This window comes from Ylistrum balloti, unplaced genomic scaffold (assembly GCF_031769215.1).
Source record: "Ylistrum balloti isolate Yb309-2 unplaced genomic scaffold, AGI_CSIRO_Ybal_v1 Utg370512, whole genome shotgun sequence".
Lineage (NCBI taxonomy): Eukaryota > Metazoa > Mollusca > Bivalvia > Pectinida > Pectinidae > Ylistrum > Ylistrum balloti.
In genome coordinates, this window is record NW_026782330.1 from 416435 (window position 1) to 560613 (window position 144179).

Below are 144179 nucleotides of genomic sequence, written 5' to 3' on the forward strand. Positions count from 1 at the left end.
TACACCATACACCATATATATCTTACATCATCAAAATCCGACAATATTTACACCATACACCATATATATCTTACATCACACATCAAAATCCGACAATATTTACACCATACACCATATATATCTTACATATATCTTACATCATCAAAATCCGACAATATTTACACCATACACCATATATATCACACATCATCAAAATCCGATAATATTTACACCATACACCATATATATCTTACATCATCAAAATCCGACAATATTAACACTATACACCATATATAACATTAAAATTGGCTAATGTTAACTATGGTATCTACATAATCTACTCCGAGCAACATCAACATACAATGACAATTACCACATACAGTAGTATAGGATTATATATTATACAGAAATATAAAAATAATAAACTTATAGATAAAGGACCATTACCCCAAGGATCAATAAAACATAAGAGCATCTATTATAATATGAACGTAACATTCTAAAACAAAGGCCTACAGCAAATATTTTATGATCGACCAAAAAAGTGGAATATTATTTTCACTATTATATCCTTATTCTTCCAATCATTCCGGCAGAGACCGTCCAGGAACACTCGGAACAGGGTATTGACATAGTATTACTGGTTAGATCTCCAAGTGACAACGATGGTGAAACTATCACCGCTACAAATAGCACTTAGGTTGTTTCACCCCAGAGTCAGGTACTTGTATATATAATAGACGTCTGCTTGAAGAGCATGACTGTTGAGAGATAAGACAAATAGAAATCCATATAAACAATTTTACGACCAAACCTACAGATTTAGTGTGTGAAGTTAATCCAGAGTTAAGATAAATGTTTACGTCCTTGTTCTGATTAGGTAGGGCCCCTGTAACCATTCAACACAACTTGAGATTATATTATTCCACTTAGATAAACATCATTCCAAGTTAATTTTTTTGACACCTTTCGATAATCATTTAACGGAAGGTTTAAGACTAATGATGTTTTATATAACTATGTTCAATTTTCGCATCAGTTTAATTTTCAATTTTCTCAGCGTTTTTTTTCGTTAGTTTTCGCATGATCAATTCATCCAGCATTTTTCTCAACACGTTTCTCATGATCAATTTAACCATCAGTTTTCTCATGAATGTTTTCATGCCCAACTTACTCATTAATTTGCAAACTGTTTATATTCTATAATTCGGTTGAATGCTGACCTGATATGCAGCTATTTCATTAATTCTGCTATAAAAACAATGTGAAAATGTACGATCCATTGTGTAGCTTGATGTGATGTACATTTTTTAGTATCGTCTCTCGTGGTGACTATTAAAGATCTTGTTAGAGAGAACATATACTTCCGTAAAGGCATATTTCAATATGACTGTCAACATTTTGTTTTGTTTTTGAAATATGGAAACTAGTAGAGGAATTAAAAATGTAGGTTAAGCAATTGAAAGGTTCCCTTTATTCCAAATACATTAACCCCATAGGGCAGTATAAGGGGACGATTTTATTAGCTAGTGCAAATCCTACTTTTAAACACCGAGCTGTATGTGTCAAGTACATGCCGTATCGATGTTTACCTTCAAGTATCAATCGACCAACAATAGCGAGATAAAACAGCCGAAATAACTACTCCCTGAACTTGTCACATCCGATAAGCTTACAAAGCTTATAAGATTTCAGGTCTGTATCTTTAAAAAGGATCTCTTGCAGATAAATTGTTTCCGTAAATATTACCAATAAAATTTGACTTCAATTTATATAATCTAATAATTCGCTAGATCAGTAACAAGTCAAGGCGTAATTTTGTTTATATATTAAACAAGACGTGCGTCAACATGAATTCCGCTTGTTCGGTGTAGATTTGTCCTTACTGTGCACATAGGCTGCACCATGGTACAATACAAACAAAAAAATTAGATTTATTACAATATTTACTTAATGACGATACAATTTTGAAATATTATCATTACAGGAATTTAGATTTAAACGATACATTGGTTTTCCATTATTTCGAGATAAGTTTATAAATCATAATAAAGGAATGTTCTATATCTTAAGTCACTTCATTACAGGGTAGCAATGGAAAAATGTACTCCACGTGCTTTTCTTAATTTCAAGCGAAAACATTAGATACATGTACGTATGAAACTTGGAACTGTTTTGTTCTTTTGTTGTAAGGGTCGAATTTGGATTAAATATTACAAGGCTGGCGGGAAATCAATCTATGATTTATTGCTTTTCGTCAATCAACTGTCTGTTATGAAAATATCAAACAAATATGTTTATGATTAAATTCTGTATTTCGCTAATTACATACGTTTTGTCATAATTGTGGAATTCCTATGAGTTGTAAACATGTAATACTGTTGTTTATAGCTGTAGCGGCGTTTACACCTGCTAATCGATGTCTGGTATCTGTAGGGTATTTGTTGTACCTGATAAACGACGGATATTCGTTAACGTTAACAATGTTTATTAAGTAAAATACTTCTGATACAAATGAACTATTGATAATCCCACAGTATACATGCTATTTGAGAAACAATCTAGAAATTGCCTGTTATTTTACATATTGATATTTTTCCTGGTCAGATTTTAATGTTTTACACATGCACACGTAACATAACAATCCCAGATAGAGATATATGTTTTATGGTATATGTTGACAAAGAAAGTACGATAGTAAACAAGGAAATATCTAAACATGACCTTGACAGCATGGTTAACATGACAGGGCTGTCGTCTGATTTGTGATCCCTCCAAATAGGGACAACTATGGCGCAATGGAGCGCTTTAAATTGTAACTTCGACACAGCTAGTATTTTAATTCCAAACAGAGTTTAAATAATGCTAGCAATCAAGCTATTACTGTTTCAGATGTCTCATGACATCCTACATATATCAGGGGCGTAGCTAGCCCAGTAGAAATGTATAAGCCTAGGCGAGGGGTCTGGGGGCCGCCTAGGCCCCCAGCGGGTCCAGGACAGACAGTGCCTTGGTGGGGGGATCGGGGGGAGAAGGCCCCCGACGGAAAATGAATTACATGATTTCAAAGATGTTTTGAATCGTTTTTTGAGACAGTTTTTTTTTATTTATTTTACAACAAACTTCAACTCCTGAAGACTTATAATCCAGAAGACTTCTTCATTTTGAAAATTTGCACTTCAACAACATTATAGTCGGAAACGTTGAAATGATAGTGAGAAGTAGAATAGTATGACGTGTGTAAAGTTCCGGAAAGCAATGCACTAGGCCTAGTTATTCAACAGTTTTCTATCTATATTTTTTATTTATCAAAATATTTGATATTTATTTTCAACCTTAGTATTGTAATTTTGTCCGACATACTCTATGCACGGATTTTTTTATGTGTAAGTCCGGACTTTTCCTTTCTATGGAAGCTACGCCACTGATATATAAAGTAGGTACAGAGAATGTTTTTAATGAATCTGCCACGTACATCGTTACATAAGATATATATATCCCTAATACATTGGAATTAATAATAGACGGGTAGTATAGTTTTTCAGGAAGGAGGTTTCAGTATAGCTTTTCAGGAAGGAGGTTTCGAATGCAACACTGAAAGTTTTTTTTATCTCTTCAAATCATTATTATTTTCTGATGTTGCAACATAATTCTGTACAATTTCTGTTGAACCGGTAATTCTCAAACACCACGTGTCACCATGTTTGGCAACGAAGAATCCTTAATGCGAATGGTTTTCAAATTGTAAAACATATTAATCCGGAATTTTGCTAATGATATGAATCATTGACGATTTTTTTCCCGTAGAAAAAAGCCGTAAATCATCATTCAGACAAGACCTTTTAAAAACCAATCAGCACAATGTTTTAACAGTATTGTATATTCTATATCCACGGGTTTAATTGTCCTGACATACCGCCGATTCCTTCCTTTTTCTAAGGAAAGTTCGTTTATGTGGCATTAGATACGAGATTTATTTACCTTTGTATAAATAGATATTTTGTAATGTAAGTAAGTCTATACATAAATTGTACAAAAGACACACAAGTGAATAGCACCTTTTAATACAGATTTAGAGTTTGATACAGTAGAGACAAACAATGAATTAAACTGCATCTTGCAGCTGTTTCATCATGCTAAGACTCCTCTGAATGCTAAGGGCTTTAATTTTTATGACTAGAGACGACTTAGGAAAATCCAAAATAATCGACAAGTGAAAACAAAGACGAGGAGTTGGACCACAATGTAACAAAGTCTGAAATATATCAGGTAATTAAGAAGTAAATCAGGTCTTCAGCATCACTAACGAGTTATACAACGACGACAAAGCTATTTGATGATTCATTGTATGGCTCCGCTGTATCTAACTCCAAAGGCAGATTAAAATGTGTTTTTCCATTGTACATCTTTTGAACAATTAAACACTGAAGTTTGCCATTTGACAATTTCTGAAACTTTCCTTTGTTTTCCCATTTGCATAGCTATGTGAGAACAAGCAGTTTGACATCACTAGTTACGGTCGCCAAGCCCTCCCGAGTCATGGCTGTTTCGTCATTGATCTTACTGTGTGTCGTCGCTATCTTCATTACGACTGGTGTGTATTGTAACAGACTCGGAATAATTCCCGCAGGAAATGTATAAATGTTTCGATCATTTGGACAGATATTCTATTCTTCTTCAAGTTTATTTTCCATGATTAAGCAATTAAAATTTCATTTCAAAAGAAAAATAAGATATTATCCAGATAAAAAGAAAAAGACTACATTAGTAGACGTTAAGTATATAAATTTATTTTGTTATTTTTATTTTTTCAGTAAATGGTGATTGCGTTAGAAGTGTCCAAGCAATTCCTGCTCTTGCTCAAATCACCGAAACAGAGAATGGTAGGTTTCCTATATCTGGTGACACAATGGTTTAGTTATGTAAAACGGTTTGCACAGATTACTTTTCTACACCTATTTATGACTAAACGTCGTGGAATGCTTTGTTTTACAGACACCGTCCTTCTCAACACGACAAATCTACCGACACTGCGGTGGAACTTCACCATAAGCGAGGTTGATGGCGCGGCAAACACCAATAAGGCACTGGAAACAGACCTGTTTCAGGGTTTTATCAACATCTTAGTGTCCGAGACGAGTGTTACATTGACAGTGATACAACCAATAAATACGGAATATTTCTGTAGAAGTTATGTATGTAAATCGTAGTACAAAAATTTCTGTATCATCAAAAACAAAAGAATGTTTTTTTAAAAAGTACATAATTTGAAATAATAAATCCAGATGAAATAGTCTGATAGCTTGGCGCGTGTTGATAATGCAGTAATTATTAAATTAAAAACCATAACATTATTAGCCATCGTCTGTAATGGTTTAAAACGGTTAAACTGTATTTAAGATGAAGGGCTTCACCATACATGTGTGTACAGTTGATGTTATATCATCAACGTTATAAACCTGATCTTACAGGATCGTGCCAATCCACATCGTGAAGCTGAAAGAAATAATTTGTACATGAACGATTTTAAGACCAATTGTATTTACTTATTTACTTTATATACTTATCTACCTCTATTTCATCACTGTTTCTGTAGAATAGAACACTGGCCTCATTCGTCATTGGTATTTCATGTCAAGACCCTGGAGTTACTTCCAGTCCCGTAGCAATGGTAAGTATACAAGACAAATACATTTTTAACAATAAGAAAGGTTTTTGTCAACAATTTCATTACAAATTTGTCTAACAGTACCACAAGACAGTAACATGTGGAAAATATTGTTCGTTTTCTATTGATGTACTGACAGTTAGTGTTTTTGCTCAAAGCTTTGCTACCTGACTATATCAATCAATATTGTTTGGTAAAATAATTAATTCGTGAAATATTTTAGAAATTTACGGTGAGCAACGTTGAAGTGGATGAATTCCAACCTACATTCAAGACTCAACCTTTAACCGTGACAATTAATGAGGTAGGAATAGAAATTCTGAAAAACAATGTAAGTCGAATCAAATACAAAGCAATGGTATCCTTGAAAAACACAGAATATAATAGTAACTCAAGTACAAATACGATAGGTAATAAAACAAGGCTACATAGGAACACCATGAATGACTCGAACAATACCCGGATAAAACAAGGCTACATAGTATTAACACTACCAGGATAAAACACAGCACATAGTATTAACACAACCAGGATAAAACACAGCACAGGATAAAACACAGCACATAGTAATAACACTGCCAAGGATAAAACACAGCACATAGTATTAACACTACCAGGATAAAACACATCACATAGTATTAACACAACCAGGATAAAACACAGCACATAGTGTTAACACAACCATGATAAAACACATCACATAGTATTAACACTACCATGATAAAACACAGCACATAGTGTTAACACTGCCAGGATAAAACACAGCACATAGTATTAACACTGCCAAGGATAAAACACAGCACATAGTATTAACACTACCAGGATAAAACACATCACATAGTATTAACACTACCAGGATAAAACACAGCACATAGTGTTAACACAACCAGGATAAAACACAGCACATAGTATTAACACTACCATGATAAAACACAGCACATAGTATTAACACAACCAGGATAAAACACAGCACATAGTAATAACACTACCAGGATAAAACACAGCACATAGTATTAACACTACCAGGATAAAACACATCACATAGTATTAACACTACCCTGATAAAACACAGCACATAGTGTTAACACTGCCAGGATAAAACACAGCACATAGTATTAACACAACCAGGATAAAACACAGCACATAGTATTAACACTACCAAGGTAAGACAACAACACATAGTATTAACACTACCAAGGTAAGACAACAACACAAAGTATTAACACTACCAAGGTAAGACAACAACACAAAGTATTAACACTACCAAGGTAAGACAACAACACATAGTATTAACACTGCCAAGGTAAGACAACAACACATAGTATTAACACTGCCAGGATAAAACACAACACATAGTATCAACACTACCCGGATAGAACACAGCACATAGTATTTATGGTTATCACAATAGATAGGTTAAAAACACACATAGCAAATACCAGCAATGAAGAACAAACATAATAACTTTAACAACACACAGGTAAAAACACAACATATACTATAACGATTCTCAGGTATACATAATATGTAACTATAACAACACACAGGTAAAAACACAGCCTATACATTAACGATTCTCAGGTAAGAACATGTTATATAACTATATCAACACACATTTTATATATGACTATAACATATTTCATGACATTTTTATATGTTTGTATATACCAGCACTTTCTATCTAAAAAATTGTACAAAAGACACACAAGTGAATAACACTGTTTCATAACATTTTTATATGTTTGTATATACCAGCACTTTCTATCTAAAAAATTGTACAAAAACACACAAGTAAATAACACTGTTTCATAACATTTTTATATGTTTTATATACCAGCACTTTCTATCTAAAAAATTGTACAAAAGACACACAAGTAAATAACACTGTTTCATAACATTTTTATATGTTTGTATATACCAGCACTTTCTATCTAAAAAATTGTACAAAAGACACACAAGTAAATAACACTGTTTCATGACATTTTTATATGTTTGTATATACCAGCACTTTCTGTCTAAAAAATTGTACAAAAACACACAAGTAAATAACACTGTTTCATAACATTTTTATATGTTTTATATACCAGCAATTTCTATCTAAAAAATTGTACAAAAGACACACAAGTAAATAACACTGTTTCATAACATTTTTATATGTTTTATATACCAGCACTTTCTATCTAAAAAATTGTACAAAAGACACACAAGTAAATAACACTGTTTCATAACATTTTTATATGTTTGTATATACCAGCACTTTCTATCTAAAAATTGTACAAAAGACACACAAGTGAATAACACTGTTTCATAACATTTTTATATGTTTTATATACCAGCACTTTCTATCTAAAAAATTGTACAAAAGACACACAAGTGAATAACACTGTTTCATAACATTTTTATATGTTTTATATACCAGCACTTTCTATCTAAAAAATTGTACAAAAGACACACAAGTAAATAACACTGTTTCATAACATTTTTATATGTTTTATATACCAGCACTTTCTATCTAAAAAATTGTACAAAAGACACACAAGTAAATAACACTGTTTCATAACATTTTTATATGTTTGTATATACCAGCACTTTCTATCTAAAAAATTGTACAAAAGACACACAAGTGAATAACACTGTTTCATAACATTTTTATATGTTTGTATATACCAGCACTTTCTATCTAAAAAATTGTACAAAAGACACACAAGTAAATAACACTGTTTCATAACATTTTTATATGTTTGTATATACCAGCACTTTCTATCTAAAAAATTGTACAAAAGACACACAAGTAAATAACACTGTTTCATAACATTTTTATATGTTTGTATATACCAGCACTTTCTATCTAAAAAATTGTACAAAAGACACACAAGTGAATAACACTGTTTCATAACATTTTTATATGTTTGTATATACCAGCACTTTTTATCTAAAAAATTGTACAAAAGACACACAAGTGAATAACACTGTTTCATAACATTTTTATATGTTTTATATACCAGCACTTTCTATCTAAAAAATTGTACAAAAGACACACAAGTAAATAACACTGTTTCATAACATTTTTATATGTTTGTATATACCAGCACTTTCTATCTAAAAAATTGTACAAAGGACACACAAGTAAATAACACTGTTTCATAACATTTTGATATGTTTGTATATACCAGCACTTTCTATCTAAAAAATTGTACAAAAGACACACAAGTGAATAACACTGTTTCATAACATTTTTATATGTTTGTATATACCAGCACTTTCTATCTAAAAAATTGTACAAAAGACACACAAGTGAATAACACTGTTTCATAACATTTTTATATGTTTTATATACCAGCACTTTCTATCTAAAAAATTGTACAAAAGACACACAAGTGAATAACACTGTTTCATAACATTTTTATATGTTTTATATACCAGCACTTTCTATCTAAAAAATTGTACAAAAGACACACAAGTGAATAACACTGTTTCATAACATTTTTATATGTTTTATATACCAGCACTTTCTATCTAAAAAATTGTACAAAAGACACACAAGTGAATAACACTGTTTCATAACATTTTTATATGTTTTATATACCAGCACTTTCTATCTAAAAAATTGTACAAAAGACACACAAGTGAATAACACTGTTTCATAACATTTTTATATTCAGGGTTGTCTGATTTCAGTTCTATGAAAATAGAACTTTGTATCATAATCGTTACAGTCTTTGATATCTAAAACTAAATAACATTATCACTTTTGATAAATATTCCAATATTTATATTTTATCCCTATATTACATTGTTCTATTTACATTTAAAAATAATTCTGTATTAGGCCTAACATACGGTATTGATTTGTATTCCAATATTAATACGAATATTTTACATACTTTTTTCAGAGTTTGCAAGTTGGAAAAGTTATAATACTACTCAATAACACTCTGACGGATCAAGACTGTCCACCTCATCTCGAGCGTAATGTCATCCGAATCACAAACTACACCATCGATCCACAGGTAACACCCCTGATCCACAGGTATTACACCCTGATCCACATATATAACACCCCTGATCCACAGGTATTACACCCTGATCCACAGGTATAACACCCCTGATCCACAGGTATTACACCCTGATCCACAGGTATTACACCCCTGATCCACAGGTATTACACCCCTGATCCACAGGTATTACACCCTGATCCACAGGTATTACACCCTGATCCACAGGTATTACACCCCTGATCCACAGGTATTACACCCCTGACCCACGAGTAATACACCCCTGATCCACAGGTATTACACTCCTGATCCACAGGTATTACACCCTGATCCACAGGTGTAACACCCGAACCAATTAGACTAAAATTATTGTCATAACAACGCCAAATCAAAAACATGTAATTACAATATAGTTCGTCGGAAAGGTACAATAAGGAGTTGTCACACCTTAATTGTGTCGTATCTATCCCTTACTTCAACATACAAAATAATAGGCTATCACTATGAAAACGTCACTCAAATCATCAGACAATCACTAATTAGTCACACTTCTTTGACATTTATCACTAGTATCAAAAGTCAAAGCTATAATTAGACTACAAACCACACTATTCCATATCAATGTTTTATAAAAAAAAAATGAAAAAAGAGACATCTATAATTTCTCAGCAAATCTACCATAAAAATCACAAAAGAGCTCATTTGTATCAGGTATTCACGATGTGTATAGAAATTGATCCAATTATGTTGAGACTGTAAACTATGTCTAATCTTTCTGCTTTTATTATGGACCTATGATACGGCACCTGATGGTTTTACACATTAACATTATATATCGGAAACTATGAAAGACTTGGTCACAGGAATAGGAATATGTTGACAGCTCTCTCTGATTGACAGGTGAATGGGGCAGGCATTATGGAGGTCAGACTCGGAAGCGTTGGTGACGTCGTGTTAACAAAACCTATAGACTTTGACATAGAGTATACCAAAAGACAGCCAGTGTACTATATGGTAAACGTGATAGTCACAGTAAGTGGAACTACGTAATTCACTAATTTATGGTGAATGTCATCAGCATTTGGACTGTAAAATAACTCACAATATTGAATCATACACACATTATTGTATATAGATTTAACGACTGAAAATGTGTATTGATACATACTGTCAGTAATAACCGAGAAAATATTAAATAAAATAGATAAATATATAAATCAAAATATCCTGTTATGTATATGTCAGGGTATGTACAGTGTAAGGTGACATCATTATGTTATTTGTATGTAGAGCTATTTATCCCCTCCATCTTGTTTTTTCCAGGATCAAATGTATCGCGTGACTACAACTACACTTCGAATAAACGTTAAAGATGTGAACGATTTGCCCCCTGCTTTCGACACATTCACTTACAAATCCCATACCAGTGTCAAGTACCGGGTAAGTTTAAATCTGATATACTTGGTTAAACATGTTCGCAAAGGTGGAGGTGTGTGTGTGTGTGTGTGTGTGTGTGGAACTATTCCTTACAAAGTAAAGCCAGAAAGGACAAATCGGTTACACCAAACTCACTATGAATTTATCCCAGGGATCCGACTATTCAATTCTCCTAACACGCGCTAGTTAGCCTTTCATATATACTAATTCACATTTATGATTAAGTTATGGATCTGATTGTATGCTAATGCTTTGATTTGTTATTATCTAGGGACAGTTGACAGTAACACCCTCTGCCATTCATGCTATAGACCAGGACCTTTCTATCAACTGCTCAATCGTGTATAGTATTGTCCCAAGTAAGTTTTTTCTCAAACGGGGAAAAGGGCGATTCAACAATTATATAAATTATACAATATATACTAACAATATACACGATACAATATATATCTATTATATATATGATACAATATACATCTATTATATACATGATACAATGTATATCTATTATATATATGATACAATATACATCTATTATATATATGATACAATATACATCTATTATATATGTGATACAATATACATCTATTATATATGTGATACAATATACTTCTATTATATATGATACAATATACATCTATTATATATGTGATACAATATACATCTATTATATATGTGATACAATATACTTCTATTATATATGATACAATATACATCTATTATATATATGATACAATATACATCTATTATATACATGATACAATGTATATCTATTATATATATGATACAATATACATCTATTATATATATGATACAATATACATCTATTATATATGTGATACAATATACATCTATTATATATATGATACAATACACATCTATTATATACATGATACAATGTATATCTATTATATATATGATACAATATACATCTATTTTATATATATGATACAATGTACATCTATTATATATATGATACAATATACATCTATTATATATATGATACAATATACATCTATTATATATATGATACAATATATATCTCTTATATATATGATACAATATACATTTATTATATATATGATACAATATACATCTATTATATATATGATACAATATACATCTATTATATATATGATACAATACACATCTATTATATATATGATACAATATACATCTATTATATATATGATACAATATATATCTATTATATATATGATACAATATACATTTATTATATATATGATACAATATACATCTATTATATATATGATACAATATACATCTATTATATATATGATACAATATACATCTATTATATATGTGATACAATATACATCTATTATATATGTGATACAATATACATCTATTATATATGTGATACAATATACATCTATTATATATATGATACAATACATATCTATTATATATATGATACAATATACATCTATTATATATATGATACAATATATATATATATGATACAATATATATATATATGATACAATATACATCTATTATATATGTGATACAATATATATCTATATTATATATATGATACAATATACATCTATATATATATATGATGCAATATACTTCTATTATGTATGATACAATATACATCTATTATATATATGATACAATGTATATCTATTATATATATGATACAATATACATCTATTATATATATGATACAATATACATCTATTATATATGTGATACAATATACATCTATTATATATGTGATACAATATACTTCTATTATATATGATACAATATACATCTATTATATATGTGATACAATATACATCTATTATATATGTGATACAATATACTTCTATTATATATGATACAATATACATCTATTATATATATGATACAATATACATCTATTATATACATGATACAATGTATATCTATTATATATATGATACAATATACATCTATTATATATATGATACAATATACATCTATTATATATGTGATACAATATACATCTATTATATATATGATACAATACACATCTATTATATACATGATACAATGTATATCTATTATATATATGATACAATATACATCTATTTTATATATATGATACAATGTACATCTATTATATATATGATACAATATACATCTATTATATATATGATACAATATACATCTATTATATATATGATACAATATATATCTCTTATATATATGATACAATATACATTTATTATATATATGATACAATATACATCTATTATATATATGATACAATATACATCTATTATATATATGATACAATACACATCTATTATATATATGATACAATATACATCTATTATATATATGATACAATATATATCTATTATATATATGATACAATATACATTTATTATATATATGATACAATATACATCTATTATATATATGATACAATATACATCTATTATATATATGATACAATATACATCTATTATATATGTGATACAATATACATCTATTATATATGTGATACAATATACATCTATTATATATGTGATACAATATACATCTATTATATATATGATACAATACATATCTATTATATATATGATACAATATACATCTATTATATATATGATACAATATATATATATATGATACAATATATATATATATGATACAATATACATCTATTATATATGTGATACAATATATATCTATATTATATATATGATACAATATACATCTATATATATATATGATGCAATATACTTCTATTATGTATGATACAATATACATCTATTATATATATGATACAATATATATCTATTATATATGTGATACAATATATATCTATTATATATATGATACAATATATATCTATTATATATATGATACAATATACATCTATTATATATGTGATACAATATACATCTATTATATATATGATACAATACATATCTATTATATATATGATACAATATACATCTATTATATATATGATACAATATATATATATATGATACAATATACATCTATTATATATATATGATACAATATACATCTATTATATATGTGATACAATATATATCTATATTATATATATGATACAATATACATCTATATATATATATGATGCAATATACTTCTATTATGTATGATACAATATACATCTATTATATATATATGATACAATATATATCTATTATATATGTGATACAATATATATCTATTATATATATGATACAATATATATCTATTATATATATGATACAATATATATCTATTATATATATGATGCAATATACTTCTATTATGTATGATACAATATACATCTATTATATATATGATACAATATATATCTATTATATATGTGATACAATATATATCTATTATATATATGATACAATATATATCTATTATATATATGATACAATATACATCTATTATATATATGATACAATATACATCTATTATATATATGATACAATATATACACTTATCACGTGTATCAAATATATACATTAATTACATGTGTGTTATGATATAAACAGTAAAAACAAACATGACACTCTATATACGCTAAATAATATACACAGCAATATGTTTATCAAGGAATGGTTTCGTCTCTCTCTTACTTGGGATACGATGTTTTGATATGATTATGCATAATCAAAGCTGATTCAATGAAATCTCTAATGGATCTTATATACAAGAATAATGTATAATGTCCTAAATATACATGGATGATAGCAGACTTAATCTGTTTTCATTTTCCTTACAAGGTGGTCTATTTAGTCAGTGTTTCGATATCGACTCCTCTACGGGAGAAATAAGTCAGATCCTGGATGTCACATCACCAGCAGAAGTCATTCAAATACAGGTATATTTGACAGGCAATTTATTACAAGTTTGTGTTTCCGTTATTGCCTCTGTGGTCCATGACGTGTTAATGATATGTAAACAAAATATGGTGTTAAAAAGGTTATTTTTCATTGTTAACGGGAAACGTGAAGAAATGTGGTTGAGATATCCAAGAAAGTTATACATTAATCAGATAATCAGCAACTCCACTTGATCGAGTAATCGCAATTCCACAAAAATGTTGATATTTCTACATTATTCGCGCTTTTCAGTCATTTGATAAAAGTTAAACCCTCTCATACATTTATGTTGAACCCGCCATGTCAAAACAATTACGCGAATTAACAAACGTACAGGAGAGGTGTTCGTGAGCGTAAGGAGAAGCGTCACAACAGCGTAAAATCGCTGTTATCGTAAAGTGAATGCTTTTTTATAACCACATGTTGTTGTTTAAAACTTTTCTGTCTTTTTATATAGGCAAAAGAAAACTGTCCGAACACGGCCGTACAACTACAAAGCACTGTGCCTTTGCTTATTACACTCAATAACCACACAGTGAACTTGCCACCCAATGCTGGCAAGTCGACCGCCGACGAAGGGTCCGATTTCCGGCTAATTCTCATTGTTATCGGAGTTGTCGCCCTTGTCATCATTATCGCCTTGTTGGTTGGCTTTGTTTTTTATCACAAGAGGATGTCACGCGCTGTACGTCCAGAACAGGATCGACCGGAAACTCCCCACACTGAAGAGGAAGACTTGGATACGGATCGGTCAGGAAGCAAGGAGGTTCTTATCGATCCAATGATGTTACCGACACCTGCTGGCAAGAAAGGGCAGTTGCCTCCCTTAAATATGACATCGACGGGAACAGGAATGGACAGAAAGAAAAAACGATCTAGACGAAGGAAGAAGGTAAAGGAACCTGACATTTACGATGGTACCGTACAGTATGACATGGCTGCGGATCCTGAGTTTTTCAATTCTACACAAAAAGATAAGATAAAACGATCCACCAGGAGCAAAGACAACAAAACAACCGATCCAAATCGACGAATAAATGTCCAAAATGAATAGCACAACGTTAAATGGTGATATCTTAGCATCGCTAAAATGTGGTACATTTGGATCGCAATCTCTTCAGCTACAAGTCATAACAACTTATAAAGACAGAATGTCTCTGTTCATTTGATGTGGTTTTGTCTGACTTAAAACCCACATCCGTGGCACAACAACTGATTCCATTTGCTCCTCCTATAAAAGTGGGCCGCGTTTTCGCTTGGGATATTGACATGGGATGGCTTCAAAGGAGTCTTCTTTTTAGTTAAATCATCGGTACATTACTTGACCGATTGAAGGTTTAAATAACGTAGTTGTAGCAATTAGCTTATCGTGCCATCATTTACATCCACAAGGACAGAATTTATGCAGAATATATTTCATAGTGAGTTTGTCTGTGATAATTATGGAAGAATAATATAGTATTCATTGTTAAAAATCTCCAGCAACCAGCGGGCTTTTTCAAAATGCATTCCCCAATTTCTAGATATGTTTTTGATATTTGTTTAGAGACACATTTTGTATTCCTTTTTATGGTTTTTTCATTGAGGATGTATACAAGCATCATTGTCTTATATTTCCAGTGATAACAGTATTGGGAAATAAGACTTCTATGGTTTAATGACAAGCTAGACTAAATAGGGCCAGCTGACTGTTTCTTTGTGTAGCTTAGTCAAAACCAATGGTATTAATGTAATATATTGCTTCAATTTTCCGAACAAACAGTTGCGAAAGAAGCTTGATAGGTAATAGACAATTAGTCAGTTCAAAGACATCAACTACTTTTAAGGGCCTACATTTAGTGTTTTAATGTGCATACTGTAAATACCTACCCTGTTGATATTTTCTAGTACTTAAACTCAGATTTTTTTTTATTATGCTTTGACAGTATATAAGAAACATCAGTATCTTTTTTGACACTGGAATTTTTTTACATTTCTCACATAATGAAATTAGGTAGCAATCATTAAGAGACTTTTTTCTAGTAAAATTGTTTCAACATGTTTTATTGTCACGGATTCTGGTTTTAAACGAGAACATACAGTGATAACGTCGTGGATTTGTCACTACTGATTAGTTGGCAACATTCCGTAATTAAAACATTAAAACAAATGTTCGGCTTGAACGTCAATACTTTCAGGTATTATCGTTCGTTAGAAATAAAAAAATAATTTGTGAAAATAGTTTATATACCAGTATAGTATCAGTTTTCCTGTGGTTAGTCCTGTGAAGTCTTATTGAGTGTGACTGTTTTACTGTTACAGACATAGTACCTAACTTTACTGTTACAGAGATAGTACCTAACTTTACTGTTACAGAGATAGTACCTAACTTTACTGTTACAGAGATAGTACCTAACACAGAGATAGTACCTAACTTTACTGTTACAGAGATAGTACCTAACTTTACTGTTACAGAGATAGTACCTAACTTTACTGTTACAGAGATAGTACCTAACTTTACTGTTACAGAGATAGTACCTAACTTTACTGTTACAGAGATAGTACCTAACTTTACTGTTACAGAGATAGTACCTAACTTTACTGTTACAGAGATAGTACCTAACTTTACTGTTACAGAGATAGTACCTAACTTTACTGTTACAGAGATAGTACCTAACTTTACTGTTACAGAGATAGTACCTAACACAGAGATAGTACCTAACACAGAGATAGTACCTAACTTCACTGTTACAGAGATAGTACCTAACTTTACTGTTACAGAGATAGTACCTAACTTTACTGTTACAGAGATAGTACCTAACTTTACTGTTACAGAGATAGTACCTAACTTTACTGTTACAGAGATAGTACCTAACTTTACTGTTACAGAGATAGTACCTAACTTTACTGTTACAGAGATAGTACCTAACTTTACTGTTACAGAGATAGTACCTAACTTTACTGTTACAGAGATAGTACCTAACTTTACTGTTACAGAGATAGTACCTAACTTTACTGTTACAGAGATAGTACCTAACTTTACTGTTACAGAGATAGTACCTAACTTTACTGTTACAGAGATAGTACCTAACTTTACTGTTACAGAGATAGTACCTAACTTTACTGTTACAGAGAGTACCTAACTTTACTGTTACAGAGATAGTACCTAACTTTACTGTTACAGAGATAGTACCTAACTTTACTGTTACATAGATAGTACCTAACTTTACTGTTACAGAGATAGTACCTAACTTTACTGTTACAGAGATAGTACCTAACTTTACTGTTACAGAGATAGTACCTAACTTTACTGTTACAGAGATAGTACCTAACTGTTACAGAGATAGTACCTAACTGTTACTAGTACCTAACTTTGCTGTTACAGAGATAGTACCTAACTTTACTGTTACAGAGATAGTACCTAACTTTACTGTTACATAGATAGTACCTAACTTTACTGTTACAGAGATAGTACCTAACTTTACTGTTACAGAGATAGTACCTAACTTTACTGTTACAGAGATAGTACCTAACTTTACTGTTACAGAGATAGTACCTAACTTTACTGTTACAGAGATAGTACCTAACTTTACTGTTACAGAGATAGTACCTAACTTTACTGTTACAGAGATAGTACCTAACTTTACTGTTACAGAGATAGTACCCAACTTTACTGTTACAGAGATAGTACCTAACTTTACTGTTACAGAGATAGTACCTAACTTTACTGTTACAGAGATAGTACCTAACTTTACTGTTACAGAGATAGTACCTAACTTTACTGTTACAGAGATAGTACCTAACTTTACTGTTACAGAGATAGTACCTAACTTTACTGTTACAGAGATAGTACCTAACTTTACTGTTACAGAGATAGTACCTAACTTTACTGTTACAGAGATAGTACCTAACTTTACTGTTACAGAGATAGTACCTAGCTTTACTGTTACAGAGATAGTACCTAACTTTACTGTTACAGAGATAGTACCTAACACAGAGATAGTACCTAACTTTACTGTTACAGAGATAGTACCTAACTTTACTGTTACAGAGATAGTACCTAACTTTACTGTTACAGAGATAGTACCTAACTTTAACTTTACTGTTACAGATAGTACCTAACTTTACTGTTACAGAGATAGTACCTAACTTTACTGTTACAGAGATAGTACCTAACTTTACTGTTACAGAGATAGTACCTAACTTTACTGTTACAGAGATAGTACCTAACTTTACTGTTACAGAGATAGTACCTAACTTTACTGTTACAGAGATAGTACCTAACTTCACTGTTACAGAGATAGTACCTAACTTTACTGTTACAGAGATAGTACCTAACTTTACTGTTACAGAGATAGTACCTAACTTTACTGTTACAGAGATAGTACCTAACTTTACTGTCACAAAGATAGTACCTAACTTTACTGTTACAGAGATAGTACCTAACTTAACTGTTACAGAGATAGTTAACTTTACTGTTACAGAGATAGTACCTAACTTTACTGTTACAGAGATAGTACCTAACTTTACTGTTACAGAGATAGTACCTAACTTTACTGTTACAGAGATAGTACCTAACTTTACCGTTACAGAGATAGTACCTAACTTTACTGTTACAGAGATAGTACCTAACTTTACTGTTACAGAGATAGTACCTAACTTTACTGTTACAGAGATAGTACCTAACTTTACTGTTACAGAGATAGTACCTAACTTTACCGTTACAGAGATAGTACCTAACTTTACTGTTACAGAGATAGTACCTAACTTTACTGTTACAGAGATAGTACCTAACTTTACTGTTACAGAGATAGTACCTAACTTTACTGTTACAGAGATAGTACCTAACTTTACTGTTACAGAGATAGTACCTAACACAGAGATAGTACCTAACTTCACTGTTACAGAGATAGCACCTAACTAAGAGAGTTGTTGTTGAATGTATCGTGTCACTACACAATCCAATGCGGATGAGGCGAGGTGACCTGTGAATCTGTTTAGTGCCATTATTAAAACATGTTCGAAGATTTTTCATTTTCGCAGAACAAAAATGTAGATAGTATAAAATAGAAATAAAGTCATTCTATAGGTTAAGATTATTGTCGGTTCTTTATCTCTTAACATGATACTTAATTGATACAATGTTTTCCTGAGTGTAGTACCTATTTTCTTTTACTTTGATATACTTATACCCCCCTCACAAGGCCGTGATATATAAATGTAGACAAATTCTTCAGCGACTACTGCTTGCCCGACTAGTACCATCTTCATTTTAATTCGTCAAGATAATTCTTCCAATGTGGTTATCGATTTCTGTGATGAAACAATTTAAATCATTGCTTAACTCTACAGCAGCAAACACTTAATTTGTGTTAAAAAGTGCTATTTACTCGTTTGTCTTTTGTTCAATATTCGGGATAGCAGGTTGTAGACACTTATTGTGGACTTTTAGTCCTGGAGGTTTGCTGTAATCTACAAGTCATGTTTTGATTCATTTGAAAAGTGGCACAGTTTCGAATTATATACAGATGATCTTGACGTTCTTCTGAAACTATCACTTGTATGAAAACAACAAAATTTACTACATTATGGGACTAGTGCACCTTGCCAGCTAGATTTCGACATTTCGTTTGATCACTTCCTAAGTCGACTCATAGGTTTCACGATCAAGGCCCCAAGCATCACTGACAAGTCGTACAAAGACGAAACAGCTGTATGATGTAACATCACTGACAAGTCATACAAAGACGAAACAGCTGTACGATGTAACATTACTGACCAGTCACACAAAGACGAAACAGCTGTATGATGTAACATCACTGACAAGTCATACAAAGACGAAATAGCTGTATGATGTAACATCACTGACAAGTCATACAAAGACGAAACAGCTGTATGATGTATCATCACTAACCAGTCATACAAAGACGAAACAGCTGTATGATGTATCATCACTGACAAGTCATACAAAGACGAAACAGCTGTATGATGTAACATCACTGACAAGTCATACAAAGACGAAACAGCTGTAACATCACTGACCAGTCATACAAAGCGAAACAGCTGTATGATGTATCATCACTGTGTCATACAAAGACGAAACAGCTGTACGATGTATCATCACTGACCAGTCATACAAAGACGAAACAGCTGTACGATGTAACATCACTGACAAGTCATACAAAGACGAAACAGCTGTACGATGTATCATCACTGACAAGTCATACAAAGACGAAACAGCTGTATGATGTAACATCACTGACAAGTCATACAAAGACGAAACAGCTGTATGATGTAACATCACTGACAAGTCATACAAAGACGAAACAGCTGTATGATGTATCATCACTGACCAGTCATACAAAGACGAAACAGCTGTATGATGTATCATCACTGACAAGTCATACAAAGACGAAACAGCTGTATGATGTAACATCACTGACAAGTCATACAAAGACGAAACAGCTGTACGATGTATCATCACTGACCAGTCATACAAAGACGAAACAGCTGTATGATGTATCATCACTGACCAGTCATACAAAGACGAAACAGCTGTATGATGTATCATCACTGACCAGTCATACAAAGACGAAACAGCTGTACGATGTAACATCACTGACAAGTCATACAAAGACGAAACAGCTGTATGATGTATCATCACTGACCAGTCATACAAAGACGAAACAGCTGTATGATGTAACATCACTGACCAGTCATACAAAGACGAAAAAGCTGTATGATGTAACATCACTGACAAGTCATACAAAGACGAAACAGCTGTATGATGTATCATCACTGACCAGTCATACAAAGACGAAACAGCTGTACGATGTATCATCACTGACCAGTCATACAAAGACGAAACAGCTGTATGATGTATCATCACTGACCAGTCACACAAAGACGAAACAGCTGTATGATGTATCATCACTGACAAGTCACACAAAGACAAAACAGCTGTATGATGTAACATCACTGACCAGTCATACAAAGACGAAACAGCTGTATGATGTAACATCACTGACCAGTCATACAAAGACGAAACAGCTGTACGATACAGTGTACTCCATTGTTTAGCACCAATGTATCTAACTCTAAATCTGTTTTAAATGTGCTGTTCTTATGGTGTCTTTTGCACAATCTACACTGGAGGTATTGATATTGGTAAGTGATTCAAGGCATTAATATTTTTGGTACATTTGTTTGATCGCTAACACAGAGTTAAGAAATTATTACGATATTAATTATCAAAATAAATAACATTTCATACAACATTTTGATTTGGTTTGATTCCTGGGTAGGGAAGTGTGTCCTTGTGATATGGCCTGGATGAGGATCGATGTAGGGAAATGGAGGTTAGGAAACGGTGAGCGATGTAACAAATGGACTCCTTAAACTTATGGAACACGTGAAGTGATCGTGTTGGATATCAGCATTCATTTCAGTTTTATCAGTTAGTGCTGTATGTCATGATAATTGCATTTTTATAAACCATTATATTTAATTACATTTAACACAAGCTGAATTAAACAAAAACATTTTAGATTCACTCAGTGTGAGACACAGTAGACGGACAATGTTCTATAGAAGAAAACATTCCTGGGCGTGTTTGATAAAATTAAGTAACACGTGTATCGGTCTCAGGGAGATAAGTGTTCAACATAATCATTACTTGGACTGAGACACGATGTGGGGCTGTGTGGCAGCGACATTATTAGCTAGTGTATTTGTACTAGTTAGTTCAAATGTAAGTAAGACAACACTCTAAGTGATGTTAGCATTTTGATATTAAGATACATAAGTGTACGTGTTACAGGCGACAACTACTAAATCTTTACGGTCGCCGCGATAATATCATTGAGAAATGTTTCATTTTTGTGTGGTATGAAGCGTTTGATGTTCGTTAGTATAAATGGTGGTTCCGTTGTTATTTACCTTGCTCTCATTTTGGACGCGAATTAGAAGACGCTTACCCTTCCGAAACAGCAATGGTATCCGCGTATTTTTTCTTTTGTTGATATTTTGCTCTAGATTCATCTAATATGTGTTCCAATAAAGATTTTATTAAAGTTGCCGCTTGATATTATAATAGAAAACTGGAAATGTGTTCACTTCTCACTAGAAGGTAAAACCTTGTACCTACAGTGTGTTTGTATCCTATTTCTGCAGCCACAATGCATGTCCGACTCCGACTGTGATGGTAACCAATGCTGCTATAAGCAACCGAAGTTTCTGATCATGAGCAGACGACAGCTGCCAGACGACCTGATAAATCATAAAGGTTTGAATAGTTAAACATGTTTTATTTTGACGCGTGAGGTTTATATCATGGTGATATAAATAATAATAATAATATACAACATTTCTATAGCGCACTATCTATTTTGACAAAATACTCTAATGCGCTTCACGATTACATATTAATCTTACAACAAAATTTACAGAACATATATAACACATTAATCAACATATGTAACACAGTAACCAAATCAAGTAAGTAGTGGTGAAAGTATGTATATACAGGACGTCTGCGTGAGAGTCTAAAATGCAGACGTAAACAGGTGGGTTTTAATATCCCTCTTGAATTTGGCCACGGATTTTGACTTTCTAGTAGCAGATGGTAAGCTGTTCCACAAAGTGGCCGCTACCTTTCCAAAGCACCGGTTACCATAAGTCACAGTTCGAGAGTTCGGAACGCATAACAAGGATTCTGTCTCCGATCGTAGTGATCGTGACGGCCGATAAACGGTGACAAGTTCCTGCAAATATTCAGGAGCTGTTCCATTTATTGCCTTGTATGTATATATCAAAATCTTGTACTGTGACCGGAATCGCACGGGCAGCCAATGCAATAAGTAAAGGACTGGTGTAATGTGGTCCCTCTTTCGAGTACGGGTAACTAGGCGTGCTGCGGTGTTCTGTACCCTCTGCAGGTGGCTCATTAGTGTATCAGATACACCAACGAGTAACGCGTTACCATAGTCTAACCTAGAAGTAACAAGAGAATGTACCAATGTCTTGCATGAATCTGTGGTGATGAACTGACGGATACCCCCAATGTTTCTGATTTGGTGATAACAGGAACTGGCAATTGAGTTTATCTGTTTCTCCATGTTCAGAGAGCTATCAAAGTGTACACCAAGGTTTCTCACAGCTTGGACGGCCTCAATAGTTTGGGCACCGACCTTTAACTGGAGACCTTTAGTGTGTTGACACTTGTGGGAAAAGACGATCAGTTCTGTCTTTTCCTGATTGAGCTTGAGCATATTTGAGTTCATCCAAGCGCTGATGTCATTTAGACAGGCTTCAAGACTTGCTACTATTATGTCCCAGTTGTCTTGAGGTCTGATAACCATGTAGATTTGTGTGTCGTCGGCATAACAATGGTACTGAAGGTTATGACGACGACAAATCTCCCCGATTGGTTTCGAATAAAGACAGTATTTTCTAGGTCCCAGAACGGACCCCTGAGGAACTCCGAAGTCTAAGGTTTTGCTGTCTGAAACAGTTGATCCAATGGCAACGCACTGTCGTCGTTCATTCAAGTAAGACTGGGTCCACCGTAATGCATCACCAGTCACCCCATAAGAGTACTCCAGACGCTTGAACAGTGTGCCATGGTCAATGACATCAAATGCAGCAGACAGATCAAACATGATAAGAACCGCTCTACACTTGTTATCCAGAGCGGCAGCAATATCACTGTAGACACGAAGTAGGGCCGTCTCAGTGGAATGTCCTGTGCGATAGGCTGATTGCAAGTTGTCATGAAGACTGTTAGCATTGAGATAAGCCTCAAGTCGCTGGCACACAATCTTCTCCAAGATCTTAGATAAGAAAGGAAGATTTGACACCGGGCGGTAGTTCTTTAATTCTTCTTTGTTCAGTCCAGGCTTCTTCAGCAGTGGTCTTACAGTAGCCTTCTTGAAACACAATGGAACCCTAGACTCTGCTAATGATTTATTCATGATCAAGGTGATCAAGGGGAGCAGTGCATCAAGACATTGCTTCAGTAAAACTGTGGGAAGCGGGTCCAGCTCACAGGATTTCGATTGAGAGTTTGTAATGATCTTGCGCAATTCTTCTTCAGTTGTTGGAGTGAACTGCGTCAAAGGTTCACCAGAGAATTGGATATCGGCATCTATGGCAGAGATGCCAGTGTCGGAAGTTGAGTTCACAACAACAATCTTTTGCCTGATTGTATTGATTTTATCCTGGAAAAAATCACTGAACTTGTTGGACAAGATTTTTTCAGAAGAACAGCTTGGTAGGGCGATTTCACCAGTATGTCCCATAATGTTTCTGGTGAGTCTAAAATGCTGTCTTGTATCCGATCCACATTCTGTGATTTTTCCTGAATAATAATCCTTCTTACGTTGAATGAGTAGTGAACTGACTGCCCGACAATGTTCTCTGTATATCTGGCGATGGATGGTTAGTTTGGTCTTTCGCCAACGTTTCTCCGCCTTCCTCCGCAATTGTTTTGCATCACGAAGTTGTTCATTGTACCAAGGCGCGTTAGGTCTGACAGTAATTACCTTTGTCTGAAGAGGTGTATGTTTCTCGATCAGAGCCTCGATACCAGAGTTATATGCTTCAACAAGACAGTCAACTCCACCCTCAGTAGTCTGAAGGACTGAAGATGACTGAACGTCTTTGATGAAATCAGGTACAGAAATTTCGCGGAATTTCCGGAAGCTGACCTCTTTTCTGGCACGTTTTGGTTTACCACAATTTAGTGTGGCATAGACAGCAAGATGATCACCAGATATTCAATGGAAAATGTGATAATTATGAAAATAGTTTTCTGTGTGAGACGGATTGTTTGCATTTCCTGTTCAACATGAAGACATGTTCACATCTTGAGAATATTTCGTTTTAAAAACACAAAAGATAGAAACTGTTTTAAGTATCATTTCTGCCAGGAAAATTTGACGTTTTGTCTGTGTTTATATTGGATTTCTCATCTCGTGATATAGAATCAATTTTTATTTTTTACAAAACATTGAGAGAATTTTTTTCGCAGGAATTTGTGAAAACTTCCAACCGATGGGAACTCGGTGTAGTCCTTTCGATAAATTGAATGGCCATTGCAGCTGTGCCGAAGGTCTCACATGTCGATTTGTGGCAGCTGAAAATACGACCCAGAGTATTGTGCGCCGGAAGTTGTATATGCCAGGACCGGGATCCTATCGGTGTGCGACTCCTGAACATTAAACTGTATGTTGTATTAAAATAAAAACCATATCTAGTTTTTTTCTTGTGCACTCAGTAATACAAATATACGCGTTTGTAAATAAAATGCTTGTCAAATGGCATTTTAAATATCCAGTTCATCTTTCTGTGAATATTGATTACTCATCCAGAAACCCGGACTATTGTTGTCGCCTGCAGGTCTGAATTGGCCGAGTACGCTGTAATATCAATTCATTCTCTCGATGCTCAATAATAACAAACCTGTTTCGTACAGCAAAAATATAATTTTCATGGAAGATGAGCATGTATTTATAAATATTCATTAAACTTTCTGAAATTGTATATGTCTTCAATGGCAGTGTCTTATGGTATTGTTATACTTGAAGTAGTGAAAATCAGCTCAACGAGTGTTTGTCAACAATTTCTTGAAGAAAGGATTAAATGATATCAGTGTATTCTGCCTTTTTTCACATGTGAAATACAAATGTCCGATTTGAAGCCAGAACTTAAGATAATTGACTTAAGCCACAAAATGAGAATGGACGTGCCATAATCACAAAGTAATGCATATTACATGAGGATAGGCTAGTACTGACATCAGAGACCTATATCTTTATCATTAATTCATCAACTTTTACATATCTGTATAGATCAGAGTTAGAATATATACAACTTTATCGATAATACTCCTAGCTGTTAATTATTTAACGATATGTGACCACATCACAAGCACAATGAATTGAGTACGTCCAATCTATGTATGTCTGCCAACCCAGATTGTTACGTTATACAACAAACCATGATCGGAAACTTCGACAAAAGAACCATTCCAGGTTGTATATGTGTGTTTTTGTTTTTAATGACTCACCACACAAGCGGTTTACCAAAGGACAATGCGTTTAAAAAAGGTAAATGAATGTTACTTTTAACTAACAATTTAATTGTAATATGACGTATAAGCGCTTGATACCTGGTGTTTTAATTACATATCTACACGTAGGTTTTTGTATTGTAAGTGAACATTTGACGTTATTTATATTTACATACACTGAGTTCAGCGTTTTACTTCAACTTTTCTATGAAAGTTTTATCAATGAATGGTAATACGTTCCAGCGAATGTGCAGTAAGTAACGGGCTTTCATTTACAGCAGGACTCTCATTTTGAACATAAAGTGTTGAAATAAGTTATGTGCAGTTCTCTATTACTTTCGTTTCATCATTGCAAATAAATCCATTTACTTCAAACATACAAAACAACGTTATTCAAGCACCACGCCCTTACCTTACATCGGCAGATCAATATGATATATACCATGTACTGCATGTGGCGTTGCTGTTGTTGGAATGCATCCACCACATAATTATATTTTTGAAGTATTCGGTAGTAATAGTTCACAGATGATTTTTGCACGTGCATTAATTCGACAGAGCCACTATCTGTTTACTTAAACATGTCATTGAAAATATAAACTGCTGTTTTAATAAACGATTTTTCTTTGTTGTAACAAATAAATTTATTCACGAAAAATTATAAAATAGTTTTTTTTATCATTGAAGTGTGGAACTATATTTCCGCACTGACAATTATCTAGTCGTGTTTTTTTTCTTGAAAATCATCAAGCCGAATTCAGCGTCAGGTAAAAACAATAAACTGCCGTAAATTTGATAGCCGGAATTTTCAGGAAATGTAAACGGATATATGTATTCCATGGTCAGTGTCATAACATGTGTTTTATTTTATTACAATGACCATGACACTTGATTTTTATTAGTGATTAAAGGCGAGTCCCTGATACATATTCTTTTGATAATGAGAGCGAATTCTACATACGGACTGGCGGATGTTTTGTCTAACACTCCACCTTGTCCAGGCATGCTACGGTCCAAGTCTAGCTTTGATCGTCAGATAATAAACAGCGACTACTACGGAAGTAGCTTGTTAGATGTATGGAAAGAACATACCCCTGATCACGTAAGTATTAACGCTGTAAATTATCTATAAATTGATTATTGGTTTTGAGTTCTATGAATTAACAGATGTAATAAACGTAAGGGGATTTTTTCTTCCCTTCTTTCTTGTTTATCAATGAACTACAAAGTAGTTTTGAATAAGAACATGGCAGATACCGTAAAAGAAAATAAAAAAATAAAAAAAACTGAAACATGTGTTAAACAACAGGTCAGTCTGTTAATCACCAACTACAAAGGAGACATTTTGTGGGGTAGCAGCTTCCGTGTCCAAGACAAGAATTCGTCCGAGCTTCATACCTGGTTCCAGTCGGAAAACATTGTACATGTCGAAGATTACATTGATTATCTCGAACCATCAGCAAATCTTACTACAACTATTGGGTAAGACTGATTGATAAAACAGAATAGAATGACATGTAGCTGTAAACAAACATGCTGTATAGCAATTTATCAAACGTTAGGGAAAACGGTGCTGCTAAAACAATACGATATTATTCCTAAGTATAGTCATGGTTTACAGGTTTAATATTACTATATATAGTCATGGTCTACAGGTTTAATATTACTATATATAGTCATGGTCTCTACAGGTTTAATATTACTATATATAGTCATTGTCTATATATAGTCATTGTCTACAGGTTTAATATTACTATATATATATATATATTAATATTACAGATTTTGATATATATAGTCATACAGGTTTAATATTACTATATATAGTCAGGTTACAGATTTGATATTACTATATATAGTCATTGCCTACAGATTTAATATTACTATATATAGTCATGGTCTACAGATTTGATATTACTATATATAGTCATTGTCTACAGATTTAATATTACTATATATAGTCATATATATACAGGTTTAATATTACTATATATAGTCATTGTCTACAGGTTTAATATTACTATATATAGTACTATATATTGTCTACAGATTTAATATTACTATATATAGTCATTGTCTACAGATTTAATATTACTATATATAGTCATTGTCTACAGATTTAATATTACTATATATAGTCATTGTCTACATATTACAGGTTTAATATTACTATATATAGTCATTGTCTACAGGTTTAATATTACTATATATATATATACTATATATAGTCATTGTCTACAGATTTAATATTACTATATATAGTCATTGTCTACAGGTTTAATATTACTATATATAGTCATTGTCTACAGATTTAATATTACTATATATAGTCATGGTCTACAGGTTTAATATTACTATATATAGTCATTGTCTACAGATTTAATATTACTATATATAGTCATGGTCTACAGGTTTAATATTACTATATATAGTCACGGTCTACAGGTTTAATATTACTATATATAGTCATTGTCGACAGATTTAATATTACTATATATAGTCACGGTCTACAGGTTTAATATTACTATATATAGTCATGGTCTACAGGTTTAATATTACTATATATATATACAGATTTAATATTACTATATATAGTCATGGTCTACAGATTTAATATTACTATATATAGTCATGGTTAATATTACTATATATAGTACTACAGATTTAATATTACTATATATAGTCTATATATGTCTACAGATTTAATATTACTATATATAGTCATGGTCTATATATACAGATTTAATATTACTATATATAGTCATGGTCTACAGATTTAATATTACTATATATAGTCATGGTCTACAGATTTAATATTACTATATATTAATATTACTATATATAGTCATGGTCTACAGATTTAATATTACTATATATATATAGTCTATATATAGTCATGGTCTACAGGTTTAATATTACTATATATAGTCATGGTCTACAGGATTTAATATTACTATATATAGTCATGGTCTACAGATTTAATATTACTATATATAGTCATGGTCTACAGATTTAATATTAGTATATATAGTCATGGTCTACAGGGTAAATATCTCTATATATAGTCATTGTCTACAGATATTACTATATATATTTATATATTACTATATATAGTCATGGTCTACAGATTTAATATTACTATATATAGTCATGTCTACAGATTTAATATTCTATATATAGTCATGGTCTACAGGTTTAATATTACTATATAAGTCATGGTCTACAGGTTTAATATTACTATATATATATACAGGTTTAATATTACTATATATAGTCATGGTCTACAGGTTTATATATTACTATATATAGTCATGGTCTACAGGTTTAATATTACTATATATAGTCATTGTCTACAGATTTAATATTACTATATATAGTCATGGTCTACAGGTTTAATATTACTATATATAGTCATGGTCTACAGATTTGATATATCTATATATAGACATGGTCTACAGATTTGATATAACTATATACAATCATTGTCAAAAAATAATCATGGATTGTATTCTAGGTAGCTATCTATAAGTATTTATTCTTTTCGTTTTAAGAACTCCAGGGTTCTCTGCGACCTTACAGAAGACAACAAACAACAACACCGCATATCTAGCCATCAAACAACAGAGTGAGAACATATCCAGCTGCTCAAAGAGGCCATCATCTTTTTATTTTTCAAGTTCATCTAGTGCACCATTTGAAGTGTGGAAAGGTAAGTTATGACTTTAAAATAACAATGTAGTCACGATTTTCCCCGAAATGTAACGAATATGGATAAGACGACACTTGAAATAATGAATTACAATGTAAACATCTGTAAATCATTCAGGAAGGTTTCATTAATAATCAACTTTACTAAAGAGACAAATGATGATTTTCTAGAACAATATTGTTTTGTTCTTAGTCAATCACTCAGTAATCTAAAGCAAATTTTCAATATGGCCTCACCATATATTTTTTTTCATTTGCAAACAAGTTCTCATATACGCTCTCTTGTAATTTTCGAGGTGTTATTAAGTCATATCTTTCATTTCGTTGATTTAATTGACGAAATCAATTTATTTTCCCTAGTATGCCAATAGCGCTACCATTTTACCTACTATGATGACGTTACAATCTCCCATGGACTCTGGTCTGTGGTTATTAAGCTCATATTTTCCTAAGCATCTTTTCTATTATAATCAGATTTCCGCGATTTATGGATGTCTACGTGTGTACATTAAGTATTGTAAACCTCATCGAATTTTACCTTTTATTTATAATTTTCCTAATTGACAGAACAAAGCACAGACTTTCAATATGTTGGTTGCTACAAACCTTCCAATCTAAATGCATTTGAAAATTACGACTATGACATTTTGAGCCAATGTCATCAAACGTGTTCGAATGAGGGATACAGATATTTTGGATTCTTTGAGGTAAGATATGAGAGAAGTTATGTAACACTTGTTTAAGACGAAGATTCTCTTTACAGTAGCAAATGAAAATTGGTTTATAGAGCGTATATAATCAAACCATATGTAACAATGAGGGGACATGAATTGAAACAAACTTAATGTTTCTCACACTCCCCACCCCCAACCTCCTTCCCCCAAAATATCATCCCCAATATACATGGTATGTCTGTGTTAATATTGTAGATATTGTAGAGTATGGTAAACAGACCTTGTGATATGAATGACTTATCACAAGTAATACGTTTTTGTTCGTTGTCTTCACAACATACAATCTTCTCATTTCAATACAAACGATTTCAAAAGTTTAAATTGGATTTGAATACAAAATGATTTTAATACAATTAAAAAAATCTTGCATGTATATGCGAGTACATAATACACAGTTTGACGATTTCAGTCTAATGGAAAGTGCTATTGCATCGCTGATCTGACACCACTTTCTTCCTCTGGAGCTGGAGAAAGATCGTGCGACCTGATCACAGGATATGCTATGTCAGGTAGTTTAGAGTATATAAGGCATTTTATTTATACTTGGGGCCGTGTTGTTTGTGTAACTCTGGATTTATGAGACACCTGGTAGGATTAAACACATGTAATTGAAAACTTGGTTTGTTATATTTACCACTGAGCAGATGAGACCAAGTCCATATAAGTGTATGATGTTCTGTAAATATAAGCTTCGTTTGAGAACTGCTAAATTTCAATGTTCGCGTTTCATCAATGTATCTAAAGCATTTCTCAAATCAAATATAATTTAGGAGAAATTATGTTATAATGTTATTGTTGTGTGAAGGTTATCAAAATGTGGACGCACCACTGACTCAAACTGAAGCAGTGCTGAAAACAACTAATGTGACAGAGAGGAATGAAACGAAGGTAAGATTTTACAAAGCTGAATTGGAACTTGTTTGTGTGGTCACGTGAATCATTCTAGGTGTTTCTAGAAACATTGAAATATAGAGATACCGCCATGATGGTTCAAAAAGACATACAAATGAATACTACCTTTTAATACAAATTGAAAGTCAGATACAGTGGAACCGAACAATGAATCGTTCTGCATCACAAAGCTGTTTCGTCCGTCTAGGACTCGTCGTTGGTGCTACATCACAAAGTTGTTTCGTCCGTCTAGGACTCGTCATTGGTGCTAAGGGTCTAAATTTTGAAGCCTTGAGGCGACTGGGGAAAATCCAAAGTGATCAAAAATAAAAGTCTATAGGGGGGGGGGGGGGGGGGGGTGTTGGGGTGTACAGCAGTCCCATAATTAAATGAAGACTCGACATTTCACACCTTCTGTTGTGTTACAGGTAGACTTCGGGAATCAAACTGCCTTTGTAACCGCTGTTCATGTCTATAACCAAGTTGGAAACAGTATGCCAGCAAACCCCTGTCAATATCAGCTGTTTTATTCTACACAAGACTGCACCACGGATAAATATCATTCGTTTGGACATAATATGGTAACACTAATCTTACTGGTAGAAAACTTACGATCTTTTCGTGTGTGTGTGTGTGTGGGTGTGTGGTGGCGGTGGCGGTGGTCGTGGGCTCCTTGTATTAGCTGATGGCTTTCTCACCGAACAGCATACGGAAGGCCTGTCACATGACATCCAGAACAATTAGGGGAAAACGGCTTGTCATAGGACAAAACCTTGATAGCATTGACTTGTCCCTTTCTCAGCCTATCCAAAAGTCAATGATATTAATTATTTTCAATATTGAATATGATTTCAAAGGACGTTAAGTACATGTGTACCTAATTAGATAATACCCCACGAACATCATGTCTAACATTACCTGATCAGAGGTACTTCCGTATATTGCATCAACTCAGAACTGCTCGTAAGGCTTACGTCTGTATAAATGATGACATTGAATGTGTTAGTTTGATGGTGGGATAATATACATGCATCAGGTGCCTTTTCCTTTCTTTTCATTTCGGCATCGTCTCGGTTCATTTTGATTTCGTGTTTCCAAGTCCTTTCAGCCTTGATTTTATTCTATTTCAACTTTTTTTTGTATTTATATTTTTATTCCCTTTGTAGATTGTAGTTTGGCATTTCAGTTCTACTTTTAAACATAAAACTAGCACTAAGTATATTTCCGAATTGCGTCCCTAGACCTACGATTGTGGCGAGAAAGTCTACCTGAGGAGAGGGGTCCAGCGCGTGAGATGTTTGCTGTTTACTTTACCTGACCTTACATATGCAGACATTGACATTTACGGTATTGAAGGTCAGTGGCAACAAATCTACAAACAAAAGTCGAAAACAAAAACACGCTGCGATTTATCTATATTATTTATTTGTCTTTCTTAATGCAAAATACAGCTTTCTGTTTTGATTTTTTTTATTTCTCGTTGGACAAAAATCTAGCCCTGCCCACTTGATAATGATTGCTGGAATCAATGGCAACATGCCACCTTGAGGTGTCTGTTGGATCGCTGTCATTCAATGATGTGAACAAAAAAGGACTACAACATAAAATAATATTCAGATATCTTACAATGTACACATACAATAAAAACGAATTAATAAGATTTATGTAGAAAATATGTTATTATATAATTTGACACCTTTCCGTTTGGATTGTGATGTGCCTACTCATGAATGAATTGAATGACTGGAAATGGCGCGCATTAGTTGTCAATGAAGTCACGTCATTTCACGCCAGCTGTTGAGCGTAGTGATTTGGTATAGAATAATCCTTCATGAAATTATCAAATTAATACATTTATATGTTATTCTTGTTTTTGAAACCTGTTTAAGAAATTCATTAGAAGCTTTGATAGGAATATTTTTCAGTTTCTTGCTAGTATGAAAGAACAACCTTTTCGCAAACTTATCATCTAAGTTTGCAGAAATGTTAGTCTTTCAGCACGAAACTGAACAATATTCCTAACACAACATAAGTATATTCAGGAAAAATACAATATTAAAAACAAATTTCTCGAAACAAAGACAATACATTTATTAGGTGAATAAAAGTTCTTCAAAGGTAGTGAGAAAATCAGTAAGGCAAAATTAACATATTACTATCTCTTACAGAAGCGTACATAGCTGGGCCGGTTCTAATCTTGTTGGGACACTACGACCATAATCCTTTGCAAGGTAATGAGTTTCCAAATTTGTGTCATGATATCTTTGTATTTCAACACCACAAATCATAGGGGCTGTATTAACAGAAAACGTTCTAAATATGGATGTTGTCCTTGCCTGTCTATATATATATATATACTAACACGAAAAAGAAACGCCGGGTACACTAAATATACTACAAATGATTTATTGCTTGGCCTAGAATAATGACACTCGGTCAGGTTGATGTGTTGTTCGCGGTCACTAGGTATACGTGTTTAGAATCACACAATACCTGACCTCCGCGCTCCGTGCGAGGCACGTGCTAAAATACAAGAATCCCGTGCAGGGGAAGGTCATTGGAAATTTTCAGTCTATTTGATACTGTTCAAGTATTCGGATTGATTTTTCAAAGTTTGATTCGAATTAAGCAATTTACATCCATGCCACGATTGACGGAAGTCCAGCGGGGACAGGCTATAGGAATGCTTTTGCACGGTCAGGGCCAACTTCAGGTTGCTGCACATTTTGGTGTGCATATTCGGACAATTCAACGTCTTGTCCAACGTGTGCGAGTGACGGGGAGGGTCATCGACCGACCGCGAAGTGGACGTCCGCGCGTCACGACGCCACATCAGGATCGGTTTATAAGACTTTCTCACTTACGTAATCGCCATCTCACAGCTACCGAAACTGAAAATAACACTATAGGTAGTCATAACCGCCATATTAATCCTGATACGGTTCGAAACCGATTACGCGTCAATGGCCTAAGAGCCCGACGTCTCTATGTTAGTCTGACCCTAACTCCTGCGCGTCGCCAACGCCGATTGGCTTGGTTACAAGCACACTCGCCCAGAAATTTTCCTGAGGCAATGGAGACGGGTATTCTTCACTGACGAATCCCGGTTCACTCTCTATCGTTCGGACGGGCGACGTCGTGTATATCGACGTCGAGGGGAACGTTACACCGACGCGTGCGTCGCTGAGCGGGATAGGTTTGGCGGTGGTTCAATATGTGTTTGGGGCGGTATCTCCTATGGGTTTAAATCACCCCTGATCGTGATTGACGGTAATTTAACCGGCGTAAGGTATAGAGACGAAATCCTTCGACCAGTTGCCGTGCCATGTGTGCAAGCACGGAACCTGATATTCCAGCAAGACAATGCTCGGCCCCATGTCGCTAGAGTTTGTCAGCAATTTCTTGCCAACAATAACGTAATCCAAATCGATTGGCCAGCATTCAGTCCAGATTTGTCTCCAGTTGAGCATTTGTGGGACGAATTGGATAGGAGAGTTAGGAGACGTCCCAATGCCCCCACTAATCTGGTCCAGCTCACACGTGCCTTGCATGAAGAGTGGAATAACATCCCCATTGCAAGGGTTAACACCCTGATGAATTCCATGCACAGAAGAATCAGGGCTGCGACAGCTGCACATGGAGGACACACAAGATACTGAAATGTCCGGCCGTGTTGCGCAATACAAGTAGGGTCATCGCTAAAAGGGGGATATTTTTGGCATAATTAGCATTGATAATCGATAGAACCTTCAACAAATGGTTCCAAACAGATGAAATTGTATACAAAAATGAATGAAATAATGTAACATTAAATTATATCATTTAAAAGAATCTTTTTAGGTTACACGGCGTTTCTTTTTCGTTTTAGTATATATAAATATTAAAAAATATTCTGTAGATGACGCAGTCTCATCGTCAAGTGTTTCCGATTGGGTTGTTAAATCGTCGATGCTACAGGCAACAGAAACCGTTTCTACAACACTAACCGTTTTTACCACGGAGACTGTTTCCACCACAACCATCACAACTGTCACCCTCAGCTCAATTGTTTCATCGTATTCAAAATATTCAGGTGAGTGAATTTACACAACGAATTCATCATGCAAAAATATTTTATCAGAAAATGATCCTTACTTTTTTGGCCTAGAATACGGAAGGTTGAGTGATTTTATAGGACTAAACATTGAAATATTACCCCACTGTTGACGTTTCGATAATGTCCCGAATAGTCCACTCTAGCATCATAAACTCTAGCATCATACACCCTAGCATCATAAGCGATCAGTTTGTGTTTCTGTTCTAGACTATGAAACCGTTGTGGATGAAGAACCCGCAAAGAGCTGCTGTTTTTGTGATTGTTCTATGTACATAGCCTACTATAAGTGGAACAGCAAAACCTCAACAAAAAGTACAGATTTGGTTTCGGTAACTAATGAACTGAAAGCGAACACGTCGGTAAAGAAGACAATTCTTTCGTCTTATGTCAGAACTAAGACGTGTGCCTTCGATCCACGACCAGCTGCCCGCTATGTAGGCACCTGTGGAATATTTTTGATAATCGTCGTTCTTGTCTGTATTATTCTCGTCGATATCTCGTCCTGGAGGACCCACATAAGGACGCTACGCCAAGATGTCCATAACTGTACATCGTGATCTCGTGTATTTTTATATTTGGTGCTAAATAAGAATTTCACTTTAGTGTATGACAAAGACCCTTCGTATATATAATTTTCGAGACATGTATACCAGCGTTTTCATTAAAATAAGTTAAACTTTGGTGTAGAAATGAACAATTTGAATTATCCGTGTTTCAACGTTTCAAAAAATTTGACATGTTTTTAAGTAACGTTAAACGATGGGCTCTGGCCTATCTAAATGATAAAATGACGAACTCTTTGTTATTAGTAAGGTATATCTGTATATCCATCTATTACTATTCCATATTTAACAGAAGTGTTGTATCCAAATGCATTAAGAGTTGTTTTAAGAAGGCGTACAATTTTCCATGGCGGCCCGCGCACTCTGTGACTACTCTGCCTCTTCCTCACATTAATTTTCATCTTCTAGCTTCTTATTAGTCTGTAGATATCTATAAAAATCTAAACTCCAGGCTCAGTAGGACGACATTCCACTCTTACATCGTTCGTCTGGTCTTTTTCACATTTCTTGGAACCTTTTTCAGACCTTTCTCTGTCCGTATTAGATCAAACACGTACTCTTGAAACGCTTATATCAGTTTTCTTTCATCATGGTCACCTGTTCGGAAACTCCAAATAATATTGAGTTAGTATTGTTTGTTAACTCTTAAAAATATATTTGATCTCCGATAGGCCACATGTTTTATCAGTCGCTCAACTTCGTTGTATTCAGACATCAAATTCAACCCACATCTAGCACACATCTGTCCAGGAATCCTTGCAAACATGAGATTGCAGCACATCTTAGGTGTCTCAAAGAAAGCGCCGAGAATGTGAAATCGTTTCCAAACTATCAGAAACCCTTCCAAACGTCATAATGGAGGTCGATCAAGGGTTACAGGGCAGTGTCATATCCGATTTTTGTTCATGAAGTATAGTCTCATAGTTTTCATACTGCCACAGCTTAACCACACGACCTTAAGATCACTGGTACACAAGTAGCCACTCATATAGTTAAGAATTGTCTTTATGACATGTAGAATTCCCATCACTGCCGTGTTAGAGACCAATTCGGCTGGAACAAACAACAGTAATTCTGCCACTGAGTTCACTAACAAGCGCTTTGTAGTATGAAGACAATTTGTGGAAGAGTTCCAGGCAGATTATGTTGTTGAAAGTGACTGATATTGGGGAAGCTAAATGTAAGGAGGCATAAGCCTTGATGTAACAACCGACTCCGACGTCTTCCAGCAAGGTACTCAGAAGACACTGCATTACTACCACAAAACCATTGATATCTTTCATCCAATGCCACGCCACGAGCTAAGAACAGCTTCAGAAGCTGAGTGGAACGCAATCCCACTAAACCAGATACGCTCATTCGGGACACGCTGTGATAGGTGCTCATGTGCGTCATACTCGATGATATAACTGAATCTGTTTCTTTGGTAGGTTTTTCTCAAAATTCTTGATAGGGAATACCTCTTCCTTACGAATTTTAAGTGTAACCAATTTTCTGGGACTAAATTTTCCCACTGTAGTTACGATTTTAGTTAATTAAAGTTAGTTAAAGACCCATCCAGCTGTTGTTCTGGTCGTCTTCGTGAAATCTTATATTGATATATAAGTAAACTGATGAAGGTGTGAGTGCTGTAAAGGCCTGAGGGTGTACCTGTATGCTAGTACTAGTATGTGGACATGACCTCCCAAGTAATAACTGCTAACTAGATAAACTAGAAGATACCTGTGAACTTTAACTGTATATAAGTTTAAAATGTAGTGTGAAAGTATGATGAACTTATTGGGCAATATCTGTGTAAGGAATTTTTCTAACCTAAATGCGATGAGTGTGACACAAACATTGAATCACTGTTTGCTTTAAAAGATAATGTATTTTTGATAAAGGAATTTACAAATGTTTGCATACAAGTAAATGTATCACACAGTATCAAATGATGGTCTTACATACGCAGTGTGCATCATATCTGTTTGAAGAGATCTATACCTGTACATACACCTACATGATAAATTGTTTATGTTCCTATTGTTACTCTAACTTAAAATGTTAATTATATGTTGACAGAGATTTGATATTTCTATATAAGGAAATGTTAATTTTGTATGTCTCACACATGAAAAGATGATTTTTCATTCATTCATTGTGCCTATAGTCACACCTTGAAAAGTGTCATGGTATACATATATATTTGATGATTATTATACATGTACAATGTATATTGGTATGTTCACATACAATATCTTACATTAGATGTTGCAAAATGTTATTTTTCATGGTTCTTCATTCCCTGATTGTGGCTGTAGTATTATGAATCTATATTTATTATATTAGAAATCTAGAGGAAAGTCTGTGGCGGTTTCGTTGTCATTTCTAATTATTGTGTAGTAATTATACCACAATCAGACAAAATACAATACTGCACCTAGACATTAATCTTACAGATGCAAATCTTCTATGGGGAAATTCATTTACTCTGGAAAAAGAAATGAAGAAATTTGTTTAACTGTTCAAAATTATATAAAATTAAGTAAGTATCATGATTAACAGTCTTATGCTTTTAATAGTGAGTATTTATTTGTGTGTAATCTATTGTAATAACAGCCATTTGTATGTAATCTATTGTAATAACAGCCATTTGTGTGTAATCTATTGTAATAACAGCCATTTGTGTGTAATTTATTGTAATAACAGCCATTTGTGTGTAATCTATTGTAATAACAGCCATTTGTGTGTAATCTATTGTAATAACAGCCAATTGTGTGTAATCTATTGTAATAACAGCCATTTGTGTGTAATCTATTGTAATAACAGCCATTTGTGTGTAATCTATTGTAATAACAGCCAAGTTTTGATACACGTTACTCAATACTATTACATACTGTAACTTATACTTGACCACAAATATCCATTATTTGTCCTATACTTTATATACTAATGTATTCTACATTCTTTCACCATGTGTATATACCATGTCCAATTGTTAGATTTAATTGTTATTTACAATATGATGTACACAAGGTGTTCTAAGACCAGAAGTTCCATTTGCTGTTGTATGTACTTGGGAAAGGAGTCAATAAAAGATCTAAGATTGTTTTCCAAAAATACAAAATATGTCGGTTTACTTTGTTGTCATAGTAAAAGAAAATATTGTTTAAACTAAGAACAATTTTAAATCTTTTGTATGCAGTTAGATTTTAAGGACAATCAATTTTTCAATAATGATTGCAATAAGAAATACAATATTTATGTACAGATATGCCCCAAAATAAGTGATCTTTTAGTAAATGTGAGTTGTATATGAAACATACAACAACTCCTGATTAATATTCACTTATATATTGTAAACAAAAGCCTGATGAACTGTGTTGATGAAGATTCTGCATACCTACTATCACTATAATGATTTTATATCACTGGTTTTCTAACCATCTCATCACAAAAGAAACCTTGTTAATTCCAGAGCTGGTAACATTTCACTGTCACCATCTCATACAAAATTATAGCTTTGTATCGACATGAATACAACCCCTAAGTGTTGTAATATTCATCAAATTAATGTTAATCCAACTCTTGATTCAGATCTTTTGTTTATTTCAAAAGAATAATGCAGGAAATTCAACCTTGGACAATTGGATACATTTCAACTTTTTAAATTTTCAGTAAAGCGAAACATTCATGTGTACAAATTATTTATATATTGCAGCACTTTCAATTTTTTTAATTACGAGTTTTTAAAAACATGTAAAAAACACATTCTGAAAAATCATGACAGCAAAAAGAGTTTCTTTATTTACCCAAGTATGTGTTTTTTTCTCCCTGAGACATAAATCAACAAAGGAGAAGGTCTTTAATTAACACTATGTTTAGTTTAATTGATGCTAGAAAAATGTAGAACAATTACAAACAAAACACAAATAAACACTTATAACTAACATTACACTGCTGGGAAAACTACATTGGGAAACTGACATTACAAGGTGAAACTGATTAGATACGTAACTATCAAATGTATACAGATATATCTAACAACATACGAGTTAGCACTTTCAAAAGGACCTGGTAATATAGGTAACTTGTACATTCTTTCACGGAACTCTCAATTAACACCATAAATTATGCTTATTTGATATTACAGAAGTATACTCTTTGAGATAAAATATTTCACCATCAAACATCCTTCATCTGAAGCTTCCACCTCCAAGCAGTTCATATTTGCTATAAATTTGTTGTAAACATCAGATCAGGACAACCAGTTCCTATCAGAGACGATGTTCTAGACAGGATATTATAACATTTACTATATGGTTGCCTTTTGAAGAATAAGCGTGAATGTAACTGATAGCAAACTTTGTCTAGTGATAATTTAAAAACTATCTGAACCACAAATAACATGTAGGTTACTCTGAAGGCACAGTAGACATCAAACTGAAGCTGGTTATATTTCATGGCAGCTTATTTACATGTCATCATGAACACAGTTTTTTTTATAATTCATTTTTTCTTTGGATTCAGTTGCATAAAACCTTGACATAACTTAAACTTGATCTGTGTCAATCTCTAGCTACTTTTAACAAAGCTTGATACATGTTTCACAAACTATGCACCATCAACTTCAAACTGTAGAAATATAAATTGAAATCTGAAAGTGATTTTAGTATAAACAAGATTTTAAAACATTCTTCTCTAAAACAATGACCAATGTCAGACAAATTGTCTGCAAGTGTACAACACATAAAACAAAATTGTAAAGTACAACAGGGAATCAATTATTGATCAATGGTACCAAATATCACTGTAAACATTATCATGACTAGCTTAACGATCGTCATTTTAGACACTTTTCAGACCACTTAAACTTTACTTGTTATCTAACCATAGGAAAGTCAGCATCAGAGTTGTCTCCATCCTTCCCTGTTAATTGTGTATAATGTTTACTTCGGTACCCTAAACCAGGAAACTGGTACAAAGAAATGTTCTTGAAGACCTCAGTGACATTACAAGTTCCTAAATAGATATCACTTTGTGTAGTTGTAATAGTTAGCCACCATTAAGAAAGAATGGATGATATTTAACAGTACATGTTTTAATAAGACTGGACAATCCCATGTCTGTACTGTTTTATACACATACTTGTGTCCTTTACTTCATCAACATTGTATAAATATACATAAACACATGTGTCCTCATTTTTTTCTGTTTCATTCCTTGTGGACGACATTATGTATGTGAAAAAATGTGTAAGAAAAGAGTTAAAGTGTATATGATATATTGGGGACACAACACACGACACATGTTCCAAACTTAGAGTTGCTCTGAAACCTCTGTGTAGTGTACAGCCAGATTGCCCTGATTTGGTCAGTGTGTGGTCACAGTTAGTAACCTCCCTGACTCACCAGAGCCAGCAGAACTTTCTTGTAGTCACCCGAAGTGTCTCCCTACAACAAGTAAGATTTACATTAAATCAAAAAGCATTTCCAATTACAATCATCAAATAATATTAATACCCTGAATTCCAGTAACACCTGTGTTTATATGTAACCAAGAATTCCAGTAACACCTGTGTTTATATGTAACCAAGAATTCCAGTAACACCTGTGTTTACATGTAACCAAGAATTCCAGTAACACCTGTGTTTACATGTAACCAAGAATTCCAGTAACACCTGTGTTTACATGTAACCAAGAATTCCAGTAACACCTGTGTTTACATGTAACCAAGAATTCCAGTAACACCTGTGTTTACATGTAACCAAGAATTCCAGTAACACCTGTGTTTACATGTAACCAAGAATTCCAGTAACACCTGTGTTTACATGTAACCATGAATTCCAGTAACACCTGTGTTTACATGTAACCAAGAATTCCAGTAACACCTGTGTTTACATGTAACCAAGAATTCCAGTAACACCTGTGTTTACATGTAACCAAGAATTCCAGTAACACCTGTGTTTACATGTAACCAAGAATTCCAGTAACACCTGTGTTTATATGTAACTAAGAATTCCAGTAACACCTGTGTTTATATGTAACCAAGAATTCCAGTAACACCTGTGTTTATATGTAACTAAGAATTCCAGTAACACCTGTGTTTATATGTATGTAACCAACACCTGTGATACATGTTACCCTGATGTCCAGTAACACCTGTGTTTATAACCCTGATGTCCTGTAACACCTGTGTTTATAACCCTGATGTCCAGTAACACCTGTGTTTATAACCCTGATGTCCTGTAACACCTGATGCCCTGTAACACCTGTGTTTATAACCCTGATGTCCTGTAACACCTGTGTCTATAACCCTGATGTCCTGTAACACCTGTGTTTATAACCCTGATGTCCTGTAACACCTGTGTTTATAACCCTGATGTCCTGTAACACCTGTGTCTATAACCCTGATGTCCAGTAACACCTGTGTTTATAACCCTGATGTCCTGTAACACCTGTGTTTATAACCCTGATGTCCTGTAACACCTGTGTCTATAACCCTGATGTCCAGTAACACCTGTGTTTATAACCCTGATGTCCTGTAACACCTGTGTTTATAACCCTGATGTCCTGTAACACCTGTGTCTATAACCCTGATGTCCTGTAACACCTATGTCTATAACCCTGATGTCCTGTAACACCTGTGTTAATAACCCTGATGTCCTGTAACACCTGTGTTTATAACCCTGATGTCCCGTAACACCTGTGTTTATAACCCTGATGTCCTGTAACACCTGTGTCTATAACCCTGATGTCCTGTAACACCTCTGTTACATGTTACCCTGATGTCCAGTAACACCTGTGTTTATAACCCTGATGTCCTGTAACACCTGTGTTTATAACCCTGATGTCCAGTAACACCTGTGTTTATAACCCTGATGTCCTGTAACACCTGTGTTTATAACCCTGATGTCCTGTAACACCTGTGTTTATAACCCTGATGTCCTGTAACACCTGTGTCTATAACCCTGATGTCCTGTAACACCTGTGTCTATAACCCTGATGTCCTGTAACACCTGTGTCTATAACCCTGATGTCCTGTAACACCTGTGTCTATAACCCTGATGTCCTGTAACACCTGTGTTTATAACCCTGATGTCCAGTAACACCTGTGTTTATAACCCTGATGTCCTGTAACACCTGTGTCTATAACCCTGATGTCCTGTAACACCTGTGTTTATAACCCTGATGTCCTGTAACACCTGTGTCTATAACCCTGATGTCCTGTAACACCTGTGTCTATAACCCTGATGTCCTGTAACACCTGTGTCTATAACCCTGATGTCCTGTAACACCTGTGTCTATAACCCTGATGTCCAGTAACACCTGTGTTTATAACCCTGATGTCCTGTAACACCTGTGTCTATAACCCTGATGTCCTGTAACACCTGTGTTTATAACCCTGATGTCCTGTAACACCTGTGTTTATAACCCTGATGTCCTGTAACACCTGTGTCTATAACCCTGATGTCCTGTAACACCTATGTCTATAACCCTGATGTCCTGTAACACCTGTGTCTATAACCCTGATGTCCAGTAACACCTGTGTCTATAACCCTGATGTCCTGTAACACCTATGTCTATAACCCTGATGTCCTGTAACACTTGTGTTTATAACCCTGGTGTCCTGTAACACCTCTGTTTATGACCCTGATGTCCAGTAACACCTTTGTCTATAACCCTGATGTCCTGTAACACCTCTGTTTATGACCCTGATGTCCTGTAACACCTGTGTTTATAACCCTGATGTCCTGTAACACCTGTGTTTATAACCCTGATGTCCTGTAACACCTGTGTTTACCTGTCCAGTGATTATGCCTACCTTGATAAAAGATTCCAGTGACTGTCCATACATTGCCTGGAATTGTTGTTTGATCTGTACCATATCAACTTCACACCTGGTGACAACAACACGAATCAGGCCACGATCGTCAGTTCCAGCGCCCTGAAAGAGCAGGTTTACTCAGTTTGACAAGGTGGTGAATTTAAACGAAATTATTTTGATCATAATGTCTCTTTCAGCATACATTTATCCAATGTTTTTTGTGTTTGATAACCTGAATTTGTGAACAGGGAAACAACTTTACTTCAGTATTTTAAAGCTCTCCTCTTTGTTAATCTAGGGCTTTGTTAAGGTTGCGCTGGTTAGTGTCTGTATATAGATTTCATCATTGTCATACCTACCTTCATGCTCTTGTAAAGCTTCTCCGCAAAATACCCGGACCTGTTCTTCACACACTTTACTGGAATTAAAGAAAACTTAAGTTTCAGCATTCTGAAGCTTTTTTGTGTAATGGATCTATGTTTTGGATCAAAAATATTGTTTGTCTTACCAAGATTGATTCATGTTTATTTTGGAAACTTTGTCCGTAACATCTCAAAGAACACAAAACAATCAAGTCAAGATTGTTACCAGCTGTTATCAATTCAATGTTCAGAATTATAACACACTTACCAATGGCAAGCATGCCCAGCTCAAGGTTTCCAGACATTTCACTCTTGATCGACTTTTCAATGTCCTTTCCACTGAGCCTCTGGTAAGCCTCAAACACAGCCTTCAGCTGCTCATAGCTCTGGGACGCCATGATCATGTTAAATGCAGATTCATCTGTACCCCATCTTTTCTCTCCTGCTTGGTGCAGTCTCTGTAACAACAGAAGTACACAAAAATGATGGAATTAAAGAAATTCTGAATACCTACTGGTAAACACTACCAGTGACAATGATATACCTAGTGGTATACACTACCAGTGACAATGATATACCTACTGGCAAACACTACCAGTGACAATGATATACTGGTAAACACTACCAGTGACAATGATATAACTACTGGTAAACACTACCAGTGACAATGATATACTGGTAAACACTACCAGTGACAATGATATAACTACTGGTAAACACTACCAGTGACAATGATATACTGGTAAACACTACCAGTGACAATGATATACTGGTAAACACTACCAGTGACAATGATATACTGGTAAACACTACCAGTGACAATGATATACTGGTAAACACTACCAGTGACAATGATATAACTACTGGTAAACACTACCAGTGACAATGATATACTGGTAAACACTACCAGTGACAATGATATACTGGTAAACACTACCAGTGACAATGATATACTGGTAAACACTACCAGTGACAATGATATACTGGTAAACACTACCAGTGACAATGATATACTGGTAAACACTACCAGTGACAATGATATACTGGTAAACACTACCAGTGACAATGATATACTGGTAAACACTACCAGTGACAATGATATACCTACTGGTAAACACTACCAGTGACAATGATATACTGGTAAACACTACCAGTGACAATGATATACCTACTGGTAAACACTACCAGTGACAATGATATACCTACTGGTAAACACTACCAGTGACAATGATATACTGGTAAACACTACCAGTGACAATGATATACCTACAGGTAAACACTACCAGTGACAATGATATACTGGTAAACACTACCAGTGACAATGATATACCTACTGGTAAACACTACCAGTGACAATGATATACCTACTGGTAAACACTACCAGTGACAATGATATACTGGTAAACACTACCAGTGACAATGATATACTGGTAAACACTACCAGTGACAATGATATACCTACAGGTAAACACTACCAGTGACAATGATATACTGGTAAACACTACCAGTGACAATGATATACTGGTAAACACTACCAGTAACAATGATATACTGGTACACACTACCAGTGACAATGATATACTGGTAAACACTACCAGTGACAATGATATACCTACTGGTAAACACTACCAGTGACAATGATATACTGGTAAACACTACCAGTGACAATGATATACTGGTAAACACTACCAGTGACAATGATATACCTGACAATGATATACTGGTAAACACTACCAGTGACAATGATATACTGGTAAACACTACCAGTGACAATGATATACTGGTAAACACTACCAGTGACAATGATATACCTACTGGTAAACACTACCAGTGACAATGATATACTGGTAAACACTACCAGTGACAATGATAGAACTACAGGTAAACACTACCAGTGACAATGATATACTGGTAAACTGGTAAACACTACCAGTGACAATGATATACTGGTAAACACTACCAGTGACAATGATATACTGGTAAACACTACCAGTGACAATGATATATACACTACTGGTAAACACTACCAGTGACAATGATATACCTACTGGTAAACACTACCAGTGACAATGATATACTGGTAAACACTACCAGTGTGACTACCAGTGACAATGATATATACTGGTAAACACTACCAGTGACAATGATATATACTGGTAAACACTACCAGTGACAATGATATACCTACTGGTAAACACTACCAGTGACAATGATATATACTGGTAAACACTACCAGTGACAATGATATACTGGTAAACACTACCAGTGACAATGATATACTGGTAAACACTACCAGTGACAATGATATACCTACTGGTAAACACTACCAGTGACAATGATATACCTACTGGTAAACACTACCAGTGACAATGATATACCTACTGGTAAACACTACCAGTGACAATGACAATGATATACTGGTAAACACTACCAGTGACAATGATATACCTACTGGTAAACACTACCAGTGACAATGATATACCTACTGGTAAACACTACCAGTGACAATGATATACTGGTAAACACTACCAGTGACAATGATATATATACCTACTGGTAAACACTACCAGTGACAATGATATACTGGTAAACACTACCAGTGACAATGATATACCTACTGGTAAACACTACCAGTGACAATGATATACCTACTGGTAAACACTACCAGTGACAATGATATACTGGTAAACACTACCAGTGACAATGATATACCTACTGGTAAACACTACCAGTGACAATGATATACCTACTGGTAAACACTACCAGTGACAATGATATACCTACTGGTAAACACTACCAGTGACAATGATATACTGGTAAACACTACCAGTGACAATGATATACTGGTAAACACTACCAGTGACAATGATATACCTACTGGTAAACACTACCAGTGACAATGATACACCTACTGGTAAACACTACCAGTGACAATGATATACTGGTAAACACTACCAGTGACAATGATATACTGGTAAACACTACCAGTGACAATGATATACCTACTGGTAAACACTACCAGTGACAATGATATACCTACTGGTAAACACTACCAGTGACAATGATATACCTACTGGTAAACACTACCAGTGACAATGATATACCTACTGGTAAACACTACCAGTGACAATGATATACCTACTGGTAAACACTACCAGTGACAATGATATACCTACTGGTAAACACTACCAGTGACAATGATATACCTACTGGTAAACACTACCAGTGACAATGATATACCTACTGGTAAACACTACCAGTGACAATGATATATATACACTACTGGATATATAACACTACCAGTGACAATGATATACCTACTGGTAAACACTACCAGTGACAATGATATACCTACTGGTAAACACTACCAGTGACAATGATATACCTACTGGTAAACACTACCAGTGACAATGATATACCTACTGGTAAACACTACCAGTGACAATGATATACCTACTGGTAAACACTACCAGTGACAATGATATACCTACTGGTAAACACTACCAGTGACAATGATATACCTACTGGTAAACACTACCAGTGACAATGATACACCTACTGGTAAACACTACCAGTGACAATGATATACCTACTGGTAAACACTACCAGTTATATCTTTATTTAGACAATGACCTTGATGAGATGGACATGATGATAAGGTCCCATTAAAATATTATAAATTGTAGAAAGGGTGAAAACACTAAGTTCAATGTTATAATTATCTCTAATCACAAATAATCATAATAAATTCTTTCCCAAATTTACTGAACTCCTAATTGAGGAAGCTTTACCTGTGCATCTTGTTGTGCTTTGTTCATATCAACAGCCTGACCTTCCTGTCGTCCTCCCTGGAAAAATAGATATCACATTAAACCACTGGAAATAAATACAGAATCACACCTTTCTCACTGTCACTCACAGCTGTGTTATACCTTACTGTCACTCAAAGCTGTGTTATACCTTACTGTCACTCACAGATGTGTTATACCTTACTGTCACTCACAGCTGTGTTATACCTTACTGTTACTCACAGCTGTGTTATACCTTACTCACTGTCACTCACAGCTGTGTTATACCTTACTGTCACTCACAGCTGTGTTATACCTTACTGTCACTCACAGCTGTGTTATACCTTACTGTCACTCACAGCTGTGTTATACCCTACTCACTGTCACTCACAGCTGTGTTATACCTTACTCACTGTCACTCACGGCTGTGCTATACCTTACTCACTGTCACTCAAAGCTGTGTTATACCTTACTTACTGTCACTCAAAGCTGTGTTATACCTTACTCACTGTCACTCACAGCTGTGTTATACCTTACTGTCACTCACAGCTGTGTTATACCTTACTGTCACTCATGGCTGTGTACCTTTCTCACTGTCACTCACAGCTGTGTTATACCTTACTGTCACTCACAGCTGTGTTATACCTCACTGTCACTCACAGCTGTGTTATACCTTACTGTCACTCACAGCTGTGTCATACCCTACTCACTGTCACTCACAGCTGTGTTATACCTTACTCACTGTCACTCACAGCTGTGTTATACCTTACTGTCACTCACAGCTGTGTTATACCTTACTGTCACTCACAGCTGTGTCACTGTATACCTTACTGTCACTCACAGCTGTGTTATACCTTACTTACTGTCACTCACAGCTGTGTTATACCTACTGTCACTCACAGCTGTTATACCTTACACTCACAGCTGTGTTATACCTTACTGTCACTCACAGCTGTGTCTCACTGTCACTCACAGCTGTGTTATACCTTACTCACTGTCACTCACAGCTGTGTTATACCTTACCACAGCTGTGTTATACTGTCACTCACACTGTGTCACTCACAGCTGTGTTATACCTTACTGTCACTCACAGCTGTGTTATACCTTACTGTCACTCACAGCTGTGTTATACCTTACTCACTGTCAATCACAGCTGTGTTATACCTTACTGTTACTCACAGCTGTGTTATACCTTACTCACTGTCACTCACAGCTGTGTTATACCACTCACAGCTGTGTTATACCTTACTGTCACTCACAGCTGTGTTATACCTCACTCACAGCTCACTGTCACTCACAGCTGTGTTATACCTTACTGTCACTCACAGCTGTGTTATACTGTCCTCACAGCTGTGTTATACTGTCACTCACAGCTGTGTTATATACCCTACTGTCACTCACAGCTGTGTTATACCTTACTGTCACTCATGGCTGTGTACCTTTCTCACTCTCACTCACAGCTGTGTTATACCTTACTGTCACTCACAGCTGTGTTATACCTTACTCACTGTCACTCACAGCTGTGTTATACCTTACTGTCACTCACAGCTGTGTTATACCTTACTCACTGTCACTCACAGCTGTGTTATACCTTACTCACTGTCACTCACAGCTGTGTTATACCTTACTGTCACTCACAGCTGTGTTATACCTTACTGTCACTCACAGCTGTGTTATACCTTACTCACTGTCACTCACAGCTGTGTTATACCCTGTCACTCACAGCTGTGTCACTCACAGCTGTGTTGTCTTACTGTCACTCACAGCTGTGTGTCACTATATACTGTCACTCACAGCTGTGTCACTGTCACTCACAGCTGTGTTATACCCTGTTACTCACACTGTCACTCACAGCTGTGTTATACCTTACTCACTGTCACTCACAGCTGTGTTTATACTGTCACTACAGCTGTGTTATACCTTACTGTCACTCACAGCTGTGTTATACCTTACTCACTGTCACTCACAGCTGTTTTATACCTTACTGTCACTCACAGCTGTGCTATACCTTACTGTCACTCACAGCTGTGTTATACCTTACTCACTGTCAATCACAGCTGTGTTATACCTTACTGTTACTCACAGCTGTGTTATACCTTACTCACTGTCACTCACAGCTGTGTTATACCTTACTCACTGTCACTCACAGCTGTGTTATACCTTACTTACTGTCACTCACAGCTGTGTTATACCTTACTGTCACTCACAGCTGTGTCATACCCTACTCACTGTCACTCACAGCTGTGTTATACCTTACTCACTGTCACTCACAGCTGTGTTATACCTTACTTACTGTCACTCACAGCTGTGTTATACCTCACTGTCACTTACAGCTGTTTTATACCTTACTGTCACTCACAGCTGTGTTATACCTTACTCACTGTCATACCTGTGTTATACCTTACTGTCACTCACAGCACAGCTGTGTTATACCTTCACTGTCAATCACAGCTGTGTTATACCTTACTGTTACTCACAGCTGTGTTATACCTTACTCACTGTCACTCACAGCTGTGTTATACCTTACTCACTGTCACTCACAGCTGTGTTATACCTTACTCACTGTCACTCACAGCTGTGTTATACCTTACTTACTGTCACTCACAGCTGTGTTATATACCATACTGTCACTCACAGCTGTGTTATACCTTACTGACTGTCACCAGCTGTGTGTTACCTTACTCACTGTCACTCACAGCTGTGTTATACCTTACTGTCACTCACAGCTGTGTTATACCTTACTCACTGTCACTCACAGCTGTGTTATACCTTACTGTCACTCACAGCTGTGTTATACCTTACTCACTGTCACTCACAGCTGTTTTATACCTTACTGTCACTCACAGCTGTGCTATACCTTACTGTCACTCACAGCTGTGTTATACCTTACTCACTGTCACTCACAGCTGTGTTATACCTTACTCACTGTCACTCACAGCTGTGTTATACCTTACTTACTGTCACTCACAGCTGTGTTATACCCTACTGTCACTCACAGCTGTGTTATACCTTACTGTTACTCACAGCTGTGTTATACCTTACTGTCACTCACAGCTGTGTTATACCTTACTCACTGTCTACCACAGCTGTGTTATAGCTCACTGTCACTCACAGCTGTGTTATACCTTACTGTCACTCACAGCTGTGTCATACCTTACTCACTGTCACTCACAGCTGTTTTATACCTTACTGTCACTCACAGCTGTGTTATACCTTACTGTCACTCACAGCTGTGTTATACCTTACTGTCACTCACAGCTGTGTTATACCTTACTGTCACTCACAGCTGTGTTATACCTTACTCACTGTCACTCACGGCTGTGTTATACCTTACTCACTGTCACTCAAAGCTTTGTTATACCTTACTGTCACTTACAGCTGTGTAATACCTTACTCACTGTCACTCACAGCTGTGTTATACCTTACTGTCACTCACAGCTGTGTTATACCTTACTCACTGTCACTCACAGCTGTGTTATACCTTACTGTCACTCACAGCTGTGTTTTACCTTACTGTCACTCACAGCTGTGTTATACCTTACTGTCACTCACAGCTGTGTTATACCTTACTGTCATTTACAGCTGTGTTATACCTTACTCACTGTCACTCACGGCTGTGTACCTTACTCATATTTACTTACTGCTGACATGGAGATCATCAGTCTTTTAAAGTGCCCAGATGTGTCTCCCTGTATGTCCTTCTCCAGAGCACTTTTATATACTGAAACATTGGCAATTCATTATGTTAAATAACTATTTTACCTTAATTTGGTTTAAAGAAATCACAAAAAACTGACTGGTATTGCAAACTTCTTTAAAATATTCATATTATTTAGAGTTAGCAACAAAGGACATCTTAAGGTCATTTAAATATTCAGTTTCTGTATAAGTGATCTTGCTTTTGACAGTAACAGGTCTAAACACAAAATATTCCATGTGAGAATGCGATGTTAGATTCTCAATCAAATGAGCACTACCAGTCCCTTCATATGACAATATCTTTGAATTGGCACCGTAATACTAAAACATCTGCGGCGACACTCACACGTCTTGTAGGCAGATACAATAGCCTGGATTTCCTTATTACTCCTCGTACATAAGATTTCTATCATAGCATCCTCATCTGTTCCTAGTCCCTGTCCAACAACAAAACGTTACAATATTTACTGTTATCAAAGCTGCTCCATTCAGCTGAAGCACCAGTAGAACAAGTTTACCTTCAGAACACTGACTACAGTATTAACATGTTTTAATTGATATCTATTCTTTATCCTGATCTGACTATATAATAGAGAAAAAAAATTGACCGTTAAAAATGAAAGCAGTGCTGTAGTGCAGCATCAAGAGTAACTCTGCTACTTATTTTTCATCCTTTTCAAGATAAACTATTAAGGCTGTACAAGAGATGTTCCTGTTAAACACATAGAACACACGATTCCAGGGTAATGACAAATTACCTTCATTGCTCTCTTCAGCTCATAAGCATCAAATTCATCTGGTTTCATCATCAAAGCTAATATTACATCTTCAAACTTGCCTCCCAGTTCACTCTTCAAATCATGAATGAGATCCTTCAAGGAAAAAGATGATCAGTACAATAAATAACGATTTCTAAATTATTGAAAAAGTATGTCTGAAATAAACAGAAAAAAAAGACTTGTTCCAAAATTGTCAGAATCTTGCAAATGAAATGACTTACAGTAAAAAGTGACAAATTTTGGTTCAAACAATCTTTTATAAGTTACACAAACTTGGTCTAGATCTCCTCAACATAAAAATACCAAGAGAAGCCAAAGTGAAGTAATAAAATACCAACTTTTAAAACACAAAGTTAGGTGTCACCAAATATAAAACACAAACTGAGGTGTCACCAAATATAAAATACAAACTGAGGTGTCACCAAATATAAAATACAAACTGAAGTGTCACCAAATATAAAACACAAACTGAGGTGTCACCAAATATAAAATACAAACTGAGGTGTCACCAAATATAAAACACAAACTGAGATGTCACCAAATATAAAACACAAACTGAGATGTCACCAAATCTATAAATTTTAAAACACAAACTGAGGTGGCACCAAATCTATAAAACACAAACTGAGGTGGCACCAAATCTATAAATTTTAAAACACAAACTGAGGTGGCACCAAATCTATGAATTTTAAAACACAAACTGAGGTGGCACCAAATCTATGAATTTTAAAACACAAACTGAAGTGGCACCAAATCTATAAAACACAAACTGAGGTGGCACCAAATCTATGAATTTTAAAACACAAACTGAGGTGGCACCAAATCTCTAAAACACAAACTGAGGTGGCACCAAATCTATGAATTTTAAAACACAAACTGAGGTGGCACCAAATCTATAAAACACAAACTGAGGTGGCACCAAGTCTCATTCATTTAGAAAGTTTAAATAAAGACAGAAATTGATTTCAGCAAGTCTATGCAAAGATTACCAAGTATTCTAAATCATAAAACTTTAAAACAAATACAAGTCTCCAATATGTCTGCTAAATCTTCTAAATGATACTTACTCTACCAAAACAGGTTTTAAACATAACTTTAATTTGCTGTCTTTGCTCATTTGATCGGAAAGCCAAGATGTCAATGATGGCTTTTTCATCAGTTCCTACAATACAATGAAAACATTAAATACAATGTACATTAAAAATACCAAATATAATACTGTAATTATAAATACCGTAAAATTAACATAGTAATTAGTGTGCTGAAGGTTATCAACACCAAGTTAATAACCTAACACTTGTAAAATCAAAAACTTTTTAATTTAAATATATTTACCGTCACCATAAATGGAATCACCTTATTATTCTATACAGTAATGTATATAGAGTGGAAATAAGATGTCCTGCTATTTACCAAGATAATAACAAAAAATCCACAGGATTATTTGTCAAGTTACCCCTGCTACATGTTTCTAAAGTAACAGTCTCTTAACACATGAAAATTCAGATTTAAAAAATCTAATTTAATCACCAAGAATTCTATCTACAAAATGTAACATGTCAATTTCTATTGTTTACTGAAGGTAATTAATTATAGGTGAATAAGAAAATTATTCAAGATCTTGAAAGTTCTGAAGATTCAACAAAGTTTTCAGTCTTTCACCATTTTGTCTGAAGTACACAACATTTTGTCTGAAGTACACAACATTTTGTCTGAAGTACACAACATTTTGTTTGAAGTACACAACATTTTGTCTGAAGTACACAACATTTTGTCTGAAGTACACAACATTTTGTCCAGATAAGAGATTATATTGGTTGGCTCCAGCACCTGGTATACATACACAACCTCAAATTCTTATGTTTTAAACCCAAAACCTTAAATATTATATGTTAAAATTTGTTTTCTACCGGAGATGGAGTTCCTTTAAAAGACAATTTGATTATGTTTAAAGAATTCTTATCAATTCTCAAACCCATAAAAAACTCCTGTTTTCCACTCAAACTCTGACTGCAGTACATGTAACTAATTTTTTTGGGTTATGATTTGTAGTGATCACCTTCACACCTAACTTCTGTATCAAATATACAGGCTCTCATAGTCAGTGATCACCTTAACACCTTCACACCTAGCTTCTGTATCAAATATACAGGTTCTCATAGTCAGTGATCACCTTAACACCTTCACACCTAACTTCTGTATCAAATATACAGGCTCTCATAGTCAGTGATCACCTTAACACCTTCACACCTAGCTTCTGTATCAAATATACAGGTTCTCATAGTCAGTGATCACCTTAACACCTTAACACCTAACTTCTGTATCAAATATACAGGCTCTCATAGTCAGTGATCACCTTAACACCTTAACACCTAACTTCTGTATCAAATATACAGGTTCTCATAGTCAGTGATCACCTTAAGACCTAACTTCTGTATCAAATATACAGGCTCTCATAGTCAGTGATCACCTTAACACCAAACTTCTGTATCAAATATACAGGCTCTCATAGTCAGTGATCACCTTAACACCTTCACACCTAACTTCTGTATCAAATATACAGGTTCTCATAGTCAGTGATCACCTTAACACCTAACTTCTGTATCAAATATACAGGCTCTCATAGTCACTGATCCCCTTAACACTTTAACACCTAACTTTTGTATCAAATATACAGGTTCTCATAGTCAGTGATCACCTTAACACCTAACTTCTGTATCAAATATACAGGTTCTCATAGTCAGTGATCACCTTAACACCTAACTTCTGTATCAAATATACAGGTTCTCATAGTCAGTGATCACCTTAACACCTTAACACCTAACTTCTGTATCAAATATACAGGCTCTCATAGTCAGTGATCACCTTAACACCTTAACACCTAACTTCTGTATCAAATATACAGGTTCTCATAGTCAGTGATCACCTTAACACCTTAACACCTAACTTCTGTATCAAATATACAGGTTCTCATAGTCAGTGATCACCTTAACACCTTAACACCTAACTTCTGTATCAAATATACAGGCTCTCATAGTCAGTGATCACCTTAACACCTAACTTCTGTATCAAATATACAGACTCTCATAGTCAGTGATCACCTTAACACCTTAACACCTAACTTCTGTATCAAATATACAGGCTCTCATAGTCAGTGATCACCTTAACACCTAACTTCTGTATCAAATATACAGACTCTCATAGTCAGTGATCACCTTAACACCTTCACACCTAACTTCTGTATCAAATATACAGGTTCTCATAGTCAGTGATCACCTTAACACCTAGCTTCTGTATCAAATATACAGGCTCTCATAGTCAGTGATCACCTTAACACCTTAACACCTAACTTCTGTATCAAATATACAGGCTCTCATAGTCAGTGATCACCTTAACACCTTAACACCTAACTTCTGTATCAAATATACAGGTTCTCATAGTCAGTGATCACCTTAACACCTTAACACCTAACTTCTGTATCAAATATACAGGCTCTCATAGTCAGTGATCACCTTAACACCTTAACACCTAACTTCTGTATCAAATATACAGGCTCTCATAGTCAGTGATCACCTTAACACCTAACTTCTGTATCAAATATACAGACTCTCATAGTCAGTGATCACCTTAACACCTTAACACCTAACTTCTGTATCAAATATACAGGCTCTCATAGTCAGTGATCACCTTAACACCTAACTTCTGTATCAAATATACAGACTCTCATAGTCAGTGATCACCTTAACACCTTCACACCTAACTTCTGTATCAAATATACAGGTTCTCATAGTCAGTGATCACCTTAACACCTAGCTTCTGTATCAAATATACAGGCTCTCATAGTCAGTGATCACCTTAACACCTTCACACCTAACTTCTGTATCAAATATACAGGTTCTCATAGTCAGTGATCACCTTAACACCTAACTTCTGTATCAAATATACAGGCTCTCATAGTCAGTGATCACCTTAACACCTAACTTTTGTATCAAATATACAGGCTCTCATAGTCAGTGATCACCTTAACACCTTAACACCTAACTTCTGTATCAAATATACAGGCTCTCATAGTCAGTGATCACCTTAACACCTTCACACCTAGCTTCTGTATCAAATATACAGGCTCTCATAGTCAGTGATCACCTTCACACCTAGCTTCTGTATCAAATATACAGGCTCTCATAGTCAGTGATCACCTTAACACCTTAACACCTAACTTCTGTATCAAATATACAGGCTCTCATAGTCAGTGATCACCTTAACACCTAACTTCTGTATCAAATATACAGACTCTCATAGTCAGTGATCACCTTAACACCTAACTTCTGTATCAAATATACAGGTTCTCATAGTCAGTGATCACCTTAACACCAAACTTCTGTATCAAATATACAGGCTCTCATAGTCAGTGATCACCTTAACACCTTAACACCTAACTTCTGTATCAAATATACTAACTTCTGGACTCTCATAGTCAGTGATCTAACTTCTGTATCAAATATACAGGTTCTCATAGTCAGTGATCACCTTAACAACTTCTGTATCAAATATACAGGCTCTCATAGTCAGTGATCACCTTAACACCTTCACACCTAACTTCTGTATCAAATATACAGGTTCTCATAGTCAGTGATCACCTTAACACCTAACTTCTGTATCAAATATACAGGCTCTCATAGTCAGTGATCACCTTCACACCTAACTTTTGTATCAAATATACAGGCTCTCATAGTCAGTGATCACCTTAACACCTTCACACCTAACTTCTGTATCAAATATACAGGCTCTCATAGTCAGTGATCACCTTAACACCTTCACACCTAACTTCTGTATCAAATATACAGGCTCTCATAGTCAGTGATCACCTTAACACCTAACTTCTGTATCAAATATACAGGCTCTCATAGTCAGTGATCACCTTCACACCTAACTTTTGTATCAAATATACAGGCTCTCATAGTCAGTGATCACCTTAACACCTTCACACCTAACTTCTGTATCAAATATACAGGCTCTCATAGTCAGTGATCACCTTAACACCTTCACACCTAACTTCTGTATCAAATATACAGGCTCTCATAGTCAGTGATCACCTTAACACCTAACTTCTGTATCAAATATACAGGTTCTCATAGTCAGTGATCACCTTAACACCTAACTTCTGTATCAAATATACAGGTTCTCATAGTCAGTGATCACCTTAACACCAAACTTCTGTATCAAATATACAGGCTCTCATAGTCAGTGATCACCTTAACACTTTCACACCTAACTTCTGTATCAAATATACAGGTTCTCATAGTCAGTGATCACCTTAACACCTTAACACCTAACTTCTGTATCAAATATACAGGTTCTCATAGTCAGTGATCACCTTAACACCTTAACACCTAACTTCTGTATCAAATATACAGGCTCTCATAGTCAGTGATCACCTTAACACCTAACTTCTGTATCAAATATACAGGCTCTCATAGTCAGTGATCACCTTAACACCTAACTTTTGTATCAAATATACAGGTTCTCATAGTCAGTGCTCACCTTAACACCTTCACACCTAACTTCTGTATAAAATATACAGGCTCTCATAGTCAGTGATCACCTTAACACCTTCACACCTAACTTCTGTATCAAATATACAGGCTCTCATAGTCAGTGATCACCTTAACACCTTAACACCTAACTTCTGTATCAAATATACAGGTTCTCATAGTCAGTGATCACCTTAACACCTAACTTCTGTATCAAATATACAGGTTCTCATAGTCAGTGATCACCTTAACACCAAACTTCTGTATCAAATATACAGGCTCTCATAGTCAGTGATCACCTTAACACTTTCACACCTAACTTCTGTATCAAATATACAGGTTCTCATAGTCAGTGATCACCTTAACACCTTAACACCTAACTTCTGTATCAAATATACAGGTTCTCATAGTCAGTGATCACCTTAACACCTTAACACCTAACTTCTGTATCAAATATACAGGCTCTCATAGTCAGTGATCACCTTAACACCTAACTTCTGTATCAAATATACAGGCTCTCATAGTCAGTGATCACCTTAACACCTAACTTTTGTATCAAATATACAGGTTCTCATAGTCAGTGCTCACCTTAACACCTTCACACCTAACTTCTGTATAAAATATACAGGCTCTCATAGTCAGTGATCACCTTAACACCTTCACACCTAACTTCTGTATCAAATATACAGGCTCTCATAGTCAGTGATCACCTTAACACCTTAACACCTAACTTCTGTATCAAATATACAGGTTCTCATAGTCAGTGATCACCTTAACACCTTAACACCTAACTTCTGTATCAAATATACAGGCTCTCATAGTCAGTGATCACCTTAACACCTAACTTCTGTATCAAATATACAGGCTCTCATAGTCAGTGATCACCTTAACACCTAACTTCTGTATCAAATATACAGGCTCTCATAGTATCATCAGGGGTTATTACTAATGTAACAATATCAAATTATCATCAGGGGTTATTACTAATGTCAAATTATCATCAGGGGTTATTACTAATGTAACAATATCAAATTATCATCAGGGGTTATTACTAACGTAACTATATCAAATTATCATCAGGGGTTATTACTAATGTAACAATATCAAATTATCATCAGGGGTTATTACTAATGTAACAATATCAAATTATCATCAGGGGTTATTACTAATGTAACAAATTATCATCAGGGGTTATTACTAATGTAACAATATCAAATTATCATCAGGGGTTATTACTAACGTAACAAATTATCATCAGGGGTTATTACTAACGTAACAAATTACGTAATCAAATTATCATCAGGGGTAACAATATATACTAATGTAACAATATCAAATTATCATCAGGGGTTATTACTAATGTAACAATATCAAATTATCATCAGGGGTTATTACTAACGTAACAATATCAAATTATCATCAGGGGTTATTACTAATATCAAATTATCATCAGGGGTTATTACTAATGTAACAATAACAAATTATCATCAGGGGTTATTACTAATGTAACAATATCAAATTATCATCAGGGGTTATTACTAATGTAACAATATCAAATTATCATCAGGGGTTATTACTAATGTAATAATAACAAATTATCATCAGGGTTTATTACTAAGGTAACAATATCAAATTATCATCAGGGGTTATTACTAATGTAACAATATCAAATTATCATCAGGGGTTATTACTAATGTAACAATATCAAATTATCATCAGTATCAAATTATCATCAGGGGTTATTACTAACGTAACAAATTATCATCAGGGGTTATTACTAATGTAACAATATCAAATTATCATCAGGGGTTATTACTAATGTAACAAATTATCATCAGGGGTTATTACTAATGTAACAATATCAAATTATCATCAGGGGTTATTACTAATGTAACAATACAAATTATCATCAGGGGTTATTACTAACAATATCAAATTAACAGGGGTTATTATAACAAACAAATTATCATCAGGGGTTATTACTAACGTAACAAATTATCATCAGGGGTTATTACTAACGTAACGATATCAAATCATCAACCAGGGGTTATTACTAACGTAACAATATCAAATTATCATCAGGGGTTATTACTAATGTAACAATATCAAATTATCATCAGGGGTTATTACTAATGTAACAAATTATCATCAGGGGTTATTACTAATGTAACAATATCAAATTATCATCAGGGGTTATTACTAATGTAACAAATTATCATCAGGGGTTATTACTAATGTAACAATATCAAATTATCATCAGGGGTTATTACTAATGTAACAAATTATCATCAGGGGTTATTACTAACGTAACAATATCAAATTAACAATATCAAATTATCATCAGGGGTTATTACTAATGTAACAATACAAATTATCATCAGGGGTTATTACTAATGTAATGTAATAACAAATTATCATCAGGGGTTATTACTAATGTAACAATATCAAATTACTAATCATCAAATTATCGTCAGCGGTTATTACTAAAATAACAAATTATCATCAGGGGTTATTACTAACGTAACAAATTATCATCAGGGGTTATTACTAATGTAACAATATCAAATTATCATCAGGGGTTATTACTAACGTAACAATATCAAATTATCATCAGGGGTTATTACTAACGTAACAAATTATCATCAGGGGTTATTACTAACGTAACAAATTATCATCAGGGGTTATTACTAATGTAACAATAACAAATTATCATCAGGGGTTATTACTAATGTAACAATATCAAATTATCATCAGGGGTTATTACTAACGTAACAAATTATCATCAGGGGTTATTACTAACGTAACAATATCAAATTATCATCAGGGGTTATTACTAATGTAACAATATCAAATTATCATCAGGGGTTATTACTAATGTAACAATATCAAATTATCATCAGGGGTTATTACTAACGTAACAATATCAAATTATCATCAGGGGTTATTACTAACGTAACAAATTATCATCAGGGGTTATTACTAATGTAACAAATTATCATCAGGGGTTATTACTAATGTAACAATAACAAATTATCATCAGGGGTTATTACTAATGTAACAAATTATCATCAGGGGTTATTACTAATGTAACAATATCAAATTATCATCAGGGGTTATTACTAAGGTAACAATATCAAATTATCATCAGGGGTTATTACTAACTTAACAATATCAAATTATCATCAGGGGTTATTACTAATGTAACAGGGGTTATTACTAATGTAACAATCACAAATTATCATCATGGTTTATTTCTAATTTAACAAATTATCATCAGGGGTTATTACTAATGTAACAATATCAAATTATCATCAGGGGTTATTACTAATGTAATAATAACAAATTATCATCAGGGGTTATTACTAATGTAATAATAACAAATTATCATCAGGGGTTATTACTAACGTAACAAATTATCATCAGGGGTTATTACTAACGTAACAATATCAAATTATCATCAGGGGTTATTACTAACGTAACAATATCAAATTATCATCAGGGGTTATTACTAATGTAACAATATCAAATTATCATCAGGGGTTATTACTAAAATAACAAATTATCATCAGGGGTTATTAATGTAACAATATCAAATCATCATCAGGGGTTATTACTAATGTAACAATATCAAATTATCATCAGGGGTTATTACTAAAATAACAAATTATCATCAGGGGTTATTACTAACGTAACAAATTATCATCAGGGGTTATTACTAACGTAACAATAACAAATTATCATCAGGGGTTATTACTAACGTAACAATATCAAATTATTGTCAGCGGTTATTACTAATGTAACAATATCAAATTATCATCAGGGGTTATTACTAACGTAACAAATTATCATCAGGGGTTATTACTAACGTAACAAATTATCATCAGGGGTTATTACGTAACAATACAAATTATCATCAGGGGTTATTACTAATGTAACAATATCAAATTATCATCAGGGGTTAACAATACAAATTATCATCAGGGGTTATTACTAACGTAACAAATTATCATCAGGGGTTATTACTAACGTAACAATATCAAATTATTGTCAGCGGTTATTACTAACATAACAATATCAAATTATCATCAGGGGTTATTACTAACGTAACAAATTATCATCAGGGGTTATTACTAACGTAACAATATCATCAGGGGTTACTTAACTAATCGTAACAAACAAATTATCATCAGGGGTTATTACTAACGTAACAATATCAAATTATCATCAGGGGTTATTACTAACGTAACAATATCAAATTATCATCAGGGGTTATTACTAACGTAACAATATCAAATTATCATCAGGGGTTATTACTAACGTAACTATATCAAATTATCATCAGGGGTTATTACTAATGTAACAATATCAAATTATCATCAGGGGTTATTACTAACGTAACAATATCAAATCATCAACCAGGGGTTATTACTAATGTAACAATATCAAATTATCATCAGGGGTTATTACTAACGTAACAAATTATCATCAGGGGTTATTACTAACGTAACAATATCAAATTATCATCAGGGGTTATTACTAACGTAACAATATCAAATTATCATCAGGGGTTATTACTAACGTAACAATATCAAATTATCATCAGGGGTTATTACTAACGTAACAATATCAAATTATCATCAGGGGTTATTACTAACGTAACAATATCAAATTATCATCAGGGGTTATTACTAACGTAACAAATTATCATCAGGGGTTATTACTAACGTAACAATATCAAATTATCATCAGGGGTTATTACTAACGTAACAAATTATCATCAGGGGTTATTACTAACGTAACAATATCAAATTATCATCAGGGGTTATTACTAATGTAACAATATCAAATTATCATCAGGGGTTATTACTAACATAACAAATTATCGTCAGCGGTTATTACTAACATAACAAATTATCATCAGGGGTTATTACTAACGTAACAATATCAAATCATCAACCAGGGGTTATTACTAATGTAACAAATTATCATCAGGGGTTATTACTAATGTAACAATATCAAATTATCATCAGGGGTTATTACTAATGTAACAATATCAAATTATCATCAATTATCATCAGGGGTTATTACTAACGTAACAATATCAAATTATCATCAGGGGTTATTACTAAGGTAACAATATCAAATTATCATCAGGGGTTATTACTAACGTAACAATATCAAATTATCATCAGGGGTTATTACTAACGTAACAATATCAAATTATCATCAGGGGTTATTACTAACGTAACAATATCAAATTATCATCAGGGGTTATTACTAACGTAACAATATCAAATTACCGTCAGGGCCATTCATTACCACCTGACACTAATGTTAAATCTCTGAAAAGACACTAACAAGGAAAAGAACTGTTTAAACAACATGTTGAGGCTTTAATATTACCTTGTTTTACAAATTTGAACTTTATTTATTATTATGTTATATATAAGAGATGCAGACTCTGACCTTTCACCCCATCAGATAGTTGGACTGTAACTTATGCATGGGAGATGTTGACTTTGACCTACAACCCCATCAGACATATATATGTTACATGTAAATGAGAGGTGTTGACCTTGACCTTCAACCCCATCAGACATATATATGTTACATGTAAATGAGAGGTGTTGACCTTGACCTTCAACCTCATCAGACATATATATATTACATGTGAATGAGAGGTGTTGGCTTTGACCTTCAACCCCATCAGATAGTTAGACTGTTACATGTGAATGAGGTGTTGACCTTGACCTTCAACCCCATCAGATATTTATATGTTACTTGTGAATGAGAGGTGTTGACCTTGACCTTCAACCCCATCAGATAGTAATATGTTACATGTGAATGGGAGGTGTTGACCTTGACCTTCAACCCAATCAGATAGTTAGACTCTTACTTGTGTAAGGTGTTGACCTTGATCTTTAACCTCATCAGATAGTTATATGTTACATGTGAATGAGAGGTGTTGACCTTGACCTTCAACCCCATCAGATAGTAATATGTTACATGTGAATGGGAGGTGTTGACCTTGACCTTCAACCCAATCAGATAGTTAGACTCTTACTTGTGTAAGGTGTTGACCTTGATCTTTAACCTCATCAGATAGTTATATGTTACATGTGAATGAGAGGTGTTGACCTTGACCTTCAACCCCATCAGATAGTTATATGTTACATGTGAATGAGAGGTGTTGACCTTGACCTTCAACCCCATCAGATAGTTATATGTTACATGTGAATGAGAGGTGTTGACCTTGACCTTCAACCCCATCAGATAGTTATATGTTACATGTGAATGAGAGGTGTTGACCTTGACCTTCAACCCCATCAGATAGTTAGACTGCTACTTGTGTAAGGTGTTGACCTTGATCCTTAACACCAAATGAAAGATTGACATGTTCCTTGTGTATAAGATGCAGACCCTGACTTACAAATGACCCCCATCTGTTGGTTAATTAAACGACTGGATCATGCTTTGGAACATACCACATCAGTGAATCACATCCTTCCTGATCCTAAGTACCCATATACCATCAGGACTAGGATTTCTTCCATTAACTTTCAGTACAAGTTAATTTTGTATATTGCAAGTCTGTTGTACCTATTTACATCCAGATAGGACTAACACTACTTGTACTGATTAACATAATAGCCCTGAGAGACAGTTTTCTAGCTATCACAATTCTCTGAATTTTCTAAATACTTAATACTTAATGCTTAATACTTAATACTTAATACTTAATGCTTAATGCTCAATACTTAATGCTACATACTTAATGCTTAATACTTAATACTTAATGCTTAATGATTGATAAATTCTTATCATTTTTCTTGCAATCAATATTAGATTAATAAGCCTTAATTCCTTTTTTTATGTAAATTTTTCAACATTTTGGAAACAACTTTAACGGAAAATGTGTGTCTGTTGATCTCTACTTCAAATATCTGGCATTAGCAAAATCTTGCTGGTTCACTAGAGACCCCATAAGGTTTAACAAGTCTTTAACAGATGTCTTTATCCTTTAAGTCAAGATGTAACATGTCATTTAATTAGACCCTTACAACATTCCATAGCTAGGACATAAATTTCTTTTTTCCGGGGACATAATATTATCAGCCATGCCAACAAGCTGTTTAGGCTGATAATGAAATAAACACTGTGCATGTTATTTCATAACATTATGTAAATGAGGTAGAAGACCTTGAGCATGGTTGACTGCACAGAGAAGTAAAACTGGCTACAACAGTACAGACTTATGTAGTCCAGTTAACACATGCAGATAGTTCAGTCTCTGTCATTATCATGTTGCGAACAAAAAATAATGAATTTGTAAGTTATGGTGTCCCAAACATAATTGTATTATAGGATGTGATACTGTAGATTATCTGTAGTGTAGGACGTGATACTGTAGATTATCTGTAGTGTAGGACGTGATACTGTAGATTATCTGTAGTGTAGGACGTGATACTGTAGATTATCTGTAGTGTAGGACGTGATACTGTAGATCATCTGTAGTGTAGGACGTGATACTGTAGATTATCTGTAGTGTAGGACGTGATACTGTAGATTATCTGTAGTGTAGGACGTGATACTGTAGATTATCTGTAGTGTAGGACGTGATACTGTAGATTATCTGTACTGTAGGACGTGATACTGTAGATTATCTGTAGTGTAGGACGTGATACTGTAGATTATCTATAGTGTAGGACGCGATACTGTAGATTATCTGTAGTGTAGGACGTGATACTGTAGATTATCTGTACTGTAGGATGTGATACTGTAGATTATCTGTACTGTAGGACGTGATACTGTAGATTATCTGTAGTGTAGGACGTGGTACTGTAGATTATCTGTAGTGTAGGACGTGATACTGTAGATTATCTGTAGTGTAGGACGTGATACTGTAGATTATCTGTAGTGTAGGACGTGATACTGTAGATTATCTGTAGTATATTGAGGTAGAGAATGGTGGATACTACTTCTTCAGACAACAACATGACATGTTTAATATTCAAAATTTTCTACTCTATTCATAGCATATAAATAGCACCAGTGTATAAATAGCACATTTCAGCAGTACACCTGTTAAAATTCTAGATTCCAATTCACCAGTGAACCATGAAGAAAAGTGAAGTTACTGCTGTGACTGAAATTCAATATCATTTAGAAACAGTGCATGGAGCTGACATATTATACTGCTGTTATACACCACACAAAAACATAGGAGATAGGAGCTAGATAAGACCCCTGGTCACATACAAGTAACAAATCTGAATTCTTCCGGTTTATTGACTCTTGTGCTAAAATTGCTATAATATTCCAGGTGTGTAACAGTTCCACCACACATATATACATATGTATATATACACAGTCTGTAGTAGATAAGTGTTAATCTTACCTCCATGATGAGTTGATTTCTGGTGTATTTATACGACACTACAACAGGTATCCAGACCAATAATATCTCACACTGACAAGATGTACACTCATACACCTCACTTCTAATACACATACCAGGTGAAGTCACACATGTGCTGATTGGTCAATAATTTCATCATTTGTAAAAGGTTTTCTGGTTGATTCCCAAGGACACACCCACAAATTATACACATCAACAGGAAACTTATATAAGACCTTTCCTTTTCATGTGCAAAAAAGCTCAACGAAAATAATTCTATTCAAATTATACTGTAACAAGGGGCCTTGAGCCATGCCTTAAGTGATCTTGTCACAGCCGCAAGGAGTTTGTGAATGTATTTAATATTTGTAAATAAACAAAACACAGAAGTAATAGTGGTTTAAAGAAGGGCAGGAGGACTGTTGTTTTTCTCAGGAAATTGACAGATCAGGGATCATTCTGTGCCTGTGCTGTGGTTGTAATATTCTTGTATTTACCCCCATATTGTTGGATAGCATGTGGTAAGCCTCCTGCATCTTGTTCAGTGAAGTAAGAAATGGTTATTAAAAGTAGACCCTGCCTTAAAAGTGTCCCTGGCCATTGATAAGGAGATAAACCCAGCAAAAAGGAGGGACTTTCCTAGGTTTTCTCCTTATCAGAGTGACATTCCTAAGAAAGGCTAACTCTCATTTTATTTTCATTGATATCAAAATCTGTTGATCAAATCTTCTAAAGCATTTGTATTTCAAAATCATGAAAAATGGTCCGAGGTTCCTGTCACCTGAGATCTGGACCTAGGTCCATTTTATGAGACTTCGACAATGCTTCCCATCACCTGAGGTCTGGACCTGATGTCCTCATTACCTGAGGTCTAGATTTGATTTCCCATTATCACACGACGTCTGAACCAAGGCCCAATCACCTAAAGTCTAGACCCTGGCTCCTATCATCTTAGGTCTGGACTCTAGACCCTATCATCTTAGGTCTGGACTCTAGACCCTATCATCTTAGGTCTGGACTCTAGACCCTATCATCTTAGGTCTGGACTCTAGACCCTATCATCTTAGGTCTGGACACAGGCCCCTATCATCTTAGGTCTGGACTCTAGACCCTATCATCATAGGTCTGGACACAGGCCCCTATCATCTTAGGTCTGGACTCTAGACCCTATCATCATAGGTCTGGACACAGGCCCCTATCATCTTAGGTCTGGACTCTAGACCCTATCATCATAGGTCTGGACTCTAGACCCTATCATCTTAGGTCTGGACACAGGCCCCTATCATCTTAGGTCTGGACTCTAGACCCTATCATCTTAGGTCTGGACTCTAGACCCTATCATCATAGGTCTGGACACAGGCCCCTATCATCTTAGTTCTGGACTCTAGACCCTATCATCATATGTCTGGACACAGGCCCCTATCATCTTAGGTCTGGACTCTAGACCCTATCATCATAGGTCTGGACACAGGCCCCTATCATCTTAGGGCTGGACTCTAGACCCTATCATCATAGGTCTGGACACAGGCCCCTATCATCTTAGGTCTGGACTCTAGACCCTATCAGTGTTCCCATTCACGCACATATGTACGTAATTCACGTTTAAAATGTAAATTCCCACGTAAGAAAATACAGAGATATAGGTAATATTCACGCACATTTATGAATCACTAATTCTTGCCCCTCAACCCGCCAGACTTATGATAATCCTTCGGAACGTGTCGGGCCGCTTTATGCGGATTATGCCTAGAACCGAGATACCCGAATGCATAGATGTATACACAAAATGGCGCAGGTGACACTCAATAGCTTTTGGGAATCGTCTGCTGTTAGCAGAAACAAACGAAAAAGTAGAGATGATGATGAAATAGACAGCTCGTCTGAAACAAGAAAACATACTAAAACATCATCGGCACAATATCCAAAAACTTTTCAACAGAAATGGCTGTCAGAATTCGATTGGCTGAGAAAAGAAGATTCCGGTATGTTCTGTTCCCTATGTAAGGAAATGCCGCACTGTAAATTTTCGCCGTTTTGTAAAGGAACCAAAAATTTTCAGAGATCAGCGCTTGTGCGACATCAGCAGTCAAAAGATCATCTACTATCGATTCAGACAAAACGACAAAAGGTGTACATGAACGCTGCCAAAACATGCTTGAAAATTTTCAGTGAAACAATAAAATTAGAACAATAAATCAAACATACTCATCCTCATATTCCATAAAGAACACATTGACTAATATGAACTGAAAAGAAACATGGAATTTGACCCTATATACCTATAACATCAATCATACCCCCACTTTTTAACTTCATACCCCCAGTTTTTGGAAGGTGGGGGTATGAATACCCCCAGTTTGAAAAGTGAGTGGGAACACTGCCCTATCATCATAGGTCTGGACACAGGCCCCTATCATCATAGGTCTGGACTCTAGACCCTATCATCATAGGTCTGGACACAGGCCCCTATCATCTTAGGTCTGGACTCTAGACCCTATCATCATAGGTCTGGACACAGGCCCCTATCATCTTAGGTCTGGACACGGGCCCATATCATCTTAGGTCTAGACACAGGCCCCTATCATCTTAGGTCTGGACCCTGGCCCATATCATCTTAGGTCTGGACCCTGGACCCTATCACCTGAGGTCTGAACCCTGGCCCCTATCATCTAAGGTCTTGACCCTAGCCCCCTATCATTTTAGGATGAATGAATGGTAAACAGATGAATTATGGTAGCATTAGCCTTTCTCATTCCTGAAGCTTGCATCAATTAATTTAATACTTTTATCACTTACCTATAACTTCAAGTTATTGTTATACAATTTGAGTTCTGACCATGTAACCTTTCACAAACATGTTTCAGTATGATATCATACAATGTCCTGCTATTTTGGTTTCCTGTGGTACAGTGGGGTTTAATGTTGCCTTGTATAAACTTGTGTTTAAAACCTTTTTCTAGCTTAAATTTACTAATATTTATAGACAAATTAATTAATTGTAGAAAAAGTAATTAATTAAAGCATCATGATCAGTGTAAACATTACCATTAATTATAGACAAGAGGCCCAAGGAGCCTTAATGGTCACCTGAGGAATATATGTCAATAATATGGGGATTTTAAAATGTTACAAAATGTAACAACACTTGTGCAGGACCAAGTGTAAAACATCTGTACCAAGTTTGAACATGACCCATCCAATGGTTCTTGAGAGGAAGTCCATAATGTCTTAGCCAAACAGAGGCCAGGGTGGCCATCTTGGATTTTGAATCGCCCCCAAAAAGTTAAAAAAAAACTTGCCAGGACCTTGTGTAGAACATTCGTATCAAGTTTCCCCTTTTCCCCCCTCCTTGGGCCCCTATTGATGCCACGCACTTTTTCTTCACAAACTTGAAGCGCCTTCCCATGGGGATACTTTGTGCCATGTTTGGTCAAAATCCATCCACTGGTTCTTGAGAAGAAGTCATTTAAAGAAGGTTTTTATATATGGCCCCTTTTACACCCCTTCTGGGCCCCAAAGGGGACATAATCATTTTCATTTTTTTTTAACATAATTTCATATTTCCTTCAATAAGGGATACTTTCTACCAAATTTGGTTGAAATCGGTCAAAGTTGAATTTTTGACCCTTTTGAGCGCCCCCTAGTGGGGCCGTTTTTGACCCAATTTTTTCTTTTTCATTCGCAAACTTTGTAGACCTTGCTATAAGGACCCTAAATATCAAATATGAATTTAATCTGACTGTTGGTTCATGAGAAAAAGATTTTTGAAGATTTACCTAATTTTACCCCTTTTTCCCCCTCCTGCGGCCCCTATTAAGGCCACATCCTTTTTCTTTGCAAATTTGAAGCGCCTTCCCATGGGGATGCTTTGTCTCAAGTTTGGTCAAAATCCATCCACTGGTTCTTGAGAAGAAGTCATTTAAAGAAGGTTTTTACATATGGCCCCTTTTACACCCCTTCTGGGCCCCAAAGGGGACATAATCATTTTTTTCAACATAATGTCTTATGTCCTTCACTAAGGGATACTTTCTACCAAATCTGGTTGAAATCGGTCAAAGTTGAATTTTTGACCCTTGTGAGTGCCCCCTAGTGGGGCCGTTTTTGACCCGATTTTTTTTCAGCTTTGTAGACCTTGCCATAAGGACCCTAAATATCAAATATGAATTTAATCTGACTGTTGGTTCATGAGAAGAAGATTTTTGAAGATTTACCTAATTTTACCCCCCTTTTCCCCCTCCTGGGGCGCCTATTGGGACCACGCCCTTTTTCTTTGCAAACTTGAAGCGGCTAACCATGGGGATGCTTTGTGCCAAGTTTGGTCAAAATCCATTTAGTGGTTCTTGAGAAGAAGTCGAATATGTGAAAAGTTAACAACGCACAAAACAGACAAATCATAATGGCCTTCGGCTCAGGCGACCTAAAAATCCAGGTTCTACCTAATCAAGGCAGTGTTGTGAATCAGGTGCTTATACCCTTATCAGTAAATCAATACAACATATGGCCATCAGAATGGCTTTGCTGATAGTTGTATAGGACATACGGATAACAGCTACAGGCAGAAATGAGCAAATATTTACTCCTTCTAAAAGAAAAGGTCTATTAGGCCTGCATAGTTAATGTTTTGTTCAATGTTGTATGTAAAGTCTGATTTCCAAAATGTATGTGAAGATTGTCACTGATTAAATACTGTTAATTTAGAACTTACTAATCTCTGTAGAAAGATTTCAACAAACATACAGTCAACATTCGTTATCTCACAATTCAAGGGACTCTTGAAAATATGTTGACTTAGCAGAATTTCGATGAAAACAGAATGTCTGAATAAGGTTGACAATATCAGTTTTCTGATAAAGATTATGGTATGAGCTACAACTGGAAAGTACTCCATGGTACAAACAACATAATCTAATCTGTTATTTGAAATCACTGTAAATAAACAGAAACAAATATATTTCTTTTTTCTTATTTTTTTTGTGCATTTATCTGGTTAGACAGTTTCTTTTTTTCATTCCTAAAGAAGCATGCAACCAAGCTAAATGTGTTCATGTCTTGTATAAATGCTCTCCTTGTTTAACATAAAGTAAGTCATTGCTACAGGATAGTTACACTAATTAAGAAGACAACATTTAATTGGATAACTAAACTGGTAATTAATTGTCAGAGACCAAGTGTTGTGTGTACGATGGACTGATAGGCCATAATTAGCCATGTGTTACCCACAGGTCACATTCGACTCTGTGTAGGTATTGACCGATTTCTTCAGAGGACATGCCAATGTTTTGACAAAAATTAATTTCGAGACAACAAATTACCTTTCTCTTGCTTTACAATTGAAGGGAGTGAACAAATTACTTCAACTAAAAACGAAATTTCAACTCAACGAAATTTCAGTCATCCAAACTAAAATTACAAGGACGAAGAAGGAGCATAATCAGGACTTGGAAATCATTTTGAATCAAACAGAATTTCGACTCAAGCGATTTCCAGACAATAATTTTCATTTGTATATGACTAACATTTTGTTTTTAAATATAAATGAAATTAGAATGATTTTGACAATAATAATCTTTTTGTTTATAAGTTAACCATTTCACTTTTATATTCTCAACAAATCTAAAGCAATGACTTATTTTGGCAATTTCTGTCTAGAACCTCGTTCCATAGCATTCTGATTTATTAGCAAATGATTACGGATAATGAAATAATTACCAAATACTGCTTCATGGTTTTATTAACTTTTGAACGTGAGCCCCCTTACAGCTGATTATGATGTTCTATTTTCAAGAGAAAAATATATAACACGTATATAACTGAGCAAGCTATACAGATCATGAGAACTGGAAGTCAGACCACCTTCATAGTAAAATAAATGGATGTACTTGAAGTGACAAATGACACATCTAGCGGGACACCTTGTAGACAGCCCTTCAGTGGAGATAAGAATAGGGACAAACTGATCAATAATGTTACTGTGGAAGAACAGGATGTGACTATCTATGCACAGCAACGGAAAGAAAAAAACAACAAAAAAACAAAATACAGTAGGACTATAAACTAGTTTGTTAATCCCTTCTTGCATGAAACTCTGTGAAAGTATTGAAATGTAACAAAGTATATGTAAATTATCTTATATTCTTTGGTGAATTACTTCACACATGAAATTGGATTGAACCCAGCTTCAGTTACATAGAAGTGTCACACTGATCTACTATATCAAAAGTTTTGTATGGTAACGACTGATTTCACAGTCTGAAAAACGTAGAGAAACAAATGACTACACTATATAAATAAATAATACATTAGGTACACTATGGATAAGTACATGGAAATGCTTAAAAAGTTCACTGTATACACACTGAGTCTGGTGCTAGTCAGTACACTGAGTCTGGACATAGCCTCAATACTGGTCATCACACTGAGTCTGGACACAGTCTCTATGCTGGTCATCACACTGAGCCTGGACACAGTCTCTATGCTGGTCATCACACTGAGTCTGGACACAGTCTCTATGCTGGTCATCACACTGAGCCTGGACACAGTCTCTATGCTGGGTGACACACTGAGCCTGGACACAGTCTCTATGCTGGTCATCACACTGAGCCTGGACACAGTCTCTATGCTGGTCTGCACACTGAGCCTGGACACAGACTCTATGCTGGTCTGCACACTGAGCCTGGACATAGTCTCTATGCTGGTTGACACACTGAGCCTGGACACAGTCTCTATGCTGGTCAGCAACCTAAGCCTGGACACAGTCTCTATGCTAGTTGACACACTGAGCCTAGACACAGTCTCTATGCTGGTCATCACACTGAGTCTGGACACAGTGTCTATGCTAATTGACACACTGAGCCTGGACACAGTCTCTATGCTGGTCATCACACTGAGCCTGGACACAGTCTCTATGCTGGTCATCACACTGAGCCTGGACACAGTCTCTATGCTGGTTGACACACTGAGCCTGGACACAGTCTCTATGCTGGTTGACACACTGAGCCTGGACACAGTCTCTATGCTGGTTGACACACTGAGCCTGGACACAGTCTCTATGCTGGTTAACACACTGAGCCTGGACACAGTCTCTATGATGGTCTGCATACTGAGTCTGGACACAGTCTCTATGCAAGTCAGCACACTGAGCCTGGACATAGTCTCTATGCTAGTCAGCACACTGAGCCTGGACACAGTCTCCATGCTGGTCATCACACTGAGTCTGGACACAGTCTCTATGATGGTCGACACTCTGAGCCTGGACACAGTGTCTATGCTTTTCAGCAACCTGAGCCTGGACACAGTCTCTATGCTGGTTGACACACACTGAGCCTGGACACAGTCTTTATGCTGGTTGACACACTGAGCCTGGACACAGACTCTATGCTGGTCTGCACACTGAGCCTGGACACAGTCTCTACGCTGGTCAGAACACTGAGTCTGAACACAGTCTCTATGCTAGTCAGCACACTGAGCCTGGACACAGTCTCTATGCTAGTCAGCACACTGAGCCTGGACACAGTCTCTATGCTAGTCAGCACACTGAGCCTGGACACAGTTTCTATGCTGGTCAGAACACTGAGTCTGGACACAGTCTCTATGATGGTCTGCATACTGAGTCTGGACACAGCCTCTATGATGGTCGACACACTGAGCCTGGACACAGACTCTATGCTGGTCATCACACTGAGCCTGGACACAGTCTCTATGCTGGTCATCACACTGAGCCTGGACACAGTCTCTATGCTAGTCAGCACACTGAGCCTGGACACAGTCTCTATGCTGGTCATCACACTGAGCCTGGACACAGTCTCTATGCTGGTCATCACACTGAGCCTGGACACAGTCTCTATGCTGGTCAGGACACTGAGCCTGGTGCTAGTCAGCACACTGAGCCTGGACACAGTCTCTATGATGGTTGACACACTGAGTCTGGACACAGTCTCTATGCTGGTTGACACACTGAGCCTGGACACAGACTCTATGCTAGTCAGCACACTGAGCCTGGACACAGTCTTTATGATGGTTGACACACGGAGCCAGGTCACAGTCTATATGCTGGTTATCACACTGAGCCTGGACACAGTCTCTATGCTGGTTGACACACTGAGCCTGCACACAGTCTCTATGCTGGTCTGCATACTGAGTCTGGACACAGTCTCTATGCTGGTTGACACACTGAGCCTGGACACAATCTCTATGCTAGTCAGCACACTGAGCCGGGAGACAGTCATTTTGAGGCTAATTATGTAAAATATTTGTTACTTTTTTTATTGGCAAGCATTATTTAGAGGATTCTAATCCACAAACACCTGTAGCTTGATTTACAGAGCTTCAAACTCTGTGTAACAAAAAGCCTATGGGTCTTTAGGGTCATCTGAATTCCATAGTGTTGTCGGTGTAACATGTCACAGAACTAATCTTATTGATGAAGCTAGTTCATTTAAACTATCCTTTACATGTAATACAAATGAAGAAAACAGCATTTGATTTGAGAACAGTCACAATGATATTATTCTTCAATCATCAAAAACATATCACAGATTGCACAACAGACACACATGTGAAAAGCACCTTTAAATACAATTTCAGAGTCAGATGGAGTAAAGAATGAAATAAACTGCATCATGCAGCTGTTTTGTTCTTCTAGGACTCATCAGTGATCCAAAGAGATTGAAAGAAATGACAAGATCTAGACAGGAGAATACAATAGCCCTGTAATTCAATAACTTTCATAACTGTCATGTAATTTTCTGTTGATTTTAGAAGTACATCAAATGCTTGGTATATCTTCAACAATCACAAATCAACCATTTTGTTTTTTTGATAGGTTCCAAAATCGAAAATGTATAATTAGGAGCGAAGGTGAAACTACATATGAAATTTGAGAAAAGAGCATGTAGCATTTCTGAAGAAAAAGTGATAACAAACTTTCAGAATCATTATCCAAGATGGCCACCTGTCAGCCATTTTTTTCTGATCAGTCAAATAATCATAAGGATACTACGGGCCAGGGAGTCCAAACATATGACATTTGAGAAAGATCCAAAGAGTACTTCTCTTCAAAGAGTGATGACCAACTTTACTCTTAAAAATCATCAGCCATGTTGTTTTTCAGATCAGTCCTAAAATAAAATAATGCACACCTGGGAACAAAGTTGTCCCTTTGAGTACTTCTCCAGAAGAAGCACTGACAATCTATACCGTCCAAATCCGCGATTTCTGCATGGTTTTCACAGTCAACACATTTATCACATACTGTTATGCTTGAAATACTTAAAAGTAACACAAAAAAAGGGCATGTAAATGAGTTATTCAGGACTGGAAATAGATTGTGCTACCATTTAAAGAATTTTTCTTGGTTAAAAAAACATTAGATAACTTTATTTGTAAACAGGACAAAATGAAAAGCTAAAATTAACTTACCTTTTGTTTAAAGGCACCTGCTCCTGGAATGCCTCCTCCCATACCTGTGTTGGAGGCAGGGGCACCATATGGATGACCACCAGATGGCGCTGAAGGGGCTGATGCCCCATAACCTCCTGGAGCTGAACCTGCATAGGAGGGGTTGGCAGGTGGTTGGTTGAAAGCTTGTTGAGGGGGTTGGTTGTACCCCTGTTGAGGGGGTTGGTTATATCCCTGTTGCTGTGGTGGCTGGTATCCTGGACTGGAACCATAGGCTGGTGCTGGTGCACTGGACTGGAACAGAACAGGGTGAAGAAATCACTTCTATACAATACGATACAGATGTATTGCAGTAACACATTTATTTGTGAGGTTTACCTTACTTATTTATTCATTTAACAAATGTTTTTCATGCTAAAGAGAAACCAAATCTCGACTGTTCTGAACAAACATGATCAAAAAGGAAAAATCAATTTTAAATCATATTAATATCACATAAATTCATCTTCAGCAGTTCAGATCTTTTCTGAAAACAGCAAATTAATGATTCTGACTGTTTCCATGGAAACAACAAAGAAGTGAAAAGTTCAGTTACATAAATAAAGGCAAAGCTTAATTAGAATGACTTACGCATATACCTGAATATAAAGTATCTATTCCTAAAACACTGGCAATCACTACACCTTTCTGATACCTGTAGGATCCTACAACACTGACAAACACTACACCTTTCTGATACCTGTAGGATCCTACAACACTGACAATCACTACACCTTTCTGATACCTGTATGGATCCTACAACACTGACAAACACTAGACATTTCTAATACCTGTTGGATACTACAACACTGACAAAAACTACACCTTTCTGATACCTGTAGGGGTTCCTACAACACTGACAAACACTACACCTTTCTGATACCTGTATGGATCCTACAACACTGACAAACACTACACCTTTCTGATACCTGTAGGATCCTACAACACTGACAATCACTACACCTTTCTGATACCTGTATGGATCCTACAACACTGACAAACACTACACCTTTCTGATACCTGTAGGACCCTACAACACTGACTAACACTATACCTTTCTGATACCTGTAGGATCCTACAACACTGACAAACACTACACCTTTCTGATACCTGTAGGATCCTACAACACTAACAAACACTAGACATTTCTGATACCTGTAGGATCCTACAACACTGACAAACACTAGACCTTTCTGATACCTGTAGGATCTTACCACACTGACAAACACTACACCTTTCTGATACCTGTAGGATCCTACCACACTGACAAACACTACACTTTTCAGTCCGACTTTTTTTCTTCCATAGGCTAAATTTTCTTACTTGGTATGATTGCTGAGGAGGCTGGTTATAACTTGGCATAGCAGGCTGAGGAGGTGGTGCTCCTGTGTAGCCTCCAGGAGGTGCCCCATAGCCAGGAGCCCCTCCTCCAAACCCTGGTCCTGATGGTGGGGCAGATCCTCCCTGTCAATAAAACAATATTAAAAACATACCTATAAAGCTAATTAACAAGTACATTCATGTATTAACTGTAATCTCAACTGAAAATTATAGATAATTCAAATGACTTGTGACCATTGTATTATTACCTGCACGCAAGTTTCAAATCAAAAGAAACAACTGATATTGTTTTCAGTTAAAAATTTGATTAAATCTTATGACTATGCCACATGTTGGGGAACAGTTACTCTATATTCTTCTTCTTGTCATGTATTGATGTACACACTCCAAATGGAAGCCTTATATCCACCGATTTCTTGATCTTTTTATAATGTTTTACTAAATCTTCATACATACCAATATCCATGGTCACCAAGTTTGTAATTAAAAAATGTTCAGTTGTTACTTGATCCTATTCTGAGATAATTTCTGTATATATCAAGTAATTTACACAATTAGACTTACACCAAAACCTAATCCACCAGGCTGTGGCTGAGCAGGATAACCAGGCATTCCCCCCGGGGCCCCAGACTGTCCATACGCTGCTGCAGAAGCAGACTCAGGGGTCGGCATACCCATCTAAAATATAAACATGGACCTTATCAAAAACAAAAATCACTTCCAATACTTCCACAATCACACACCATTAGTACATTTATTTTCCACCATACACACCAATCAAACTAAATAACTGATATCCACAAGTCATTCATGATGACTGGTTATTCTGCTAGTAAATCCATCTTCCTTGGGATTTTGAGGGACTTTAATAGATAATTTTTTCGTTTCTATGTTGTTTATTTTTTTATTTTACCTGATTTATGAGAATAAATTAAAATCTAAAATAGATTTTTGTTTTTATTGAAAGATATTTTTAAAAATATTCATGTCATTTCATGACTGCAATGAAAACTTGGAATCTTGTGAAAATACATGATAGTGAATACTTAAAAACATCATATCTTACCTCTTTTTTCAAGTTAATCAAAATTCAAATTTCTTTGTATCACTTAGGCAAATATTGTGTATATGCTACAAGAGGTCATCTACAAAACTGATGCTAGAATTTCAGAAAATTACACATTTATAACTGAACTTACACCCCCTCCAAAGCCCTGTGGTTGCTGGAAACCTCCACCTCCTGGCTGAGGGTAACCACCCCCTGGTTGTGGGTAGCCACCAGGCTGTGGCATACCGCCTGGTTGCGGCATACCACCTGGTTGCGGCATCCCTCCTTGTTGGGGATAGCCACCCATTGGGGGTTGCCCATACCCACCACCTGGGTATCCAGGATTACCACCTCCTTGGTAAGGATAGCTCATGTCAATTAAGTAAGAGTAGAAAGACACAAATCTGAAAAAAAATTTATATTATCTTGTTAAGTTTTTTCATACTAATGTAACAGTGTCAAAATTATTATATTGATTGTCAAATTCTGTTGGATATAAAATATATTTATTTGTTTGTAAGTACAATATACTGAATTGCCTGTTTTTGTATATTATTCTTAAAACTCACGTTACATTTTGCCTGTTAATGTATACTGGTATGTATACCAGGTATAGTGCGAGCACATTTCTTTGTTTGAACTTTGTACATATGTATGTGTGCTGTATGTGAGTTGTGGTCAGCTACAGACTGGACAAGACAATGACACATGACAGACTTTGACGAAGTTGTTAGATTGGTTGAAAGTTTCTGTTTTGTGGGTTTCTTTTATTGTCCTTAGCACTTCATTACATTTGAATTCTATCTCTTTGAGTTAATGGTAGAATTAGTTTGTCAGTAAGTGTAATTGTTCTATAGTTAACAGTAGAATTAGTTTGTCAGTAAGTGCAATTAGTGTAATTGTTCTATAGTTAACGGTAGAATTAGTTTGTCAGTAAGTGTAATTGTGCTATAGTTAACAGTAGAATTAGTTTGTCAGTAAGTGCAATTAGTGTAATTGTTCTATAGTTAACAGTAGAATTAGTTTGTCAGTAAGTGTAATTAGTGTAATTGCTCTATAGTTAACAGTAGAATTAGTTTGTCAGTGAGTGTAATTGTTCTACAGTTAACAGTAGAATTAGTTTGTCAGTAAGTGTAATTAGTGTAATTGCTCTATAGTTAACAGTAGAATTAGTTTGTCAGTAAGTGTAATTAGTGTAATTGTTCTATAGTTAACAGTAGAATTAGTTTGTCAGTAAGTGTAATTAGTGTAATTGCTCTATAGTTAACAGTAGAATTAGTTTGTCAGTAAGTGTAATTGCTCTATAGTTAACAGTAGAATTAGTTTGTCAGTAAGTGTAATTAGTGTAATTGCTCTATAGTTAACAGTAGAATTAGTTTGTCAGTAAGTGTAATTGTTCTATAGTTAACAGTAGAATTAGTTTGTCAGTAAGTGTAATTAGTGTAATTGTTCTATAGTTAACAGTAGAATTAGTTTGTCAGTAAGTGTAATTAGTGTAATTGTTCTATAGTTAACAGTAGAATTAGTTTGTCAGTAAGTGTAATTAGTGTAATTGTTCTATAGTTAACAGTAGAATTAGTTTGTCAGTAAGTGTATTATTAGTAAGTGTAATTGTAATTCTCTATAGTTAACAGTAGAATTAGTTTGTCAGTAAGTGCAATTAGTGTAATTGTTCTATAGTTAACAGTAGAATTAGTTTGTCAGTAAGTGTAATTAGTGTAATTGTTCTATAGTTAACAGTAGAATTAGTTTGTCAGTTAGTGTAATTGTTCTATAGTTAACAGTAGAATTAGTTTGTCAGTAAGTGTAATTAGTGTAATTGTTCTATAGTTAACAGTAGAATTAGTTTGTCAGTAAGTGTAATTAGTGTAATTGTTCTATAGTTAACAGTAGAATTAGTTTGTCAGTAAGTGTAATTGTTCTATAGTTAACAGTAGAATTAGTTTGTCAGTAAGTGCAAGTTTGTCAGTAAGTGTAGTGTAATTGCTCTATAGTTAACAGTAGAATTAGTTTGTCAGTAAGTGTAATTGTTCTATAGTTAACAGTAGAATTAGTTTGTCAGTAAGTGCAATTAGTGTAATTGCTCTATAGTTAACAGTAGAATTAGTTTGTCAGTAAGTGTAATTGTTCTATAGTTAACAGTAGAATTAGTTTGTCAGTAAGTGTAATATAGTTGTAGAATTAGTTTGTCAGTAAGTGTATAGTTAACAGTAGAATTAGTTTGTCAGTAAGTGTAATTGTTCTATAGTGCAATTGTGTAATTGCTCTATAGTTAACAGTAGAATTAGTTTGTCAGTAAGTGTAATTGTTCTATAGTTAACAGTAGAATTAGTTTGTCAGTAAGTGTAATTGTTCTATAGTTAACAGTAGAATTAGTTTGTCAGTAAGTGTAATTAGTGTAATTGTTCTGTATTACCGTAATGATTACTATTATCTCTTTAAAGTTATATTTTTGTTTAAAGCGATACTATTTTCACTTATTTGTTAAAGTTGTGATTTGTTGAAGTTTGAATTGTAAGTGGATGTCATATGTGTGACAGTCTGATTTAATTTCATTCTATAATGTTTCAGAATCAATCACACTCTCTCTCTCGTTCTCTTTTAATAAAAGTAAACATAACAAGACCCCTGCGACTTTGTTTTTATCATACCGCTACATTTATACTTGAAATAACAATAAATCAGTCGAAGTGTCAAGAAAGACAACTGAAGCGCCTATATATGCATCATTTGACACTTTTTTTGTAATTCAGAAAGTTTTGATAAAATATGTTGGGAGCTCTGAGGGAAAACGTCAGATTCCTGTAGAAACCCTGCCTGTGACTAGTGCATTTACACTTTCAGTTGCAATAGTAAACAAGCATTTTAATGTTTCTGAATATCAGCATGACAGTAGATTACTTGGAAGATATGTTCCTTTAGCTGTGTTATTGCAACATCCATTTCATGAATTGACCAACAACTCACACGTATGAAACGTACATCGAAACTATTGACCCGTGTCGTCTTGGTTTGATTTACATTGTCAATAAGCAGTCTAAAGATACATTCTGTGTGTATTCAAAGACAAATTATTTATATCACATTAGACAATATCTAAGGAATATCTTCTGAAAACATTTCTCAACCGCCTTTACCTGTCCAGTAGCTAGCGATCCGGTTCTCGCTTCCTGAATTGGTTAGCCTACTTTTTAGAGTAGCCTCCCCTGATATGGAGTGCGGAGCACGGAATAGGGCTGGACACAGCCAACAGGATGTTCCCCGCGACGTATTTCGAATGCATCCAGTGTACGCAATTTGATTTGTATATACAAATATGACGGCTATTTTCCGTTTTGAATGCAAGAGTTGAGCAAATATTCCCGATTTAGAGAGTTCTTCAGATTATCTGGCTTTGATAATATGCCGTTTCAGATACATGTCTTTTATACCATCGCGCCAGTCTGTGGATAGACACACAGACAATTGCATCAACGATAATCAGTGTTACACACAAAATGGTACTGTAACACAATTTCCGTATTTGTTATGAACTAAAAGACATTTATCTATTTTTATTTATTTATATCGATCGTTCTTTCATGGGGTAAACTAACGAACGTTTGCTTTACTGTGATGTACGCCAGATTGGTATGCAGAACCAATATTGTCAAGATGCGCGATAATACATTATCTCGGTCATAAAATAGAAGCATTTTTGGCGAGGATGAAGAAATAAAAAATGGCGAGTTTCTAGCGAGCCACTCTTTTTCTTTCTGTCCGAGCATAAATGTAGCTTATATTTTAAGACACTGACAATGTATTAGGCCTGTATCAATCTTGCAACAATACTGATAATAAAATATGTTTAAATCACAAGGACAAATCGCTTATTACCACAACCATTTATATTTCTGAATGTAATATTTAAGTAAATTCAGTGAGTGTTTCTGTCGAACTATTGCAAGTGCTCAAAATACAGCTGTTTCCGTCAGTGCCGAATACAGCAAAAAAACATGTGGCATGCGTATTCCGACAATGGCGGTGCCAGTTGCAGGATAAATTTCGTCCATAAGCTGGAATCAGAAAACACGTTTTATCTGCAGTTAGCTATTTAAAAAGCGAAAGGGAAAACTGAGCGCATGAAAGTTGATATATTTAACTTGGAACCGTTTTTTTTTAAGAATCTATGTCGAACGGGTTTTAAGCGTATTGTGATGCAAGGGAAGTGATAATATTATCTAATGTAATTAGTTCCGACGTTATTTATTATATCATTTTTTATTTTTTCTTTCTAGATACACGTTTATAGAACGTCTACTATCGACCGTAAGGTAATTTTTATGTACCGCGGCAATAGTTGAAAAAATGTATTCGGCGGCCTGGGTCATTTCGGGTGGACTTTCGGACCGTACGCTCCCTGCCGTTCCGTCTCCGTACGGTGATGCTTTATTAAATACTTAATGCGTTTCTATGCACAAAAACATGAAAGGATATTATCAATGCCTCATTAGACGTTGTTTGCTGTATTTTTTTATCATTTTGAACTGAAATGTAGAACATACGTCAGCTTTCTCTTCTGTTTTTTGTATCATCAGAGCAATCCAACTTAGGGATTACTCCCTATTCACAGAACACCAGGTGGCGCATAATGCACAATATACAAAATGGCACAGACCGTGTTTCTTCTTATGGCTGGTGGGCAAATCGAATCGGCAGAGGTGATTATTTCATGGTGGCACCTAACGTTGTATTTATCTTCAATATGAAATTATTTGGTTATAGTAAGGGCAAAATATTGATTACGTGTGATTGATAAATATGATAACTAACGATAAATATTTGGCGATAAAACGTAAACAAGCTTGCACATGTTTGATGTCATAGCTGACAGTTCAAATAATTTGGTTTATATATATCAGAATTATCACTGTCTGGTGTCATTTTGAACTGTAACTGTATGATATGTAACAGTTCATTTTGAGACAGATAAATCTGAATATAGTATAGAGTTCTTGCAATTAATTGTCAGCTGTTCAGAGGTGGGATAGTTCATCGTCTTTCAATAACCTCATGATGGTTAAATATTTTGTGAATTTATTCCTTTATATACAATGTACGTGCATTTCATTCGTAGTTGAGACTAGTCCTAATTATTCTGACATTATATCAAGTCGATTGAATGTCAGTACAGGTAAGTTTATACATTGTATAAATGTAGCAGAACTGGACTGGCCTGTGTTGGTCGTCGTCGACCATGTTCCGTCCAGAATTCAATAGCTATAAAAAGCCAGTATATACATTGTTATAGCACTTCTTAGATATTTTATTGACAGAATGTCAAACTCCTGTGGTAATAAATTCTATAACATATGGATTATTTAAGCAATAAAAATCAGTTCAGTCCTTATATTCATCATTTCTAATACTTTCCAATATCCTGATTCCTTTGTCATTGCATGAGCTGGTTTTACATCATAACACTTAACATCATAGCTACAGCTGTATTCTATACATGTACAATGGTAAATATTGAATATAAAGATAGCATTTTGATTGAAGTCAAGGATTTCTTCAGAAATATTTTTTTATGTGAGATGAATCTGACTATAAGTGATTTAGATTGATTTATCTCAGTCCATTCTGTAACAAAGTCACTTTCAAAGCAAAAACAGACTGGGTTTTCTCATACATTATAGTGTCAAGATTAACTTAAATCTTTCTCAACATGTTTCCCTTTCAGATTCTTCTATTCTGTGAGATTACCCCCCTTTGTGGTTATATGCCAAGAGTATTTATCATGATATCATTTTAATGATAATGTTACTTAGCACTAAATATCATGTAGAGATACCAAACAGACTGGACAAGAATCTGGCACTTTGTAGTGCATGGTATTTCCTTGTCTCATGAATGAGAATTAATATTATAGATATGTATTGATTATTTTAATTTGTGAATTTACGATTTAAATTATTTTGTCTTTTCAGTTTCCAGAGTTTGATGATATATATTGTAAATACTGCTTTACGTATGGATCTGATTGGTTAATAACTTCGGTGAGTCAGTGAAAAAGAGATTAGCTAAAATTTATATACTTTATATGTCTATGGGTCCATGATGAAAGATTTTGTAGATGCTGTTTGTGTTAATAAATTTTGAAGGAATGTATTAAATGTTATAGTTTTATGCATCCATCATAAAATTTTATTTGTCCAGAGATCTTGTAATACAATTTTAACCATATTTAATAATAACAATGACTTGGAATTTTGCATCCTTTTATGGCAGTGATTCAATTGTATTTGTAAGTTATTGCCCCATGTTTTACTATGTAAATCTTGGAAAGAGATCTCTCCCATTTTTCAATGAGTTTCTTTCAATCTTATAGGTTTAGTAATTAACAATGATATGAAGTTTTGTTTGCCTTAATTGCAGTTTGCTTCAACTGAGTTACTGCCCCTTGTTCTTTTCATATTGCTGTTATTGTCCAGATATCTCATCCTAGTTTCCCAATTTCTTTCAGACTTGGTAGGCTTTATAATTATGACTTGGAATTCTGTTTCCTACACAGCAGTTTTATTTAGTAATTTAAGAAGGAGTTATTGCCCCTTCTTTAGCTTTTTGATTATGTACAGAAATCTCCCATCAATTTTTTCCCATTTGTCTTTGTAGGTAGCTTTTGTAAAAAGAATAATTAGTTGACACTGTTTGTCCATTTGAAAAAAACTATTTGAATGTTCATTATTTGATGGAAAGGAATATTTGTAAGTTTTTAGAATTCACTTTGAATTAACAATAAGATTCCTAATTGAGTTGGAGACAACCAATGTTCCAGTTGCCTTCCATCATAGATCAGTTCTTGAAGGAATCACAGATGGATGAGAAATAGGATAAACTACAGTTACATGCATTTTGAAATGTTTATGTTTTCTTAATGTCCTATGAATCTCAATTTTTTGAAATTTGCAGGGTTTGGAAGAAGGCATCACACAAATAACTAAGAAGAGTAAAGATGAGAGACAAGAGTTTGTGTGGAACTTTCCCCTAGATATCACATTTAAGAGTACCAATCCGCATGGATGTAAGTTAACAATTCTGATATATAGTCACAGTATTGCTTTTTCCTGACAAAACAAACATTATTCAAAGATTGATTTAGATAAAAAAGGAAGAAAGAAAGGAACTTGGGATAAACGTATTGCTGCTGTGATTACAGTTAGCTTGTGCAGTAGTCAGTAATTCATAGATAGTACATCAAAAGATTAGGGCAAGTAAGTAAGCTTTTATTAACACTTCCCAACCCTACTTATTATAAGAACAGTATCAGTCCAGGACTTGGAGTCTCAGAAGTCATGGAATCTTTGAAGGTATTAGTTTATTAGGTCATCAGCCTGAAGGGTCATGATGTCCTATAACCATTGTGCTTCGTTGTCTGCCATGTGCTGTCCACCATGCATAAACATTTGACGGACTTCTTCTAAAGTTTCGACCATGGAATTGAGTTTAATTTAATTCATGTCTTGGGCCACCATTAATGTAATTTATGTCCCAGGGCAATCATTATTGTAATTTATGTTTCAGGGTCACCATTATTGTAATTTATGTCTCAGGGTCACCATTATTGTAATTTATGTCTCAGGGTCACCATTATTGTAATTTATGTCTCAGGGCCACCATTATTGTAATTTATGTCTCAGGGCCACCATTATTGTAATTTATGTCTCAGGGTCACCATTATTGTAATTTATGTCTCGGTGTCACCATTATTGTAATTTATGTCTCAGGGCCACCATTATTGTAATTTATGTCTCAGGGTCACCATTATTGTAATTTATGTTTCAGGGTCACCATTATTGTAATTTATGTCTCAGGGTCACCATTATTGTAATTTATGTCTCAGTGTCACCATTATTGTAATTTATGTCTCAGGGTCACCATTATTGTAATTTATGTCTCAGGGTCACCATTATTGTAATTTATGTCTCAGTGTCACCATTATTGTAATTTTTGTCTCAGGGCAATCATTATTGTAATTTATGTCTCAGGGTCACCATTATTGTAATTTATGTCTCAGGGTCACCATTATTGTAATTTATGTCTCAGTGTCACCATTATTGTAATTTATGTCTCAGGGCGGTCACCATTAATGTAACCTATTCTCAGGGCCTCCAATTTTGTAATTTATGTTTCAGGGACACCATTGTTGTTATTTATGTCTCAGGGCCACCATTATGTAATTTATGTCTCAGGGCCACCATTATTGTAATATATGTCTCAGTGTCACCATTATTGATTTTTATGCCACAGGGCCACAACTTGTCATTCACTGCTATGGAATTGATGTATTTGGACAAGATGTTGTGAGAGGTTATGGTATGTGCCATGTCCCCATCACACCAGGAAGGTGAGATATGAGATAACAAGAACAGAGTAAATAAGAAAATATCTCTTCAGTATTATTTATTACAGTGTTACTACATCACATCAAAATAAGTTTTCTCTCAAGATAGGTATTCTTTAAGGTCCAACTTGTAACTTAAACATCGAGAGTTTTGTTTCCCTCATAAAAGTTTTATGAATAGTTTTCTAAAGTTTTATGAACATAATCAAGAATTAGGACATACTTGTAGTTGTAGAACTTGCCTATTTAGGTAATGTTGCCAGATATTTTACATCAATTTATATGCATTTATTGTTCAGTTTTTTTGTTTTTTACAGACACAAGCGGAAAATACCAATGTTTGTTCCAGAGTCCGCATCAGCACTTCAGAAATTCACAGCGTGGTTTCTAGGGCGACGACCAGAATTTGTTGATCCTAAGGTGGTTGCTCAAGGAGAAGGAAGAGAAGGTAAGTATCAGGATAAACACATTTTAATTCTAAACTGAAAATTTGTTGAGTTTGATTCAAATTAGCAAATTCTTAAAGTAAGAACATCCTAAGGAAAGATAACTTTGAATGATAGTAATAGTTTGGAAGTTATTTCTGAATCTGTTGTTTGTTTCCTTTCCAGTGACACGGGTGCGATCTCAAGGTTTTGTGACAGTGTCTTTCAATATTGTTTCAAAGGACATGAAAAAATTAGGTTATGACGTTATTCCATCTGAAGTTTCTACAACAGTTTTACCAGAAAATGTCGGCGTAGCCAAAGGACAGTCAGAGGCATAGTATCATCTTCACCAGGAAGCAATTTCAAATACTGCTTTTAAACCTGGCAAGAATCATCATGTGTAAAACACTAGTTTTCTACATTCCATCTATAAGATTGTGGGTGTTCATTTTAAATTAAAATGACACTTAATGATAATTTGAACCAAACATTGTATTGTTATGAAGTGCTTAGTTGTGTCAGTCCTAGATTAGTCATAAACTACCAAGTTTGTTTAAATGAATGACCTTGACCCTTTTCAAAGTCACAGTGGTCAAATATGTAAAATTGTTCAAATGACTTCTTCTTAATAACAAAATGCCCCAGGGTCATGATGTTTGGCCAATACCATGCTGGGATGAAGTGCTACTGAGTTTGTTCAAATGAATGACCTTGACCTTCATTCAAGATCACGAGTCAAATAGGCTAAACTTCAACAACAGACAGTGTTATCAGTTCCATTTAATTGAAAATCTTGCTTTCAAACTTAAGACACAATAAAAACTTCGTAAGGATGCATATATTAGTTCTGCTCTGTCTGCCCCAATGCTGGGACTGATGAACAAGTCGAAAACTGTAAAAAGCCTGAAGACCTGAGGTGATCGCAAAGGCCCATGGGCCTGTTGTTAATAAAAGTAAGGAAAGTGTCCAAAACAATTTTATGATTACATGGTCATGAACAGATATTCGTCCATCATGAATTAATTAGCTGTTAGTTTATCCAGATGTATTATGCTATGATACATATTTTGATGTTGTATGTGGGGAAATAGTAAGCCTGTTTGTTTTAAATCTTACATAAAACTGGTCTACTTCGGCCATTGTTTTAGCTTTTCAGCTCTAGCATCACACGTTTAGCCCACCTTTTATATCCCTCCTAGACACAGCAGAGTTTCCCCACATGCTGTTGTAAATCAGTAAATCATTGTCCAAACAACATTCTATCTGTCAAAAGAAAATGCATTTCTCGTTCCAACTTTTCATTTTCAAGTGAATGTGCTACATGCTAGCAGCGGAAATAATCAATTTGTGTTTGCACCAAGCATGTCTTCGCAACAGTATATGGGATTAATTTATGTTGGTTGTGAATATAACGGACTTGCCTAAATATGCATTCCGTTTATTTTTAAGTAGAAGGGATTTTAGATATTAATTAATTGAAAGTTTTCAGATATTAGTGGCAATAGATTTTTGCTATTTGTACTCTACATATATGTATTTCTCCGTCCATTCATGTCTACATTCTTTGTGAAACATGCAAAAAATGTGAAAACGCAACATTTTTATAGTTATAAATTATATGTAAATATAAGATAATTCAATAAATTAAGGTGTATACATTTGTAAAATAATATTCTGTGTTGTGTCATCTGTTTGTAATACCTGTTAACAAAGTCGTAGTGCAATGTGCTTGAGGACAATCTATAACAACTTACTTGTGAATCAGAGTAAGTGTGGAGAGACTGTAACTGCCACATACAGGTATGTAGCCTTTAGAGTAACAGTGAACAGGTAAATATACCATGGTTCATGATATATAGGAAAGTAAAGTGAACAGGTAAATATACCATGTATATATTATATAGGAAAGTAAAGTGAACAGGTAAATATACCATGTATATATTATATAGGAAAGTAAAGTGAACAGGTAAATATACCATGTATATATTATATAGGAAAGTAAAGTGAACAGGTAAATATACCATGTATATATTATATAGGAAAGTAAAGTGAACAGGTAAATATACCATGTATATATTATATAGGAAAGTAAAGTGAACAGGTAAATATACCATGTATATATTATATAGGAAAGTAAAGTGAACAGGTAAATATACCATGTATATATTATATAGGAAAGTAAAGTGAACAGGTAAATATACCATGTATATATTATATAGGAAAGTAAAGTGAACAGGTAAACATACCATGTTCATGATATATAGGAAAGTAAAGTGAACAGGTAAATATACCATGTTTATGATATATAGGAAAGTAAAGTGAACAGGTAAATATACATGTATATATTATATAGGAAAGTAAAGTGAACAGGTAAATATACCATGTTCATGATATATAGGAAAGTAAAGTGAACAGGTAAATATACCATGTATATATTATATAGGAAAGTGAAGTGAACAGGTAAATATACCATGTATATATTATATAGGAAAGTAAAGTGAACAGGTAAATATACCATGTTCATGATATATAGGAAAGTAAAGTGAACAGGTAAATATACCATGTATATATTATATAGGAAAGTAAAGTGAACAGGTAAATATACCATGTTCATGATATATAGGAAAGTAAAGTGAACAGGTAAATATACCATGTTCATGATATATAGGAAAGTAAAGTGAACAGGTAAATATACCATGTATATATATTAGTAAAGTGAACAGGTAAATATACCATGTTCATGATATATAGGAAAGTAAAGTGAACAGGTAAATATACCATGTATATATTATATAGGAAAGTAAAGTGAACAGGTAAACATACCATGGTTCATGATATACAGGTAAATATACCATGTTTATGATATATAGGAAAGTAAAGTGAACAGGTAAATATACCATGGTTCATGATATACAGATAAATATACCATGTTTATGATATATAGGAAAGTAAAGTGAACAGGTAAATATACCATATATGTATTATTTAGGAAAGTAAAGAACTCGGGGGAGAAAATAGAAATCGGGTTTCATATCCATATCCAGAATTAAAAAATCAAAAATATTGGTAAAGTTTCACTCTATCACACAAAAACATGTTGGGAGCACTGAAATAGCTTTAAAAACTCTTATTTAGGCAACAAAAATAACTCTAATTGAATCAGTACAATGTAGATTTACAAAACTTTTTGGATTCTCTTATCAGATGAAAAGACAAGAGGCCCATGGGCCTTAACGGTCATCTGACAAAAAGCAAGCCAAACCTAGAAAGTGGGTTGAGGTCATTCATTTGAACAAACTTGGTAGCCTCTCCTCCAAGCATCTTACAGGCCCAATATCAGCACTCATGGACTTTTGCTTGTTGAGAAGAAGTCGTTTGTATATTTTAACATATTTGACCCCTGTGACCTTGAAAGTGGGTTGAGGTCATTCATTTGAATAAACTTGGTAGCCTTTCCTCCCAGCATGCTACAGACCCAATATCGGCACTCATAGACTTTTGCTTATTGAGATGAAGTCCTTTGTATATTTTAACATATTTGACCCCTGTGACCTTGAAAGTGGGCCAAGGTCATTCATTTGAACAAACTTTGTAGGGCTCCATGCCAGCATGCTATGGGCCAAGTATTAGCCCCCTAGGCCTTCTAGTATTTGAGAAGAAGTTATTTAAAGATTTTGACATATTTGACCCCTGTGACCTTGAAAGTTGTTCAAGGTCATTCATTTAAACAAACTTGATAGCCCTTCATCCCAGCATGCCACAGGCACAATATCAGCAATCTGAGCCTTTTGGTTATTGAGAAGTTGTTTAAAGATTTTAACATATTTGACCCCTGTGACCTTTAAAGTGGGTCAAGGTCATTCATTTGAACAAACTTGGTAGTCCTTCATCCCAGCATGCTACAGGCCTTATTTTAGTTGCCTGGGCCTTTTGATTACTGAGAAGTCCTTTGAAGATTTAAAGACATTTGACCCCTGTGACCTTGAATGAAGGTCAAGGTCATTCATTTGAACAAACTTGGTAGGGCTTCAGCAAAGCAAGCTACAGGCCAAATATTAGTTGCCTGGGCCTTCCAATTATTGAGAAGAAGTCGTTTGAATGAAAAGTTTACGGACGGCGCACGGCGGACGCGGCGCACGGCGGACGACGACGGACGAAGCATGATGACTATAGGTCATCGGACCCTTCGGGTCAGATGACCTAAAAATGCAGTGCCTAAAATTGATTGAATGTGAAAAACATTTCAGCATTTTTTATAAATGACATGATTTCACATAACACCGTCTTATTATAAACAATTACTGTAGAAGGAATTCAGATGTGTTAGTTTCTGAATACAAGGTGGTGTTGTGTCCTAATGAAACGCTGTACAATGTGCAGATACTGCTAAAACCATTTTACAGTGATGAGGATTTCAGAGTCATTCAGTTCATACCAGAGTGTTTGAGCCTCTGAATGTCGCGATGTCTTCCACTCAACAGAGGATTAGTTTGTACTTGTATCAAATGGAACAGCATTGCTTGATGTCCTTCATCGCCAATTTTCGGAAGAGATGGATACGACCGGCGTAGATGAAAATGTTGATGGCATTGTTTGTGTATACCAGCATCCGAGTGGAAAGCCTGTCCCAATAAAGATGTCAATGTTGTACTCAACATTTGGTAATTCACATTTAGCAAATCAAAGCGTCCCATCAGTTACAATCACTGGACACATGCAAATGATATCTTGTAAACTTTCTTCTACACACATGTATGACACAGTTGGACAAGTTATGACAAGGTAGACATACATATACAAAGATCATTATTTAGTCACATGCCCTTGGTAGTAAGCCATGAATGTCATTACTTTCCAAGGCGTTCTTACACCAAGAAAACCAAAGTTACATTGAGGTGGGTGATGATACAACAATGCCTTTGAAGGGGATGTTTTGTTATACAGTGTAGTGTTGGTTGCATTCAGTACCCGATTTTTGCTGGTGGGTGTGCGTTTGAGAATGTGGCATTAATCCCTTGGATTGTACGAAATGTTTACACGCAGGGTGTCATTGATGAGGCAGATGGCACTCTTCCGGAATACATGATCTTATCTGTGGAAATCATGTATGGGCTATGTGAACATTTCTGTATTTCCTTGTTTTCCTTGAAGGCAGACAAGGATGGTTTCTGTCAGACAGCTGTGCACTATTACCCCCTTCTACCACAAAAAACAAACAGCGACACACGAAAGGTTATCAAAGGTCTAGAACAAACTGAATCTATTGAATTAAGTGGATGATAAAATCTCTGTCTCGGCATATAAGTAAATATTTACCCTTCTTTTCTGCCAATTTATGATCCTAGCCCCCAATCCCTGGAATTCCACACTGCTGATCTCATCCAATGTATGTATATACTTACATATACATATATGATTGAGCAGGTACCATATCTTTATTAATATTATTGAATTTGTATTGAAAAGTTCTACACATCGCAAACTTTACTTCATTACGTAAAAGATACAGTATTAGAGAATTTTGAAAGAATGTTAAGCATATAATATATACACCTGGGTGTCACTTTATTACATAAAGTGTTGATATTGACAGAATGTCAGGTATATAATAAATACACCTGGGTGTCACTTTATTACATAAAGTATTGGATATTGACAGAATGTCAGGTATATAATAAATACACCTGGGTGTCACTTTATTACATAAAGTATTGATATTGACAGAACGTCAGGTATATAATATATACACCTGGGTGTCACTTTATTACATAAAGTATTGGATATTGACAGAACGTCAGGTATATAATATATACACCTGGGTGTCACTTTATTACATAAAGTATTGGATATTGACAGAACGTCAGGTATATAATATATACACCTGGGTGTCACTTTATTACATAAAGTATTGATATTGACAGAACGTCAGGTATATAATAAATACACCTGGGTGTCACTTTATTACATAAAGTATTGGATATTGACAGAATGTCAGGTATATAATATATACACCTGGGTGTCACTTTATTACATAAAGTATTGGATATTGACAGAATGTCAGGAACATATGCGAGAGTTTAGATGTGGCGTACAGATTTGGTGGGCCCTACCTGATATACGGACTGATGTAACACTGGCAGGCAACACTGTACACGATGTAAGTGCAGTGAGGGACCCACACAAAGGCGAAGTATCCTACCAAGAGACTGACTGTCAACGTTGACCTCATCTCACGGCGGAATACATGATGTTTCCCCAGCTTTAGAAAGTCAGCACCACAGCACGCCGCTATATCACGTATCTGAAATATTGGGCATTGATTTATTGAACAAATGTTTTTTCAAGTTGTCAATAAAATAGTTGATAAGAGGTTTGTTATATGTGATTAATTAGAGAACAAAATCCAGAAACCAGGATACAAGTGAACATTATTACACTTATGGTTTTGTGTGCTACACTGATCTGATGTGTTTTATAAGTCGTAAATTCCCCCCCCCCCCCCCCCCCCCCCCCCCCCCCCCCCCCCCCCCCCCCCCCCCCCGCCCACCTAAAATTTTACCACGTATTTGAAACAAACTCCACTACTCACATGTTTTCTGGCGATGCGTGCGATGATAGTGTAGAGAACGACCATCACACTAATTGGTATGACACCGCTGAAGATGGTGAGGATTATGCTCTGTGCTTCTGTGAAAATCAACTCATAACGGCACACTTTTGCTTCCTTGTTGTCTGTGGCTGCAAATAAGTTGATGTTAGTTTCAGATAAGAAGAAAATGTACTGGAATATGATATTATCAAGATTCACTCGGACTGAATGAATGAGTCGTGTTAAATGCTTTAATTAATATAAATTAATATGTTTTCAACAAGCATTTAGCTGTCGCTATGACAATTTACCTGACGAACAGATGTCTCTGCAACCATTCATTACAGCTACCATTTTGATGTATACAAAAAGCAACTGTTTAAAAGGATTTATACCATAACAATTTCATGAACTGCCTACATCTTCCCAAAAACAACGGTTTGCAATTTCAACCTTGTTAGAGTTTCCTTCAGGTGTTTTCATCAGTTGCGTACCTCTGTTTGTTGTAGAGTAAATGGCTGCTGACGTTACTAGAGTAGTTATCCATATTGTACAGATAACTACAGCGGCTCTACGACAGGTCAGATACACGTGGTACTGGAGAGGCTTGACGATGGCTATGTAACGGTTGATAGTAATGGCGACAAGATGGTACGCCGAGTTCATTTCCAGCCACTGTACAGTGGTGATCAACCCCTCACAAACGGTCCTTTGTGCTGTTAAATATAGTTAACACACCTCTATTCTTAGGAATTCGAACTTGCCATTACTATTATCAAATTTTGTATTGGTCAGCACCCATTTTCATTTGTAATTACTAGGAAAACGAACGTATTTTAATTCTATCGTCAGAAATTCATTTTATAAAAACAAAGAAAATACAGACAATGAACATATCATAATTCAAACACAAACTTGACAAAACGGGCAAAATTATAACAAAGATATACACATATATAAGACCAGGTGTCAGAAAGGATAAGCGTCCTCTGCTTCATCGACGACACCAGACATGTACATTTTGGTAAATCCAAACAAAGATAAAAACCAACGGGTCCATGAAGCATACTAATGACCATCAATCACGTCAGTCTCCATATCATACACAGAATTAGAATATTTCCCAATAAGACCGTTGTAACGACTGTAAAACTTCCATGAAATCTTTATCAATCCACTTCTCTCGAAACCCTGCTTTCGACATTAATAGATTCAGTTTTGTGCATGAGCTAGTTACCTACCAAGGAAACGTGTGATGGAACTGTCACGAAGATGGCCGAGGTTGTAGATCGGGTAGAATATCCCAAATAGGAGATCGGAGACAGCAAGACTGGCTATCATGTAATTGCATGGCTGCTGGAGATCTCGATGGCGAAGCACGGTAACTATGATAACGCAATTTCCTCCGACAATAATTAAAGTTAGGATTAAGAATATGGTCACGTAAAATACAAAGTACTCAAAATTTGCCTCCCCTAACGGGTTCTCGTTTAAATTTCCAGACATTCTTAATAATTAACTGTTCTCCAAACTAAAACGACAAGAATAATTCGAAAAAACATCCATGTGCATGTCTGTTATGCCTTGTTTGATAGATACTGAGTGACAATTACAAGCAAGTCCGTCAATATCCCTTTACCACCCAACTTAGTTATGCGCTTCAGCTCCATTCAAAGATTGAAGACTTCGGTAAACTCGCAAAACGTCGATAAACAGCATGTACTTTATAATTCAATACCACGGCCGAAACAGATTTTGATTTCAAGCCCGACAATGATCAGATATATGGACTTTGAAAAGGGTATTGGTTGATGCATGAATAGAAATTAATCAGGATCACTCAAACAACAGTTCTTGGGCAGGAGTTGAACAGCAGGCGATGAGTTTGTATCAGTCAATGTAAGTGAAACAGATGTTCGGATATGATAGCCTCAGATCTCTCACCAATGTGTTTGGCATTTTATTCCGTTTAATAATTGGATTTATGAGTTGTTGATTACCTTAAATAACTAGGTCATTATGGTGATATGAACCATTTAATCACGAAGCAATATCGATGATTCAGTATGACACCTGGCGCCACCTATTCTGCTACAACATGCTGTTTCGGCCACAATACACAGGTTGTGGATGTTATCTCAATAAATTCAATTTTAATCTAAAAAGATGGCTATTTTTTCTGAGACAAGCTCTTAAATCAATGAAAAAGTTACACATGATATATTTTAGTCCAAACAATATCATTGTTAACGTTTAGGTAGCAGACCACAGTCACAGCGCTTAGTTAAAAGGTCATGGTCACTCATTGTCTTTTATGGAGAACTGGCATTCAGTTATCAAACGTCTATATCTAATAAATACACGTGACAGCGGCTTCACTGTATGGATGTATATGTATGTTGCATGACCACGTGACTTTAACCATATGCCCAGCCATACATTTTTCATGCATGATCCGAGATCACGGCCCAAACAGAGCAAACGAAATAGTGATTAATATGACAGTGTATCAGATGAACGGTAAAAGCCCGTGATAGAATACTGTTATATTACTAGGGGCATAGAATTATGACTATTTCATCACACTTGAGATTATTTGTGAAAAACAGAAGAGTTTATCATATTAGTTTGAATGTTTAATTTGAGATAAATGGTTAAATATATATTAGAGGAATTGTACGAAAGACACACAGGAGAATACACAAGTTTGAAACAGCAGTAGAGCCAGACTGTATGAATCAGTTGTTTCATCCCTAAAGTACGGAGCCCGTTAACTGACATGCTCCATACTTATTTTATTTCGTTTTTATTGGGAGAGAGATATTTACGATGTGACCACGATGGCGAAACAAGTATATTTAAAATTCCGGTCTAGGTGAGTTTTGTCAGTTACAATGATGTAAATGTTTCCGGTGAAAGCGAAAGCTGTTATTAAAACGATAGAGTAAGTATACCAAGGCCAGGGGGCAAGGATATATTCCATTTTATGAGGTATTGTATACAGGTTTTAAAATTTTAACAAAATTGAGACCGGGTTTGTTTACATGGGTTCCCGTTGGAAATTTGCTTTTTATCTGTTTAAAGCATTCAATCTGGAACACGTAAGTATTTGGTAAGGGGATATTTCCGATTCCAAGTTGGTACTAGACCATTATGGGTAACGAATGTGACACAACATACGTAAAACAAAACAATGAAAACAAGAGAAAAAACGTTGTGAATGACCTAAAAACTGCTTTTAAAGGTAGTAATCTTTTTATCATATCTACTAAGTTGGCCTAAAGCCATTTTGAACAAGAGAAGGAGAAATAATGCTCTATATAAGGTTCGGGAATTCTATAGCTTATCATTTCGTAATATATCAGGGTTTCCCCTTTTTAGCGATTGGACAAGAGATAGTCACGTTCACGTAGATAAATAATTCATCACGTTCAGTATTCAATGCCATGTTTCACAATATAGAACAATCGGACCATATGGACTTCACACCTACATATATTTACATTTTGATCAGCCGTACCATATACCGGAATATGATAGGTAATATTGTAAGATAATATTTATATTATCAGCTTTAAGGATATTTTCTGATATGACACTTTTGTTTATCATTCATTTTCTAAATTGGATTATCGCCCCTACAAGTTGCTGACGCTAGTCATTAAATGAAACAACCTTATCAACATTATCTTCATTACTTGTTTTATAAAGTTATGCAGATTAAGGTGATGCATCTATCATATTTTACATCTGTATAATGTGTCTTTTTTCATTTGCTGACTATTTATTTCATTTGTGCTGCAGATGGCATCAAGGGACGGAATGTCATATGACTTGAAATCGTACGGCCGTGGGATAGCATATATATTTGTGAATAAAAATTATGAAAAAGCAAATGATTATGAAGATAGAAAGGGTGCAGATGAAGAATATAAAGCTCTCACACGAATGTTTAAGAATCTGTCATTCAAGGTTCGGAGTTTTAAGAATGAAGGGATCATAGAGAAACTTCAAGATGGTAAATTGTGAGAAATTGGTTAATAGTGTTAACAATGAGTCGTGAAATCTTAAATAGAATTTTACATAATTTTATTTCATTTCTATGAAGCCTGTAGTGAGTGTTTCTTCAGGATATCCTAACTTCCTAATTACTTTATTTTCGTATGAACTATATTTACTTTACATTTTCCATAATTTATTTTAAAGTCAGTACACAATGTTATCAAAGTAACAACTCATTATTATTCCTCATATATGTTATAGATGTGAGAAAATCATAGGTATTCAAGTACACTTCACTTATTTGTCTCAGCCTGCAGCCATCCAACCTTAGAGGACCGATCATGCTTTGTGTGTGTGATATGTTCGCATGGCATAGAAAAAGAGGTTGAAAAAGTCCAACAACATTTCATTGTGGATGGTAAGGGAAATGAGATCAACACCAATGACATCGTGTCTATTGTCTGTGACTCTAAAGCTTTACGAAAAAAACCAAAGCTCTTCTTTATACAGGTAGGCTATTACTTACACTCTGCAAAACAATACATTAAATCAAGTTGACTGACACAATTTTGTACATGTCTCAGATTCTTTGCAACAATGGATTGTAATTTTGACCATGTCATTAACAGGCATGTAGAGAAAATGATAAGAGCAAGAGGGCAGAAAAGCATGACTTTGGTGTACTGATGAAGTCAGTTCCACAACAGCCGGTCCCTGTAGGTAACAAAGACGAGACAGACGGTAGCAGTAAGATGGATGTCGCTACACAAAAAGAGGACAGTAAGTTTGTTCATAGCATAACCCTGGTAAAATACTAGCTGCAGTATACCGCTTGGCTAGGGAGAACTCCTCTGTACCTCGATCAGTTGAGCATCAGACTAGTAAGCCGGGTGTCTTGAATTCGCATCCTATCGGAGGCATTGAGATAAATAGTGACCTCTGTTATAATGATAATCCATAGGGGCATAGTATTAATGCAAGATTGTGTTTTTATTTGTTTATGGCACTATGATACAGTTGTATATCATATTGGTATATAAAAAAGGGCCTGGATATGCGAGTCACTGTTAAACAGAAAATTTCCATTGATATTTACATTTCTATCTTCAGTGTTCGAGTGTAGGATTGTTCATTTGATATTTTCCCCTATTGTTTATGATTTAACTTTAATGTTTGTCACATGGTGTTACAGTTACATATCCACACAAGATAGAATTACATGTATAATTTAATAAACACATTTGAGTTATCACACATTTGTCATTACTTGTTTAAGATGTCGATGTTTCGGATAGTGATACAGACACAGATGATGGTCTTTCAGACCGCGAAGAGTTTGATCTCACTAACTACTACAATGATAGACGACTGAAAATTCAGCAGCGGCACCCAGAGAAGACAGTTCTGTACCATAAGCAGAAAGAACATGTAGGAAGTGATGACAGTGATGATAACAAGTGCGAAGACACCGAGAGACCTATTACAGAAACAGATTCAATATTTAAACTTAAAAAAAAGCACAGAGTGGACAAACCACCTAATAAGGAGCCAGGCACTGTGATATCCATTCCTTGCTATGAAGATATGCTGATTATGTTTGCATCAACTCCAGGTAAGTAGCTGGCTTTTATTATTGAGAGTAAAGTGAGACTTTGCTGGAAGAAAGCACCCCTGGATGATATCAATGATAAACACTGGGAAAATGTTGTCAATCTGACAAGTTATACTTAAAAGATTGGCTGTTGTTTCTAGTTTTACCAAATTAATCCAAGATACCTACTTTCATGGAACATGTGCTTGTTTTTAAGGGAAATATGCTTTTCGGAATGACCAAACCGGTGGATTTCTAGTCAGAAGCCTTTGTGATGTCATCAATGGTTACCTGAAAGAAGATGATGGTAAATACCTGGAGAATACTTGCTTTCTGTCCATCCTGACCAAGGTAGTAAATCTGCAGTCCAAAAGGAAAGTGTCCATTGACCCACTACCAGGTGTCCCCTCTGATGTCACAACTGTGCCAGTTATATACCACAGACTTACCAAGGATATACACATCCCAATCATGAAACCACAGTCATGGAAACACAAACTAAAGACAGTTATGAAGCATCACTGACGAGTCGTGCAAGGACGAAACAGCTGTATGATGAAGCATCACTGACGAGTCGTAGAAGGACGAAACACCTGCATAATGCAGCATCACGGACAAGTCCTAGAAGGACAAAACAGCTGGATGATGCAGCATCACTGACTAGTCATAGAAGGATGAAACAACTGTATGGTGCAGTTTAGTTTATTGTTTAGCACTAATGTGTCTTACTCTAAATTTGTATTAAAAGATGCTGTTTACTTTTGTGTCTTATGTACACTCATGGTAAAGCCTATAAACAAATGGTGTAACCAATGTAACTACATGTACATGTATAATGCAGAATTTTAGTCCTTACCATGTGAGTCGGAAAATAAGACAATGATGACCATTAACAGACAATGATCAACATTATAGTATTAAAGATGTATATGTAAAAATATTGAATTTTTTCAATTCATTAATGTGATGAATAATCTGAGAAGGATGAAAAAGATTTTGATGTATTCATTTTTTAACTTGGCACATGTCATGAATATTTTTTGTTACTGGGTGTGTCTTCTGTATTAATTGTTTTACTTCAACACGATTGATTGAAACTGGATATTAAATGGTGTTTGTATCATTGTCAGCAGCAGTAGTTTCATACAAGTCAAATCTACCATATATACTGTATTTAATTCTATCTATCATTTTATCAAACAGCATTATATGCATGATTTTAAAGAATAAATTTGGTGATGTGTTTTCATATTGTTATCGTTTTAACTGTGTGTTACCTAACGCTTTTTTGAAAATATTATTTTGAATCACTGTGTTGTACCGTTTCATGGCCCTAATGACCTTTTATGTGTTGACGGTCGTTAAGAATGTCAAAATATTGTTTGGGAGCATACATACTCCGAGTATGACTGTATTTTCGCATAAATACATTTGGATCTCCTAATAGCTGTTGACATTTGCTTCATTTCCGACGTTTTTGTGTAATCTAAATTCCATCGTAAGGACCAGCAGTTACAGGATAGAAATAGATCTAAGGAGGATTTCATCAGGAATAATGCCATTTGTATCAATAATACTGCATTGTAGTTCAAAAGTCTGCTGTTCTCAGATACTCGCTAGCTCCGTCAAAGTTAGTACTGTTAAAAATAAATCATTATGTTTACATGTTTCGATAGTTTTAAACACTTACAGAACAGCTGAACTCACACCAGGGTAATATGTTGTGGTATTCATCATCATAATAGATACAAATAGGTGTTGTATCTTGGACAAGGAGCGAATGACACAAATAGAGGAAAAATGGTATAACTTAATTAGGGAGTGATACATATATCAGAATGATATATTTGGAAAAGAAATTATAAAGATTCCTTAAATAAACAGAAACAAAACAGTATATAGGAATAGAGGACAAGTCTGGACGTTATATGCGTGAACATTGAACATAAGGAGATGCCGCAGGATAATCACAGAACACATCCATGTATAAAATATTGGAGTAATAACACTGACGATGAAAGAAGAAACAGTTTGTGACCCATACCTTGGTGAAGGTAGTAACACACCAAAACTAATTCACGAGAGAAAATGTGAAGGGATAATCCTCAGTTTAGAGAAGATAGGTATCTACTTCCTGAATGTCATGTCATTACAACTGTTTTATAGTCATATATGTCATGTTATTACAACTGTTTTATAGTCATATATGTCATGTCATTACAACTGTTTTACATTCCTAAATAACATGTTCTTATAACAATTTTGTATTCCTAAATGTCATGTTATTACAAGTTTTACATTCCTAAATAATTTTGTATTCCGAAATGTCATGTCATTACAACTGTTTTACACTCCTAAATAACATGTTCTTATAACAATTTTGTATTCCTAAATGTCATGTTATTACAAGTTTTACATTCCTAAATAACATGTTGTTATAACAATTTTGTATTCCGAAATGTCATGTTATTACAAGTTTTACATTCCTAAATAACATGTTCTTATAACAATTTTGTATTCCGAAATGTCATGTTATTACAAGTTTTACATTCCTAAACAATTTTGTATTCCGAAATGTCATGTTATTACAAGTTTTACATTCCTAAATAACATGTTGTTATAACAATTTTGTATTCCTAAATGTCATGTTATTACAAGTTTTACATTCCTAAATAACATGTTGTTATAACAATTTTGTATTCCGAAATGTCATGTTATTACAAGTTTTACATTCCTAAATAACATGTTCTTATAACAATTTTGTATTCCTAAATGTCATGTTATTACAAGTTTTACATTCCTAAACAATTTTGTATTCCGAAATGTCATGTTATTACAAGTTTTACATTCCTAAATAACATGTTGGTATAACAATTTTGTATTCCTAAATGTCATGTTATTACAAGTTTTACATTCCTAAATAATTTTGTATTCCTAAATGTCATGTTATTACAAGTTTTACATTCCTAAATAACATGTTGTTATAACAATTTTGTATTCCTAAATGTCATGTTATTACAAGTTTTACATTCCTAAATAACATGTTGTTATAACAATTTTGTATTCCTAAATGTCATGTTATTACAAGTTTTACATTCCTAAATAACATGTTGTTATAACAATTTTGTATTCCTAAATGTCATGTTATTACAAGTTTTACATTCCTAAATAACATGTTGTTATAACAATTTTGTATTCCTAAATGTCATGTTATTACAAGTTTTACATTCCTAAATAACATGTTGTTATAACAATTTTGTATTCTTAAATGTCATGTTATTACAAGTTTTACATTCCTAAATAACATGTTGTTATAACAATTTTGTATTCCTAAATGTCATGTTATTACAAGTTTTACATTCCTAAATAACATGTTGTTATAACAATTTTGTATTCCTAAATGTCATGTTATTACAAGTTTTACATTCCTAAATAACATGTTGTTATAACAATTTTGTATTCCTAAATGTCATGTTATTACAAGTTTTACATTCCTAAATAATTTTGTACTAAATGTCATGTTATTACAAGTTTTACATTCCTAAATAATTTTGTATTCCTAAATGTCATGTTATTACAAGTTTTACATTCCTAAATAATTTTGTATTCCTAAATGTCATGTTATTACAAGTTTTACATTCCTAAATAATTTTGTATTCCTAAATGTCATGTTATTACAAGTTTTACATTCCTAAATAATTTTGTATTCCTAAATGTCATGTTATTACAAGTTTTACATTCCTAAATAATTTTGTATTCCGAAATGTCATGTTATTACAAGTTTTACATTCCTAAATAATTTTGTATTCCTAAATGTCATGTTATTACAAGTTTTACATTCCTAAATAATTTTGTATTCCGAAATGTCATGTTATTATGGCAATCTTTTTTTGCTGATACTTACTTCTTGTGAAATCAATGATCAACTTTTAAATATTTCTAAACGTTTTGATTTAGCTGAGTTAAATAGAATATTCGGACAGCAGAAGAATGAACCAGTCTGTGGTCAAGGCTAATTAACCTATTTTCTACGGATCATGATGGGCCTCCATTATGCTGTTCAGAAGGTAGTTACCAGCTACTACAAGAACATTCCTCAAAATGACCCTGAGTGTTCATGGGGTGATATACCTAGCAAACAGACATTTGAACTACAAACAGGTCTTTTTGTAAAATGTAAGGACAAGTTTCTTAAATGTAAGGATGAGTTCAGTTTAGCCAGAAGTTCCTCTCTCCAATGGTTACTAGAACTACAAATGACTCTTTTTGTAAAATGTAAGGATGAGTTTCTTAAATGTAAGAATGAGTTTCTTAAATGTAAGGATGAGTTCAGTTAAACTAGAAGTTTCTCTCTCCAATGGTTACTAGAACTACAAATAGCTCTTTTTGTAAAATGTAAGGACAAGTTTCTTAAATGTAAGGATGAGTTCAGTTAAGTGGGAAGTTCCTCTCCCCAGTAGTTACTCGTTATACAACATTTGGTTTAGTTTCAAATGATGGAAAGTCAGCGGTGTTTTAATTGAGACACGCTAATCGCCTGTAAACCAGTTACGTGGGTACTATGCATTAGCTGCCTTACAGCTTTACCAACAGCTACTTTCTTGCCATGTTGGATGGTCAGAATTATTCTGATGTTCAACTTTCAAATGTTGGTTTTGAGTTCGACTCCAGACCGGAAAAAATTTGAATGTCAAAATAATTCAGTCTACAACTTGAAATACTCTCAAAATTTTATGTTCAATATCTTGACGCATGAGCGATTCAGAATAGACTCCAATGCACCCTTCTTAACAGCATTTTTATTTCATCAAACCAAAGATAAACTGTATTATCACAAAATGACCTACTGCAACATAATCGTTATCACCAAACATATCAGTGACAAGGAATATACACTTATGTGGGACTGATACAATGAAGGTAAATGCCATTTAATGTTTTCCCTTCTCACAATAAACAAAGCAAATTGTTACATAATATCCGGATTTCAGTATGTTGTAACTAAAGAAATCGACTGGACAAAACATCTGGAAATATGTTATTAATTTGAAATATCAGAATGTAATTAATCATTACAATTTATGGTATCTATGCATTTTCTATGTGTATAAACAGGAATACAACCCTTCGAAAGGCGGCCATCTTGGATCTTGACTTTGAAAGATTGTTATCGCTATTTCTTAAGAAGTACCAGATAGGTCTCTGTCAGATTTCATATGTAATGCCCCCTTTGTCACTAGTTGTACCCATTTAATTTTAGGTCTGATAAGAAAAACAAAATGGCCGAAATGTGGCCATATTGGATTTTGATTTGCAAGTTTGTTATTGCTATTTCTTGAGAAGTACATGTAGGAACTTTCTTCAATTTCATATATAGGTCCCTAGTTGTGCAAATTTGATTATGCGACTGATCAGAAAAACAAAATGGCAGACATCTTAAAGTTTGTTATTGCTATTTCTTGTGAACTACAGCATAGATCTTTCTCAAATTTCATGTGTATGCTTTCCTTGATCCCTAGTTGTGCCCGTTTGATCTTGGTACTGAATAGAAAAAACGAAATGGCCAAAAGGCAGTCATCTTCGATTTTGACTTCGAAAATTTATCACTATTTTATGAGAACTTCTCAATAGATTGTTCTCAAATTTCATGTATAGGTTCCTTTAGATCCCTAGTCATGCCTATTTGAGCTTGGTATTGATCACAAAACCTGGTCGTCAGGCAACCTTTTTGGATTTTGTCTAGTAAAGATTGTTAGTGCTATTTCTTAAGAAGTACTGAATGGATATCTCTATAATTTCATAGGTATGTTCCCTTTGATCTCTCCTCGTGCTTGTTGATTTTGGGGACTCATCAGAAGAAACAAAATGGCTTCAAGACGGCCATCCCTCTGGGATCTCGTCTTAGAAATGATATATAAACGGATTCTTTATTATGATTAGAGTTCGTAAATTTTTTAGTATTAGCATTGCATGACTATTGCTATGCCTTGGTCTTACTCGAGTATCAAAAATGTTTCAAATGCAGTTTGTCATTTACATGATATATTATTTTGATTTAAGTTTCCTTTCTTAAATACTTCGCCACACATAACAACTTTCATGTTTCTTCTCTTCAGTCATATAAAAAAGAACTTCAAAAATAGTTTGTTTTGGATCCAGGCCTCACGTTAAAAAATGGAAGTCAGACACAATGTTCATACAAAATTGGTCCCAATTTTCCGAAAAAAGGCTCAAGGTCAACGTGTGGAAATGTCAGAGGGTGGAATTTTTAACGAACTTGCTACATTTTCCATATTAAGCTCTATACCTTTCGGCCTCAGACTCCTGGTACATATACAAACTTGTATTTCTTTTAACCTGTTAAGCTCAAGATGAAATTCTCACAAAAGTGGGAATATAAATAATTTTCCTAGTTTCTACAACCACATTTATACAAAATTGTTTCTTGACCAAGCATGGATGCTTCAGACAAAATCGGGACATAATCCTGGCATTCTTATAGAAGAAATATTTCAAAGAATTTGTTCCATTCCTCACGCATGTCCTCGCGACCTGTTATTTGTACAAAACTTCATCCTCATCACCCAACGAAGTTTCAGACCAAAGTGGGAAAGAATCTCGACATTCTTACAGAAGCAATTAAAATCATTTGCTCACTTCCCCTTCATCAAATTTGGGCAAAATCTAATCATTCCTATGGGAGTATAATTTTATAGAATTTGCTTGATTTCCCATATTGAACAATACACCTCATTCCCCAGGTACCATGACCCACCATTTCCCTTCACCAAATGCTTCTGACCAAATTTGGTCATCATATTATTAATGATGTGTGCCATGTTTACTTTAATACTTTTGAGCATGATTTTGACCCAAATTCAGTAAACATTCATTGGTGATAAACAGATTCGCTGTCACTAGAATATACTCATGTGTTGTGTGTGAATGCATGGTTATGAGAAAAGTGACTGAAACATTTTCTCTCTCAGTTTTAAGATGGCAGGTAATCTTCCCCAAATTTTGTTAACATTGGTTGCAATACCCTGATGAAATTTTCCCCTTTGATCCAGACGTGTAAAGACTTTTCATAGAGTTATGAAGATACTGCTACAGATTAGGACCCTGAAATCTCAGAAAGCTTTGTGGTGGCTAAAATTTTCCCCAAATCAATTTGAAAATATTGAAAGGAGCTGCAAAGTAGGAACCCATCAAATAGAAACTGCTTAAGGATGGAGAGAGCACCAGATGATAGGTTAAAAACATGGAATACACTATTGATCCTGATTTGGAAGTAGAAAACCAACACAAACATGGTCAGCCAGATAATTTATTACAGAATTATAACAGGGAAACTGTTTAAGCCTTGTAACCCCTGCTGGCTCTTCGTCCACGGGCTCTCTCGAATTTCCTGCCCTTGGATCGCACATAGGGTCTGAAATAGAAGAAATAAGATACATGAGGTTACACATCTACAACAGTGAAAAACATCAGGAACTGATCCCTTCAGGACAGATCCCTTAATATTCTGATACACATCTACAACAGTGAAAAACATCAGAAAAGATTCCTTAATATTCTGATACACATCTACAACAGTGAACAACATCAGGAACCGATCCTTTATATCCTAGCATTAACCAAAACACAAATGACTGCAGATGAAGACAAAGGATTAACAGGTATGTTAATGTCAAATCGGATATCCTTAATGAGTGTAAATAAGTCATATTCATCTACTTGAGGAGTTTTGAAATTACTTAATATTGCAGTAAGACAATCACTACCAAATGATCCCAGGCATTCTGTTATCATTAAATTATTTTGTTTAGCTCAAAGTTTTTAAGAAAAGTAGGTCATTGAATGCAAAACATCTACTTGACCCAAGGACTTCTAAATAGATCACTTTCATCCATAGTTCATCTTATCGAGTAAATCAATCTGGTGGTATCCCTAAACAGACCTCGAGTCCTGGGTTAGGGAAGATGTTATTGGGAATAGCCCTAACAAAACCTCGAGTCCTGGAGTAGGGAAGATGTTATAGGGAATAGCCCTAAACAGACCTCGAGTCCTGGGGTAGGGAAGATGTTATAGGGAACACCCCTTAACAAAACCTCGATTCCTGGGGTAGGGAAGATGTTATAGGGAATAGCCCTAAAAAAACCTCATGTCCTGGGGTAGGGAAGATGTTATGGGGAATAGCCCTAAACAGACCTCGAGTCCTGGGGTAGGGCAGATGTTATATGGAATAGCCGTAAACAGACCTGGAGTCCTGGGGTAGGGAAGATGTTATAGGGAATAGCCCTAAACAGACCTCGAGTCCTGGGGTAGGGCAGATGTTATAGGGAATAGCCCTAAGCAGACCTGGAGTCCTGGGGTAGGGAAGATGTTATAGGGAATAGCCCTAAACAGACCTGGAGTCCTGGGGTAGGGCAGATGTTATAGGGAATAGCCGTAAACAGACCTGGAGTCCTGGGGTAGGGAAGATGTTATAGGGAATAGCCGTAAACAGACCTCGAGTCCTGGGGTAGGGAAGATGTTATAGGGGAACACCCCTTAACAAAACCTGGAGTCCTGGGGTAGGGAAGATGTTATAGGGAATAGCCGTAAACAGACCTGGAGTCCTGGGGTAGGGAAGATGTTATAGGGAATAGCCGTAAACAGACCTCGAGTCCTGGGGTAGGGAAGATGTTATAGGGGAACACCCCTTAACAAAACCTGGAGTCCTGGGGTAGGGAAGATGTTATAGGGAATAGCCATAAACAGACCTGGAGTCCTGGGGTAGGGAAGATGTTATAGGGAATAGCCCTAAACAGACCTGGAGTCCTGGGGTAGGGCAGATGTTATAGGGAATAGCCCTAACAGAACGTCGAGCTCTGGTGTAGGGAAGATGTTATAGGGAATAGCCCTAAACAACCTCATGTCCTGGTGTAGGGAAGATGTTATAGGGAATAGCCCTAAAAAAACCTCATGTCCTGGGGTAGGGAAGATGTTATAGGGAATAGCCCTAAAAAAACCTCATGTCCTGGGGAAGGGAAGATGTTATAGGGAATAGCCCTAAACAGACCTCGAGTCCTTGGGTAGGGAAGATGTTATAGGGAATAGCCCTAACAAAACCTCGAGCTCTGGTGTAGGGAAGATGTTATAGGGAATAGCCCTAAACAGACCTTGAGTCCTTGGGTAGGGAAGATGTTATAGGGAATAGCCCTAAACAGACCTTGAGTCCTGGGGTAGGGAAGATGTTATAGGGAATAGCCCTAAACAGACCTTGAGTCCTGGGGTAGGGAAGATGTTATAGGGAATAGCCCTAAACAGACCTTGAGTCCTGGGGTAGGGAAGATGTTATAGGGAATAGCCCTAAACAGACCTTGAGTCCTGGGGTAGGGAAGATGTTATAGGGAATAGCCCTAAACAGACCTCGAGTCCTGGGGTAGGGAAGATGTTATAGGGAATAGCCCTAAACAGACCTCGAGTCCTGGGGTAGGGAAGATGTTATAGGGAATAGCCCTAACAAAACCTCGAGCTCTGGTGTAGGGAAGATGTTATAGGGAATAGCCCTAAAAAAACCTCATGTCCTGGGGTAGGGAAGATGTTATGGGGAATAGCCCTAAACAGACCTTGAGTCCTGGGGTAGGGAAGACGATATAGGGAATAGCCCTAAACAGACCTTGAGTCCTGGGGTAGGGAAGATGTTATAGGGAATAGCCCTAAACAGACCTGGAGTCCTGGGGTAGGGAAGACGATATAGGGAATAGCCCTAAACAGACCTTGAGTCCTGGGGTAGGGAAGACGATAAAGGGAATAGCCCCATCTACTACAATTCCTCCTAATCATTGGATCAGCTTTTACATATACACACACAAAAAAAATACATACGCAGTATGGCTGTGTGGTACTCCAGGAGCACGTCCAAAGTGTCTGTAAGCCTTCCTGGCCTTACGGGCTCCTAGAGAACACAAAGAAAATCTTATGAAATGGTGTCTGAATTTTCCCTATTTAGAAACACAATAGCCATTATCTCTAAATGGTTTCCAATTGAAATTTAGTGAAGGCAAAAATCTGGACATATTTGTTCAAAATTATTAGATACCTCAAGAAATTCCTGACATATATTTACAAGAATTCCATTTGTTTTGTTTGTTTTTTGTTTTCTACTGGCATTCCAAACGAAACAGTCATTACATTGGAAAATGAAAACACATGTTTTTTGTCAATACCTAGAAAAACAACAACCCAAAAAAACAAGAAAATACAAACTTATCAACATAATCATTATCCAAACTCCAGAGTTAATAAAACTAGGGCAAAATATGAACAAAAGAAAGATTTACATGGAGACTCCTGAAAAAGTACAAGAATAAGACCAGGTGTTTCGCAGAGTAAGCATCTTCTGCTTCATCAGCGACACTTGCAATGTTAACCTTGCTGTATCTATTTGGTTACCTAACAGTTTGTATCATACAATTGTTTCCAATTCTATTTCAAGAAATATAAAACACTCGAAGGTAAATGTAAGTTCTATTGATTTGTCCACATTTTTAGCAACAAAAGTGCCAGCCACTACAGGCCCATTGTATTTTAATAACCTTACCTTGCATCAAGACAGTATTTTGTCCTTTGGGTGACCTAAGTGCCAACTGATCAAATGTGATTATTTCTCCACCAGCTTTGAGGATACGAGCACGTGCTCTCTCTGTTACCTTTAGGGCACAAATCTGAAGTACAAGGAAAATCCCATGTGAATTACAAAACACTGTTTAATACAAATTTCTGACAAACATGTTCATTCTCTAAAATATGTAAATTTTTCACCTATTCCACTATAATAGTATGAGACTTATGTGATGGTGTAATGGTTTGGTCCACTACCATAGACAAACAATTTCATTTTCTTTCATCTCATACTGTTACCAATACTTGCTTCTTAGTGAAGTCTTTATGCTCTTTTCAAGATCAACAAGATAGTTTCATATTCAAGAAAAAAAAACCTCATTATTGAAACCAAGGTAACATCGAATGGAACTTGATTCTGACTGATAGTGTATGATCATTTTGACATATACACAGAAATAAGAAAATTAAAACATACACAGCACATCTTTTATATGGAATGTGATATCCTTTCTCAGACAGGTCAACTTCCATATCAGAAAAAGATTTAAAATGATTTTTGCAGTATTGAACAGGAGTAATAGGAAAGCAGGGCTTTTTCTTGGTAAATTGGGAAAAGGCCACTGGGTGAAATCTGGGAAAAAATTTGACATGTTGCCGAAATATTTTAATCAACATAAACCAATATATCATCTCTTCATTCAAATTGAATTATAAAGGCAGAATTAAAATTTTCTTTTCCCCCTTTTTTTGTGTGTGTGTTTAGAAATAATGACCAGTGTTTAGGGTCTGAAAATCAGCATCAGGGATGAAATAAAAAAAATCCCTACCCTTATATAATTAACAGGCCTTTGCTCATTATGTTATGTTAGGAAATACCTAGGGTCAGCAATGTTTAAACAAGCAATACTAAACCTACCCTCAGTTTAGGAACTTCCAATAACCTGACATCTTCTGTAATGGTTCCAACAACAACAGCCATCTTGGAGTCACGACCGGGTTTCTTCATAAGTCGCACCTAGGAAAAACATCAGTGTTTTATAGTGAATTAAGAAATTAAAAGCAAAACCCACTCCTTTATCAAAACTTTTTGTTAACCACCATTAACAGGTATATGTAAGCAAAACATTTACAAATATTGAACAATAAAACAGTTTAAACTCAGTTTGTCATTTAGCTGATCATTTAAATAGGCTTCCTCTGCTTACCAAGTGTCAATGTAACCAGTTTATACATAATTACTGATCTAATTCAACGTGTCAACTTGTTATCTACAACATAAGGATTGCTGCTTTCCCTCGCAATAGGAAGAGTACATGAAGGTAAAACTGTCAAGCAAAATTGTTTCCACTTACTATTCTGGCCAAAGACATAGGAGGTCTGTTGGTCTTGCTCATAAAGAGCCTCCTGAGTACTATCTTATTAAACTTGGCATTGGTACGTCTGGCAAGGAACCTGTAGAGCTGAAATGTAAATGAAAACTGTCAGAACTTCCATACAAGTGAATAAGATTTGTAAAAAAATGCTTTAAAAAATGTCATCTTCTTCACAAAACATTTCACAATTTTAAAGATTTCAGTTACCAGACATTCCGAAAAGTGCCGAACCAACGGACCTGACCGGTAATTTTCAGGTCGGTCTGGTGAATATACCATCAAAATCGGTTCGAAGGTCCGGTTAAAATATAATTGATTGCCCCTTAAAAGATCAATAAAGAAAAGGAAGAAAAATATTAAGTTCTAGATCATCGTAATCTCAATCGTAAAAGCCTAGTTCTAACTGAATGTTCATGATGTTTACGATTTCTACCGGAAGTTTGAAGGCAAGGGAGATAAATCTATCGTCTTCCGAAATTCAAGATGGCGAACATGTGATTTGACAGAGTGAGGATCGTTTGCTATTATCTTAAGGTCGTTCGAAGCGCAAGTCAAGAACTAAGATTATCTGTAATACTTAAAATCATGAGCTTTTTAAAATACTACGAAGATGCAAAGCCGGGGAAAAAAACCCCCAGTGTGTCAAAAGATAAATCTAAGGAATTACAAGCAAAGAAAGATAAAAGGGCAGAATATGAAGAAAATTGACCAGAATGTAACAAAAAAGAACAAACAACAAAACGCACAAAGTTCCCTCTTGCAGTACACCTTAGCTGTAAGGAAATAATGGAATATTTTGTCAGGTAATACATCAAAAATGATCTCCCTTCTTGACAATCTACCCTAAAATTAGCAAAGCATGATGATATCATGGTCTGACTTTGTGAGCTTCTTTAGCCCAAAGTAAATTGTGTGATAAAGCCACGCCAGATTTTTTCAAATGAATAATTTCAACAGATATTCCAAGTCCGAATAATTTCAACAGATATTCTAAGCCCAGCCACATGAATTTTCCATGTTGGCATTTTGATTTTGCCATTGACCGAGACGCCGGGCGATGGTGCCCCGCGTACAATTAACTGTCTCTATACAAGTTTCCATGCTTCTGAGTTAGTCCGATCATCCCAGGAGCATGACAAGACCGGGCGATTAGATTGTCACACTTGCCCAACATAGTCAAGACTGATGTCGGACTGTGGCATACCTAAGGTACTAATGGCAGACCTATTATTGCTCAATCTGCCAGGAACCACTTGTGTGCCGAGAAAATCATTCTGCACTGACCTATGTCAGGTCACCTTTGACATCACTGAGGCAGCAAGTGTGACTGGATGCACAGACATGGCCTTTATAGGTTTGGGATGCGTTATTTGACAGAATTACTATCTGAATTTACTTAAATATTACGTTTAGAAATATAAATTGTAGTTGAAATAAGCGATTTTTCATGTTGTAATGAAAAAGCTTATTGATGAAAATTCATGAAATTGCTGTTATATCTGATGAATTGTTTTCACGCGGAGCAATTAATTTGGTGTCCATCATCAGGCAAAATTCAGCACAACGTCAATGTCAGGTAAACATAGCTTGAGCAAAAACTGTTGAAGTTTCAATAGTCTGATTTTCAATCAATGTTGCAGGATAAATAGAAAATATGGTCAGCATCTTCAATTGAAGACAATGACCATGTATTCTCTATATAACTTCTCGGCCATGCGCACAAACTAACCATTGTCAACCAAAAAACATGATTTCCCTGTTCGAAGTGTATGGTAATTATAACTCTGAAAACACATCATCCTAGTCATAGACATAGTCAATAATGTGCTAACTAACATGAAAGTCTATATCATGTTGGTAAGCCAATAGTACTTGAAAAATTCGTGTTTATCACCAATACCATCATTTCTTGAATTTCTGGTGATTATGTTACTAAAACTCGCTGGTAACCAGGTACAGGTCAGGTTCCATGATCGAGTATCCATGGGAAAATTGTGTACCTGTGAGAGCCTGCTTATTGGTGGGAAAATGGTGTACTTGTGAGAGCCTGCTTATTGTTGGGAAAATTGTGTACCTGTGCGAGCCTACTTATTGGTGGGAAAATTGTGTACCTGTTGACACCCTACTTATTGGTGGGAAAATTGTGTACCCGCAAGAACCTACTTATTGGTGGGAAAATTGTGTACCTGTGAGAGCCTGCTTATTGGTGGGAAAATTGTGTACCTGTGAGAGTCTACTTATTGGTGGGAAAATTGTGTACCTGTGAGGGTCTACTTATTGGTGGGGAAATTGTGTACCTGTGAGAGTCTTATTGGTGGGAAAATTGTGTACCCACAAGAGCCTACTTATTGGTGGGACATCGGTTGCAGACATAATGGACTAATTAGTGGATCCTTTCAATGCAATTTTGCAGATTATAATCAGAACAATTTCTTTTTAATTTCAGTATCATTGTCTTACAAACATTATTTTTGTTTGTGTTGTATCATTCCTTTTTGAGCATAAAAGCAATTAAGTGTTTCCACTCTCTATCCCCAACAACTTTACTCTCTGCATATTTACAATGGCTGAAACTATGAAAAATCTCCTTAGAATTGTTGATCAAGTCTGGATGCAGATATTTGAAAGAATCTTTTTTCATACAGACACTGACAGTACTCATCAAAAATGGTTAAAATGCTAATTGTATAACACTAGCAGGAAGTCCCAACTGCAACTTAAACTGGGTATGTCCGGTTATACATTCTAGCATTGAAAGCAAGCACTCCGTCATGGACCTGTATTGCAGTCAGAGTGTAATCTGCCAAAAAGGAACTGGAGATGTACTGCAGAAACTCATTTTCTATTTATAGTGACATTGACCCCTGGTCATGAAACCTGGCAGAAAGGTGAACCATGGTCATATTTACAACATGTTTGACATTTATTTTCTGAAGACGCTTTACGGCGTTTGTTTTCACTTGTTTATGCTTTTCTGATAGACCACTTTACATTACACACTATGTGTCGAAGAGTTGTGAATGGCCTATTGTTGCATTTGATCCGAAAGTACGCATAAAGTCTCAATTTAGCGGATATTGTACTTGAGGTATGTTCCTACAATTTCAGCTTTTGAGTTTAGACTCCTTTTAACGCCCATAATATTAAAGCATGACAATGTATCTGAAATTGGTCTCGTCTCTCCGCCTATACAGGGATAGTCCTGACCAATTTCATGCATTTTCTCGGTTAACCGGATACACATGACCACCATAAATGAGAAAGTAGCATAAACAATACTGGAATTGAATACCAGATCCCTGATCTAATCGTGTGTGTGCGAGCATAAATCTTGATAAATGAAAAATACTCACTTTCACCAAGAGTCGAAGATAAATATCCTGACTCTTGGGTTCCTTCCTTACGACCTTCCTCTTGCCTTTGTGGCAGATGTCAATGCCCTAAAAACATAGTAACATTAAGGAGTGAAAACATTTAATTTTGTTTAAATTGAAAAATAAGAGTTTCGATTCAGGATCGACCCGATATCATTCGGACTCGTGTTTTATTTTCAATTGTTCACGCTCACCATTTTGGATTGAATCGGAAAAGGAAGTGCTGCACCGGAAACGTGGGAAGGGAGGCTACTCCATATCTCGGACCACTATTTTACATGTAGGAAAGAATAATAACTTGTGCTCCTTTTGATATTGAAAGCCCATCCACATTTCTACACAATGTTTTGAAACATATATGCTCAATATTTGTGACTTTTATAATTGAAAATTATGTTTTTTTTTTCAGGATTACAAGACTGATAAACCATTTGCTTTTCATTTACTCAGTACTCAGCTGGCTGAGGCCTACGTAGAGTACATACTGGGTCGCGATCATTTATCACGATTGTTTTACCAATTTTCGTACCTTTATAAAATATGGGCAAAAAACCACATTGAATTTTACACGAATATAATACAAGTATTGCAACCATCGATTCATGCTGTTTGTAGTGATTTCAAAACTTAGAAGATATACACGTAGTTTCCCTACTTATTCTGTAGTTTGATATCAAAACGATTTCACGCTTTTTGAAAGCTGATAAGACACTGATTTTCTATGCCTTCAAACGGTACATCTACTTGTGATTCCCGAGTCCTGAATCACAAAATTTTGATGGGACTCGAATGATTTGACGGGCTTCAAAATGAGACCCGGGAAAATAAATTGTACATTGATCACCGACCTTCGAATAGCTAGGAATGGTTGTCGTTTCCATCGGATAAAAAAAGACAGCATGGACAATGAACATTTCCTTAAAACTGTGTTTGGCGCAGATCTCCTGGGGGACCATCGCAATTCTAAGAAATTTCTCCGAGAGTGTGTGATATACCTACGATAAACATCCCACGCTTATTTTTCTTGAAAATATGTCGAGACACGGGTCACACCCTCCGATAGGAGGTTTCGCTTTAAATGACTGAGCCAAATTATATATATTCAAATCTCTACTTTTCACTTGAATTTTGTCGATTTCTTGTCTTTTGTTGTATCTTAATCTGCGCAAGGGGAAAATAAAGAATGATGTATACGTACAAGGCATGTTAAAATGGTCTGGGAACTCATATGCAACAGAATAATTTCTTTATCGCATCAAGTGGTTTACACGCAAAATGTGGATTCTTTAAACAAGAGACCCAATTGGTCTGCAGCGCTCATCTGGTATCTTCCGTAAAACCCCGTCAGGTTTCATGAGATTTTCCATAGGTCACTTGCAATCATATCGACTGTAATTGCATCAGGAAAAGACAGTAGTGTGAAAAATAGGCTACATTTCAGCATGATCAAATAAAAAATCTCTGTTTACAAAACAACATGGTTACCTACCACTGCGATATACCACGTGGTATCACCAATATATTTCTATATGGAGGCTCCGTCTCAAAAATCAAACAAATCGATATCAAATAACAATACTCAATTCAAAATAGTTTATTGAAACGTCACATGTAAACGCTACAGACATTACAATGTTTAAAAATATCTGCTCTATTACACTTACAACCAGACTGCTATACAATTGACGAGACACTTGCTTTTCTTCTACCACACTAGACTGTCAGAGTGGTATATGATTACTCCTACCAGAGGCACGAAACACTACAAATTTGTCCGAGTGTTAATACTAGAACAAACATAGCTACAACTTTTGTTGTTGTTACGTATACATATATAATTTAAATATTCGGTAAATATTTACTTTTCAAAATCGGAATAGAATTTAGAGTTTTCCATATACATACCCCTAAAACATGCTCCAAACCACATGAAGATATTTTCAGTTTGATATTTTTTTTTCAAATGGAGTCAGGTGATCTTACCTGAAAAGACCTCTAGTGGTCAAACTTTACCAAATTCTTACGATAAACTGTTAAATTAACATAACAAAAGACTCGTGTTTACTTCTGAATAAAGTTTTACAAGATGAAGAAATGATATGATTAATATCATCACAAACACTCTGCAATATATCAACTCAAAGACAATCTTAATATATCATGAACATCACATCTCTATATAATTTACATCATTATACAGTGGACTTCGGGTAGTCCGAAAGGTTCTCACTTTTATTTTTCTTTTGGCGGGGGACGATCGATTAGACTTAAGATTTATAATCACGACAATTACCGTTTAATAACTAGTTCTACACTGGATTGTAAGGGAAACAACTCTGATGTTAAGGGATAACTCAAAGGACACGTACGTTAGTAGAAGTGGAACTCTTTTTCGTGGCGATAACTTATTGAAGTATCAAGTACCGATTTCCTTAATTCAAAATTGATTTTAACACTAAAAGCATGCTTAGGTTGATGATAATGTTACATGTGTTTAAATCATTCCTGCATTTGGAAGAAAAAATAATAACGTGCTCTAATAATAGAGCGGAATTAAATACAATATGAGTGGGGGCGACATTACAGGGAAAGATAGTCAGTAGTATGATGACAGATTACCTTAACAATAAGTAACCTCATATACGCCAAGTTAGGAAGACGTATGTGTGATCCGGCATAGACATGATAATTATTGACCCACGACAGGCTGACTCGAGCTACTGATTTTGTGTAATTCTTTCGCAATGTGACCGTGTACACGCCCGGGTATGTATACAGGAGAGGTACCGTACCATGGCATGAGGACCGATTACCTATGGTCATTTAGCTTAGTCATCCACAGCCATGTTTCGAAGTGATTTGGTATGAACACCTGTACACGACATTGATCTTCTATCGCAGTGTTGCACTACACCTGTTGATTGGGAGAAAGATAAAGACGTGAACGGGGAGATGTGGCCTGGCGGGGACCCCGACCTCCTTCTCACCGGCATATTTACCCTGTACCCGAAACCGGAGTACATGGTTCGTGTTTCATTGTCACCGTGGAGGCTCTCGTATAGAAACGTAGACGACGAAGCAAGAAGGAAGAACACAGTCAAAAGTGTCGACATTGGAAGTATTATTGGATGTCAGTGTCGTAAATCCAAGACCACTGACGACCCTTTGACATATTTCACTGTATATGCATACCCCTCTCGCCACAAAACGTGCAGACCCTCCAAACGGGCTCGTGTTCGCAAGGCGATAACATTCGGTTGTAACAAGTCGTCCTCGCTCGAGGACAACTTTCGAACGTGTGCTAAATGGAGAAACGTCATATGTAGATTGGCAAAGGGCCAGCACTTGTCTATCGAAGGTATTTATATGCACTTACTGGTTCATAATTAAACTAAAGCGTTTAAGTTTTGAGTATACATTATGATGGTCATGCTCTAGTTCACTGCTACTTCAGTGGTACAGGTAAATTATTGATTCGTGTTCAACACCGGTAAACACAAACACTTGAGGGCACCATGACAACACAATCGCAATGTATGTACACAAAATAATAAGGAAAAAATAATGATATATAAATAGACAATATTAAAGAGGAGTGCTCGTAATTTTGAAATGTTCTAGTTTATATAACTATATCATATAGAACAGCATATATATCACCGATACTGTCTTTCATATAACAGACTTTGCACAAAATAATGTTGACAGGTAGTGAAGATTTTCAAATAAACGGAATATGAGATCAACCAATCAATACTCAAATACCATAAGAATTTCATCAAAATAGTATGACTACTTTTTATTACTTAATTCACAAGTGAAATGTTGATATAGTATTATATGCCTACGTACAATATATTGTATGTATGCCTTGTTTCAGTCCGATTCCTCTTTCTGTAATCATAAAGCTTCGCTCTTTTTAGGCTTCGTCTTTTTCATGTTATAGTAATGAGAGTCGGTAAATTTAGTGACTTGCTAAAGTGACGTAATTTGGATTATGTACAATCCCTGGTGTCTTATTGGAACGTACTTGATATTACTTTGTGTGTCCGAATTCAGTCCAAAAAAAAAAAAAAAAAGAACTTCCTGTCGGCATTCACAATCGAGTCCGTCTTAAACTAAATTCAATAACATTTGATAGCATTGACTTTGACCAATTTTTATCAAAACGATTGCATTACACGATTCCCCCGTAGAGAGCAAATGGCTTTGCTGAAAAAGATTGTGTGGAAAGATTTTATATTTAAAACAAGAAAAGAAAAATCTGCTTCGACCTGTGACCCCGATGAAGCGTTGAATTCAATATTCTCTCTGTAGAAAACGGTGTCATCGAAATTTTGTATAGCTGGGATATATTATGTCCAGCACCTTAAAATCACGATGATCTAAGGAAACACAGTTAACACATATTCTTTTGGATTGTTTATAGAGCAGACTTCGGTAAGATCGAGGTTTGAGGTAACCCCTGAGTGTAACACAGACAAGTGGATACTTTTTGGCTTGGTCACGTGATCGCCCCACTTATAGACCATGACTGTGTAACTAAGGACTTTATATAACTATCAACTTATGTACACATACTTATGCTCTTAAAACGCCTACTGGCAGGAAGATGGCTAACTCATACCTGTGACAAGAGAGAGAGAGAGAATGGGTGTGTTGGTAATGTAAATGGTTATATAACACGCTTCACACATTTTTTTAAAAAAATTTATTGCTTTGATGTCACGAGGGAAACCAAAAACAGACGTCATGTGATCGAAACCAAATACGTATATATCACATGTGTTATATACGTCTCTGTGGAAACTTAATCTGCGAAATGAAATTCACAAAACATCAAATCACGAACTTTGCCTGTGATTATTTTTTCTGTAATTAAATTAAAATATGTACTAATAATTTTAAGAAAGTCCGCGAATTGTGAACAATGATCTAAGATATGTAACAGAGATCCATACGACAAATAAAATTTCACACGGCTAGTTAGTGAAAATCTTCGACACGGAAAAAATTCGACACGGCTAGTTAGTGAAACTCTTCTACACGGAAAAAAATTCGACACGACAAGTTAGTGAAACTCTTCTACATGAAAAAAAAAATCGACACGGCTAGTTAGTGAAACTCTTCTACACGGAAAAAAATCGACACGGCTAGTTAGTTAAACTCTTCGATACGGAAAAAAATCGACACGGCTAGTTAGTGAAACTCTTCGATACGGAAAAAAAATCGACACGGCTAGTTAGTGAAACTCTTCGACACGGAAAAAAAATTCGACACGGCTAGTTAGTGAAAATCTTCGACACGGAAAAAAATTCGACACGACTAGTTAGTGAAAATCTTCTACACGGAAAAAAATTCGACACGACTAGTTAATGAAAATCTTCTACACGGAAAAAAAATTGACACGACTAGTTAGTGAAAATCTTCTACACGGAAAAAAATTGACACGACTAGTTAGTGAAAATCTTCTACACGGAAAAAAATTCGACACGACTAGTTAGTGAAAATCTTCTACACGGAAAAAAATTCGACACGTCTAGTTAGTGAAAATCTTCTACACGGAAAAAAATTCGACACGACTAGTTAGTGAAAATCTTCTACACGGAAAAAAATTCGACACGACTAGTTAGTGAAAATCTTCTACACGGAAAAAAATTCGACACGACTAGTTAGTGAAAATCTTCTACACGGAAAAAAATTCGACACGACTAGTTAGTGAAAATCTTCTACACGGAAAAATATTCGACACGACTATGGATAGTCCGAACTCGAATACAAAAATAGCATGCCTTCGTCACAGATAAAAATATCTAACTGCTCAACATGACAAACATGGCTATCTATTGTCACGCTTGGACGCAAACAATAATATCTAACTGTTCGACACGGACAGAAATCCACACAGATATGTCATTTAGAATGAAATAAGAGTATTAGACACTCTTCTTCTTTTAGGCCTTTTAAAGCATATGTAAAAAGATTCATTGTATACAAATGGTAAATCCAGCAAGTGTAAGAAAAATCAAGAACTAGAAAACTAAGCATTCTTCATTGTCGTCTGAGAAACCGAGTGAGCACTGTTAACTTTTCCGAGTGATAGCTTCAGCTGCGTGTCAATACATCCTTGTAAAGGTTCTTATCATTTTTGTTTTATTTGTCTTATATATGACAATTTCCGACTTGCACTAAGTACAGAATTAGCGAAACGCGTCTGCGAGGGATATGAAATAAGTTGGACTCTGTGCATTGGCATTTTCCGCACTAGAGCTCTGAAACCGTTCAAGATGTCTATTTATAACCGCTTTGTACAGTTATCATGTTAGTTATCTTGAAGTACATTTTGATACGGAGACGTTCTGCATTTTCTGTTACCATGGAAACAGGCTAAATTACAAATTTCGGTTTTCCCAGACAACAGCTCTGATACTGCTCAAATATCTACTCAAAACTGTACAGCCATCAAGCTAGCATTCTGCTCGTGCCTTTTGCTATAGAGGAGTTCTCATTTATATATATACATGTATATGTTATTACAGAGACAGGCAAAACTACAAATGTTGCTGTCTCTGTAATAAAAGCCGTTTAAGATAACTTCCTGATACTTTAACTTTTCATCCCTCTCTTTAATAAATCTGTTGACGATGAAGGAGTTACCGCCATGGAAACCGATAGAAACGGTCAAAATTACAAATTTCACGGTTTCTAGAGCATGGCAAGAAAACCGTATCTGAAACTTTATATACTTCGTACAAGCTAGCGTTCTCTTGTGCTTCTTTTTCGTTTAGGATATTTTCTTTTGTTGTTGTCTGTCAAAAGTAATGTGTAAAGTAAGATGTTCTACGTCAGAATTTCTCTTCCTCAATTTTATGATGATGTGAAGAATATATGAAGTTCATCTGATAAGTCTTTAGAATTGTCTTCGCTTGAAATTGCCGAGAATTTAAAGGTAATTTTGAGGTCAAGTAAATTCACACTCCCAATGGAAAACTATAAAATTTAAACAGAATAATACAACTCGCTTTACGCTATTTCCACTAAAAGACACTTAACTGTGTATATGATATGCTGCGGGTCCCAAGCGCTGCCTGTGCATCTTTAACGAAGAAAATATCTTTCCATAACATGTCACATGATCAAGTCACATGACACACATACATACAAAATGGCGAGTAAAAAGTCGGAGCAGCTCCTGTTCGGTACATTTTCTTTGTATCCGAGGACAAGACCGTCCTTTAGGGTTTCACTGTCACGAATGGGAGTAACATATAAAAACATTGATGAATGTGACGAGAAAGACCAATGTGTCCGACACATAAATATGGGCGATATAGTCGGTTGCCGGTGTCGAAGATCAAAAACGGCAGACGACTCAACAGCATACTTCACAATATATGCATATCCATTTCGGAAACGGACTATGAGTTCCAAGTTAACACGGATTCGTATGGATTTTACATTCGGATATAATGCTTCCCCTTCATTTGATGACAATATCCGAATATGTGCAGTGTGGAGAAACGTTGTGACTCGTTTGGCAAGGGGCCAAGATGTAGCGATGGAAGGTAGTGTTTACTAACACGTCAGTGATGAGTGTTACTTGTGTACTCGCAGCCATAGTGAACACCGGTATAAAGGTGGCCGTTATACAAAAAAGTTAATAACCATGAAAATGTCGCACTGGTGCGGCATGTTATATTTTACATATTCAATTAAGTAATAAACCTTAAAATGTCTTAAGTCATTGTAACTCATTTTGAAGGAAGCCATTTATACATGCCAACATAAGAACACATTTATGAAACACATATTCCAAAACATTAAATGCATCAAACAAGCAGGATATATTACAATTCATTGTTGATTATGTGTAGAAAAAAGTTTAAGTATTCATCCTGACATATACCATTAGTATACAAACCTACTGTTTGCTCAAAAAATAATTTCTTATTGAAAAACAATGGAATGATATTTAAATTATGTCTGAAGTTCAGATATCCCTTTGCATTTTGGTTAATAAGTTTGCTTTGAGTTTGATAATGCAAGCTATATTTTTCTTTCTTTTTTTTTTTACATTTTATTCAAGTGACACAATTCCACATAAAACCTCATTAGGTACCCCATCACATAGTGGCCTATAGTGATCGCCCTGTCTGTGTATCTATGCATCTGTCACCCACACATTTGTATCCACTTCATAACTTCCTCACCAATCATGGTAGTGCAATAAAACTTTGTATTCCTATTCACCATTAATGTTTCAAATACCAAAGTCCTGTTTGCACTGCAAAGGTCTAGTTCTCAAACTTTGGGCTTTTCATGGGACCTCTTTATTTACTACAGAAAGTTGTGTCCACTTAATCACTTTGTAAATTACTACATTTTGCCATTTCTTTCAATGAATATTGGTTTTTCATAGTTTTTTTAATCTTGGGTATAAAAATTTAGGCCCTTACCATCACTGACAAGTCCAAGAAGGACAAACGTTTTTATGACACTGTTCAATTTATTATTTGGCACTAATGTATTCAATTATGAATTTGCATTCAAATGTGCTTTTTACTCGTGTGCCTTTTATAGATTCTTTGATATGTAACCAGTTATAGTTGATGGATGAAAATTTACATGATTGTTAACCGCTATGAGAGGGTGAATCACAAACTTAATTTGATTTGTCCCTCAGGTCAAGGTCTTAAACTTTGGTCTTCCCATTGTAGCTGATATGATGAAAGTTGTATCTGCTCTACAACAGTCAGTTAAATCTTGCCCTTAGAGATGGTTTCTACTTCCATTTCATCTTGCAAACTTTTTTTATGTTGATTGGCATTGCTTTTTGTAACAGATTTTTTTTTTTTTTTTTGTTAGTATTGGTTTCACATTATCTGTATGCATTTACATGGTTCTGACTTGTTAAGGTATTTTCAAACACAATTTTCTAATTTTTATGTATTATTAAGTGTCAACTTGTAGTTTTATATACTTCATAAAAAACACAATTTGTATTTAGTGCCAGTCCACTTTTTTATCCTCTCTTTTTTGTTCCTGACAACTTGCACACCACACACCTGTTATTATGTCATTCAGCTACAAATATTCATGCACATTTCTCCCCATGAAATGGTAACTTATACACATGTTACATGTATTATATACTACTATAGTAATTTGCTGATATATAGTGTTGTAATCAGTTTTTAGCCCATCTTCCTCAGATGGTAGGTAATTCAGGTTTGTCCAATGACCATGGTCTGCTGTACATCTGTCCATAAACGTTTTTTGTTATCACTAGTTCTTTAGAAGGACAGGGTGGATTTTTCTCAAATGTAGGGTTTTCCATAATTTTGTTAGTAGTAGGCTGTGTAGTGAAAGTAGGAGGCTGGCCTGCCGTGTACGTGTAGTCGTGTACAGAACATTATTACAGAACTGGATTGGTGTAGGCGGCCAAATGATCAAAGTAGCCGGTCAAATTGGCCGTCGACCGGCTCTTATGGAAAACCCTGCAAATGGCCTACATAGGTTCCCCTTGGTCATTAGTTATGCTTTTTAGATTTTGGGACTGATCAGAAAAACAAAATGGTTGACAGGTGGCCATCTTTATATGATAAGAATTAAAAAAAAAACTCCAAAATTTTGATGATCACATATAGGTCAAACAATGGTAGGTACCAGGATCGCTCTTGTACCTCTTATTAATAACAGCACACCTATTTCTTTAATGTTAAAGTAAGCTAACATTAAGTGAAAGTAAAACATAGGTGAATGTAAATCCAATACCAGTAGTATGGACTCAGATGATAAGACAGTAGTAACCCCAATATTTGATGCTGAAGGACTTTTTATCATTGGCACTAATATAAACATATGTGCTAATGTTATTAAATTGATTTAATCATTCAAAAAACACCTGTATGATAAAAAGCTCACCTGTACCTATTAATTACTGTTTACTAGAGCTACCAACAAAAATGAGTAATGAGGCAAGCTGCAAATAATATTCCTTATCCCTGAAAAAAGTCCACACCAACTTCCATGTTGTCACTTTTGGTTAAGTGTCAATAATTAGACAGGAAATGGAATGTTAACATGTTTTAGATGGTTTTAGATTTTGGACCTTTGAGCTATAGAAGCAAATTTTCTAACTAATTAACTTCCTAGTTACAGGTAGGAATTCAAACCAGTCATCCTACATACATATCTGTGTGGTCAAGTTATCTAGGAGCTAAACGTGTGTTACCTATGTTTATATGAATTGGCACCACATTGCCTTGCTATATCCTCAGATTTGTGTACTAAGTGGGACATACATAGTATGATCTTTCACTATAACCAATCTGAACCGGTAGTCAGTATTTCAATTTTGTAGACAATCAAGCAATAAATATTTTTACTAGCCATTCTTAATACATTATTTGTATAGTTGGCTACAATTTGATATTATCAAGGAAAGATATCTGAGTGATATCGGTCACTCAGAGTTTATATCAACAAACAGTGATATCATCTGTTGTATTTAATTGTCATAGGGATGTGGAAATTCTAGACTTGAGGCCCCAATTCCAGGGAAAATGCTGGATGCAGAGAGCAATGAGTCATTTTAAGCCATTTTTAATTCATGTCAAAAACTGACACTGCCATCCTATGAAAATTTGACAGAAAAAAAAAATGGAGGTTAGGTTTCAGCTTTGAGACTCTATGGTCCCCTACTAGATTATCACTGCATTCCTGCACTTAATCATTGCTTGAATATTTTTTTCTTTGATAAATAATTGGTTTCAGTGCCTCTCTACTGTAATGTGACATCCTTTAGTTACTTACGTGTATCGTGTAGCCTGCACTTCTAAATGACAAGTGTCTTTGTTGGATGAGACAGAAGGAGTGATGGGAAGCCTTGTGGTACTTATGCATTATCTCTTTCACAAATAGGCAACCAGGTTTTCATTCCCTAGTCTGACATGATAAAGATCAGATACTTCCAACTTGGCGAAGAAAAGAGATCAATATGAATTCACCTAACTTGTTTCACTAATATTGTAGATGATTGTAGTTTAACATGAGATATGTTTCAACAGGTATAGAAAATACAGCTACATCTTGGACAACTACACCAACTTTTGCCCTCTGCTATATGGTAACAATCTCTTAGTCAAAACAATTGATATTCTTGTCAAGAAGGCACTGGCTTCAGTTGAAATTATGAAGGAAAAGTAGGGAAGAAGTTTTGCTCCATCAAGCTTCAAAAAATCCTGAAGTAATGATAAATGAGAATGGAAGACTTTTTGTGCTGTCAGTGCAAGATGTTTCTAACTTGTCCAACCTGCTTGATACATTTAGAAGACATTTACACAGAACAACATCTTAATTAAAATTAGATTATAATCCAGTTGTCTTGACGTAAAATCCACGAGGAAGATAATTCAGATGAATAGAAATATTTTGAAATCAGTACATTGAATATTGTACAAGAAAAACCTGTGTGTTTCAGATCAAATTATCCCAATCTTAGGTTGACTGTCTCTGACATATTTGACATGTCTTTGATGTAAATCAGGTTTTATTATAGAATATTTTGAATGAGATAAATTGATCTTGCTTATGCCTTTACATATTTGTGTTTTTGAAACAGAGGTGGCATCATAAACAAACACTTGAAACTTCATTAACTTGTAGCTATGGCTGAAAAGTCTAAAATGGTTACATGTGATTTTTAAACAGAGGTGGAGACATGCACACTACCGGAGTCTAAACGCTTGCTGATCCTCATCAACCCACATAGTGGTCCCGGTAAAGCCCAACAGATATTTGAAAAGGAAGTAGCTCCAATGCTGAATGAGGCAAATGCAGATTATGAAGTAAAAATTACAGGTCAGACAACTTTTTTTTGTAAGGATGATATTAGCATATTGTTTAAGATGTAAAGGATAAAGGTCTTGACTCACAAAGGACACCAGTGTTCCTATGAACAGAATACTTGGAATAGATCATCAAAATGTACCTTATAAGGTAAATGGATTTCTCTTTTGAATTTAAATGGATATCCATTTTACTGTGGCTGGATAGATGCAATGGTAGAGAATTGACAGATTTCAAAGTCCATCGGCAAACCAAAAATCATTTTCCTCTTCCCTTCAAATTCTGATACATGAACATTTCATTGTGTAAAAAGTCCATTATTTGAAATTTTGTTCAATGCAGTTTCAAAGATACAGTCGCATCAATGATCAAGTAAAAACCAAATAGACAGCCAAGGTTGCATGACTTATCTCTCCTTGCCAAAATTCTTTATACAATGTCACCATTCTGACCTACATTTTGATCTCTGGCCGATATCAGAGGAAAGGTTTAGACTCCATCTCTTACACTATTTGTTACTGGAACTCACTGGAGATATGGGTTCACTTGTAGTGCATTCTTTGCATATAATTTCACATTGGTTGGGAGACTGTAATTTGAAAAATTTTTTTGGTTGTTTTGTTTTTTCCAAACTATTGCATAGGATTTTTGTTTTTTTTGTAGAACATGCAGGTCATGCCACAGAAATCATGGTCAGTTTGGATCTATCTCAGTGGTATGCTGTAATCATTGTATCAGGGGATGGACTGATATATGAGGTGAGAATAACAGATATACATAGCAATTCAGGTACTTCTGTCACCTGAGACAAAGTGTACAGAGTGACAGGTTACCCGTGACAAAGTGTAAGGGTGACAGGTTACCCGAGACAAAGTGTACAGAGTGACAGGTTACCCGTGACAAAGTGTAAGGGTGACAGGTTACCCGAGACAAAGTGTACAGAGTGACAGGTTACCCGTGACAAAGTGTAAGGGTGACAGGTTACCCGAGACAAAGTGTACAGAGTGACAGGTTAACCGTGACAAAGTGTAAGGGTGACAGGTTACCCGAGACAAAGTGTACAGAGTGACAGGTTACCCGAGACAAAGTGTAAGGGTGACAGACTACCCGTGACAAAGTGTAAGGGTGACAGACTACCCGAGACAAAGTGTAAGGGTGACAGGTTACCCGAGACAAAGTGTAAGGGTGACAGACTACCCGTGACAAAGTGTAAGGGTGACAGGTTACCCGAGACAAAGTGTAAGGGTGACAGGTTACCCGTGACAAAGTGTAAGGGTGACAGACTACCCGTGACAAAGTGTAAGGGTGACAGACTACCCGAGACAAAGTGTAAGGGTGACAGGTTACCCGAGACAAAGTGTAAGGGTGACAGGTTACCCGAGACAAAGTGTAAGGGTGACAGGTTACCCGAGACAAAGTGTACAGGGTGACAGGTTACCCGAGACAAAGTGTAAGGGTGACAGACTACCCGAGACAAAGTGTAAGGGTGACAGACTACCCGTGACAAAGTGTAAGGGTGACAGGTTACCCGAGACAAAGTGTAAGGGTGACAGACTACCCGAGACAAAGTGTAAGGGTGACAGACTACCCGAGACAAAGTGTAAGGGTGACAGGTTACCCGAGACAAAGTGTAAGGGTGACAGGTTACCCGAGACAAAGTGTAAGGGTGACAGGTTAACCGTGACAAACTGAAGGGTGACAGGTTAACCGTGACAAAGTGTTAGGGTGACAGGTTACCCGAGACAAAGTGTAAGGGTGACAGGTTAACCGTGACAAACTGAAGGGTGACAGACTACCCGAGACAAAGTGTAAGGGTCACAGGTTAACCGTGACAAAGTGTTAGGGTGACAGGTTACCCGAGACAAAGTGTAAGGGTGACAGACTACCCGAGACAAAGTGTAAGGGTGACAGACTACCCGAGACAAAGTGTAAGGGTGACAGGTCACCCGAGACAATGTGTACAGAGTGACAGGTTACCCGAGACAAAGTGTAAGGGTGACAGACTACCCGTGACAAACTGAAGGGTGACAGACTACCCGTGACAAAGTGTAAGGGTGACAGACTACCCGTGACAAAGTGTAAGGTTGACAGACTACCCGTGACAAAGTGTTAGCCTTTTGTCCGGCGTCTTGTGTTGTAAAACTTTTTACATTTCCCATATTCCCTGGGGCTTGAGGGGCGAGGCCAAAATGGATCAAATTGACTTCAATTTCAGTTCAAAGATGTTCTACTGTTCATGGATGGAAGATTTTATATAGGAGAATTAAAAATGAAAATATTTGAGTTGAATTTCTTTTAATTCAAGCTTTGTTAGGAGCCTTGTCCAGCAGATAATGTAATGCACAGTTTATATTTGCATTATGTGTACAATGTAGCTAAAGTTATCTTTTCTTTTTAAACAAAATCAATTTGACATGTTACAAGCAGCATAGTGACCGTTAAGGTCCTTGGGACTCTTGTTATGAATACACCTAGGATGTCTTTTAAATGCAAGATGGAATTGGAGCAAATTGAGCTTGTAAGTACAACAAAACAAATGAAAAAGCAATCGTTATATTAGATTCTTAACACCATGTTTGTTAGCATGATTACATGGGAAAAACTTTACGATAACATGTTAGTACGTTTGGCATGGGAAGTATGGTATTAAATGAGACATACACCTTGTGACCTGACAAAGGGAGGTAAGAGGATGGAATAACTCGGTGCCTGTACCAGTTAGTTTGGGAGAAAATTGATGTCCTGTTTTCTGAAAAGATCACTGAAAAGTTGAGGGCTGTTACCAGGATGTGCCATTATAGCTCAGTTAGATCCAAGTAATTTTTCATTGTTCATGGTGGCTGGTGTAAACTGTATATCAGAAAATGTTCATTTCAGGATACATTCACCCTTCAATCAACAAAAATGTTTCTGACTATTTCAAAATTTATCCTTACCATACATTTTTACAGTAAGGAGTTGTGAAACTTTTATTGTGTTGCTAAATTCACCTCTCTTACAGGAAAAATGGACTCTCTATATATACATCATTTCTATTTTAAAAAATTATAAATTATAGATGCCATGCCTTTGTATGCTAAAATCTACTTATTTGATAACCTTTTTTCACAGACAATTAATGGCCTGATGAAACGACCAGACTGGGAAAGAGCTATCCAGTTTCCGGTGGGGTGTTTACCAGGAGGCTCCGGGAATGCTTTGTGTTGGACCATCAATTACTTAGCTGGGTAAGATTAGGGCCAGAAATAACTGTGTAAGCTGCCAAGTTTAATGGCTTTTTGAATTATGTACATTTTGTATGTATTGAAATACTTGTTGTTTACTTTTTTTATTTAATATTGACAAAGATTATCAGAATGTCATTATTGGGTTAAAATAAAGAATGATAAAAAAATTGTTATTTTTTCCAACCAACTGGATATTTTACTTCTTTACTAACCTATTTAAGGCACTCTCTGTCACTTAAGACAAAAAATTCAAAAGGAAGGAGCCAACGTCAGGTATAAGTAAGTGGGTGTTAGGTGGGTACTTCTCTGTGAGTATGGAGTCCAGACAAAAATTCTAAATCCATCTCTATAGACATGAAATCTGACATGATGAGATTAAGGTTTTGCTAAGTATTAACCTGTTGGTATCTTTACTATGAAGGTTGTTAAATAAACTTGACCATGACTAATTCTGAACATCATGGAAGTGAGATATGTTTCCAATACATTGGTTAACAACATAAAACTTCATTGGTAGATAGATTGCGATAAGGAGAGGTGCAGTGTTCAAGAACCTTAACTCTCTTTTGCATAATTTAGTACTTATTGAAACTTGGTGTATACATTTGTCATACTAAGAGATTGTGTAGTATACCAAATTCAGGGCCTGCAACTTCTAAATTACATAATTATTGCCCTTTGATTAAATTTCTTGTACAATAAAGCCATTTTCGGAGAGCATTTATCAGTTTCACTGATACCCCAGTTTTGTTTGTGTTTAGGGAGCCAGTAGGGGATGAGATGGTTCTTCACTCGACGTTTATACTGCTGAAGCATCGCCTGATTCCCATGGACCTAGTAGTGATTCAGCTACCTACAATTCAGGTCTTTTCCTTTCTGTCTGTCACTTGGGGAATGATCGCTGACATCGACTTTGAGAGCGAAAAACTTCGGGCATTTGGAGCAGCTCGCTTCACTATCTATGCATTAATCAGAATACTCAGTAAGTGTGACCTCAATAATGACTTTTTTGGTCTATTGTTAGAATACTCAGTAAGTGTGACCTCAATAATGACTTTTTTGGTCTATTGTTAGAATACTCAGTAAGTGTGACCTCAATAATGACTTTTTTGGTCTATTGTTAGAATACTCAGTAAGTGTGACCTCAATAATGACTTTTTTGGTCTATTGTTAAAATTCTCACTAAGTGTGACCTCAATAATGACTTTTTTGGTCTATTGTTAGAATACTCAGTAAGTGTGACCTCAATAATGACTTTTTTGGTCTATTGTTAAAATTCTCACTAAGTGTGACCTCAATAATGACTTTTTTGGTCTATTGTTAGAATACTCAGTAAGTGTGACCTCAATAATGACTTTTTTGGTCTATTGTTAAAATTCTCACTAAGTGTGACCTCAATAATGACTTTTTTGGTCTATTGTTAGAATACTCAGTAAGTGTGACCTCAATAATGACTTTTTTGGTCTATTGTTAAAATTCTCACTAAGTGTGACCTCAATAATGACTTTTTTGGTCTATTGTTAGAATACTCAGTAAGTGTGACCTCAATAATGACTTTTTTGGTCTATTGTTAGAATACTCAGTAAGTGTGACCTCAATAATGACATTTTTGGTCTATTGTTAGAATACTCAGTAAGTGTGACCTCAATAATGACATTTTTGGTCTATTGTTAGAATACTCAGTAAGTGTGACCTCAATAATGACTTTTTGGTCTATTGCTAAAATTCTCACTAAGTGTGCTTTCAATAGGTCCATTTCAATCTTTTGCTAGAATACTTGGTAAATGTACCCACTATAATGTGTATTTCAGTCTATTGTTAGAAATTCAGCAAGTGTGCCTTCTATAACATTGCTATACTTCCCCATTAAGTGTGCCTTCTATAACATTGCTATACTTCCCCATTAAGTGTGCCTTCTATAACATTGCTATACTTCCCCATTAAGTGTGCCTTCTATAACATTGCTATACTTCCCCATTAAGTGTGCTTTCAACAGTGTCTGTTTCATTCTATTAATCTTATTTTCATCTTTAACATTCTTAAGTCAGTGGTAAATGTGAATTGATTCTGTTTTTTTTCTTGGTTTAGGTACATAATGTTTATACATATATTATCACAAGGAAATAACCCCTAATTACTAAGCAATATGCTTGTTGCATTGAAGTATTCTTTATTCATTAAAGGACCTCGCAGCTACAAAGGAGAGTTGGCTTTTCTTCCAAAAGGACAATACACTCCCAAGACACAGCAGGCAATTGCCAAGAACACAATTCGTCGGATGGCCAGTCGTGAAACTGCAGGGTCAGTATGTGAGAATGGAGCAGTGGGAACCTATCGCACAATATCAGAAGACAGTGAGAGATTGCGATCAGTTTCAGTGCCAGTGATGCCAATTTCCAGCAGTAAACACAACTATGCTAAAGACAATTTGGGTATGGTGTTTGATGAGACTGTGAAAGAAGAGAATCTTTCTGACGTCAATGGGCACTCCAGCGGCCACCTAGATGAGCATACAGAGGTGAATGGCATGGGTGCATCAAATGTGAGCTTTGATACAGAAATAGGTGGTGCCAATGGACCTGTGAATCATTTACAAGCCGATGATAATCGGGATCCTTCACAAGCTTCAGGCAGCTCACCCTATAGTCCCAACGTGTCTTGTTCTCTCCTTCCTCCCTTGGATAAACCTGTTCCTCCTGACTGGGTCAAAGTGAAGGGAGATTTCCTCACTGTTCTTGCTACATATCAGCCCTATCTAGGCCCGGACAACTTGTTCGCTCCTGATGCTAGGCTAAATGATGGCTGCATCCATCTTTTGTTTATTCGCTCTGGCATCACAAAAAAGACATTGTTGGAGATTTTTCTTTCTATTGATGAAGGAAACCATATTAATTCTCCTTATGTTGAATATGTGAAAGTGTCAGCATTTCGACTGACACCAGATGATTTGTCGATTGGAAATCTGATGGTAGATGGAGAACATGTGGACATGGCGCCAATTCAGGGACAAATATTCCCACAAATGGGTCGCATTATGGGTATTCAGTAGAACAAGTCAACAGAATTTTATTATTCAAATCGCTCTGCATCCGTGGTTCGTCCATCCATGCATCCGTCTGTCTGTCCATCTGTCCATAAACAAATTTTGTTATCACTACTTCTTGAGAAGTACGGGATGGATCTTTCTAAAATTTCATATGTAGGTTTCACTTGGTCCCTAATTGTGCCCGTTTCATTTTGGGACTGATCATGAAAACAAAATGGCAGGAAGGTGGCCATCTAGGATTTTACTCAGTTAAGATTGTTATTGCTATTTCTTAAGTAGTACTGAATGATATCTCAAATTTCATATATATGTTCCCTTTGGTCTCTCCTTGTGCCTGTTTGCTTTTTGGACTGATCAAAAGAAACAAAATGGCTTCAAGGTGGCCATTTTTTGATTTGGCAGGTAAAGATAATTATCGCTATTTCTGCAAAGGAATGTTCAAATGTCTCATCATTAAGAGCAAAAACAGAGAAGAGAAAAGAAGGGAAAAGATCCAACTTTCAAAGAGCAGATAAAGATCAAATAATGGGGGGTGTCAAGATCCCTCTGGGATCTCTTGTTGGATATTAGGGACGGAGATATCAAAACACAGCTACATGTGTGTTATGATGTAGATTCTAACAAATACTCTCAGATTCTAGTACTAGTTTTCACATTTTTTAAATTCAGCATTTCTATTTCTTCCATTTAAGTGTTTAATTTACTGAAAAAATATATAAATAGACATATATATATATAAATGATTATCTATATATTTTAATATTTTTATAGAGATTCTGCTTTAAAAAGCGTTTTTCTATGACCATCCAAAATTTAAATGCTCTGTTGTAAGGTTATTGATTCCATAAGTGTTGAGTGTGATTGTGCGTACATTTAAGTGTAAAGTTTGGAATATATTCATATTATATTATAATGTGGGTATTAGATATGATTATGTTTTTCTCCCTTGGAGGTATTATAAGTGAACAATTCTTATACGAAACTTAATCTGTGTTTGTATGGTTGTTATGTTAACCTGTATCAGGATACCAACATTTGAACATCTGTGTTTGTGAATGTGAAGAGCAGACTGAATGTGTATGCAGTAACAGATATATAATGTGTAGCACAACGATCATCTTTTTATTTCTGGTATAAATGTGGATCAAATTTGTATTTTCACGTACACATGTTCTTTCTTCTGATGTTGAACTTTTCATTTCAAGGTAGCTGAGAGAATGCTTATTATTCTTTTATTATTTTTTTTTCATGATTTTTTTTTTTTAAATTTTTGTTGATTTTTATATAATTTTTTGACCTGTTTTGACTCTTGCTATTGTTACAGGGCATTAACATTTAAGACACTCCTACCATCACCTGAATAACATGAATGGTGGGTTTAAGATGTGATTGCTGTATATCATGCCATCTTTTTTGTCAACTTTTTCTGTAATGTAGGAGTTCATGTAAATAATGTGTTTGGAATCATCAAGGTAATATAAAGAAAATATATCTAGTGTACATAGTTAACAGTGAATGTTTATATCAGGGGATACTGGTTTTGAATATCTCGGCTGATACACAGTGTATAACCAGGTAAAACTATTGAAAGGCTTGGCAAGTGTGATTTCTCTCATATAAAATATACTGCAATCCAGTGTATGAAGTATATAGGTAAATTAACTTAATGTGAGAATTATTTACTGTGGATCGTGACATGGTTATGTACGCGATAGCACTTCAAATGCTGATCAAAAGGAATGAACTACAGTAGGTAACCATTCATTAAAGCATACAACCATATAAGGTTTCGTGATTTAAAATGACAATAGTCAAAACAATGGCAGAAATTTATTATGACAAATTCATCTAAAATGCCATTTACCAAGTGTGCTGGCATCTTTTATTAGGCTTTTTAGGGTCATCAGGATTGGATATATAAAAATCATTAAACATTGACATCTATATTGAAGTGATGATGCTGTGTAATATAGAAGGATAAAAAGCTATTGAAATTCAAATTACTCACTTCATTTTCTCTTTCCAGGTCACTTAAATGTTATTAAGTTCATGTCCCCCCTTTTTTTTTGAATATGAAACAGAAATGTATTTATTATTAACCAAGCAGTTGAGATACCCTGTTGGTGTGATGGCCAAAGGTATGCCTACAATGTATTGGATAGGTAGCTCAATTATTGTCTTTCATTGTCAATGCTATCGTAGTTCATATGTCTATCTGTGCTTTGGGCTTTATTGATGAAGGTGTGTGTATTACCTATAGGAATTATTTGTAGTCAGAGTTAGAGAGAACTTTGGTAAATCTATCACAGCCAAATGATCAGTGTCTTTTGTACCACCACAAAGTAACATCAGTCAAAGTAAAATTATCTAGTTCTAAGGCTGCAGTTTGTGGGGAATGTAGACTACAGAGACACTGATCTAGTTCTGTGCCTGCAGTTTGTGGGGAATGTAGACTACAGAGACACTGATCTAGTTCTAAGACTGCAGTTTGTGGGGAATGTAGACTACAGAGACACTGATCTAGTTCTGTGCCTGCAGTTTGTGGGGAATGTAGACTACAGAGACACTGATCTAGTTCTATGTCTGCAGTTTGTGGGGAATGTAGACTACAGAGACACTGATCTAGTTCTATGTCTGCAGTTTGTGGGGAATGTAGACTACAGAGACACTGATCTAGTTCTATGTCTGCAGTTTGTGGGGAATGTAGACTACAGAGACACTGATCTAGTTCTGTGCCTGCAGTTTGTGGGGAATGTAGACTACAGAGACACTGATCTAGTTCTAAGTCTGTAGTTTGTGGGGAATGTAGACTACAGAGACACTGATCTAGTTCTATGTCTGCAGTTTGTGGGGAATGTAGACTACAGAGACACTGATCTAGTTCTATGTCTGCAGTTTGTGGGGAATGTAGACTACAGAGACACTGATCTAGTTCTGTGCCTGCAGTTTGTGGGGAATGTAGACTACAGAGACACTGATCTAGTTCTAAGGCTGCAGTTTGTGGGGAATGTAGACTACAGAGACACTGATCTAGTTCTATGTCTGCAGTTTGTGGGGAATGTAGACTACAGAGACACTGATCTAGTTCTAAGGCTGCAGTTTGTGGGGAATGTAGACTACAGAGACACTGATCTAGTTCTGTGCCTGCAGTTTGTGGGGAATGTAGACTACAGAGACACTGATCTAGTTCTAAGGCTGCAGTTTGTGGGGAATGTAGACTACAGAGACACTGATCTAGTTCTAAGGCTGCAGTTTGTGGGGAATGTAGACTACAGAGACACTGATCTAGTTCTAAGGCTGCAGTTTGTGGGGAATGTAGACTACAGAGACACTGATCTAGTTCTATGTCTGCAGTTTGTGGGGAATGTAGACTACAGAGACACTGATCTAGTTCTAAGTCTGTAGTTTGTGGGGAATGTAGACTACAGAGACACTGATCTAGTTCTAAGGCTGCAGTTTGTGGGGAATGTAGACTACAGAGACACTGATCTAGTTCTAAGGCTGCAGTTTGTGGGGAATGTAGACTACAGAGACACTGATCTAGTTCTATGTCTGCAGTTTGTGGGGAATGTAGACTACAGAGACACTGATCTAGTTCTAAGTCTGTAGTTTGTGGGGAATGTAGACTACAGAGACACTGATCTAGTTCTAAGGCTGTAGTTTGTGGGGAATGTAGACTACAGAGACACTGATCTAGTTCTATGTCTGTAGTTTGTGGGGAATGTAGACTACAGAGACACTGATCTAGTTCTATGTCTGTAGTTTGTGGGGAATGTAGACTACAGAGACACTGATCTAGTTCTAAGGCTGTAGTTTGTGGGGAATGTAGACTACAGAGACACTGATCTAGTTCTAAGTCTGTAGTTTGTGGGGAATGTAGACTACAGAGACACTGATCTAGTTCTAAGGCTGTAGTTTGTGGGGAATGTAGACTACAGAGACACTGATCTAGTTCTATGTCTGTAGTTTGTGGGGAATGTAGACTACAGAGACACTGATCTAGTTCTATGTCTGCAGTTTGTGGTGAATGTAGACTACAGAGACACTGAACTAGTTCTAAGGCTGCAGTTTGTGGGGAATGTAGACTACAGAGACACTGATCTAGTTCTATGTCTGCAGTTTGTGGGGAATGTAGACTACAGAGACACTGATCTAGTTCTATGTCTGCAGTTTGTGGGGAATGTAGACTACAGAGACACTGATCTAGTTCTAAGCCTGCAGTTTGTGGGGAATGTAGACTACAGAGACACTGAACTAGTTCTAAGGCTGCAGTTTGTGGGGAATGTAGACTACAGAGACACTGATCTAGTTCTAGTCGCAGCTTTCGATAGACCAACTTGTTCTATGTAAGTCAATGGCCTAAATGTTGTGACAGAACTGATATAATATATATATGTAAATTGTTGATACAAATCATGCTTGTTATTTCGCAGTTACATGTAATGATATGGCACTTCTGCTCAATGTTTGTTATTTTTTATGCACTTTTTGTGTGATATTTTGAGTAATCAATATTTTTTCTATTTATAGTTTGTTGTCAGATTATGCTTTGTAAATTGTATGTTGTTCATAATTGGATATTTTATTTTTTAGATGCTTATCATGTGAAGTAATGTTTGCTTTGTATCTTTAATGATGGGTTGTTCCAGAAAGTTGCCATATATAATTAATTCTTGCTCACAAGAATGTCCATTCCCATCAGTGTTCTCATTCTGTTTATACACTTTAAACCCAGTGCTTCTAATTATTTCTGTTTTTTGCAATGGGTCAAGTTAAGAATGAACCACCAAGAGCATGTTTTCTGTATAAAAGATGAAATATGGAGCAGCTCAGTACATCAAATAGTACATGCAGTGTTAATGCAGGGGTTGAAAATCAGATGTCAAGTTTTACATTTCATTGATTAGTATTCCGTTTCATCTATCAGCGTTAGGTACCACAGGTGTGAGTCTTTGTTTTTAGATTTATGCAGATATTGGAAATATTTTTTAAAGTAATGCAATGCCTTAGAATTACATTCCAAGGGAAATATAACACATAATCATTTCTACGTGTTAATTTGTTGATGATTTCCACGTGTTAATTTGTTGATGATTTCCACGTGTTAATTTGCCGCGTGGTATTCAACAGGACCGATTGTTTCATTAATCTCATAAATCCAGGGAAAATATCCCATCATAACACTAACATATGTTCATTCATCTTTATTTATTTCATAAGCTCCCTACATCCCTCCTGTGTACTTTGTAATATGTTTTGTGTACAGGAGGCTGTCTACATAAAATCTCCCAACGATATCAGCCCACCATCATTACAGGGTGGAATTTTTTAATTGTATTTGGTAAAGGTGAAGGACACTTATGTAAGCTGGCTTGTAGAGGTGAAGGACACTTATGTAAGCTAGCTTGTAGAGGTGAAGGACACTTATGTAAGCTAGCTTGTAGAGGTGAAGGACACTTATGTAAGCTAGCTTGTAGAGGTGAAGGACACTTATGACAGCTAGCTTGTAGAGGTGAAGGACACTTATGTAAGCTAGCTTGTAGAGGTGAAGGACATTTATGTAAGCTAGCTTGAAGAGGTGAAGGACACTTATGTAAGCTAGCTTGTAAAGGTGAAGGACACTTATATCAGCTAGCTTGTAGAGGTGAAGGACACTTATAACAGCTGGCTTGTAGTGGTGAAGGACACTTATGTAAGCTAGCTTGTAAAGGTGAAGGACACTTATGTAAGCTAGCTTGTAAAGGTGAAGAACACTTATATCAGCTAGCTTGTAGAGGTGAAGGACACTTATGACAGCTAGCTTGCTATAAGGAGCATTATGACAGTTAGCTAGCTACTGTTCAGAAATCTTCATGTCCTTTTTTTGTTTTATGCATGTTTCAGATAAGTCCTAGTTGTGCTGTGCAACTTTGAAGAATGGTCAGGTTTATACATATAGATTTGAACTTCCATATTTCAGAGTGGTCAATTTATAGTAAAATCATTATGAATGAATGTTGGAATTTTATTCCAAGTGCTCCTGGATACTGTGTGATGGTCATAGAGTCCAGATCAAGTTAAGTATCATTGAAATGGTAAACACAACACAACATCACAGGTCCAGTAAGTCATACTTATCCTTGTAGTGGTAAACACTACACAACATCACAGGTCCAGTAAGTCATACTTATCCTTGTAGTGGTAAACACTACACAACATCACAGGCCCAGGAAGTCATACTTATCCTTGTAGTGGTAAACACTACACAACATCACAGGTCCAGTAAGTCATACTTATCCTTGTAGTGGTAAACACTACACAACATCACAGGTCCAGTAAGTCATACTTATCCTTGTAGTGGTAAACACTACACAACATCACAGGTCCAGTAAGTCATACTTATCCTTGTAGTGGTAAACACTACACAACATCACAGGCCCAGTAAGTCATACTTATCCTTGTAGTGGTAAACACTACACAACATCACAGGTCCAGTAAGTCATACTTATCCTTGTAGTGGTAAACACTACACAACATCACAGGTCCAGTAAGTCATACTTATCATTGTAGTGGTAAACACTACACAACATCACAGGTCCAGGAAGTCATCTTTTTCCTTGTAGTGGTAAACACGACACAACATCACAAGTCCAGTAAGTCATACTTATCATTGTAGTGGTAAACACTACACAACATCACAGGTCCAGGAAGTCATCTTTTTCCTTGTAGTGGTAAACACGACACAACATCACAAGTCCAGTAAGTCATACTTATCATTGTAGTGGTAAACACGACACAACATCACAAGTCCAGTAAGTCATACTTATCATTGTAGTGGTAAACACTACACAACATCACAGGTCCAGGAAGTCATCTTTTTCCTTGTAGTGGTAAACACGACACAACATCACAAGTCCAGTAAGTCATACTTATCATTGTAGTGGTAAACACTACACAACATCACAGGTCCAGGAAATCATGATAAGGGATAATCATGTCGAAGTTAAAGCCATAATGATATTATACTTCACAACACAATTTAGGATATTGTTGGTAATTGACTATAACTGTACATTGATGAAGCTAAAAGATCAAAGTCTTGAAGGTCGTACATTCTATAAATATTTGATCATGTCAGCAACTGCTTCCTCAGGATAATAACAGTGATACTGTTTACTGATGTGACCTCTGATGATGGGTACCGAAGTACCATCTCTTCATTATTTTATTAATTAGTCCCAAATAATATCACTTCACCATCTGCATAGCCACTTATGTATATAAATATGTTTAACTTCTGTCTTTTGTGTGAGGTTATTTTCATATTATATTGTAATTTTATTTATTTATTATTTTGAGAAATCATAATACCAGTAATAGTGTGTTTAAAATCATTGTAATACCTGTACCAGTAACAGTGTGTTTAAAATCATTGTAATTAATGTACCAGTAATAGTGTGTTTAAAGTCATTGTAATTAATGTACCAGTAATAGTCATTGTAATTAATGTACCAGTAATAGTGTGTAAAATATTCAGTTTTCATGTTGACATTATAAGTCACATTTGTAAACATTTTTAAAAAACAACAATGTTTTGATTTAATGAATTTTGGATAATATATGTTAACACTTACAGATTTTTGACATTTCAGTATAATTCTGAAACTGTATACCAGGTAACCATTATAACTGATAGATTATATCACAAGATTATTACTGATTATATCACATTATTACTGATTATATCACAACACTATTACTGATTATATCACAACATTATTACTGATAGATTATATCACAACATTATTACTGATTATATCACAACATTATTACTGATATTTTATATCACTCCTGTGGAAATTATAAATGTTATCTTTGAATATAATTCCTCTGATTTTGATGACATTTTTATACACATAATTTCTGGTTTAATATTTGCCATTTGAAATTTTATTTAAAGAATCGAGATTGATGCTACAGTAGTCCTGAAGCCGGAATTCAAACAAAGTACAGCTCTATGTTTTTTGTTATTGCTGTCAATTTAGTAAAAGTGCCATTATTTCTATTTATTGCGGAAGCTAAATCAATTGGCCTTCATTTATTCAATAAGTTAAATAAATTGAGGGACTCTTTGATAGCTTAATAAGACAGAGGAATGAGAAAATAAGCAAGGACTCTCCGATGGCCGAATAAGACAAAGGACTATAAACTGTGACACTAATTTTTTATTGCTGAAACAACTGTATCCGTTATTTCTGGCATCACCATAGTGTTATGATACCCGAATCATACCAGATCTATTATTTGTGTATGTTACATAAAGGCCAAATAAGGGAATCAGCTGTAATAAGTTTGTTTTAATATATAGATATATTTATGTGTGGTAAAGAAATGGATCTCAAAATGTCATTTCTGTCATTACATGTTATATACAATTTAGTGTACAGCATGCTGTAATATGTTTATTTAACTTACATGCCGGTATTTTGAAACTAATATTTTTGTCTTTCAAGTCTCTCCAAAACACAAATATAATCAGACCATTTACTGGGATAGTGAAGTTGTACATACATAACGGGACCAATGCATAAGTAAGAAAGTTTTATTCAATGTTGCTTACATTGATTAAAAAAAAAATGACAAAAAAGGGCATTGTGGATCGTAACATCAATTTCATCAGGAGAGATTAGGGACCAGTACAATAATGACATCAGGAGAGATTAGGGACCAGTACAATAATGACATCAGGAGAGATAGGACCAGTACAATAATGACATCAGGGGAGATAAGGGACCAGTACAATAATGACATCAGGAGAGATAGGACCAGTACAATAATGACATCAGGGGAGATAAGGGACCAGTACAATAATGACATCAGGGGAGATAAGGGACCAGTACAATAATGACATCAGGGGAGATTAGGGACCAGTACAATAATGACATCAGGGGAGATTAGGGACCAGTACAATAATGACATCAGGTGAGATTAGGGACCAGTACAATAATGACATCAGGGGAGATGACATAGGGACCAGTACAATAATGACATCAGGGACCAGTACAATAATGACATTAGGGACCAGTACAATAATGACATCAGGGGAGATTAGGGACCAGTACAATAATGACATCAGGGGAGATTAGGGACCAGTACAATAATGACATCAGGGGAGATTAGGGACCAGTACAATAATGACATCAGGGGAGATTAGGGACCAGTACAATAATGACATCAGGTGAGATTAGGGACCAGTACAATAATGAGATTTATTCATCATCACATCAGTTGAAAATATCAAGAATTTCAACTAAAATGCTTGAAGCTGACATCATCTTTACATAGGTTTGTTTCAAAATTTTAGGATTGTTTGAGAGATGGGTACATGACATGAATCAGATTAGCTCCTTTTGTTTAATGCACTTTTATCTGGCTGTGGTGTCTAGCTTATTCCTAGACATTGATGTAGATTGAAATTTGTTAGATTACAATTTAATTAATTTTATAGTGTTTTAATCACATTTGAAAATTAAATGTCTGTCTACAATATTATGCTGTGATAGGCATACAGTTCACTATTGTAGATGTTCATACTTGTATCATGTACATTGTTGTTTTGCACATCACCTTTGGAGTTACTTGTGATTTTGAATATTTAAGAAATATTTGGGAAATGATTGATTTCCTAAGGGCAGATTGAATACGAGTAAGAAAGTGATCACTAGTCGAAGAGTGAGAGTGAAATTTCAGGCTTCAAGTGCTGTGAATATTTGCATATGATTGGAGTAGTTAAACTTTTTTTTACTATATTACAAAGTTGTTTTCTTGGCCTAAATAAGGTTTGATATATTTATTGTCCTCATTGACATGCAGTGGGAAGGTAAAATTATAAGACAGGAAATATTGATATAGGTAGTAGTATTAATATTAAGTTAAGAATGTTTAAACTGCTATTAAAGGGTGGTAGAGACTGATAATCTACACTGGAATCATCAACACTATCAGTCAGTGGATTATCTAGAACGTACTGACAAAGCTGTACATTAATTTCTGACCATCCGATAATTTTTTACCACCAAACATTGTTTCTGTTAGAGCTTGAAATCTATTTTTTCATTTTAGTTTCAATACATGGATGCAGAAGTTAAATTTTGAAGTGAATTTCAGTTTATTTCTGTTGCTTCCATTCAACGTGCTCAGTTATTTGTGATTAATGTTTTTCTTTCTATATTTGTTTTAATGCACCTTATGAAAAAAATTATCTGTTGTAAATTGTAAACACATCAGTTTGTAGCTAATTGAAATAAATTAGGTAGAAAAAATAATATATATGGAGAAGGAAGGCCACATGGTGCTGATATACAAGGGAGAGTAATCTCCCTTAGTGGATGCTGTAAGCATCTCTTATCAATGTAATCAAGAAATATTCCAGACATTATTGGAGAGCATGGAGTTGGATTGTACTCTTGGTGACCCTGTCAAATTGCAATTTCTTTTCTGGGATCCCAGATACAAAATGTTTATTACATACATATTGTCGACTCCCACCATGTCTGGAAAAGTCC

At 35.3% G+C, this 144179-nt stretch overlaps 10 protein-coding genes across 10 annotated transcripts; 6 read left to right on the forward strand and 4 right to left on the reverse strand.

Annotated features, from left to right (window-relative positions):
• Positions 1–4796: 4796 nt before the first annotated feature.
• Positions 4797–15987, forward strand: LOC132555749 (protocadherin Fat 3-like). The gene is made up of 8 exons (XM_060220112.1): positions 4797–4862; positions 5871–5978; positions 9541–9657; positions 10543–10674; positions 10966–11082; positions 11351–11438; positions 14835–14932; positions 15391–15987. Exons 1-8 carry the CDS (start codon positions 4797–4799, stop codon positions 15985–15987), a joined length of 1323 nt encoding a protein of 440 aa, XP_060076095.1.
• A 6615-nt stretch (positions 15988–22602) lies between these two features.
• On the forward strand, positions 22603–26132 carry LOC132555780 (uncharacterized). The gene is made up of 3 exons (XM_060220146.1): positions 22603–22662; positions 23085–23196; positions 25942–26132. Exons 1-3 carry the CDS (start codon positions 22603–22605, stop codon positions 26130–26132), a joined length of 363 nt encoding a protein of 120 aa, XP_060076129.1.
• A 778-nt stretch (positions 26133–26910) lies between these two features.
• Positions 26911–36968, forward strand: LOC132555750 (uncharacterized). Its single transcript, XM_060220113.1, has 10 exons — positions 26911–27019; positions 27885–28084; positions 28292–28464; positions 30534–30691; positions 32230–32312; positions 32744–32896; positions 33557–33671; positions 34484–34546; positions 36214–36344; positions 36594–36968. The coding sequence occupies exons 1-10, from the start codon at positions 26911–26913 to the stop codon at positions 36966–36968; spliced, it is 1560 nt and encodes a 519-aa protein (XP_060076096.1).
• A 3577-nt stretch (positions 36969–40545) lies between these two features.
• Positions 40546–54565, reverse strand: LOC132555721 (annexin A7-like). The gene is made up of 9 exons (XM_060220082.1): positions 54476–54565; positions 53388–53501; positions 52976–53066; positions 52572–52651; positions 48934–48990; positions 45411–45600; positions 45140–45198; positions 44778–44900; positions 40546–42406 (listed from the first exon to the last, which is right to left on the reverse strand). The coding sequence occupies exons 1-9, from the start codon at positions 54497–54499 to the stop codon at positions 42344–42346; spliced, it is 801 nt and encodes a 266-aa protein (XP_060076065.1). The 5' UTR covers positions 54500–54565; the 3' UTR covers positions 40546–42343.
• Positions 54566–74635: 20070 nt separating this feature from the next.
• LOC132555752 (spidroin-2-like) lies at positions 74636–82366 on the reverse strand. The gene is made up of 6 exons (XM_060220114.1): positions 82299–82366; positions 79313–79565; positions 78678–78791; positions 78096–78236; positions 76755–77027; positions 74636–75379 (listed from the first exon to the last, which is right to left on the reverse strand). Exons 2-6 carry the CDS (start codon positions 79532–79534, stop codon positions 74636–74638), a joined length of 1494 nt encoding a protein of 497 aa, XP_060076097.1. The 5' UTR covers positions 79535–79565; positions 82299–82366.
• A 1438-nt stretch (positions 82367–83804) lies between these two features.
• Positions 83805–89607, forward strand: LOC132555727 (B9 domain-containing protein 1-like). Its single transcript, XM_060220090.1, has 6 exons — positions 83805–83861; positions 85131–85199; positions 86113–86224; positions 87451–87547; positions 87862–87992; positions 88156–89607. The coding sequence occupies exons 1-6, from the start codon at positions 83808–83810 to the stop codon at positions 88308–88310; spliced, it is 618 nt and encodes a 205-aa protein (XP_060076073.1). The 5' UTR covers positions 83805–83807; the 3' UTR covers positions 88311–89607.
• A 2866-nt stretch (positions 89608–92473) lies between these two features.
• On the reverse strand, positions 92474–96067 carry LOC132555753 (adrenocorticotropic hormone receptor-like). Its single transcript, XM_060220115.1, has 5 exons — positions 95803–96067; positions 95056–95277; positions 94562–94704; positions 94083–94273; positions 92474–92594 (listed from the first exon to the last, which is right to left on the reverse strand). The coding sequence occupies exons 1-5, from the start codon at positions 96065–96067 to the stop codon at positions 92474–92476; spliced, it is 942 nt and encodes a 313-aa protein (XP_060076098.1).
• Positions 96068–97496: 1429 nt separating this feature from the next.
• LOC132555734 (uncharacterized) lies at positions 97497–101389 on the forward strand. The gene is made up of 6 exons (XM_060220097.1): positions 97497–97505; positions 98366–98579; positions 98874–99073; positions 99193–99343; positions 99840–100175; positions 100372–101389. The coding sequence occupies exons 2-6, from the start codon at positions 98366–98368 to the stop codon at positions 100677–100679; spliced, it is 1209 nt and encodes a 402-aa protein (XP_060076080.1). The 5' UTR covers positions 97497–97505; the 3' UTR covers positions 100680–101389.
• Positions 101390–107465: 6076 nt separating this feature from the next.
• LOC132555731 (large ribosomal subunit protein eL18-like) lies at positions 107466–115598 on the reverse strand. The gene is made up of 6 exons (XM_060220093.1): positions 115492–115598; positions 112118–112225; positions 111682–111780; positions 110743–110866; positions 110028–110097; positions 107466–107586 (listed from the first exon to the last, which is right to left on the reverse strand). Exons 2-6 carry the CDS (start codon positions 112157–112159, stop codon positions 107511–107513), a joined length of 411 nt encoding a protein of 136 aa, XP_060076076.1. The 5' UTR covers positions 112160–112225; positions 115492–115598; the 3' UTR covers positions 107466–107510.
• A 7235-nt stretch (positions 115599–122833) lies between these two features.
• LOC132555774 (sphingosine kinase 1-like) lies at positions 122834–133638 on the forward strand. The gene is made up of 6 exons (XM_060220137.1): positions 122834–123077; positions 127225–127374; positions 128026–128120; positions 130474–130589; positions 131351–131571; positions 132773–133638. The coding sequence occupies exons 1-6, from the start codon at positions 122834–122836 to the stop codon at positions 133636–133638; spliced, it is 1692 nt and encodes a 563-aa protein (XP_060076120.1).
• The last annotated feature ends 10541 nt before the right edge of the window (positions 133639–144179 follow it).

Coding starts and splice junctions, on each gene's coding strand:
- LOC132555752 (XM_060220114.1), bottom strand. CDS start 79,534: ATGAGCTATCCTTACCAAGGAGGTGGTAATCCTGGATACCCAGGTGGT. Junction 77,028..78,095: donor CTCCTCAGCAATCATACCAA/GTAAGAAAATTT, acceptor GTTCTGTTCCAG/TCCAGTGCACCAGCACCAGC. Junction 75,380..76,754: donor CAGGTGCCTTTAAACAAAAG/GTAAGTTAATTT, acceptor ACCAGCATATAG/ACTGTGACCTGGCTCCGTGT.
- LOC132555731 (XM_060220093.1), bottom strand. CDS start 112,159: ATGAGCAAGACCAACAGACCTCCTATGTCTTTGGCCAGAATA. Junction 110,867..111,681: donor TGGAAGTTCCTAAACTGAGG/GTAGGTTTAGTA, acceptor CTTGTACTTCAG/ATTTGTGCCCTAAAGGTAAC. Junction 107,587..110,027: donor GTACCACACAGCCATACTGC/GTATGTATTTTT, acceptor CTTCTATTTCAG/ACCCTATGTGCGATCCAAGG.
- LOC132555780 (XM_060220146.1), top strand. CDS start 22,603: ATGTGGGGCTGTGTGGCAGCGACATTATTAGCTAGTGTATTTGTACTA. Junction 22,663..23,084: donor TTGTACTAGTTAGTTCAAAT/GTAAGTAAGACA, acceptor CTATTTCTGCAG/CCACAATGCATGTCCGACTC. Junction 23,197..25,941: donor CGACCTGATAAATCATAAAG/GTTTGAATAGTT, acceptor TTTTTTTCGCAG/GAATTTGTGAAAACTTCCAA.
- LOC132555727 (XM_060220090.1), top strand. CDS start 83,808: ATGGCACAGACCGTGTTTCTTCTTATGGCTGGTGGGCAAATCGAATCG. Junction 83,862..85,130: donor GGCAAATCGAATCGGCAGAG/GTGATTATTTCA, acceptor TTGTCTTTTCAG/TTTCCAGAGTTTGATGATAT. Junction 87,993..88,155: donor TCAAGGAGAAGGAAGAGAAG/GTAAGTATCAGG, acceptor TTTCCTTTCCAG/TGACACGGGTGCGATCTCAA.
- LOC132555734 (XM_060220097.1), top strand. CDS start 98,366: ATGGCATCAAGGGACGGAATGTCATATGACTTGAAATCGTACGGCCGT. Junction 99,074..99,192: donor CAAAGCTCTTCTTTATACAG/GTAGGCTATTAC, acceptor TGTCATTAACAG/GCATGTAGAGAAAATGATAA. Junction 100,176..100,371: donor TATGTTTGCATCAACTCCAG/GTAAGTAGCTGG, acceptor CTTGTTTTTAAG/GGAAATATGCTTTTCGGAAT.
- LOC132555749 (XM_060220112.1), top strand. CDS start 4,797: ATGGTGATTGCGTTAGAAGTGTCCAAGCAATTCCTGCTCTTGCTCAAA. Junction 4,863..5,870: donor AATCACCGAAACAGAGAATG/GTAGGTTTCCTA, acceptor GAAATATTTTAG/AAATTTACGGTGAGCAACGT. Junction 10,675..10,965: donor TGGTAAACGTGATAGTCACA/GTAAGTGGAACT, acceptor TGTTTTTTCCAG/GATCAAATGTATCGCGTGAC.
- LOC132555753 (XM_060220115.1), bottom strand. CDS start 96,067: ATGTCTGGAAATTTAAACGAGAACCCGTTAGGGGAGGCAAATTTTGAG. Junction 95,278..95,802: donor TTCCATCACACGTTTCCTTG/GTAGGTAACTAG, acceptor TATATTTAACAG/CACAAAGGACCGTTTGTGAG. Junction 92,595..94,082: donor TACATCAGTCCGTATATCAG/GTAGGGCCCACC, acceptor TTATTGGGACAG/GCTTTCCACTCGGATGCTGG.
- LOC132555774 (XM_060220137.1), top strand. CDS start 122,834: ATGGGCGATATAGTCGGTTGCCGGTGTCGAAGATCAAAAACGGCAGAC. Junction 123,078..127,224: donor CCAAGATGTAGCGATGGAAG/GTAGTGTTTACT, acceptor ATTTTTAAACAG/AGGTGGAGACATGCACACTA. Junction 130,590..131,350: donor ACCATCAATTACTTAGCTGG/GTAAGATTAGGG, acceptor GTTTGTGTTTAG/GGAGCCAGTAGGGGATGAGA.
- LOC132555750 (XM_060220113.1), top strand. CDS start 26,911: ATGATCGGAAACTTCGACAAAAGAACCATTCCAGGTTGTATATGTGTG. Junction 28,465..30,533: donor AATCTTACTACAACTATTGG/GTAAGACTGATT, acceptor TTTCGTTTTAAG/AACTCCAGGGTTCTCTGCGA. Junction 30,692..32,229: donor ACCATTTGAAGTGTGGAAAG/GTAAGTTATGAC, acceptor TGTTGTGTGAAG/GTTATCAAAATGTGGACGCA.
- LOC132555721 (XM_060220082.1), bottom strand. CDS start 54,499: ATGTTTAAAACCTGTTTTGGTAGA. Junction 53,502..54,475: donor TTAAAACCTGTTTTGGTAGA/GTAAGTATCATT, acceptor TTTTCCTTGAAG/GATCTCATTCATGATTTGAA. Junction 45,601..48,933: donor AAGCACAACAAGATGCACAG/GTAAAGCTTCCT, acceptor CTGTTGTTACAG/AGACTGCACCAAGCAGGAGA.